General features: G+C 39.8%; 12 protein-coding genes across 21 annotated transcripts; 7 read left to right on the top strand and 5 right to left on the bottom strand.

The window, feature by feature from the left end:
- Window positions 1–3,405: 3,405 nt before the first annotated feature.
- On the top strand, window positions 3,406–9,304 carry LOC113590222 (keratin, type II cytoskeletal 8-like). The gene is made up of 10 exons (XM_027030264.2): window positions 3,406–3,571; window positions 3,791–4,334; window positions 6,223–6,431; window positions 6,575–6,635; window positions 6,742–6,837; window positions 6,949–7,113; window positions 7,218–7,343; window positions 7,443–7,663; window positions 7,832–7,884; window positions 8,157–9,304. Exons 2-10 carry the CDS (start codon window positions 3,825–3,827, stop codon window positions 8,369–8,371), a joined length of 1,656 nt encoding a protein of 551 aa, XP_026886065.2. The 5' UTR covers window positions 3,406–3,571; window positions 3,791–3,824; the 3' UTR covers window positions 8,372–9,304.
- Window positions 9,305–9,534: 230 nt separating this feature from the next.
- si:dkey-195m11.11 lies at window positions 9,535–18,993 on the bottom strand. The gene is made up of 9 exons (XM_035523981.1): window positions 18,971–18,993; window positions 13,948–13,991; window positions 13,640–13,696; window positions 12,813–13,127; window positions 12,198–12,512; window positions 11,769–12,080; window positions 11,553–11,680; window positions 11,125–11,299; window positions 9,535–10,218 (listed from the first exon to the last, which is right to left on the bottom strand). The coding sequence occupies exons 2-9, from the start codon at window positions 13,967–13,969 to the stop codon at window positions 10,004–10,006; spliced, it is 1,539 nt and encodes a 512-aa protein (XP_035379874.1). The 5' UTR covers window positions 13,970–13,991; window positions 18,971–18,993; the 3' UTR covers window positions 9,535–10,003.
- A 4,498-nt stretch (window positions 18,994–23,491) lies between these two features.
- b4galnt1b (beta-1,4-N-acetyl-galactosaminyl transferase 1b) lies at window positions 23,492–41,262 on the bottom strand. Of its 2 annotated transcripts, none has more exons than XM_035523980.1 (12): window positions 41,181–41,262; window positions 34,745–34,867; window positions 32,307–32,529; window positions 31,904–32,080; window positions 31,478–31,584; window positions 29,426–29,463; window positions 29,110–29,290; window positions 28,876–28,974; window positions 27,984–28,171; window positions 27,669–27,809; window positions 26,694–26,931; window positions 23,492–26,468 (listed from the first exon to the last, which is right to left on the bottom strand). In XM_035523980.1, the coding sequence occupies exons 3-12, from the start codon at window positions 32,519–32,521 to the stop codon at window positions 26,254–26,256; spliced, it is 1,599 nt and encodes a 532-aa protein (XP_035379873.1). In that variant the 5' UTR covers window positions 32,522–32,529; window positions 34,745–34,867; window positions 41,181–41,262; the 3' UTR covers window positions 23,492–26,253. The 2 variants fall into 2 exon arrangements, with proteins under 2 accessions (XP_035379873.1, XP_026851703.2); XM_026995902.2 differs by lacking the exon at window positions 41,181–41,262 and adding an exon at window positions 40,567–41,164.
- A 1,174-nt stretch (window positions 41,263–42,436) lies between these two features.
- os9 (OS9 endoplasmic reticulum lectin) lies at window positions 42,437–53,731 on the top strand. 2 transcript variants are annotated; one of them, XM_026995898.2, is made up of 15 exons: window positions 42,437–42,593; window positions 43,207–43,383; window positions 43,668–43,731; window positions 44,275–44,351; window positions 44,452–44,550; window positions 44,803–45,004; window positions 45,247–45,405; window positions 45,521–45,630; window positions 46,433–46,475; window positions 47,219–47,310; window positions 47,934–48,152; window positions 48,818–49,052; window positions 49,523–49,729; window positions 51,016–51,125; window positions 51,638–53,731. In XM_026995898.2, exons 1-15 carry the CDS (start codon window positions 42,444–42,446, stop codon window positions 51,773–51,775), a joined length of 2,082 nt encoding a protein of 693 aa, XP_026851699.2. In that variant the 5' UTR covers window positions 42,437–42,443; the 3' UTR covers window positions 51,776–53,731. The 2 variants fall into 2 exon arrangements, with proteins under 2 accessions (XP_026851699.2, XP_026851700.2); XM_026995899.2 differs by lacking the exon at window positions 49,523–49,729.
- A 413-nt stretch (window positions 53,732–54,144) lies between these two features.
- On the top strand, window positions 54,145–60,268 carry c1galt1b (core 1 synthase, glycoprotein-N-acetylgalactosamine 3-beta-galactosyltransferase, 1b). The gene is made up of 4 exons (XM_026995900.2): window positions 54,145–54,909; window positions 55,731–55,979; window positions 56,541–57,205; window positions 58,731–60,268. Exons 2-4 carry the CDS (start codon window positions 55,772–55,774, stop codon window positions 58,992–58,994), a joined length of 1,137 nt encoding a protein of 378 aa, XP_026851701.1. The 5' UTR covers window positions 54,145–54,909; window positions 55,731–55,771; the 3' UTR covers window positions 58,995–60,268.
- A 1,872-nt stretch (window positions 60,269–62,140) lies between these two features.
- On the bottom strand, window positions 62,141–64,818 carry tac3b (tachykinin precursor 3b). Of its 2 annotated transcripts, XM_035524477.1 has the most exons (6): window positions 64,705–64,818; window positions 64,343–64,500; window positions 63,176–63,269; window positions 62,823–62,882; window positions 62,615–62,675; window positions 62,141–62,325 (listed from the first exon to the last, which is right to left on the bottom strand). In XM_035524477.1, exons 2-6 carry the CDS (start codon window positions 64,439–64,441, stop codon window positions 62,307–62,309), a joined length of 333 nt encoding a protein of 110 aa, XP_035380370.1. In that variant the 5' UTR covers window positions 64,442–64,500; window positions 64,705–64,818; the 3' UTR covers window positions 62,141–62,306. The 2 variants fall into 2 exon arrangements, 1 of the variants encoding a protein (XP_035380370.1); XR_004775814.1 differs by having other exon boundaries at window positions 62,823–62,920; window positions 64,343–64,818.
- Window positions 64,819–73,060: 8,242 nt separating this feature from the next.
- On the top strand, window positions 73,061–75,282 carry apof (apolipoprotein F). Its single transcript, XM_026995901.2, has 2 exons — window positions 73,061–73,137; window positions 73,956–75,282. Exon 2 carries the CDS (start codon window positions 74,005–74,007, stop codon window positions 75,253–75,255), a length of 1,251 nt encoding a protein of 416 aa, XP_026851702.2. The 5' UTR covers window positions 73,061–73,137; window positions 73,956–74,004; the 3' UTR covers window positions 75,256–75,282.
- Window positions 75,283–79,841: 4,559 nt separating this feature from the next.
- On the top strand, window positions 79,842–91,699 carry stat2 (signal transducer and activator of transcription 2). Of its 2 annotated transcripts, XM_026996150.2 has the most exons (24): window positions 79,842–80,053; window positions 80,250–80,381; window positions 81,298–81,442; window positions 81,571–81,666; window positions 81,803–81,895; window positions 81,975–82,053; window positions 82,610–82,689; window positions 83,060–83,208; window positions 83,377–83,535; window positions 83,667–83,756; window positions 83,865–83,924; window positions 84,094–84,114; window positions 84,494–84,587; window positions 84,678–84,725; window positions 85,132–85,215; window positions 85,309–85,407; window positions 85,526–85,661; window positions 85,955–86,007; window positions 86,141–86,235; window positions 86,327–86,466; window positions 86,560–86,748; window positions 87,289–87,343; window positions 89,168–89,226; window positions 89,703–91,699. In XM_026996150.2, the coding sequence occupies exons 2-24, from the start codon at window positions 80,251–80,253 to the stop codon at window positions 90,041–90,043; spliced, it is 2,496 nt and encodes an 831-aa protein (XP_026851951.2). In that variant the 5' UTR covers window positions 79,842–80,053; window position 80,250; the 3' UTR covers window positions 90,044–91,699. The 2 variants fall into 2 exon arrangements, with proteins under 2 accessions (XP_026851951.2, XP_026851952.2); XM_026996151.2 differs by lacking the exon at window positions 79,842–80,053 and having other exon boundaries at window positions 80,305–80,381; window positions 81,344–81,442.
- An 885-nt stretch (window positions 91,700–92,584) lies between these two features.
- gpr84 (G protein-coupled receptor 84) lies at window positions 92,585–96,068 on the bottom strand. The gene is made up of 2 exons (XM_026996148.2): window positions 95,928–96,068; window positions 92,585–94,975 (listed from the first exon to the last, which is right to left on the bottom strand). Exon 2 carries the CDS (start codon window positions 94,971–94,973, stop codon window positions 93,738–93,740), a length of 1,236 nt encoding a protein of 411 aa, XP_026851949.2. The 5' UTR covers window positions 94,974–94,975; window positions 95,928–96,068; the 3' UTR covers window positions 92,585–93,737.
- Window positions 96,069–100,246: 4,178 nt separating this feature from the next.
- LOC113567989 (serine protease 27-like) lies at window positions 100,247–103,462 on the bottom strand. The gene is made up of 6 exons (XM_026996149.2): window positions 103,408–103,462; window positions 101,721–101,741; window positions 101,417–101,585; window positions 101,008–101,276; window positions 100,718–100,863; window positions 100,247–100,516 (listed from the first exon to the last, which is right to left on the bottom strand). The coding sequence occupies exons 1-6, from the start codon at window positions 103,454–103,456 to the stop codon at window positions 100,322–100,324; spliced, it is 849 nt and encodes a 282-aa protein (XP_026851950.2). The 5' UTR covers window positions 103,457–103,462; the 3' UTR covers window positions 100,247–100,321.
- A 7,314-nt stretch (window positions 103,463–110,776) lies between these two features.
- eif4bb (eukaryotic translation initiation factor 4Bb) lies at window positions 110,777–118,554 on the top strand. The gene is made up of 15 exons (XM_026996152.2): window positions 110,777–110,833; window positions 112,285–112,425; window positions 112,636–112,841; window positions 113,403–113,519; window positions 113,607–113,661; window positions 113,997–114,143; window positions 114,315–114,521; window positions 114,599–114,730; window positions 115,955–116,210; window positions 116,427–116,500; window positions 116,827–117,025; window positions 117,129–117,166; window positions 117,263–117,392; window positions 117,596–117,668; window positions 118,194–118,554. Exons 1-15 carry the CDS (start codon window positions 110,821–110,823, stop codon window positions 118,269–118,271), a joined length of 1,866 nt encoding a protein of 621 aa, XP_026851953.1. The 5' UTR covers window positions 110,777–110,820; the 3' UTR covers window positions 118,272–118,554.
- A 1,861-nt stretch (window positions 118,555–120,415) lies between these two features.
- On the top strand, window positions 120,416–138,729 carry tns2b (tensin 2b). Of its 6 annotated transcripts, none has more exons than XM_035524552.1 (25): window positions 120,416–120,931; window positions 123,642–123,747; window positions 125,223–125,260; window positions 128,969–129,000; window positions 129,094–129,277; window positions 129,692–129,742; window positions 129,872–129,994; window positions 130,087–130,151; window positions 130,245–130,328; window positions 130,430–130,542; window positions 130,668–130,728; window positions 130,903–130,978; window positions 131,461–131,590; window positions 131,789–131,854; window positions 131,956–132,072; window positions 132,269–133,570; window positions 133,856–133,943; window positions 134,137–135,002; window positions 135,140–135,364; window positions 135,541–135,618; window positions 135,735–135,812; window positions 137,327–137,495; window positions 137,797–137,865; window positions 138,208–138,237; window positions 138,540–138,729. In XM_035524552.1, the coding sequence occupies exons 1-25, from the start codon at window positions 120,815–120,817 to the stop codon at window positions 138,682–138,684; spliced, it is 4,413 nt and encodes a 1,470-aa protein (XP_035380445.1). In that variant the 5' UTR covers window positions 120,416–120,814; the 3' UTR covers window positions 138,685–138,729. The 6 variants fall into 6 exon arrangements, with proteins under 6 accessions (XP_035380445.1, XP_035380444.1, XP_035380447.1 ...); XM_035524551.1 differs by having other exon boundaries at window positions 138,519–138,729; XM_035524554.1 differs by lacking the exon at window positions 138,208–138,237.
- The last annotated feature ends 2,849 nt before the right edge of the window (window positions 138,730–141,578 follow it).

Here is a 141,578-nt window from a genome sequence, read left to right as displayed (position 1 = left end):
AAGGGAAGGATAGGTACAGTATGAAAATAAAAAACTGTAGCTATGAACTGTGCACTTAAAGTTTATTTTCTGAAAGACTTTAAGTTTCTTTTTCTTTTTTTAATTTTAACACAGCAGATTATCCCGTCACAGTGACTCATGTCCTAGTTCAGCCTTCTGCCAATACAAATCTGGTGTTTACCGGAATGACCATCATTAAGACAGGGCCATACACTGACAGCACACTTACATCATCACATTCATTGACTATCATGCATAGTCTATACAGAACTGATTTTTCCAGCTGCTTTTTAAAGAAGGGGACTGATGGAATTGCTTGCTGTCTGGCTCTGAGGCCTATTCCTGAGCATGTGCTGTGCTGTGCGTACAGCCATGGGACGGGGAGTTGGAGGCCGTCAAACAAGTCAAACATGCTCCTTTTTTAGAAGGGCAACTCCCTCTCAGCCCTGCACTCACCTGGCTAGCTCTCCTCCTGGTAAACAGGAGAGCAGCTGTCAGCCCTAGAGAGATATAAGATATGCAACAAAGCACGAGAGAGTGCTGGAGCTGTATGCAAATACCTCAGCCCGTGATGAGAATGCACATTCATCAGGTACTAAATCTTGAGGCATGAGCCTTCTGACTAACATGGTCTGAGCTTTCAGCCCCCAGCTGAGCTCCAGGAACCTTTTTATCCAGTATCCATAGGCAGAGGAATAAAGAAATGCTGTAAAAGATCCTCTGAAATATTAAGGGAATGTGGTTACATACGGCATGTTGTGTCTATATCTGTGCTGCACTTGAGCTGTCAATTTAACACTGATGGTTGACTACAGAAACAAGATAATTATTTGTTAAGATAAAGGCCTTTATGAAACAAAAAATAGGTGTAATTACTGCAAACAAAATAGTATCTGCAAATTTGTATGTATATTGAATAGCTCCCTCCTTTCTTTTTAAATTTTTGATGCTTTTTCACCAATACTCAAAATCACTAATATTTTATAATATATTATATATTATAATATATAATATTTTATGTGTTATTTTCTTTGCATCTGAATTACTGGTTTATCTCATTTAAAAAGTAATATTTAATTGACTCTGCCTCAAGGATGTTTTTAAGTTTGTGTTAGCATCAGAGTAAAGCAATCCTCCTATGTTTCCTCCACCCTAATCTGTCAACCCATTTGCTAAGTCACTCATCTTAAAGGCCAGGCAAGAATTCCCAAGCTAGCTATGACATTCCCACAGTTATGCAAAAGCCACAAACCACTCATAGCTCTACCAAACACAGGCAGGGCACTTGCTTCACACTCATGCACATTATGTGACATACTACCTGTAAATTTTCCCTTTTGAAGTAAAGTATTGTGTCTCTGAGATTTGTATGTATAGAATAGCTCATTGACAGTGTTGTGCAGACTTCATCTGCTTCGTCATGCTTTTGGAAGAAGCGGACACAGATAGGAATATTCTGAACTAGATCCTCTGCAGACTTTCTTTCAAACATTATCAGATTAAATGTGTGGGCCGTTAATGTAAAGAAGTGTGAAGCTTTTTGGGAGATGAAAACTAAGCAATTAGATCACCTGATAAGATAATGGCACAAAATACACATGCATAAATTTCTGAACATTTGAACCAAACATTAAAAGTGCACTACACCCTATCACACTATCACATTTATTATCAGTTATCTGCAGTTAAGGCACAATATAAACCAGATGCCTATATTATTTGCAGACTCTTGTGGAATGTTTTTTTTACTGGGTGTGGGAGCTGCAGCACTTACAACAATACTCCTGAACTGGGAAGAATTGGGTTTCTCCATGACTGACAGCCAGCTGGACTACATTTTTCACTCACACTTTGTTTGCAAGTAACTTTATACCCACTCCCTAAACATCCTCCATTCATTTTAAGTCTTCACAAATTATCATGAAATACATGCATAACCACCACACTACTTTAGACTGGTGTCCCTAACAAATTATTCAACCATAATCACACCTTAATAATCATGCACACGTATACACACATAAATGCACACATATTTTGCAGATCTAGGCAAGTATGTTGCTTTGTGGCCTTCCCTATTTTGCAATCTACTCCAGGTAAAACGAGGTTACCAGGTAAACCATGTTTATGTTCACTGCAACCTTGAAAATTAGTCAGGAGAGATACACACCTACACCTCTGTAAAAGACATGTCTGATGATCTCACTGTAAGTAGGCCACAAGCATCTCTCTCCTCAATGACCTGGGGAGCCAGCTCAGACATGCAGCTTCTCTCTCTCTGCAGGTCTGTCTCAGATTTTTTTTTTTTTACAAAAGCTCGGTCTGCAAGAGCAGTCTGATTAAACATTAGTCATTGTATAAACTTGATTAAGACATTCACAAAGCAGTGATTCACTGTTACTTCATTTTCACATGTGTTTTGCCATATGCATCATGCTCTCCTGCTCCTGTGTGTGACAACTAATTATCCCATTTCTGTCTCATATGGGAAAATGAATTTGGTCACTTTTACACATGCATTAAATACATTGCAACACCACCAACATTATTTTTTTTGGTATGTGTAGCACCAAGTAACCTACTGGAGTAAATGTTTTTAAGACCTGTTCATTTCATTTAAATTCAACCCTTCAACAAATTCAGTCAGCATTCATGTTTTTAATATTTTAATATTAATTATTAATATGAATTAATATTAATATTAATATTTTATTTTAATATTTGTGGTTAGCTGTATAATGTTGAATGTGTTGTGAGTTTAGGAATTCAGAAATTGTGAAAGGGAAGCCAGACAACTTTGAATGATTTGTGTCACTGAGAAAGTGACTTTACTTTCCCTGCTGCAGCTGAAACGACAATCTGAGGTAGAGAGTAACTACCACACCCAAATCAGGCCACCCACACACAGACATACTTACAAACACACACACATACACACATTCACACATAAAGTTGTACAAGATATGTATGTAAAAATATAACATATATATATATATATATATATATATATATATATATATATATATAAAATTTAAAGTGTTAAAGTGTAACTGTCTGGTGTGTGTGTGTGTGTAGCTGGGTCAGAGAGTGAGACAGAGTAAGCTCTTTTCTGCTAAGTCATAAGACATGCAGCTCATTTGGAAACATCCAGTAGCATTTTTTTTCCTTGCAGACTCCCTTCCCTGCAACCCTAAGCAGAAGAGTTTACACTTCTGGCATGAATTGCATTACTAACAGTCCTACACTGTGACATCCTCATGGAAAAATCTCCACTTTTGCAGCCATTAACTAGTGTAAGAGGTGCAGCGTGCCCTACCCTACTGAGGGGAGTAGAGATGAACTCATTCTCTCCCTCCGAGGGTGGATTCATGCCTCTCCCTCAACCAACCAGACTCAAAGAGACAGAACCACCCACTGGCATGTCTTCACAGACGCATTCCCTTTTTTAATGAAGAAAAGCACAAGTGGAATTTATCTTCTCTGCTTTTTCACTCTTTTTTTTGGTCCCTTGTACCTGTGGCAAAGCCCCAGGCAGTCTTCGTTCGGCTTTCATTCTATACCTGTTTGACAGGTAAGGCGCGTAGGTGTGGCTGTGTGTGTGCATGTGCGAGTGTATGTCTGTGTGAGTGTGTGCGAGACCAGGTGGCCCCGCCCTGATGCCGTGCGGTGCGGTGCCGTGATCAAATAAAAGGAGGAGGCCAGTAGCGGATCAGCACACAGAGGGACTTTAACTCCTCTTTGTGAGTGACATCCTCCTACCCTCCACTCACTCCTCTCCTTCCTTGAGCAGCACTCTCTCGCTCCTTCTTCTGGACACACAAAGGATGGCAACTACAAGCTACAGCGTGCGAAGCAGCAGAACTGGCAGCGGTGGTGGCGGTGGCGGCCTTGTCAGAAGCAGCTTCACCAGCAGCTCAGCCTATGCCATTCCCACAGGCGGTACCCGAATCAGCCAGGTCCGCCGGGTAGGGCTAGGCTCCGCTGCCGGTTCCGGATTTGGTGCCGGAGGTGGTGGCAGCTTCAGCAGCCGGAGCATCAGCGGAGGCGGTGGAGGCCTCGGTGCAGGCTTTGGTGGAGGCTTCGGTGGAGGCTTCGGTGGAGGCTTCGGAGGAGGCTTCGGAGGAGGAGCTGGAGGTGGTGGATTTGGCGCTGGGGGTGCAGGAGGCCTTGGCGGTGGATTTATCCCACCCCCTCCCATCACTGCCGTGACAATCAACCAGAGCCTCCTGGCTCCTCTGAACCTGGAGATTGACCCCAACATTCACGTTGTCCGCACCCAGGAAAAAGAGCAGATCAAGAGTCTCAACAACCGCTTTGCCAGCTTCATTGATAAGGTGAGAAGTGTTTCCAAACAACTTCTTTTAAAAGGCTTCAACTGACTCACCCCTTATATGTAAAATCTAAATGTAGGTGACTATGAATTATCTTAGCTACATTATGTGATAGCTCATTTTTAGTAAAAGTGTAAATACATTAACTCCACAGATACATGTGCAGGCAAATTATTTATTGTAGCCTTTATACTATGTAAAATATGTAACCTATATCCTGAATACTTGAATTATCTCCTCATACTAAACACTTACATACTAAACACTTGTTGGACAGCTACCATATCTATATTTTGTAAAATGCACTCTCTTCACTTCCAAAGTGCAAAGAAGCTAAAAAATGATTTATAGAAGAAGTGTAATACAGAAGTGTAACACAGTTGCATTAGCACAACAATGTCAAACATGTCTGCCTCACAAAATCCTAGAGAAATGAAGTACTGGTGTGAGGTACATGTACTGTTTTATTTCTGCATGATATACTCCTGCCATATCTGCTCACAGTACACTCTGATGGGTTACAAGCAAAGCCTTGGCTGTAGCAATGCAGAAATTTTTTCAAGCCATTTTGGATGCAGTTATCCTATACAACAAATTACCATAGTGGATGTTTTATAATGAACCCCTGGCCCTCTTCTCTGTCTTGCACTATAATTTATGCTGCACTAGCTCTCTAAACAGTCTATTCAAATATGGGTGGAGGTCAGGTCATAATATACTAACTATATAGCCACACTCATGAGTCACACTCATGCTCACACTTGTTCACTCAGACATTGTGAAGAGAAGAAGAGATGGGAGTTGAGTCTAAAGTTTATTTCATTTCACAGCAGAAATAAAGACCAGAAAGGTATCATTGTAGGTTGACTTTAGCTTGTGTGTGTTAAGTCTTCACTCTCTTGACTTGATTAGGTCAGTTGTTTAGTAATAACAATATTTGGCAAAAACTTGTATTCAAAGCCAATGTGGACAGAGAACACACCCTAAATACCTGCTTACTATGTAGACAGCACACACACATACCTGTATTTTACAGTGCCTGTGGGAAACAGTGTGACACACCCACCCCCACACACCCATTCCCACTGTACACACTCACCTGCATATACAGAAATGCATGCACACACACACACACACACACACACACACACACACACACACACACACACACACACACACACAAGGACAATTCCATGCAAATTCCAAACTGCCAGGAAACAGTTCTGTGAGAATGACAAAAAAGAATATTTGAACAGTTATTTGATCACAGTGTATCACAGAAGGCAAAAGAAAATGTCATACCTTAAGTAATGTTTTCTCAGACTGACTTTAAATATACTTGTTAGTCAAACAGCTTGACACTGAGGTCACATATGTGCTCTTCCTTGCTGTAGCTGACTTGTATTAGGGTGTGACGTGTAAACTTGCCTCTGTGATGTTATGTGTTCACTGTCTGTGGAACGATGCAGGCCTAGGCGAGGTTTCTGGCAAGAAGAAAGCCCCCACACCCTTCAGGAGTACATGGTTCATGTCTCATGGACACACCCTGTTTAGCCCACTCTTTCTTTCTTTCTCACACTCCCCCCCTCCCTTCTTATCCCCACCCTGCAGAAAAATGCCTGGTGGAATGACTCATGTCCATTTATGTTTCTTCAGACAATAAACTTGTGGAAAGAGCACGAAAGAGACAAAACAACAAAAGAGCCTTTCTAGCTGTCTCGTGGTATCTATTCATTCAGCAATTTGTATGATTCGAAGCTACTTCAGCACTTTTCTTTTTGGTCCTTTTTGTGAAAAATTATTTGCTTGTTAATTGGTTTCTAATCAGTGATGTTTAAACCAAAAAAAAAGGTCAAGGAGAGAAACCTGAAAATTTGATTTCTCCCCTCAGGTACGTTACCTGGAGCAGCAGAACAAGGCTTTGGAGACCAAATGGCAGTTCTTGCAGGAGCAGACCACCACTCGCTCCAACATCGATGCCATGTTCGAGGCCTACATTGCCAACCTGCGCAGGCAACTGGATGGCTTGGGAAATGAGAAGATTAAGCTTGAGGGAGAGCTGAAGAACATGCAGGGTCTAGTTGAGGACTTCAAGAAAAAGTAAGCTCAATTAGCTAATGCTGCATAAACTAGGTTGCTGTAAATGAAACAACAAATATCACAGCCTGTGACGCATCTAGATGTTAAAAAAGCTCAAATATTATGGTGGTGGTGTTTGTTCATATTTTCTTTGCTCGCTACAGGTATGAGGATGAGATCAACAAGCGTGCTGCTTCTGAAAACGAGTTTGTCCTGCTCAAGAAGGTACTTTTCTTTATTCTTTTTTCATTCTGTTCATCTACTGTGCTGTAGTGTAAGGTGTGCTGCTATATGGACAGCAGCAGAAACTCATCCTTCCTCTTCTCTCAAGGATGTTGATGCTGCCTACATGAACAAGATTGAACTTGAAGCTAAGGCTGATGCTCTTCAGGATGAGATCAACTTCCTCAGGGCAGTCTATGAGGCTGTAAGTTGCTCTTTCATTTGGAATATTATTACCAAAATGAGAGGAAGAGAGAGAGGGAGATAGAGAGCCAGAGAAGGATTTTTAACATGAAATGTTGTTGTTTGTATATAGGAACTGGCAGAGCTGCAGGGTCAGATCAAAGACACATCAGTGATTGTGCAAATGGACAACAGAAGGCACCTGGACATGGACGCCATTGTGGCTGAAGTCCGTGCTCAGTATGAGGACATCGCCAACCGCAGCCGTGCTGAGGCTGAGAGCTGGTACCAACAGAAGGTAGGAGAAGCATGACAAACCTTCTACTACATCTTAGCACTATAATAGAGCCAGCAGTTCTACCATTAATTGCTGCAACTGATTGTTCGCAATGTCTGTTTCAGTTCGAGGAGATGAAGTCCTCAGCTGGTGACTTCACCGAGGACCTACGCTCAGCCAAGACCGAGATAGCTGATCTTAACAGGAGGATTGCCCGCCTGCAGAATGAGATCGAGGCCGTCAAAGGACAGGTAGCCATGAAGGACAGATGGGCCATGGTTGTACTGAACCAGTAATTAATATGTCTTAGCACAGACCCTGATGCTTCCTCTTGCTCTCTATTCCCTTAGCGTACTAACCTTGAAGGTCAGATTGCTGATGCAGAAGAGCGCGGTGAGAGAGCAGTACAGGATGCCAAGAATCGCATTAAACAACTGGAGGAAGCCCTCCAGAGAGATAAGCAGGAAATGGCCCGGCAGGTGCGTGAGTACCAGGAGCTCATGAACGTCAAGCTGGCTCTGGACATTGAGATCGCCACCTACAGGAAACTCCTGGAGGGAGAGGAGAACAGGTGAGGACAGCTTTGGAACTTTTGTTGTCTGGTAACTTTTATATGTTTTGTTACAAGCTTACCCAATAGCAGTATTCAGTGTGGCTTAATCTCTTGTTGACTGTTGTTCAGGCAGGTGTTGAGATCATTTAGAAGCATACTTAGCTGAATCTGTATGTTCCTTCTCAGAATCTCCAGTGGAGGACCTCAGGCTACCATCCATGTGCAGCAGACCTCTAGTGGTGAGTGCACATTACACTTCACAGTGCCACTGACTTGACTTACCTTTGTACCAGTTGCTCATGCCTAACACGCACACACTGTACCCTATCAGTGAAGTGTTCCTTCTACACTATATAGTATATCACATGATTGCCAGTACTTTCAGGTTATCAGGATTAATATTAATATTAAGATTCTTAATCACTAAGATTCTCTACTCCCATTCTTTTCTTGTACCTCTTCCTCTTTCTCTCTCTCATGTTGGATTTTGAATTCTCTGTTTCTAATGCAGGGTTTGGCTATGGTGGTGGAGCAGGTGGTGGCGGTGGTGCAGGATTTGGAATGGGAGGAGGAATGGGAGGAGGAATGGGAGGAGGAATGGGAGGAGGAATGGGAGGAGGTTTGTCCATGTCCGCTGGTGGTGGCCTCAGCATGGGCGGCATCAGAGGTGGCTCGACCATCACAAGAAGTTCTATGTCATCTACCAGCAGCTCCAGACACTTCTAAGCAGAAACGTCCTGAATCCCTTATCTGCCTTCCTGCACCTACATTGACACCTTTTCATCTGACATCATCTGTGGTGCTAAACTACTGTCCAGCAACCATTTTTTGAATGATCCCAAGAGAGGCTACACTGTTTCTTAAAAACAAATTTGCTTCTGTCCCCCTCCCCCTTCTACACAAAGCAATAAAACGACTACAGGGAGCTCTAGTGGTTAGATGTCAGTCGTCTATGAATTGCTCCTCTCTAGCCAGCCAGGGAACTGTGCCAGGTATATGTAGGTTCAGCAGACGCATTTCTTTCATTCCACACTTAACTACTTAACTATAATTAGACCAGGAAGAATGCAAAGGGAAATGTTTGATTTCAGTGTTCGAATGTTATTTTCTGTACTGACGATGATTGGGAAAAAGTCAAAATGACAGCGGCTCTACATTAAAAACAATAAGGCCACACTCAAGAACAAGACATTATCATGTTGACCCGAAGCAGCTGTAGAACAAAGATCTCAATAAAGGTCTAAAAAGGGCCCAGATTTGTAGAAGTTTTCTGTTCCAATAAGAAATCACTGTATCTTTTATAATCATAAAATGGCTGTCAGTTCCACATTATCCAAAAGACCATAACTGATGAAGCAAGCTTCAGTTAACTATCCTGGTCCTGTGATTATATTGTGAGTAGATTTGTTTTGGTAAAACCATCCCTCCTATTAGCTTTGGAGGACAAGCCTCTTAGTGCAGAAGCACTGGCTGATCTGGCAGCTGTATGATCCATTATCTTTGTAACTGTCTACAAGAGCCCTGACTCTCTCTTTTTCTTTATGCTCAAATTACCATCAGAGCAGAATTAAGGGTATTGATCCCTTTTTCCTCAGGCTGTGCCATACTACTTCATGCAAAAACTAAAGCAAAAATAAAATAAAAGATGTTAAGACCAGACTTATCTTGTTAATTGACTTTGCAATGTTTTGAGACCTGAATGCTATAAATCTAAGATGTATAATTATTGTGTAAGGTGATTGAATTGTGTCATTCTCACTGATACCACACACACACACACACACACATAAACACACACACACACACACACACACACACACACACACACACACAGACACACACAGACACACACACACACACACACACACACACACAAAACAAACAAACAGTTAACACAATTGATTTATTTCAGTCAACACATATACAATATTTCAGTAACATTTTACATCGAGGTTATATTAACTAACAGTATTATATATTAAAAGACCATAAACCTAACCATTAATAAATCATAAGGATTGTTAACAAAATAAGTAAAATTATCACCACTTTTCAAACTCATGCAATACTATAAGTGTTTAATTTCTAATATTATAGAACCCTGTACAATTTAATAACACTACCTATTTATTTCTGAGTTATTTCCAAGTATCCTACACTGTCTGAAATACTAAAGACAATTAGCACAAGTTAATTACTTATGAATGATTAATGACTAGGTTCATGAAATGAAATTCAGTAATTTGTTAATAATTTGTCATTTGTTAATGTAAACTCTTATTATAAATAACATTAATTAAAGAAACGCTAATGTAAAGTGTCACGAATATTTCTGAAGTGAACTGGTTATGCTTTGCCCTATACTTGTTGAAGGTTTTGTTCTGTACTCTCTGGCTCCCCCTGTGCAAAGGTTGGATTATTGCCCACCTGCATTACTGTCAGGTCTTGTGTGGCTGCACCTTGAACATGCTTTTGGCTGATTCGACATACACAAACGTACATGAGAATGGCTACTCCTGCTACTGTAGTGATAATAGCAGCAACAATTGGTCCAGCTGGTGGAGGATCATAGACTGCAGAAGAGAACAAAAGCAACTATGAACCAGGCAGTGGTAGCTCAGTGGTTAAGGTACTTGACTTGTATTTGTAAGGTTGCTGGTTCAAGCCCCCCAACTGCCAAGTTGTTACTGTTGGGCCCTTGAGCAAGGCCCTTAACCCTCATGGTGTACTCAGTCATAATTGTAAGCTGTTTTGGATAAAAGCATCAGGTATCTGTAACTATATAGCATTAAATATTACATGCGCAAGTTATTTGCTTTTTAAATAAAAGTTTAGAATTTCAACCTTAAATTCTTCTCTGGGGAATGTTCTTTGGTGTGCGTGAAGCCTATATCTAAGTTAATGTCAAAGAGATGTGAAATATTCTTCTAAAACACAGTACCTCACATCCATTCTTTTTCTTGTCTTAAAAGTGTGTAAATTAATGAGTTACAAGCTAAGTCCATATCTAAATATAAAGTACCTTGCATGCCACCTAGTGGTGAAGGATGACGTTTTGTATGCAATATTAACAGCAAAAATTATTTTAGTGCTTTCAGAAATTCTGTAACGGTGTTTTAGTATTTCTATTTTTAAATAAAAAAGAAAGAATGAAAACAGCTACTCTGCCACCATGTTTAAAAGGATTAAATCCTAAATGTACTCGGCACATTAAAATATTAATAGAGTTCAATTTCATATTTCTATATATCTGGTCATTTTAATGTTCTTGCCTGTGACAGGCTGCCTGACTGTCAACTAGTTAAAGGCAGAAAGTAGTCTGATACTTCAAGAGAACCTAGTTACATGGGTCTTACATAATCTGTTCTCAGTTAGGATGCTTTGTCGATTTTGTAAGTTGTTTTTTTCTGCTTAGAGTAAATTAACTATTACTAACCCAGACAATTCATCTAAAATATAATAAAGGAAAAGAAACATACTGTAAATGAAGTTGCTGTTTTCTGTCCTTGGTGGGTGGATTAGATTTGGATGGGCATAGCATGCACACCATCCATATTTCATTTTGTCCTTTGACAACTCAGTTCGCATGCTCCCACCTGCTGGGATGTAATGTGTATCCATGTCCTTTCCTTCACAGTTTAATGTGAGGTACACCTGAATAGAATATATAATGCCAAATGGGTTGCCTTATTTTCCTTAAAATATTAGGTAAATTGAAAGACATGGTAATTGTCTTTAACATTTCAGCAATGTTTCTTGGGAAGTTGCTTTTGCAGAACATGTTAATGGGCAGATTAGGAAGGATACATCCTTATCATAATGAAATCTGTTCTATAGCCACATTTTAGATCAGTTTTGTTTACAAAATGCAAGCACTTGTAGCTACGCTTCTACTGAGTCATGTTACCCTGTCAGCATATGTCAGTGAGGATGAATTAAAAGAGCAGATGAATATCACCGACTCCTCCTTCCCGAAGTACACAGAAGAAACAGAAACATGTCCTTCCACTGTGAGCCTAGGGGTAGGCAGGGCACCTACCAAACAGGCAGAGACAGGGAGCCTATAAGAAAGAGGACAAAGTACTAAAAAGTTCCTCTCTCACTTTCTCTCTGTACACCTCACCTGAACACATGACGTGAAGTGTGTGTTGTGTACAAAGCCTTGAACCGTCCATATGGCAGTGGGCTAGCTTCTGCTCTCTCCCACTGCACCTTGGAGTGCCCACAGCATTGGGAAGGACACCCGAAACCCTCTCCCAGAGTAGCGCATGCCCACAGCCCACCTCTCGGCACGTTACATTAGCCACTGCTTTATCAGACACATCAATGGTGGAGAAACATATGGGCCTCCATTCGTCTGAGACCCTGACTGAGAGATACCCAGAACAGGCTGCTGTGCCCCGGGAGGACGAATACAGGCGTGCAGGGAGTTCCTCTGAAGCAACAACCATAAAACACAAACATAAGCCACAAACACAAATGCACTCACCTGCCGAGGATTTGAGGTAAATGAAGGAGGACTGGTCTTCGCTCAGTCCTCTTGGACAAATACCTGGGATGGCGGCCACAGGACTGGACGTGGAGTGCAGCGCCCTGCCATTAATGAACACCTCCATTTTACATACAAACTCAGTGGATGTTGTGGCATCGGTATTATTGACTGAGCAAGCCCAATTCCCTTGTTCAAGAGCCAGTGATCCAATGTATTTGAAAGCTTCTTTTTGAGGGCCGATGGGAAGGGGACGGTAGAACATGCTCAGAGTGACGTTTGTGAAATCTTCACGTGGTATCTCGCATTGTGCAATGTAATCCCCACCCACAGGAACAGCAGGGGGATAGATAGCTATAATAGGGCTTGGAAGGGAAGCTACAGGAGGAAGATAAATGAGGTAGAAATCTAAATTAACCACATATGCTATACTGTGCAAAGGTCTTGGCACCACAAGGAATTATAAGATTTTGATTGTTATAATAAGTATATATTTGCCCGTAAAAATACAATATAAAATGCACATTAACCCTAATTCAATAGAACATTAATGCAGATAAATCACAAATAGTAAGAAATCACTAGAAGGACAGAGGCCTTTCTTAGGTGGCCTAAGATGTTTTCATGGTACCATACACCTGGAGAACCATGCACACATGTAAAGATAAGATCACTCACATATGACTAAGTTGACAGAGTTGCTGAATCCAGAGGTCTGGCTTGTCCTGCTAGACTTGTACCAGCACACTATTGGCCCTTCTCTGTCAGGCCTCACCTTGAGTGTGAAAATGATGGTGTCCGCCTGCCTAAGGTTATTAAACATAATCCAGGACTCTGAGGTTACAGATGGCGCTTCACCTCGATAGATGAACACTGTCACAGGGTATGGAGCCTCGTCTGGGATGGTGCAGCTAAGGTTTACCATGGTGAACAGTTTAATGTCACTTTCATTCACAGAAGATAAAAATGCTAAAGTAGGGACTGGGAGAGACCCTGGAGGGGAGAGACAGGCGACATCACTTGTTATTAAGAGTAAGAGAGGCATGGAAGGAAAGCTGTTGTATTGTTTGATGTTCTTAGGGTACAATGCATTATTATTTAGAGGGAACTCGAACACAGTAGCTGTTGGTTACAGCCCAACATTTGAACACCCCAACTTTTCTGTCAGTGGTGTCTCTATCCTGTTCTGCATCGGACAGTTCCTGACCACATGACAGCTATTTACTGGGTATTGTTGGGGTGGCCGAACATTCTTATCTCAGGATTGGCACTGGTGTATGACAATATCCAGCCAGTAACAATCCTGTGCTCCGAAACTTCTCTTTGATAGGAAGCAGGATAGCACAAATTGTACATGGCGATAGAGAGACAGATGACATGGAGCTCCTGATAGTGCTTTCAGAGTGCTTCTAATAAATAAATGTTTCTGACTAGATGTTTTTGATTGGTAGATCACCCTTAACCTATGATAACATCATGAATAACCTTTAAAGTAGCAGACTTACCCTGGGAGTCAGCTGGCCACAAACTGAATACAGCTATGAAGGCAGTAATTACCAGCACTTGAAAGGGAGAATGATTTCAGTCGTTTTTTAAAACATTTTTGTACAGAACACCTGCCATCTCACTGCAAGAAATGCATTTTTCCTACAGGTGTTTCTAGCAATGTTAAAGCACAGAAAGGCCTCTTCCACATCATTGTTAACAACACAGTACACACATATTCTGTTGTCACAGAGTAAAAAAATATACTTGTCTACAAGTATACTTCAAGTATACTGCTTTGTAGTGATAAAAAACTCTGCACACTTACCAACTCTATTATGGAGAGCCATTTTGCCTTGAGGGTAGCTGACACTGAGAGGGGGTTGGTTTGTTTGCCACATAAGAAAGGAGAAATTGTAAAAGAGCTGGTGAAACTCTCATCTGGTGAAACAGTTAGCCAATGCACCGGATGCCCACTTTCCAAGTAGAGAAGAGGTTGTTTATTGGTTAGCATTTATTCATCAAAATATCAAAATATGTATAAAGTAGTATAAAGCATACACTTGCTTTGTTACAAAAAGAGAATAAAGCTGATATTTTGACCTTTTTAGACCAATTTAAATATATATATATGAGAGAGAGAGAGAGAGAGAGAGAGAGAGAGCACAAATTATATCAAAATTGCAGTGAAGTATGCAACGTTTCCAGAGAAACAGGGACACAGCAAAATAAACACTTTCTCTGGTTATTACTATTATTATAGTAACATGTAGTACTATTTATAGTAATATTTATATTTATATTTGAAATAAAACTATTTATATAAAATTAACATTTTTATTTTATTCCATAAACTACTGACAACAATTCTCCCAAATTCCAAATGAACACCATCATTTAGAGAAGAAAATGACAACTGGTCAACACAACAAAAAAAGACACATTGTTTTCAGACCTTGGCTTATTCAAATATTCTGTTTGTAATTGTAATTGATTTCAGAAAATATTTGGTGGAATAATCCTGATTTTCAATCACACCTGTCATTTGTCTTGGCATTCTCTACACCAGTATTTCACATCACATTAACTGTTAAATATTTGGATCAAGTGATCACCTAATCAATTTTTTTAACTTGTCACGCCCCGGTCGGTGTCCAGCCAGAGCAGCTCACAATCATCCACCAATCACTTATCAGGTCTCAATCACCTGCTTATTAGCTAATTCCCTTCACCTGTCATTTGTTTGTCTCTCCCTTTTTAAGTTCACAGGTTCCCATTCCTGGCATGCTACATTAGCCTTCCAAGCAGTCTAATGCTATGCTGCCCCACCAGAAGATTCTCTGCTGCAGATTTTTACTTCATATTCTCTTTCTGTTTAAAAAGTAGACTGCTACATTGATGTTTCAATTTGATTCAATTAAATGTTATTATAGCAGTACAATATATAAGTGTAGTTACAAATAGAGCCTAAACTACTCTTTTTAAAAAAAAAAAAAAAAAAAAAAAAAAATTTAAGGCTGTGGTAACTGAAGAACATGTAATCTGTTACTTTCCAGCACTGGAAAAATTGCATAATTTGTGTCAATTATGTAACTTGAGTTCTCTTTTTACTTTATTTCCTAGCAGATTTGTGTTTTGTGTGTCAGAGACAGAAAGAAAGATCCTTTCTCAACCATGTGAGTCATTCTTCTGATTGATATTGCAGGACTATTTTGCTGACACGTCCATGCTCTGCTGCAGTAGTTTCAGGTGCATTTCTTCTAATGTCTTCTAGCACCAATAAGGAGTATAAATGGGTACGGCATGTTCACTTTTCTCTGATGGAGAAACAGCAGTATTTTTGTAAGACATTTATGTGAACTGTTATTTCAGTACACAAAACGTGTACTGCAATAATAGAAAATACAATTAGTGCAGTCTTTTAAATGTTTTTCATTTTATGCCTCTCGTATCCTCTACTTGTACACAACAGGTATGAGGTAAGCTGGCTTTGAGCCCTTACATAAAAGCCTGTAATAGATAAGCTGTTGTCCCATGAAGGATGACTGTTTGTTTTAGAACTCTTAGTAAACACATTCAGAATAGATATGTAAATGTTAGGTAGTAGAGAAGTGCTGTTTTATTTGTGTAAGAACGGTTCTTTTATAAACATATCATTCATTCAAAGTGTCACCTCAACTCCCAGCAATACTTCTGCCCACTGCTATTGGTGGTGATGATGCATTTATTGAAACTGCTGTGTGTCTGTACTTACTAATGAAGTCCTGCCAAGACATCAGTGCTTCCGTTTTGGAATGTTTTCCCATGGTGATGTTACTATTGTGTTTTGGGGGTTTGCTTTGCCCTGTCTTTGGCATTTTGGACTGACTTTCTGCACTTTTATGCTCTTTGCCGTATCTCTGGTTCCTTGGACTTTTGCTTTGTTCCCTGTACACTTTGGTTCCTGCATTTGGAAATGCCCCTGGATTGTTTGACGTTAAACATCACATGAATTGGTAAAAGCCTTGTGAGCATGCTTTGTTACACAACTTCTTTATACTTTGACATATGTAGGCCACTGTTAGGTCAGGTCAAATCACTGACAGATCAGCCTAGGGCTCAGCCCACTGCTTATAAATTTCCCAGCTAATTGACTGATTTTAGATTTGTTTGCTGTCATGGAACACTTGCCTCTCGCAAGTCGCATCTTTTGACCCACCATGTGCAGTGGAAGGGTCTTGTTTGTTGGTAACCACGCCTGCACACACCTACACCGAGTTAGTGTTTTGTCTGTGTATTTAAACCCTTGTCAAAATGTGCAGGTTCTTGGTCATTGTTTAAGTTCACATTGTTCATGGTATTCATGGTCACTGTTTTTGTTTTTTGTTTTGTCAATAAACGTATATCCATGTCACGGGAGTCTGTGCATCCTGCTCCTCGCCCTGCGGCACTCGGGCAGCATTACATTTGCTGCTTAAGAGAAATATTGCTTCTTCTGTCTCACTAACAGATGTCATGGTGCATGGTTTGCTTTTAGAGATAATCCTCAAAAAAAAAAAAAATTAAGATGCTGTACAATGTTCAATGTGTCGCTCATACACACTGGTAAATTATAACATGATTCATTTTATTTTTAAATTCCCTGAACTGTTTTTATTTAATTACTAATCATGCGGCATAATTTTTTTACCCGAGGAAGTCCGGCAGTGGTCCAGCTCCACCCCCTTCCTCTTTTCTCCCCAGATATACTCTCATCCATTCTCTTACTCTCACCATGCTGAATATCTCTTCCAGGATGAAGATATGTATTTTCTCTCCTGGCTTTTAAAGCCAAAGCAGAGGTTCTGGGAAAAGCAGTGCTGTCAAATAGTGTAATGGACTGGAGATTACGTTGATGTGGAATGTGGCCTCATCATTGGTGGATTATTTCAGAAGTGGGTGCACATGTGTATGCAGACCCTGTGCCAAGTTCTGAGTTCATACAGTGAGACAGAGTAGTTTAGACAGTGGGCATGGAGGGGCATCAGGATCTGAGACTTTGTGGCTCTTTCAGAAAGTTGTGGCCATGTGAGGGTGCTACTCCATCAGAAAGCAAGATAAGTCCTCTTCTGTCCCCTTCCCTCCATGACTTTCAACTGCCTTGCTCACTTAATGCATGTTGAGTGGTTCATACTGGCAACCATATTGTTTTGCACATTTCAAGTCATGTACCACAGGCTTCTCATAACTCCTACAACCCAACCCCAACAGCTGCCTACAGTTCTATACAACTTAAAGTGTATTCCTATATTTTTTTTTTTTTACATTTGAAGTTTTCATTATTTAGACAAATCCTAAACTTTATACCAAGGTGGATGTTTTGATGAACATGAAGAATCTTCACAATGTATTAGTAATTAGCTGTTTTGTGTTATCAAAACATGTGCAAGGCTTTTTAACTACACTGAATTATCATTGTGTGTATGAATAAAAATACTGGTAACATTTTTCATTCTGTTACACTGTAATTAATGACAGAGTTAAACTGTAGTAGGGGATATGTAAGGGTTACCAAATAATGTTTTATTATATTTTAGTTACTTCCTGAGGGAGTTGAAGAAATGTGTGTCTAATCCAGAACAGCTGGGACAGTAATTTATCAAAGTTGTAAATTTGAGAGAGTATGTGTGTGTGTTTGAGAGAGAGAGCAAGTGAGCGAGCAAGTGAGAGAGAGAGATATCAGCTAGTGCATAACTGATGATTACCATGATTGAAGATGATGGTTTATTGCTTTAAATTTATTTTCATTTAACTATTAAGGAAGTAAAGAATTCTGGGTATTGCCATGGTAGAGAGTAAAAGATAAAGTAGAGGGGTTTGTGCACAGAAAGAAAAGATCCAGAACTATGATATGGCTTCTGCCGAGTAACTTACCTTTTAACAGGTTGATGGCACCATTTTTAAAATTTCACAACAACATTTGATTGCTTAGTCACAGGTTGTAAGAGCAAATTATGGTACAAATTTTACTTCGTGTACAGGTATGTACATGTGTGTTTTGCAGGAACAGAGGCTACACATGTATGTGGTATATTGTCAGAACAAGCCCTAGTGAGATCACATCATCTTACAATTCATAGACACTCATTTTGAGGTGATTCTTGTTGCCAACACAGTGCTTGTGTTTGTGTGGTATGTGTATGAGAGAGCGCGAGAGATTAACTGTTCCTGTCGTTTTCTTTTGGCAAGGATCTAAGACATCAGTTGGCCTGCAGGTTGCAACTAAATGATCTGCTTATTAAACCTGTTCAGAAGATCATGAAGTGCCAGCTCCTACTCAAGGTGTGTATGGTAGCTTGTATGTGCGGTGTCCGCTATTTTCACTACCGTACAATAAAGGCAATGGCTTATTTGTGTGTGCGCAGGACGTTTTGAAATATTACATTAAAACAGAAATACACAAACGACCTAGAGGTAATCAGAACTCCAAGGGGAAAGTACAGCCTCAGAAAGTGTAATCCAGTTAAGCTTTCCATGCTCAGAATCCAAGCAAAAACATCATTGATTCTCCTGTGTTTCTCCCATAGAGAGCAATTGAGGCGATGTGTTTTGTTCCCAGACAATGCAATGATATGATGAATGTTAGAAGACTGCAAGGTTTGAGGTAAGGCACCAACCATACTCACCAGCTTTAAGATGGCGCCGGCGAGGTCGGCTGCCGTCACGACTGCTCCGTCCACACCTGGCACTTTTTTCGCTCTTTTCACTATCTTTTTCGTTCTTTTCGCTCTTCCCGCTACCCCTGACTTCTCCGCAGCCCTTCTCTACACACCACGGCACGTATCTCGTACAGCAGAGATGCCCTTATTTCTCTTAATCTACATAGCACTCACCTCAAGCCGTCTGTAACCCCGGACCCAAGATGGCCGACGGAGATCCTGAGGGAAAACAGAAGACGCGGCGCGAGGAAAAGGCCGCGAGGGAAGCGAGCCGGCGTCAGGAACAGGCTGAGGGCTCGGGCACACCGAGCTCCCTTACCTAGCATCCTGCTAGCCAACGTCCAGTCTCTGGCCAACAAGCTAGACGACCTCCGGGCCAGGATAAAGTTCCAGAGGGACATTCGGGACTGCAATCTCCTCTGCTTCACCGAGTCGTGGCTGAACCCAGCGGTACCAAACCACGCTATCCAGCCGGCCGAGTTCTTCTCGGTTCACCGCATGGACAGGACGGCAGATTCGGGGAAGTCGAGAGGCGGCGGAGTGTGTGTGATGTTAAACAACAGCTGGTGCAACAATGCCAACTTTGTTACTCTCGCCTGCTCCTGCTCACCCAACCTGGAGCTGCTCGCCCTCAAGCTTCGTCCCTTCTACCTTCCCCGGGAGTTCACTTCGGTCATCATCAACACCGTGTACATCCCACCTCAGGCCAACATGGACACTGCACTGTGTGAAGTTCATGAGGCTCTCACACAGTTTCAGACACAGCACCGGGATGCTGCACTTATTGTGGTTGGGGATTTCAACAGCGCTAACCTCAAGCGTGCGGTGCCCAACCTTTACCAGCACGTAACCTTCCCCCCAGGAGAAATAGGACACTAGACCACTGCTACACCCCATACAAGGACAGCTACAAGGCACAAGCTCATCCATCGTTTGGTAAGTCGGACCACGCCGCCATCTTCCTCCTACCAAAATATAAACAACGGCTGAAACGGGAAGCTCCGGTTCAGAGGGAGGTCACGTGCTGGACAGACCAATCGGTGGCCGCTCTGCAGGACGCTCTGGATGACGCAGACTCGGACATGTTCCGGCGCAGCACTGATGATGTCAGCGAGTTTACGGAGGCAGTAGTAGGATTTATTGGGAAACTGGTGGACGACACGATCCCAAGAATCACCATCAAGAAGTTTTCCAACCAGAAGCCCTGGGTGGACAGAACCATCCGCGAGGCTCTGAACTCTCGAACTGCTGCCTACAATGCGGGGATCATCAGCGGGAACATGGACGAGTACAAGTCTGCGGCATACGGAGTGCGCAGGGCGGTGAGGGAGGCGAAGCGGCGCTACGGGAAGAAACTAGAGACACAGTTCCAGCAGAGTGGCTCTAGATCCCTGTGGCAGGGACTACGGACGATCACGGACTACAGGAGCCCACCCTCCGGACTGATGAGTGCGGATGAGTCTCTGGCGAACGAGCTGAATACATTCTTTGCTCGCTTCGAGGCTACATCTAGCAGCGCTAATGCTAGCAGCACAAATGCTAACAGCGCTACTGCTAATGGTACTATCGGCGCAGCCAATGGCACATGCGCGGGGCCCACCATAGAACAGCGCCCTCTCATCATCACGGAGAGTGATGTGAGGAGAGTGTTTAAAAGGGTGAATACCAGGAAGGCGATGGGACCAGACGGTATCTGCGGGAGGGTCCTCAAAGCCTGCGCAGATCAGCTAGCCCCGGTATTCACCGACATCTTCAATCTCTCCCTGACGCTCGGTATCGTCCTGTCCAGCTTCAAGCGGTCCACCATCGTCCCCGTCCCGAAGAAACCTCGACCCTCCGACCTCAATGACTACCGCCCTGTCGCCCTCACATCAGTCATGATGAAGTGCTTTGAAAAGCTAGTCAGAGACTTCATCACATCTTCACTGCCAGCCTCCATGGACCCACTGCAGTTTGCATACCGCCACAACCGCTCCACTGACGATGCAATTGCACATCTGCTCCACACTACACTGACTCACCTGGACGAAGGGAGGGGAAATTATGTTAAAATGCTATTTGTCGACTACAGTTCAGCATTTAACACTATCATCCCCTCCCTACTCACTACTAAGTTGGGAGATCTAGGACTGCATACATCCCTGTGCGACTGGATCTCCAACTTCCTAACAGACAGACCACAATCAGTACGGGTGGGCAACTGCGCCTCATCCACCCTCAGCCTCAGCACTGGAGCTCCTCAGGGTTGTGTCCTAAGCCCCCTGCTCTACTCACTGTACACCTACGACTGCACAGCCACTTCCAGCTCTAACATCATTGTCAAGTTTGCTGAGGACACCGTTGTCGTGGGTCTGATCTCGGACAACGATGAGAGGGCCTACCTGGAGGAGATTAAACACCTGCAAAACTGGTGCCAGGAAAATATTCTCCTCCTAAACGTCAGTAAGACAAAGGAGCTGATCGTGGATTGCAGCAAGAAGCAGGAGCGGCACTACCAACCTGTGAGGATCAGTGGAACCACGGTGGAGAGAGTAGATAGTTTCAGGTACCTTGGTGTTCACATCTCGCAGGACCTGTCCTGGTCCCGCCATACCAGCTCCCTGGCAAAGAAGGCTCGTCAGCGTCTTTACCACCTCAGACGCCTAAGGGACTTCAGACTGCCCTCCAAGGTACTGCGGAACTTCTACACCTGCACTATCGAGAGCATCCTCACGGGGAACATCACAGTCTGGTTTGGGAATAGCACCAAGCAGGACAGACAAGCACTCCAAAGGGTAGTGCGTTCAGCAGAGCGCATCACTCACTCGGAACTTTCTGACCTGCAGACCACCTACTACAAGCGGTGCCAGACCAAGGCCAGGAAAATTGTGAAGGACCCCACCCATCCCAACAATAGACTCTTCTTTCTGTTGAGGTCAGGGAGGCGCTTCCGCTCCCTGAAGGCCAAGACAGAGAGGCTGAAGAGGAGCTTCTTCCCACAGGCCATTCGGGCCCTGAATCAGGGAAACTGATAAACTGTGGGGACCACCACCACCACCATGTAACATGACTGTATATCTGTACATCTGTATATATAGATTTAGATTTATACTCAATTACCCTGTTACACAACAACTGTAGATATGGTATTATACAAAATGGATCTGTACATTCTGTAGATTGTGTACATATATACCCAACCATATACATTGTACATTGTGTATATAATCATAATATACATATATTGTACATACATTGTTAATATATTTTTGTACATACATAGAATATATATATTTATTTGTATATATATATATATTTTTCTCTATGCACCCCTGGTTCTCTTCCTCAGTTTGGACAGAGCACTCTCCACCATTTCACTGCGTGTTATACTGTGTATGACTATGTATGTGACGAATAAACCGAACTTGAACATTGTAAGGGTAAAACAGTTCACCATTATCTCAAAGACAATGTAGTTTAAATATTAGTTGTTGATGCAGACATCACTGTATTGATGCTTGTAGAAAGACCTGTTGATGTATGAGATATGAGTTGATGGGAGTTCCCACTGTGCAATGTGTCTTCAGGGGAAGCTGACACCTCAAGGCAAACTTCTGCAGCAGGACACCTTCACATTCACTGAGCAGGAAGCTGGAGTCTTGCACCCATCCCAACAGAGGCAGGTATTGCTCTTTGAACACCTCGTCATCCTGAGTGAGCCAGTCAACAGGATTCTCATTGCCTGGGTACATCTATAAGAACAGCATTAAGGAGACAGAGAGAGATGGAAGAGGCGAGTGTGAGGCAGATGCAGGGAGGCCTGTACAGGACCTCACACTGCACTGCTCATTGTCATTGTCAGACTCCCACCATCTACACATCATGGCACATTCTTCCTCAACTGCAGTATAATCTTTGGGCACCTACTGGAAATCAGTTCCAGTTCAAAAATCTGCTTCAGTTTTAATGGCATTTTTTTAATTTATTTTAAAGCATAGATATTTAGCTCCAGGTCCCTACTCATCTCCATGACAATGATATCCCAAAGTCCTTTTCTTCTTCAGTGACAATACATTAAATATATATACCGTCTTAGATCTAATCTTGAGTCAGCATACATATTTTGAGTGTCATTCTGGTGCAAAGAAGAACAAAACAATGTATTTTTACATTAGTATTTTTTGTTGTTTACCTAACTGTATGACTGCAAATGTCAAATGTACTATATCTAATTGTAAGGACGTTTTACAGTAACTTACTAAGTTTGGCAGACACATGGCTAAGGTTGAAGGAGCTGTTAATACTTTTCTGGAAGCACCACAGCTCCATCCATTCATCCATGATGTTTACTTGACCAGACATGCAGAATGAATTCTCTCACAGAATAATGACATGAAATTGTGAGAACTTTAAATAGATGTCAATAAATCCAGCAGCTACTTCAGAATAAACATCATGTATATTTGCATGTAGGTTCTGTTCATTTGCAGTTAATACAGGTCTAGTTATTTACATTTATTTACAAACTTAGACTTAGAACCGTACTGTATTTTATATAATATTAAACAGCAATTTTTGGTTATATTATGTGAGTAGATGTTAGCTGTGTTACAGTAAAGACCAGACATATGCATGCACATACACACACTCTTTTCACTTTTTACCCTAATAAACTAATGAGCAACATTTAAAAAAGAACTTGAGACATTCAAATTCTTATTTTCAAAACTTTATCTCATTCCATTCCACAGTTCCAGATACTCTCATACATTTACAAAAAAAAGGGCAAAGTTACATTTTTTTTTACCCTTCTAGATGTTTTGGGGAGTTTGTGTACTACATTTCCTTTAGAGTGTGTAATAAGCAATGCTAATTTCTGTTTATGGACATCAGGCTGCCACCTACTGGTGGAAATACAAATTAGCAACAGAATTAAAAAATCTTTGTGTTCCATGCAGACACAGTGACAAAGCCAGTTGTGAAGTCAGTGCGACATCAAAAAGTGCAATGGGCAGAGACAACGCAGTGATGTGGAATTCAAACAAAACACAACATAGAACATCAAATATCAGCTTCCAGACAGACCTCCGCCCCTCATTTTTTGCCAAGGTAAAACCATTTGAGGTCCTTCACAATTCAAGGCCATCTCTGCTGCTGAAGTCACCATGGTATCCTAAAATCACAGCATTGTTTATCTTCTCTTCCTTCGACTTCGGGTCCACACAGAGATTTCCGCAGGAGGAGCAGTACATGGCAGCGTTCACATGGAAACCACTTATCTGCATGTGGCAGGGCTTGGTTTTACATGGCAAGTTTATATCGAACATGTTTCAGGTTTAGTATATCAAACAAATGACACGTTGACACGTTTCAGGTTTGGTCTACCAAACAAATTTTTTTCCCCAGTTTGGATTGTTTTTAGACAGAGAGAGTCATTTGGTGGAAAAAGTACTATACAAGTTCACTACAGCCTCAAATAATAAAATTACTTATTTGAAACCAAACCATGTGATTTTCAACTTACCAACTTGTGCAAATCATCAATTTCCCCCTCTGATAACTCCCACATGTAGACATGCAGCTCAATCTTCAGCCAAGATATTAAACAAGCACAAAGGAAGAACACACAGACACAGACACACACACAAAATTAAGTGTAATATCTGTTTCTTATTTTCTGAGATCTTAATGGGCAAATGATGCTCCTCACTATACCATTTACAATAACCCAGAAGCAATCAGCAATCTGACAGCAGATACCACAGGGGACATTCCAGTGTAAATGAGCATGCAGTTTAAAATGAGCATCCATGGAAACACCCCCACAGACCCCTGCTCCTCTCACAAAGACGCATACACATTCATTCCAGCTTGGAACCACCAGACATTAGCTCATCCAGCTCTACATGGTCTTGTTCTCACGATGCTGAAATGAGGAAATAAGACAATGGCTTCATATTTGGAAAATAGTTTTGGTTAGAAAGGATAAATTCTTGTTATGGAGATAGAACAGAGCGACTTTCAGTTAAAAAGTGATTTTCAGATATGTTTACATATATTATCCTACTCTGTTACACCTGAGACCATGGTCCATGCATTCTCAAAAAGGAATTAATAGAGCTCATATTCATACAGAACCACTTTTACCATGGTTGATGGAGCATAACTAGAGATGGGTTTTTAATGTAATGAGCAGAAGGTTAAACATTTATGCATTAGGTATATTTGCTAACAAATGCGATAATGGTGATGATGATAGGTTACTTGATACAGTGAAACACTCTGTATTCTGCATAATGGCGGGCCTGGGACAAGCAGGGCATCACACTATTACATCAGAGAGCAGCCCAGAGTCTAGTTTCCATAGAAACTGACCTACATGCTTCAATCTTGTGAGAAAAAGCTGTGTTCTGAAAAAGACTCTGTGAGGACAAACAAACAAACAAACACAAACAAAGGATTGGAACCAGAACAGTGAATATGGTTTTGGCCATGTGATGCTGAACAATAAACGTTGAGTTAGTTTCCTTCTACAGATCCTCCATTTGCTTCTGTGTGATGTGTTTGTGTGTGTGTGTATTTAATCTTTTGCTTGTTTTTTTCCTTTTTGGAGGGTGGAAGAAAGAGAGAGAGAAAGAGAGAGAGAGAGAAAGGACAGACTAGAGGGGTGGGATGGGTGCAAACTGTCAGCTTGTTAGGTTTCCACTAGTTCTTTGTTCTCTCTGGTAAGCCCAGGGTCTAATCTCTCCAGCGAGTCCATTTGTTTTAGTGCAAACGTACAGAGAGAGGACCATCACACGCGTATCCACACTCCAGTTAGGAGCTGCGCATGCTGGCATAACAGCCTGTCAGTGGAATGTGCTTGAGGGTGTCTTCTTTTCATATAAAACAAAACAAGACAAAAACAAAACAAGACAAAAACAAATTCTCTCCATCCGTTATCCTCCAGCACCCAGACTTCTACATCCTTAGCTTGTGCCTCATCAAATAAAGTTTTTATTTTTATTTCTCGTTATATTAATTCTCATGAGACAAAATCCAAATTTCCCTTAAAAACATCTAACAGAATGATCTTTAACTATGACTGGCAGAAGAGAAATCCTGAATCAGTCAATTGATATAAGGAATGATCTGTGTCTAAAGAATTATTTTAAACAAAAAAAAAAAAGTTAAGTAAAACAGAACTCAAAAATAGGATCTCAAGTATTGTTATAAACAACAACAACAACAGCAACAACACAAACCAATCAGCTCTCATCTCTCCTCTGTCAGTCACAATTAATGATGTTTATGGCCCCTCCAAAAGGGGGCACTATGTTTCAACATTCCCACAATAAAATGAGGGAAAGGACTACATTTCAGACTGTACACGCACATAACACCCTCAAAGTCTTCCCTCAAAGACTCTTTTTAGCTACTTTGGGAAAAGAGAAGTCTTTCAAAAGAGGAAGACAAAAAGAGGCAGAGAGAGAATGTGTTCAGTTACGTGTGAGACATTGGAAGCGGTTTTTGAAGTAAAGGAGGCCATTTTTGGTATGTGTGGCGTCAGAAGATGCCGGAGGGTAACGGAATTTGGCGTAGGTCTTGTCGCTTTCTGTCTGGCCCCACGGAAGTTTGATCTTGGTGGCATGGTTTACGATCACATCATCACACGAGCCAACATGTAGAGCACCCAGCCCATCGATGAAAAACTCTGAGGAACCAAAACAGGCAAAAGGGATAGTTTAAATAGAAAAGAATAAACAAACATATGATAGCAATGAAATAAAATTCAATAGTTTTGTTTGTATGTGTATGTTTTTTCACCTTGTAGCTACATATACACATGTGCACGAGTGTACATGCACATTTGTATGTTTAGCAACAAGATGAATCATATGAGTGTGTGTGCTGTGTGTCTCCCCAGCCCGAGACTCACCCATGTGGGCAACGCGTGCTAGACGTGGGTCGAAGCCCACCTGTTGCACCTTGTCCGTCCGGGCCAGAAAGAAGTTGATGACGCCGTCGGTGACCACGCAGTTGGGGAAGCCGTCGATGGCATGATGGAACCCACGTCTCATGTGCAAACAGTCACCTTCTTCCTCTCCTGCTTCTATGGAGATGGTCTGCCTATATGTGGCAGTGTAGCCTGTGGCTTCACGCACAGCACCGCCGACCTGCATGCGTACACACACACACACACACACACACGTGCGCGCGCACACACACACACACACGCACATGACCTCATATTACACAGATATATGCAATCAGTCCACAAAACCAAAGGAGAGCTAGGAGAACCAAACAACAAGTGAGCTTTTTCCAAAAGAGTGCATATCCGCACACCACACATATTGTCACATTACGGTCCCGCTCCCTCCTCAAATGTCTTTGTGTGTATTCGTCTGTGTTGCCAAGCCCTCTCATGTCGTCCACTTGTTCTGTTATGTGTAATCGTCTTGAATGTATATGTCTCCTGTGTTGTAGTACCCGTTGTTGGTGTTTAAGGTGTACAGAGCATGTGTTGCATTTTATGTATTAATCATGTGTGTAATAAATGTCAGTTTAATCGTGCTGCTTGCCCGCATCCTGTTTGCAACGAATCGTCACACATATCCACATATATCCACCTGCTACAGCGTGTTAGTATAGCTCATGAACTGGAGCTGACATTTCAGTTGTGTGTGTGAGCTATGAATAAGACACCGTAGGCTGTGGAATTACTGTGGCTTTTTGTCTGAAAGCCCACATAACTGACCAGCTCTAAGAGGCTTTTCCTATTCTCCTTTATCCCTCGTGCAGGCAGGCCCTGTTCAGAGTGAACAGAGGGCCTCCTTTCTGGCCCCTCTCCACCCATGACTCAGTCATGCTTCAAGCTCACTCCTATGTCTCAGTAGGATGTGACTCTTACCAGGTCAAGGGTGGTTTTCTCCAGGACCTCCACCAGTTTCTCCAGTTTGGTGTTGGCAGTAAAGATAAAGTCATCATCCACCCACAAAACATATTTAGTGGTGACCTGTGATACGGCCAGATTACGACCTGCAAACCAACCCTGGCATATGCCCATGCACACACACACACACAAAGACACACACACGCAGTAAAACACATACACAGACTTAAAGACAGACAAATATATAGATATGCAAAGAGGCAAAGCTATGACATTAAGCTTTAAAACATAGTTTGATCATTCTAAAGACCACTGTTAAAGATGGGCCTCTACCTTTCCAAATGGCATGACGTAATGTTCTATGTATGGCCCAGACACCATTTTTGGATTTTCGCTGTCATCTGCTATTACTATGGTAACCGTTGGGTAGTATCGTCGTATGCTGTCAATTAGATCCTGTAGCTTGTTATAGCGCAGAAAGGTTTTGGTGGCTATCGTGACAAGAGTGCTGATGTTGTATTCTAGGAAGGAACAGAGGCACATTTACGTTTACTCTTCAAATCAGATAACACAGAAAAAAACTTTCATGCACAGACAAATCTAAAACAAATTAGACTGATAAATCTTTTTTTGTTGCTGAAATTGTAGTGCTGTTTGACAGATCATTTAGCATTACTATTGCTGGTCACCACTGGGCTCATGTAGAGTGGTGCTGTCTATGAGGTATTGGATTATTTGGATTACTTAAATTTGTGTTGTGGTGTATAGTGTTGATTAATGCTGTGTTGTGACAAAGCTGCCCTGCCTGTGCTGTACTGACTGTGCTCTACAGGACTGTACTGACTGTGCTCTACAGGACTGTACTGACTGTGTGCTCTATAGGGCTGTATTGAGAGTGTGCTCTACAGGACTGTACTGACTGTGTGCTCTACAGGGCTGTATTGAGAGTGTGCTCTATAGGGCTGTATTGAGAGTGTGCTCTACAGGACTGTATTGAGAGTGTGCTCTACAGGGCTGTATTGAGAGTGTGCTCTATAAGGCTGTATTGAGAGTGTGCTCTATAGGGCTGTATTGAGAGTGTGCTCTATAGGGCTGTATTGAGAGTGTGCTCTATAGGGCTGTATTGAGAGTGTGCTCTATAGGGCTGTATTGAGAGTGTGCTCTACAGGGCTGTATTGAGAGTGTGCTCTACAGGGCTACAAGGTTGTATTCTGTGTTGATGCACCTTTATCTGCATCTCCACCCGTGTTGTAGAGTCTGGGAGTCACTCCATGACGGATTTTGATGGTGAAAAGAGCCTGATGGCCTTCTGTTTCTAACTGCACTGAAATACAATTATACAAACATACTTATTAAATGCAGATCAAATTTAGCCATTACTTTACAATGTAAGGTGTGGCTGGCATTTTGGGTACGTGTATCACTGTGTACGTTTGTATGTGTGTGAGCGTGCAAGTACCTGTGTCTGCAGTGCTGGGGTGGAACAGTGTGTTAGTGTAAGTGATGAACTGAAGCTGACGGTTCAGGTTGGGTAAGACACAGCTGCTTAAAGTCATGTGCATCTCACCATCACCTCTGACCTTTACTCCCTCTACCTCAGCTGCCACATTAAATGTGCCCAGGGAGGCTGAGAAATTTAGCTGAAAGGACGCCAGAGATAACAAGAAATGTGACTAACAAAAGAAAGTACTTTAACTCGTTAATGTTCTTTACACACTTGAACACTGATGTACCGCACCATTCGTTTTTACTTATCATAGAAATATCAAACTTACAGTGTAAATGTCTCTGGGTAGGTCTTTTAAGGCCAAGCCTAAAACAAACACAGCTGTTTATGAAGAGCAGTAGCTAGAACTGAAGTTCTGGATTTCACACACATGGCCATTATGTTGTACAGATGTTGTTCTGATCTAGCTTGTACATTCTTTAATTTCCTCCAAGTTCTCTCTCTCTCTCTCATATATATATATATATATATATACACACATACATACATACAGGGGTGTGAAAAAGTGTTTGCCCACTTCCTGATATCTTTTTTTTTTTTTTTTTTGGCATGTTTGTAACACAATGTTTCAAATCACACAAATTTCAATATTAGACAAAGATAACACAAGTAAACACAAAATGCAGTTTTTAAATGAAGGTTTTTATAATTCAGGGGAAAAAAAAAATCCATGGTGAAAAATCCTGTGTGAAAAAGTTTTTGCCCCCTAAACCTAATAACTAGTTGGGCCACCCTTAGCAGCAACAACTGCGATCAAGCATTTGCGATAACTGGCAATAAGTCTTTTACAATGCTGTGGAGGAATTTTGGCTCACTCATCTTTGCAGAATTGTTGTAATTCGGCCACACTGGAGGGTTTTCCAACAAGAACCGCCTTTTCAAGGTCATGCCACAGTATCTCAATTGGATTCAGGTCAGGACTTTGACTAGGCCACTCCAAAGTCTTCATTTTGTTTTTCTTAAGACATTCAGAGGTGGAATTGCTGGTGTGCTTTGGATCATTGTCCTGCTGCAGAACCCAAGTGCGCTTCAGTTTGAGGTCACGAACAGATGGCCAGACTTTCTCCTTCAGGATTTTTTGATAGACAGCAGAATTCATGGTTCCATTTACCACAGCACATCTTTCAGGTCCTGATGCAGCAAAACAGCCCCAGACCATCACAATACCACCACCATATTTTACTCTTGGTATGAAGTTGCTTTTCTGAAATGCTATGTTACTTTTATGCCAGATGTAATGGGACATAACCTTCCAAAAAGTTCAACTTTTGTCTCATCAGTCCACAGAGTATAATGCTGCCTCGTCAGTCCACAAATTATTTTCCTAAAAGTCTTGGGGATCATCAAGATGTTTTCTGTCAAAACTGAGACGAGCCTTTGTTCTTTTTGCTCAGCAGTGGTTTTCGTCTTGGAACTCTGCCATGCAGGCCATTTTTGCCCAGTCTCTTTCTTATGGTGGAGTCATGAACACTGACCTTAACTGAGGTAAGTGAGGCCTGCAGTTCTTTGGATGTTGTTGTGGGGTCTTTTGTGACCTCTTGGATGAGTTGCCCCTGCACTCTTGCAGTAAATTTGGTGAGCCGGCCACTCCTGGGAAAGTTCACCACTGCTCCATGTTTTCGCCATTAGTGGATAATGGCTCTCAATGTGGTTCACTGGAGTTGCAAAGCCTTAGAAATGGTTTTATAATGTTTTCTAGACTCGTAGATCTCGATTATTTTGTATCTCATTTGTTCCTGAATTTCTTTGGACCACAGTATGCTGTCTAGCTTTTGAGGATCTTTTGGTCTACTTCACTTTGTCAGGCAGGGACTATTTAAGTGATTTCTTGATTGAGAACAGGTGTGGCAGTAATCAGGCCTGGGTGTGGCTAGAGAAATTGAATCCAGCTTTCCAAAGATGTGATAATCCACAGTTAATTTATGTTTTAACAGGGAGGGCAATCACTTTTTCACAGCGTTTACTTGTGTTATCTTTGTCTAATATTTAAATTTGTTTGATGATCTGAAAAATAGAAGTGTGACAAACATGCAAAAAAAATATCAGGAAGGCAAACACTTTTTCACACCACTGTAGCTTGTATAAATACTGTTACTGTCACTGGGCAATGTCTGTCAGAAATCAATGAACAGCTAAAACTTCTGAATAACTACTGGGGCTTTTCTCCCTGTGCAACTCTGTGCAAGAGTTTAATTATGATGTTAGAATTAACAGCATGGATGTTAAAGTCATACAAATGAAAACAGGCAAACACTGTAAATAACACACTCTTTCTTTGTTAAATATACTACACACTATGAGGAGCTGATGAAATATCCACCTGGTATAAGGATCGTCTTAAGGGGCCGCACTTCAACACCCTGTGTTGGGTATTGCAGTGGGCTGTTAGCTTCAGTTACAATCAGCAAATCTGCAGGGGTCTGTGACCTAAGTGCACACACACACACACACACACACACACACACACACACACACACACACACACACACACACACACACACACACACACACACACACACACACCAGCCAGTTAATTTTGTTTTCTTCCTGCTCCCACTGGAGCCAGATTACTAAGTGCTCACCAACTCTCATTATTTGTCTTAACTTTGCTCATGACAATACTAATTTCAGCTGGTATTATGGAAGTGAGCCAAAGATAAGTTTACTATTAAATTACTCCAAACCTATTTTTCCTGGTAAACTAGATCGAGTGCTGTGTCATTTACAGTAGTACTGAGACACAAACCTCATCTGGAAGCCCTGGTACTCTTTGGCACGGCGTCTCTTCATCTCATCTAACTGCGAGGGCTGGAAAGCTGTGTGCAGGGGGTGTGCTGACACTCGTGGGAACAACAGTTGAGCAAATGGCAAGTTCACACCTGCCCTTTCTCCCTCGCACACACATCCATTATGTGCAAGAAGCCTATGGGAAAGGAGAGCTGTTATGTCTACATTTACATCAACAGCCTATTAAGGAGATCCTATCAATAGTTTATTTGTGTGTACTTGTAAGGGTTTGCAAAGCTACTCAGGGCCATTCATAAGAAGAGAGACTGTAAGAGGAACTGAAAGCCCTACAAGAGCAACATTTGAATATTTGCACAAACAATTTATTTAAAGACAAATATCTTATGTGATTAGATACTGACCCAGCTACACTCTCCCTCACATGGTAGGGGATGGTGCCAGCACTGGGGTCCGGCTCTGGGAGTCTCTCTGCCAGCAACCTCTCTACCCCAGTCCCTGGTCTCTGCCGGACATCAACGGTGCTGTAGGCCCGTGTGGGCCAGGAGTGTAGCACTGCCAAAACCAGCACCACCGAAGCTACCAGAACTAGCAACACCGTCTTATGCAAAGAACGCATCCTACAAACTAACACAAACAAACATAAACAGACATAAAACACATACAGAGCCATGTGACATAGACACATAGGCACAGACATACAAAGATATGAGTAACAAACATATATTCAGAAAACCTGAACCAATTTGCTGTTAATGACCCCAAATTGCCTGGATAGGCCTCCAGGAGCTCACAAGACTACAGTGTATGAAAAATGTTTTTATCTCCTTAAAGACTGCCAGCTCACCACAACCTGAAGGAGTTATACTGTGGATCCTACAGAGTAAAGGACAATCTCCAGCCTAACACCACCAAGACCCAACCCCCCAGCTCACTACCTGAGAATCATCTTCTTGCCTCCAGTCAGACTCCCTCTAACCCCTGATTTCCTCAGATTTGCCACTCCCATATCTCGCTATCCCTGAGCAAGATGTCAACAGGTCCTTTAGAGGCCAGAAGGCGAAAAGAGGATCTATGGCCTGACCTAGTCTCAACATCCACCCCAAAGCAATGCTCTGATCAACTGGCATTAGTGTTTATGGACATCTTCAATAGATTTTTGAACCTCTACTTTTTCCTCACATGCTTCAAAGCCTGTGTTATTGGCCCTGTCCCTAAAAACATGATCAATTCTACATTGCAATCACTGGGTCTATCCTTACTTTCCCACAAACATTTGGCTTAGTTCTTCACCATCTGTTGCAATTCCTCCCATCAGGCAGAAGATAGGGGACCAACAAAGCCAACACAATGAGACACAAGGACTACTTTTTCCTGAGAGCCGTGGCCCTCATTAGACACAGTGGAAACCTTGCCCTTTAGTCTATAACCTACCTCCTCCCTTATAGCATCACTTAACTCCCTTGTTTGCACCATTATCTGTATCATCCCAGGTACAACTATATCTTGGTCAAATGCCAATTTCACACAGCATTAAATGGTATGCATTGCATTGTGTATAACAATCAAATGTCTTGCCAAAACTTGGATAGGAGATGAGATACCAATTCTCTGCCTTGATTTCTCATCAAGCTATGAAGCTATACAACACCAAACCAATTATCCTGTTAAGGAGAATGGTTAAAAGACAATGCCACATAGTCCAAAGATAAGGCTTATAGTAGCCACCTTTACATTTTACTGGTCACAATCCCTGGCAAAGTATAACTTGCTACAAAAGACATTAAAAAAAAAAAAACTCACTGCAACACCCAAAATATTCTTTAGGAGCTGAAGTGTGCAAGTCATGAGACAGATGCAGATGCACCACATGTGTTCTGGGACACACAGTGTGCTCTAAGAAGCCTTTTTAGGAGTTTGAGTTGAAATCTGTGCTTTTACACAGTGCCAGTTCTCAACTCAGCTCTATAGAAAAGCGTTAGGGGCACCAGTACTGACACTAAGTGCTAAGTAGACACATTCTTGCTTGAGCGAACAAACCACTGTCTAGACATTCTAAAATATCCCAAAATATCTGGTCTTCTTGCTGATGCAGTTCCCCTAGCAACAACACATAAATTCAGTGGCTGTGATGCCTGAGTTAAAACAGGGTTTGAGGTGATTTTTGTGAACACAACTCAACTCAGTTTTTGCAAGCAGTGCTCTGCTTCTTGATTACTTATACTAGGCAAGGGTGCTTGTGTGAATTTTTATTTCCCTTATGTATTAGAGTAGTTAAGTTTCGTTTCCCCCCATTTTTTAAGTGTAGTTGTTAGGTAGGAATTTTATTTTATTTTATTTTACCCCCTATCCTTTTTTGACACCACCTAGCTTCCTATGAGCTATCAGTGAAATTGGTTCACAGTATCACCAAGACTATATACACACCTGTCTGATGGCTCGAGTGACAATAAATAAAACAGCTGCTGAACCCATACTTCCTTGCGTTATGGCATAATTCCTCCTTGGTGTGTCTTTGTCTAGTTAACCAAGCCTCTTTTCTTTTTCCCCTTATTTAAATACTTTTTCTGTTCAGGTCTAAACCTAATAGCTCCTAATACACCCTAAACCTATAAGAACAAAAACAATGGTGGGTTGTAATGAAGAGGTCAATTATTTTTAACATGGCACTGTCAGAGGATGCCACTTTTGTTATTACATGAAATATCTGCTCTGCTCAACTATAAGTGCTATGACTGTGAAAAGGAAGCATTTAGGGGCAACATCAGCTCAGTCATGAAGTGGTAGACCACACAAACCTACAGACCACTTATCTAACCATGAATCAACAAAATTAACTTACTCTATCCGGTCAGTGTGAGAAGTGCAGGATGCCATTGCTGCTCCCAAAGATCCATGGCACTGATTGGCAGAATCCATAAATGGCTGACAGGAGTGAATGGTGCCGGTGGAGGACTTTCCCCATCTGTTGATAAAATATAAAGCATTTTCTATAATGTTCAATCATTCTGCAAAAATGTTCACCCTTTTGGTCCTTGCATAATTATTAACACTACCACATCATACGCAGTCACCTTAAAATTAGAACTGAGAAAGTTGCTGTTGCTACATGATGTGACAACTTTTCTATGTAGAAGAACTGGTAGATCTTTATACAAACAGCCTTGGTGAAAGATTCTGTTATACGAATCACATTTTAATAAGGTACAATTTTCATGTAGTCATTTTGTATTGATCCTATTACTTCCCCCTTTTGGTCCCATTATACACACTTCTAGTAATAAATGAGTAATAAGTAATTATTTAGAATTGTCCCATTCTGCATTCCAAATTTCACAGTTAAGCACTGAAATTTTTGTCAATGACAGTTCACTATAGTGGTAAACAAATATTAAGTTATACCAAAATATTCCTTTTAAAAGACCTAAAGGAAAACACTTAATTCATTATGACACTATACATTTTATTGGTTCATGTTATACACTATTAATTTTATAGTATCATTTAGAAATTAGAAAGTGAGATTTTATTCACATAAGAAAATGAATGTCTGCCTTATCAACACATATATAAGACACCTTAACTTATCCTGAATTTATTCCACACTCTCTTGATCACTGTATAGAGCATCCTTAAACCACACTCATAGAATTACGTTGCACTGATTTAAAAATGAGGAATGTTGTGGAATAATTTCCACAGGGATTGAATCTGGGTGATTTGTTGCGTCGTAGGTGGTAGCTTTAAGAAGAGGGTTAAGAGAACATCATGCAAACCTATTGTCAAAGTCAGGGGAAGCTACTTATATAAGAATATTTGTTTAATATTCACATATGTATAATTTTATTATTTGAATACTGTCACTGTTTTTGCTTAAATATAAAAAATAGTAAAAAATAAAACAGTATGTCCAAACTTTTAACTGGTAGCGTGATTCCATGTATATTAAATTAATATGTTCACCAAGGTTTATGTCAAAATCCTAACTAAACTATTAGGCAATCAATATGCTATGTCATTTAGATAAGCAAGTACTTAGGACAAATTTGAGTCCTTAGTGAAAAAAACAGCACTGATATTCAAAGGTAGGAAGATAAATGACAGCAAAGTGTGTCATGGTTGGCCCCTCCTAGCGTCCTGTCTCCATGGTAACCCTGTCTTGTGTTTTTGTTTTGCTTTGCTTCCTTGTTGTTCAACCCCTCGTTTGAGTTTCCCCGCATTTCATTTGTATCACCTGCTCCTTGTTTCCCTAGTAAGCCCTCACTAGCCTATGTATATATACCCTTAGTTTACTGGTCATTGGTTGTCTTAGTCCATGTTGTTTGCCCTATCCTTCAGTTGTTCTCACAGCATGTGTCCTCTGTTTGTTATTAGCCTGTTTTCTGTTGTTTCTTTCAGTTTTCTTATTTGTAGGTTTTGTTTTATCATGTGTCCTGGACCTTTTCGTGTTGGATCATTGACGGGGACTATTATTTTAACCCTGATTTTGGATTTGCACTTAATAAATCTCATTCTTCTCAGGGTTTGTGTCGGACTCGTGATCGCCACGCATTACAAAGAGTTATAGCAGACATAATATGGAATGCTGGAAAAGCAAACAAATCATTTATTTATTCCCCCCCCCCCCCCCCCCCAAGTTCAATAACTTTTTCAGATTCAACAATAGTGAGAATAAATGCTTTTAGTTCCTACGCTGCTCAGGTTTACGGGTAAGAACAAGTTATTCTTTACAAGTAATAAGAAACAATTGGAAAAATTTAAATAATCATTACTAAAACCATATCAGCACGATGAAGTGATGCTACTCCATGGCACAACCGTCCTCTTTTATATTTTCATATTTCCTATTTCTAAGAAATGTATTTTTACATTTCAAAATAGATTTTATTAGCTTAGTTAAGCTATTACACTGTCACACCTCAGTTGGCACCCAGTCAAGACTCCACTCACATGAGCACCAATCACTTCCCTGTTGCCAATAACCCACTTATTGATTATTGTCCTCACCTGCTCCTTATTTTACCTTTCCCTGCAGCCTGCTGTAGACTAATGCCTGGCTTAGTTTCCACACTCAAGATCGCTGCCTTTGCTTGCTTTCCAGTGCACTTTTTGCCATTTCAGTAAACCTGTTTATCTCCACCGCTCGCGTTTTGCTTCTGTGTCTGCGCAATATCATAGTATGTGAATCCTGCAAAATGGAGCACAGCAAGTTAGCCTGCAGGGTGCTGTTATGGGTCAGCAGCAGCAAACACTGACCGAACAAGGACTCCAGATCCACCACCTTTGGTGGACCATCATGAACAAGCTGGTGAGCAGTGTGGAAGCACTCACTCTGTGAGTCCTCCAGTAGGGGCTGGTAGCTCAGCTCACCCTCCTGCTTCTGGTAATCAATCCTGTCACACTATGACCCTGGAGATGTGCAGTTCGGATCTTGAAAGGTGTGATGGTTTCCTGGTACAGTGTGAGCTGTACCTTGCCTACCAGCCACTCATGCCAGATCACACCAAGATGGTATTTATCGTCAGTCAGCTCACAGCGACAGCCAAAGCCTGGGGCACCGTATTTACTATGTAAATATTTGCATAGTATTACTTATAGCTCTGTAGTGCTTGGTCTTTCATCCACTAGTACTAAAAGTGCTATATGAAAAATCTGTCCTCATTTAGACTAAGAGTGAAATAGCTAATAAAATGTGTATATCCTCAAAATGATACAAATAAGAGTTTTAAAATGATATGTGTTTATGATCTTGCTAGAACTTGTTAGATCAGCACTATGTAACACAACGCTTTTGTGCGTGCGCGCATGCACGCACACATAATGCTATCCACTGCGTCCGACATTTCTGCTGATTGGTATATTCACTTCCTCCACCTCCCCTGGAGTCTTTCCGTTATTACACTGACGACAGCAGCAGAGCAGTGCTGTTTTTTCTCAGATTGAGTTTGGGAACAGCCTCACATGACTGTAGACTGGGTCAAACTGGCCTTACAATAAAGATTAGAACACTACAGTTCAGTGAATTAGTAATCATGAAAAGCAGCACAGAAATATATTTAGAAAGTAACAGAATATACAGTGTAACATAACTGTGTGTGTGTATATATATATATATTCAATTACACCATGTAACATAAAAACTGTAAATGTCATTTTACAAAATGGATCTGTACATACTGTACATTGTGTACATATATATACACAACTATATACATTGTATATTGTGTATATAAGCATAATATACATATATTGCACATACATTGTTAATATATTTTTGTACATATATAGAATATATATTTCTCTATGCACCCCTGTTTTCTTTTTCCTCAGTTTGGACAGAGCACTCTCAACCATTTCACTGCGAGTTATACTGTGTATGACTATGTATGTGACAAATAAACCAAACTTGAACTTGAAACTTGAAACTTGAATGTGGATTTGCTAAAATAAACAACAAATGGTACAGGTAACCCTAACTGTAACAGATCAAACACAATAATATCCTATGCAACAGTTTTGTAAGGTATAAAATGATCCTCATTCTTTTTTCAGATAAAAAGGAAAAAGCTACATTTAGTCACTCTACCTATTTAGACTACTGTAAAATAAAGCACCATAATACAAATAAAAATCTGAGAAAGTTATAAATAATGATATAAATGCCCCCTTAAAGTGGATTGTGGTGACTTGACCCATGCATGTACACATTATCCTGGTATGGTGCACCTTAAATTTGATAGAATATAGAAGTCAGTACAGATACTTTCTTTTAATGTGTGAGTATGTTTGCTATCCATACAGCCCCTTTAAAAGTCAAAGATTTAGTGCAAAGTCAAGCATATACATTAAATGTAAAGAGGCAAGTCTGATTATGTGACAAAGAGAGACAGCATGAGAGAGGGAGACAGAGAGAGAGAGAGCAATCAGTGCTGGAGTCACCACTGTTGTAGGCCAAAGGCAGGAGATAGCTTCTCTTCAGACCCTGCTCTGATCTAGATTACATCAGTGGTCATGCCATCATTACAGAATTCGTTGATAATTTGATTTTTGTTGAAATTTACACAAAGTAAGAGACAGAAAGTTTACACAGAAAAACTCTTGACCTCCAGAAGCGATAGTGCTGTGCAAAATATGAGTAGTTGTGCCTGTTAAATGATGCCTGGTCAGTAGATTTTTCAGAGGTTGTCTTGTTCATTTTAGGTGTTTGAGAAGTATAGTCACAGAGTGCTGATTTCAATTTAGTGTTATATTTTTAGGGATTTGCAAGGTGGGATGGAAAATGGTGCCTGCCCATATTTGCACCTGCACTGAAAACAGAAAGATCACAAATGAGTCTCTAAACACTCAGTGTAAACATCCTAGTACTGCTTCTTTGAGCATAGGCTACACTTAACCTTGTCATGACATGTCTTGCTTGGAGTAAAATTTGCTTCTAAAACCAATATTTTTCTTTGAAAATGGTGAGAAAGACTAAAGTAGGTGACTGGACAAAAATGATCAAAATACCAAGTGATTGCTTAATCTTCTGTAAATTCATGTTAGATATCATAAGGATGAATATGATGTATATGATGGATTTCTTCACATGATGCACTACTTCACTTTAAAGGGTAAAAACACGAATAACCTCAGGCACAGATGGTAATTCCCACTTCCTAGGAGACCAATCCTCAACGTATCAGACCTAGACATGTGGTCACAGTGGGCCGGTATGGCAAAAGGCGTGGTGTCACAACTACTACACTAAGAACACTGCATGAAAGTGTGGCAGGCTCTCTTGCAATTGTGCATGTTTTATATTATATGGAGAGAAACACACACATACACACACACACACACACACACACACAGACAGAGACAGAGAGAGAGACAGAGACAGAGACAGAGAGACAGAGAGAGAGAGAGAGAGAGAGAGAGAGAGAGAGAGAGAGAGAGAGAGAGAGAGAGAGAGATGATTCCGGGCATCGGTATTTAATCCTGCTCTCGCGGGTAGTCAGTTGACTTGGCGAGTCCGAGACGAGCAATTTTTTAAGTATACCAGTGTCTACTTTAAAACACCTCATAGAAGTTAATGGCAAAAGTAAGTTATTTTATCAATATGTGCGATAGGCCTTAAGCTACCAATACTGTCACCAGCAACACTTAAATTACCACCGGTGAAATGTAGCCAGCATTGTAATTCCTGAGTTCGCGTAAATAAACGCCTTGAACGCGCGGCTCCATGATCCACATGTAGCTGGCATGCGCCCATATTAGCTAACAACATTAACGCAAAGCAACATTCAGACGGGCTTACAAGGTGGGCCGTTCAACACGTAAGATAACCAACAGAACAATAACAGCCTACCGTGGCAGATACACAGTATACAACATGAACAATCATAAGTATTTCAGACCATGCCTGACACAACATACGGTAGGCCTAATTACTAAATAAATAAAGAATTAAATGTAAACTACAAGGCCTATCCCTCGTTTTATGTTGCATCAGCCCCAAAATACCACCAAGTGATATAATTTCATATTTTTCAAATGTCAGATAAATCAGTCTTTGTAGCACATACCCGATATATTTCAGATCTAATTAATATATGAAGGGCTTCGGAAATCATACTAGTACATCAGACCAGAAGAACGAGCAAAATCAGATGTCATAAATCTTACCTTTTAATGTTGCCGCCAAATCGAATGTCCTTTTGATTAAATGCTCCTTATAATATGGTTGCATAAAGATAATTACGGGGGAAATCCGGTGGCATGACATTCATTGGAAAAAGGATGAAGGAACGAGATGGATGAGACACGAGACACCTCTGGCTAATTCCTACGGAGGGTGAAAGTTACTGCGCCGCTGCAGCGCCGTAAATGGAAATCCTCGCGTGACTCCCCGCACAGTAAGCGCACCTCGGACTGAGAATAAGGGCGGCCGAACATGATATTCGCAGGATGCGCTGAATTATACGCTTAGCTCTTCCACGTTCACTTGGTCAGAGTCTGTTCATGCATGTACACTTCTCTGTAAATCAATGCGGTAAATTGTCTACTGCATAGGCCTATTTCATATGTGGCCTACAGCTCCCCAAGCGAAACTAACCACCCATGCCTTTCCGCTTATTAACAAAACTGTTCCTTTTAGTGCATATAGTGTATACACGCTATAGGAATACCTGAATTCATAGTATATACTAAACCTAGCTTTAGGGGGAATTGCTGAGATTTGCTAAGATCATTGGATTTGTAGCAAATTGTATTTTAGACATAATAGTTAGTACGTTTACCGTGTCCTGAAGACATCAAAACGAAGCCTTTTACTGGAATGAGGCTTTCCTTCCAACCCTCTCGAAAAAAAGAACGTTTATTGCGCGAAGCTTTTCAATAGGGTGGACGATGGCGACACTTGGTGACCAAAAGGACAAAGAGCACCTATTAATCTACTGTGGCTCAAATCTGCCCACGGCAAAGCATTGTATGTTATTTGTTGTTAAACCAATAAATTAGTTAATATCCTAACGCTAAACATGTAATTTGGGTGTAGGCTTTTGGGGTAAACTTTAGGTGAAAATAAACGTGTTTTAACTGAAAGTAAACGTGATTGTGGACAATGCTGATAAACTTTATTAAATTGGAAGACGTATCTGATTATGAAGACATTTACTACCTCGCTCCTGCTGCCTCTGCAATTTCTCAAAAGCATAGATTTATTAGTCTACTGAAGCTCCCCGAGGTTAAATTGCTTTTTATTTTTTATTGACTGTTCCTGATATCAAAGCAGTCACGAGGCTGTCTACCGAGCGATGCATCGGATATCATTGGTCAAATGTTAAAGGCAAACGGTACTCCATCGATACTCAAGCACGAAGTTCAGTAGTTTTGTTTCGATTTGGTTGTTTTGTATTGAACACATGCTTAAATTTCAGTATTAAGAATACCATAGCATCGCGGAATCTGAATTTTAATTAAAATAGGCTAAAGAAATGGTTAAAAAAGAATAAACACTAGTAGCCATTTTTGCTAATCCATTATTGATGTTAGCGCTGTAGTTAACAACTTAAAGAAAGGTATCAGAATATGAATTTATGAATCTTGATCTAGTTTTAGCTATATAAACAGATGTACTGTACTGGAAAATCTAATGTGACTGTAATAATCTACATAGCAACCCTTTTAACTGTATGTATCTCCATCTAAAAACAATTTCAATCCAGATGAAGTAGCTGCTTATTTTAATATTAATAACATTTAAACGTTTAATTTAATGCTGTTTCCTGGAGAATTCGTGGTTCACATTAAATATATATTTAACCAATTGGAATCCAAGCAAAGTAACTAGTTTTCGTGGCCGGTGGGGTAAACCATTTAACTTGATACCATAAACTTGGTACCATAATCTGGAGTTGATTGACGCTTATCCGATCCAATCGTAAAGCGTTTTACTTCAACGTTGTCCAATCCCAATTCTCTATGCTGTACATCCGTTGTCTTGGAACAAATAGCAAGTGAATTGACAACGCTGGATAGCTAGTTTGGAATGTGAGAGAAATATGGCTGGTTCATTAGTTAGGTGGTTAAGGGGATTGTATGTTTTATTCTTGGTATGTCTTCTCTCTGCCTCTGCTTTTCTGAATTTAGAGGAGCTAAATGAAATGAAATATGGAATTCAAATTCTGCCCGACCCCGTTATTATGGGACAGGTAAGTCTTTAACCTACCAAACTAGCTCCCTGGTTAACACGGCATCAAGCTAGCAAAGAGTGCTTGATAGTTCTAAGCCTTAGTTCACAGACCAGCGAACGCGGCTAAACTAGCTAGCTAGCTTTAATACGGTTCTTAAATCTGTCCTCGTGTGTATATTCGCAGATCACCTATAATGGTGATTAGCTAACGACTTTAGCTTCCTAGCTAACGGTACAATAACGTTAACCTATAGCAATTTCCCCAAATGCTAGTTTGACAGCTGCTGGCTAATGCTAGTTTGTTTCTAGCTAGCTCTTTTTCTTATGTAAAGCTATATTTATCAGATGAATCGCTAGATACTATTGAAAACTACTTTGTCAGTTTATAAGAAGGGAAAACTCTAGAATTGTTTTTTTAAATAAAATGGTTTTGTCTGTTATTTTTGTGTGGACGTAATATCGATGTAAAATAATTAGCTAAGATGAATTAGCTGGTAAGTTCCATATTAACTATTGCTCTGAGACTAATCGATGAAAATTTACTTAGCTAGTTAGATATTTCGTTTCATATTAATTTCCATTCCTTTTTTACTTTTCCTATCTGTGTTTGTTCATGTCTCTGTTTCTGTCAGATGGAGGATGTAATGTTTGTATCCAATAAGTACAAGCAGCTTTATGAGTGTCGGTTGCCTGCTCAGGCAGTGAGGTTCCACCTGGATCCTGTGTCTGAAGTGGACTCTCAGGGCTACAGTGGCCCAGAGGTCCCAGAGCTCCTGAAGCCCATGCAGACTGCACCCTGCTTGGTCAAGGTTGCTTTTCTTTTTTTCATTATCTTGGCAAACCTGTATTGCATCAAGATCAAAAATGACAGAGCCGTCATCGGCAAGATACAGAAAGCATTGTGCTGTGTATATCACTATACAGACTATTGCAAACTTTGATCTGGATTAAGTTCAAAGGTGGTTTACCTTTTAAATTTACATTATAACTGCATATAATGAGTCTGATTTGGCACAGAGGTTTCAGAATATATACCAAGACTGCTGTTATATACATTGTAAAAAGATGCTGCTTTGGTATTTTCTATCTGCAGACTAAAGACTGGTGGACCTATGAGTTCTGCTATGGCCAGCAAATTAGACAATACCATTTGGAAGGTCAGTATATCTGTTAATATTGGGCAAAATTGATGAGTTCTTTAATTTTTTTTTTTTTAAACATAGGTTTTGGTAACAGTTTCTAGCATCTGGTTATTACGATTGCTTCTAGCATCTGTCTGTTGCTGTTAACATTTTAACAGTACATATACTATACAGTATATATCTTCTTTGAGACAGCTGCACGGTTCAAAGAGCGGTATGTGAAGTCTTCCTTATCCACAGCCATTTGGCTCAATATTGAGTCCCTTCACAGATGGGGCGGTATCAGCCACTAAGTCCAAATGGGTTTTAAGGAGTATGAAATAAGACTGTATTGGGTCTTTACATTAATATTAATAAACAGAGAATTTCTATTGTCCTTTAGTTGATCAGTAATAAATGATCAGTGATCAGTCCTTCCATCTGTCTTATCCTTCCATCTCTTATCCATTTATTTTGTCCATTGTTTGTAATTAGAATTTAAGTCATTTATAAATACGGTTTAAAGATTCTAGATGCATATTGTAAATTTGTATACTGCTTGCCTTTTTGTTTTTACAGATTCAGAGATTAAAGGTGATGTGCTATTTCTTGGTTATTTTGAGTCTGAATTTGACTGGACCAATGAAACTGCTAAGGTGGGACACAACTTTGATTTAGACAGTATTTACTGTTTGTACCATAAAGTACATTTTATAATATTTGCTTTTCCTCTCTCATTTTCACTTCCTCTTTCAGGCCTCTAAACAACACAAGCTAAAGAGATATCACAGTCAGTCATATGTCAATGGCTCCAAGTGTGACCTGAATGGCAGCCCTAGAGAGTCGGAAGTCAGGGTGAGAACATGTATACATTTATATGCAAACACACTTCCTGAACTTCATCTGCACATGCTTTTAAGACCATCTGTGAATTAAATATTTTTTTTAATTATTCTTTTTATTTATTTTTAAAAATATACCAGTTGGTAAAGAAATGCCTTACCGGTTTCTGACCTCTTAAGTTTAGTAGATGACATTGTGTGGTCCAAGCAGTCATATGGTTGTCATGTGATTAGTTGAATTGTTGTGTCTCTTCTCCCTTTCTAGTTTGTGTGTGAGGAGGGTTCGACTGATTATATAGCTCGTGTGGATGAGCCACAGTCCTGTCGCTATGTTCTTACAATACACACCTCTCGAACATGCCAACACCCGCTCTTGCAGCCACCCTCCTCTGCCAAGCCCCAAGCTATTGTGTGTCAGCCTGCTCTCAGTGCCCAGCAGTACATGGACTATGTCAAAGCTCAAGTGTGTGAGTGCAGTTTTAAACATATGCAGGTTTCTCTCAGGGAGATAAGCATACAAAATCTTCTCTCACTCCTTCTTGTGAATGAATTTTAGAGTTTGGTCTGTGAATTGGCTGTTGCCCCTTACCTTGAACATACACTGACATTTTTTTCTCTCTCTCTTTTTCTCTCACACACCACACACTCACTCACTCACTCACTCAATATGTCTGGGTGGGTGGTTGAATATTACTGCCTTTGTTCTCAGCTGACACTAAGCGTAAAGTAGAGCAGATCTCAGAAGAGCTGAAAACCTTGGATCAAATTTTGTCCAAGGATGAAAGCACTGAAGGTACAGGAAATGATCAAATGGATGAAGAGCCTGTAATATCTGCTGATAAACCTGTTATAGGGTCTGAAGTCAAAGGTCAGTGAGTAACCAGGAATTCAGAATTTTCCAATTCTCTGGTGTTCCAATTGACATGTTCTCTATTCATGCTCTCTTTATATCTGTTGCATGCACTGTATGTGTGTGAATACAGAGGCTGTATTGGCAGAAGGTGAGTCAGCGAGTGAGGAGTCAGAGGATAGAGATTTCTGGGAGGGAGTTATCAAACCAGAGAGCACAGACCCACAGACACCTGATCTACAGGTAATCTGTAAATACCAGTAAATAACCACATCTATGGTGAAACAAAATGTGATCAAAAATGTTTAGTCATGAATATTGGTCATGTCATGAAATATGAATAAAAGGTGTTGAATTCTAGGTACACATTCTGTTATGAGTTTGTATCAGTAGGTTTCACAAATTACCTGCTGGCTTGAGCTAATAAAACCAGGTGCTTAGAATTGAATGTTTTGGAATAATTTAATTTTTATGAAACCTGAGCTAAACACCTTTTGCTTCTAATCTACAGTAAGATGTGTAAAATACATATGTTAGTATGCTGGAATCTTACAGGAGAAGACTAACAAAACTTTACTTCACAAATCACATGTTATGAAATTGAGAACATGTAGCAAACCCATTCTTTCATTATCAGACTTTAAAGGTACTCATTTAACATGTTTATGCTTTTGAACTCGGACCGAATTGTTTTTGGTAAAATGTTCCTAAACATTATTGTAACAGACAATTCTCCAATGGAGTCCAGCAATGTTGACATCCCCCAACCTCCAAACTGCACTGAAAAGTATATCCTGGTGTCTTAATCAGATTTGATTTTTGACTGAAAATGACAGTTTTGAGTTCCAATGGTGAAAGTCTTGCTTGTGACAATTAATGATATAGGAAAATCTTTGTTTGAATGATTAACTAGTCAGCATCACAGTGCCTTCACATTTACTTAATACTAACTTTGGGTGATATATTTTCTCTATTTCACGGTTGTTTTATGCAGATAAACATTTCATAAGAGCACCTCAATTAACGTTTAAACATCTTTTTATAGGAGTCTGGCGGTGCTCAAGATAACCAGCCTGAGGATAATGACTGTAAGAGAGATTTTGAGTAGCAACAATATATTGGCAGATTAACACAAAATGAACGTAGATTTATTGTGTGGCCATATTATAGGTATGGACCTAATGTACCTGGTCTATTTTGCAGGGAATATGTTGCTTACTTGTAGCAACAGGCCTAGCCCACACTAACATGGGGAAGTTTTTGCTTTGTTTTGCATACTGCAGTCTACTACTGATACCCACTGAACTGGATAAATAAACATAAAACAATCTTTGCACAACAAAATGAAGCCTGTATACTATACAGAGCAGCTAAACATGAAATTAACATTCCTACTGCATTAAACAGTACATTGGGTTCTACCATTTTGAAACTGTAAAGGGTATATGATAACTTTTGTAATTGTTTTCCCAAGAGCTCCATTTTCCCTTTCCACACTACAACATAAGCTGTGTTTTCAGAATTACCCAATTTGGATAGTGGATTTAAAAAGATGCTGTTTCAGTGGTGGAAAACAATTATAGTGTAGATGAATGGGTACAATGAATGAAAATGGATGTTTTCTCCAATTTAGCCATGTTGGTGTGGACTAGGACTCAGGTAGGCAACTTTTTTCTTCAGTCAGCGAGTTTCACTAGGAACACTGTAATACTGGTTTTGAGAAGGCTTATCAACTTAAAACCTGCGAAAGAAAAATCTCATGTTGTACCACTAATGGACCTGAGGTACCACTTAAACATATAATAATGAACTTTTCTCACTTTGTCCACAGTATTTGCAGAAGAAAAGTTTAATTTTAAAATAATTACTGACCCTGCAGACCTGATGAAGTTTGTCCAGCACCTCAGGGAGAGTAACAGAAACGTGAGTGCTGAAAGCACTTGCTCTGTAAAAGCACTTGCTCACCCTCTCTCTCACACACACTCACACACACACACACACACACACACACACACACACACACACACACACAGAGAGAGAGAGGCAGTTTTATGCTCTAACCTCCCACATGCTTAGTGATCTAGCCTTCTCTAGCATTGTTCCCTGTCTATTGAGATCCCTTCTCCCTCAGGTTAAACTATCCAGATCCTTTTCTACATTTAAATGCAATCTCAAAACTTTATTTTTTCCCTCTCCCCTCTTTTGCATACAACCTGCCCTGCACCTAATCTGTTCCTTTCATTTCTGTGTCTCTTTCCGAACTTCATCAACTCTTTGTTGCTCCATCTTTGTTCTTGACTTGTACCTGTATTCTTTTCTATTTCCTTATATTGCTGGCTCTGTTTATTTTACGACTCTGTCTTGTTTTGTAAGAATCTTTGGGTTATTGAAAAACACTATATAAATCATTTTGGTGGTTGTTGTTGTTCACACATTTAGCTGAATAGAATAACATTACAGATGCAGTTGACTTAAAAACACTGTTGTCCCTTCAGCAGTCCCAGTCCTTATTATTACATCTCCCTGCATCCTGTGTGCCCCGTTAGTATAAGAAGGAACAGCTCAAAAATAAGAAGAGCCAGTCTTCAGAGAATAGAGAAACTGAGGAGGAGAAGAGAGAAGAAAAAGAAGGCAAAGAAGGAGATGAAGATGAACAACTTCTTAAAGAGTTTGAGGAAGAAGTGGCAGATCTCTCAGTATCTCCCTCAAAGATAGAGGAGATTAAAGAAGAGATGCAGAAAGAGTTTGACAACATTATTGAGGAGGTATGGGCTCCTATTATTCTCTCCCATGCAGATTTCAGTCATGTTAGATCAAACCTAAGAATATGGCTTGTCTGGGTACCAAAACTGGGTTGTCCAGAGGCACCCACTATATTATATCTGCACTATATTATATCTGCACAGTTCCATGTGTCTGCTGCTTGTCACCAAAACTAATAAGAATGATTGATTCCTGGAAACCTGAATGCTAACCCTCCAGACATATGACATCATTTCAGCATACATGGTTAACTTGAATCTTTGAAATTTGGTCATTATGCTGAAGTTTGGTTAAAATTGGCTTTTCAGCAACATATAATTAAGATATAAGATTTGTTGTAAGGACATCATATGCATGAAGTTTCAAGCACCTCTAAAGTGTGGAACACATAGTGTCACTTCTAAAAATGAAATACAACTTTAGACGTGCTTGGACCCTTTTAAATAATGTTAATCTTGTCTTTATGGTCCATGATTCAAAGGTTGAAAATGTAGTTGTGTGCAACAAACAGCACTACTAATAGAAATGGTAGCACAAAAGCAACCAAAGCAATTGTAGGACATGGATCAAATCTGAACACTGAAGATTTTCAAAGCGTACCTTGTCTTATTGATTATTGTATATGTGTAACACTAACTTTGTTGGTCAATACTGGGGTTTTTTTCAGGCTCAGCAGGAATTGGAGACTGAAGGTCTTAAAGGGGAGTTTGATCGCTCCCAGGCAACACAGACTTTGGAGAACACTTTGGGCAAACTGCTGGATCGTCTCGAGGATAAGACTGCACAGGATACTGAATCAGACACAGAGTCACACACACATGTGCATGACAATATAGACAGTCCAGCCAAGAGGGGGGACAGCGCTGCTCATGACAACCCAAACCTCGTCCCCAAAACCCCAGGTAAACGGATTGGTTTGGGAGTGTTTTGGGAGTAATTGTATTCGATGAATGACTGACTATATGAAGTCGTGTAAAAATGTGTTTATGGTTAATGTAAAGGTGTGGGTGGCGTAAATGAGTGAATATGTATTAGATTGTGCTCATAATCCTGATTTTATGCTTTATGTATTTACTCAATCTACATATGTGCATATACATATGTAGATAGGCACACTTCATCTTCATGTTCAGTCAGTATTCATTGTTTCTCACCTTTTTGTTTCCCTAAAAGTTATCTGTACAGCCAAGCACTACCGTCATGTTTAGAAATGCTAAAATAACACTGCACTTCACCTAAGCAAGGGTTGCATGAAGACGGTACCTTTTTGTGAGAGACAAAAGCATAAACTCAAATATAGGGAGGGTGAATTTTACACTGTCGCTAGGGTAACGTACCCCTCCCTCCCCCTCTTTGTCTCTTATTACCTCAGCGCAGGAGCATGGCAGTGGAGAGCAGGTAAAGATCAGGGTGACTAAGTATAAGGTGGGTGGAGACGTGGCCTCAGGAGCTGTTGTTGGGGGCGACGGTCGTGAGGGGGGTGTGAAGGTGCAAGAGCTGGGCGAAAGTGACCCCCAGTGGCAGCAGATTCAGGAAGTGGTCAAAGAACAGCTAGAAAGAGCTGGCATCAAGGCCGAAGGTAGGCCAGAGTGCGCGCACACACTCGTTAAGTACTATCCACTTGTGTGTGTTTACGCAGTTTAGCTTGAGCCCTCAGATGTCCTTTTTGGCTTTTTTTTTTCCTGGCAATCCTTGACTTTCCTCTTCTGAGTGGCCCTGATCAGCACTTTTTCGCCTGACTTCTTTTCTCTTGAATCTTGCTACATTATGATTAATCTTATTGACTCCTATCTACATTAAGCGAATTGTGGTATTTCTATTTCTAAAGTAACAGGGCTTTTTTTCTTTTGTATTCAGCATTTACTTCGTAATAAAATTCGAAATAATATGCTATATCTGATCCCTAATCCCTAAAAGCTTTGTATGTTCTCTCCATTTAATAGGCAGAAAATTTATATTAGTCTCTTCAAAATTAAAATCAAATTCTAGAGTGGAATCTTTAGGAAGAGAGCTTGAGCCTGTTAGGCATTTGCAGTAAATTCATTGGGGGGAAGTTTTTTTCATTAATGTCTGACAGTTTCTGTTGTTGTTGTTTTGGTATGGTGGTTTGTTTTTGTTTGTATGGTTTTTTTTGTAGATGGATAAATATTTTCCATATGTTGTTAGAGGTAGCTGTTGAAGATTTAGTATGGACTCAGGTTTTTGAAGCAGCCAAAGCTTTCAAACAGTTAAAATGCATCTCTTTAATATGGTACATAGTTACATTGAGAAGAATGTTCCCAGTCACAGTAGAAATTCTAAGAAATGCACGATTGGCAAAACCAGTTGCTTACTTTAGTGTGATTTTTGATGTGTCAATTTAATTTTATATGGATGTGACTAAATGGAATCATGATGTATAGCTCAGCATAAGTATTAGGGCTGCACATTATGGAAAAAGTACTATATTCTGATATGCCTTGTAATACATTTTAAATATAATGGTGAACCCTACGTGTGCTGTGGTTAAAGATCTGCCTAAACATGATTTTGCATATTTTAATTCTTTTGCAATACCAGTATTGCAAAGGCCAATATTGCAGGAGTGAATAATAAAGGATATATTGCATCGCCATAACAGGCATTGATAAATACCCCATTCATTCTCTCATCTGTCTCATTAGCTATCACTTGCATGCCTTTTCTCTTTTCTCTGTGTATGTATGCACGCACGCATGTGAAGACATTTGTGAGCCATTTTATGTGTAAATGTTTTTGTGCATTTCATATAGTAAATAAATCTTGCCCTGCATGTATCAGGTGGTGATTAGATGCTATGTCTGTAACTGATGGCAATACTTTAAATTACTTGTTTATCTGTTTCAGGCAAGATAGAAGTAAAGATTTTGACACGCAAAACAGCAGAGGAGGCCGGAGACCAGTGGTTGAGTGAGGAAGATACTAAATCTTTTAGAGAACTACTCATAAACCTGCTGGTATGAATTCACATTTCATCATAACCAAATATGAAAAAGATGCACCAGCAGCTCTTCATATTAAGAGTTTGACAAATAATATATAATGTTCAGCAAACATATTAGATTGGTTCTGCTGTTTTGTAGCACCTGGTGCTGGTATTTTGGAAAATAATTCAGGTTTGGCTTTTTACAGCATTTAATTTGGGCATGTGATAAATGTTTGTTGCTTGTATAGGTTTATCTTGAATGTTCAGTGTTTGATTGTCTGTATTTGCTGACTAACATTTGAGCAATCTATTGGTACAGTGTAATTGTGTGAATGTATATATGTATTGAAACACACACACACAGTGTGTATCAATATGTATGTACACATACTGTATATTATGGTTTTGGCATGATGAATAGATTTCCTGAATAATAGTTGTGAATTATTGCTTCTCTCTCTTTCTTTCTTTCTTTTTCTTTCTTTCTTTCTTTCTTTCTTTCTTTCTTTCTTTTTCTTCTATATCATTTTGCTGTTTGTGTAGACTGGAGGAACAGAAGAAGTGTACAAAGAGCAGAAGAGACAACAGGAACTGGAAAACAACTATAGATTTGTCTGGGGAGAGAAACAAGATGAGAGCCAATCTACAGGAACCAGTGAATCTGATGAACTAGACTTTTGAAAGTCTTTCCCTCCATATGCTTTCACCTCAGAGAGGTAGAAGGGAGAAATTGTATTTTGAAATACAGAAGAACTCTCTCAAGGCCGTTTAGCCCTTGCTTGGACTGCAGTTGTCATGAACACTGTCTTTCATGTTGTGAGAAGTTGTGCAAGTGGTTTAATCAAACTGTCCCCTGAATGATTGTCACTAAACTTAAGAGGGTATTAAAGCATTCATCACATGCCTGTCACAGTCTAGTAGGAGCTTCATAGTCAAAAAGAAATTGTAAAATGTCTCTTGGATTACATTTTCTTATGATTTTCCAGTGACGGACATTATTTAACACAGATGCCACTGTTATTGAACAGGAATTCCCCCACAGCTGTTTCTTGTTGATGCTGCCTGTCTTAGCAATGCTATTTATATTTGTATGTGTGTCTGTGTGTCTTATGTTGATCGATTCCAGACTGTTAATGTGTCTCTTTCAGGGGTGACATTGCTTTAAGACAGCCTGGACAGGCGTTCTGATTCACAGGGTCCTCTCTGCTTTGGTTACCCTTTCATTCCCATATATCATATATCTATACAACTCTTAACAAATTTAAGCAATTGTATGTTTTTAAATCTACCCCTGAGGGTTTGAGAATTGTTTTGAGGAAACTTTGGAGAGTTTATAGCACTTTAAATAAATAAGCACTGTTTAGAATCTTAATTGTGGAGGCACCAAACAATCAGGACAGATGTGGGAATACAGCATACAGTGAGGGAGTCTTTGAAATGAGATTACTGAGAATGACATTTGGAAAAACATGGCACAAGATTCTTTTAAAAGTATTAGACAAAAGACAGGGTAAACTCTACCCACATATTAGAACTCTGACCTAGTACCTTCCACAACTAAGTGCTAGGCAAGGTACTATGATATGATATACAGTCATTACTTGTATGATTGAGTATTTCTCATGAATGATTGATTGATTGATTGCTTTTGAGGATTTTATTAGTAAGATCAGTGTTGCAGTATTGGATTTTTAGATGACCTAAATTTGTAGCAGTTACTGCTTCTCAAAAATGTTTGAGCTTTAAAGTAGTTTTAATAAACATACAATAGACCAGGTTTATGTTCTGCAGACACTTAACAATTCAGAGTTATAGTCCTGCAGAGGAACTACACCTGTTTAATAAGCAGGTTGTCCTCATACCTGCGTAACTATATAAAAGAACATGTCTAAACCATATTCTGATTGAACAGTGACACGTCTTCTACATAAAGTATGTCTGGCATGAATGTGAGATTTATTTATTTTTACTCCTAAATGTATAGCTTCTGTTCAGATGTTGCCAACAAATAAGGGCTCTCTTTGGAAACATGACTAGCTTGCCCTTAAAATAGCATTGGGGTATTGGGAATGGAGTAATTTGAGTGAGTAGATTTTTCGGTTTTGTAGTAACAAACCACTGGGTCATAGTTTTGGCTTTTGATGAAATGTGCTCCACGAAGGTATAGCTTTAAACTATTTTAAATGCAGAAACCAGTAGTCCTTTACCTGAAACCAGTAGATATTTTAAAATGCAATCTGGTGGCTCAATAAGGTAAGAACATTATTCAGCACTCAGTGTGCTAATGGCTTTAAATAATCTTTTTGGTTATACATATTTGTAGATTACAAAAATCTTTCGGCATCACTGTGTGGTTTTAAATTATAATTAGCAGGTAAATCCCATTCATCCTTGCTCTCAGAAACAAAGTTAATTTGACATTTACAAATTTCATTCAGTATTTTTTCAGTATTTAAGTTTTTAAAAAGACTAAAAGTGCATAATCTTGTCTTTATCATTGACATGAGCTATCACCTTTTAAGAATAATCTTGGGGTGCATTTCTCAAAGCCTTTGTAGCTGTCATTGCCCATTCATGTTTACTTACCAAAATGTACAACACATTGCTACTAAAGAACACAATAAAATATGAAAATTAGTTGTTGAGGCTTTTGCTCAACGTACCCTTTCTTTGTGTTTCAGGAATCAATTAGACATGTATAAGTCTGGATATGGCTTTATATAAAAAATAACCATGTGATGTGAAAGGAGTAATAAAATATTTCACAAACATTTTAAAGCTCAGTCAGTGATGATTCCATTTTACAATAGCCCTCACTAAACCAGTATTTTTTTCAGCAGAGTCCCCAGAGCTCACCATATGGTCTACTATATGCACCCAAACGTCTATGTCGATATGAGTGTTTTAGCTAGCTTAGCTTTAGCTTTCACATTCTTGTTAGTGTACAGCGGGAAAAAACACAATGGAGACTCGTTTGCGTCTTTAGATCATGACTTTTAGATACATCCTAAATTATGTACTTTAGTTAGCTAGCTTCCATTTTGTCACCCCCCCAAAAAAAGACAACTTCAACTTTTTGAGACGTGTTACTTTTCGGCGAGAAGCGAAATACTTCCAAAATCGCGTAAAGAGGTTTAAAGCGCTGATGATATTGGCGTGACTGTGGTATAATGTTTCCAAGTGTCTTCTTAATTAACCTAGTTAGTCGGGACTCATACTGTTCGCTGCCAGACCTTTCAGACATCTCTTCTCATCTCCCACCTCGTTCACTACGAACCAAAAAAACAAGAAAAGCTTCGTCACCTTTTCTGGACTTGGTTTTTGGTTGGTTACGGACACTTGTTTTGTTTGTCTCGGAATCATCGACTGTTTTTCTTTTTGTCATTTTTGTCAAATATCTCTGCATTGTACACCTATATTCTGTCTGAATGAACATCTAACGTGAAACCCCTGGTTTGACGCGTCTGCGCCCCCCGGGGAGGCGCGCCACACTTTGAGAAACGATATCCTAGAGATACTAACTAAGCTAGCTAACTAGCTAGGCGAAGACGCGTTGAACAGAACGAAACATTAGCCAGTAGTTACAAGATATAGACGGATTAGTGAAAATTAATTAAACTAAATGAATGAGCTGTCTCGTTAATTATTCTTTCGGTCATGTTTTGGAGGTCCCCATTTTGGCAGACGGATGACTAGGAGTCGAGAACTGCAGCATGATTGACATTAGCTGTTAACATAGTGGGCTAGGGTGCTGACATGGATACAAGGCTGACATTCTGTTTTAGTGCTTCAGTTTGACTGAAAGCCAGAATCTGGTAAGACCATATCTAACTAGTTATCTAAATATATGATATGTCATATGTTTGTCTGATGTGTTACAGTTAGTTAGTTAACGCTCGCTATTTCTGTGTCTTCAGGTAAGGTATGATAGCTAATCCCCTGCCGATTTCTAACTAACGACCAGACTAGCTAGCTAGCTAATTTAGCTAGCTATAACGTTATCAAGAGCTTCTAGAAGGGTTTATCAATTCGCGATCGTAGTCATTAATCTGTTTTTGGACATAAAGATAATTAGATTAGTCATCCAGTCTTCGCTGTCTAATGTTATCCAATGTTAGTTAGCTAACTAGCTAGCTAGATGTCACTATCTTGAAAGCCCTGTTAAATGTTGTTTTAGGATACAGTCTGGAAGATTACAGATCTTTAACTAGCTAACCCTAGCCAACTAGCTATGTGCCAATTCATAATTTGTCACTTTCTTGTTTTTTTAAATTCACGCAAAAATACTTAGCTAGCTAGGCTATGATGTCTTTCTTACCAACGACTTTAGCTAGGTAGCAAACGGGTCATGAGACTAGTCACGATGAACAAGTCGTCAAACGCGCTTATCTCACGGTTAGACAGCTAACTCAGTTTTCAGCCTTCTTCGTCGCACATTGTTGGAGCGAGTTAGCTAGCGGCTACATGTTCCAGTACGTGGATTCCGTTCGTCAATACCTAACTGAACTTTTATTTAAACAAACTTTTTTTTTTTTTTTTTTTTTGTAAGAACACCCTACAATGAAAAAAATGTTACCCTAAATACAGACGCTACCTACTGCTTACGTTCTTTATTTCCGCATTTTTTTATGTGCAGCTATTGTGAAGATAAGAGTTACGGGCAACAAACTGATCAACATGAAAGCTCTCGGTCCCCGGTCCTCGTTTTATGTAGGTTTTTTGGTCGGCACATGCAGCCTGTACGTGTTCCTACATCAGGTATGGTTTGCCAGAAACCTCTCTCCCCAGAAGAACACAGAGGAGATTAAAGAGAACGAGGAAGAAGATAAGAATTGGAAAAAAGAAAGATCAGCTCTCTTCAACCTCAATCATCCACACCTCACAGGTAATGAATACCACCAGTCCACATAGGTCACCTTGTTGATTCAGTGCCACATCCTGGAGTAGTACGTTTGAGATGAGTAACAATGTACTTGGAAAATAATACAATTATTGGTATAATGTTCCTTTAAAAAATGCTAACAAAGTTTTGAGAACTGCTAAAATTCTAATAGAGGTTTCACCACATGTAACAATATTATATTAAGAAAGGTTTGGTATGACTGCACTTTTGAGCATGTTTGCGATTCAACAGAACTTTGATCTTGTTGGTCCCTGTCATGTTGTCAGTTATAATGACCTTCTAAAAGTTTACACAGTAATCATGGCATTTCTCCCATACCCATATAACCTACTGATGCTTTTTCACACTGACATATGGCTCATATGAGTCATAGTGAGGTAACTTCACACCTTTGTTTGCTTTTCTGTTTTTTCGACACCAATACCAGCACACAGAAATGACCAAACCATAGCTCTGAGTCCAGGCTGTGGGCTGCAGTTGTTCATTCATTCATTTGGTCTTTTTTCCCCTTCCTTATTGCTGTTTTACTACTTTCCTGCATAGATGAAGACAGTACAGTGGCAGACGCCCTCTACGAGCAGGTGCGCATTCTTTGTTGGGTCATGACCGGTCCTGACAACCTGCAGAAAAAAGCCCGGCATGTGAAGGCTACCTGGAGCCGGCACTGCAACATAGTTGTATTCATGAGCTCTGTCGATGACCCTGACTTCCCAGCGGTGGGCCTCAACACAAAGGAGGGTCGTGACCAACTGTACTGGAAGACCATTCGTGCCTTCCACTACGCCCTGCAGAAACATGGCGAGGAGGCAGACTGGTTCCTCAAGGCCGACGATGACACATACGTGGTGGTGGACAACCTGCGGTGGATGCTGGCCAACCACTCGCCAGATGAGCCTGTGTACTTTGGCCGGCGCTTCAAGCCCTACACCAAGCAGGGCTACATGAGTGGCGGGGCAGGCTATGTACTTAGCAGGGAGGCTCTGAAGAGGTTTGTGGAAGGGTTCCGCACCAAAGCGTGCACACACACAACATCGGTGGAGGACCTGGCTATGGGCCAATGCATGGAGAAGATGGGCGTGCTGGCAGGGGACTCCAGGGACACGCTGCACAGAGAGACTTTCCATCCTTTTGTACCAGAGCAACACCTCACTGGCAAGTTCCCCAAGAGCTTCTGGTACTGGAACTATTGCTACTACCCCATTGTTGAGGTGAGAGCTAAACTGAGCCGTCATAACTTCACTCCAGCTGTGAAAAGCACATTCCTGCAGAGCTTTTGGCATTTTTACTGATGCTATGTTGCTGTCATACCATCAGTACCTGAGATTTGCCCCACCATGTTAGTTTGGTGATTAGTGTTGGATCTGTTTGAAGTCCATTTAAGTCCATTAATTTCCTTGCATATAAACTTTGGTTGGATTATTGCACTAAATAGTTATGTATTCCAGTTGTACCTTCTGGAGAAGACCTATGCTTCTTCATGAGAGTATTACAATATGTTTCAGAATATAGGATCATTGTAGTCTAAACACCTCAGAAACCTCTCCAACTGTGTACACCTCATCAAATAGGACCATAAACACTTCTGTACCCATGCACACACTTGCCACAATAATACCACAAAAAGCATGATCTTAATCCAACATGACCTTGTTGTGGGCTACTTATTTAAAACAGATCACTATATGAGCATCCACTATATGGGCAGTTTTCACAGTTGCCAAGATGCTCTTAAGCCTCTTGACAAACATTTGTATTAAGAGCTATAACACCTAAACCTGCTCATCTTTTGAGTGTACTAGAATGCTAAAGTGCTGCAATATTATGTAGTTTACATCTCTTGGCAACAAGTGTAATCAGAGATCTTGAGTGTGAGAGTTTTGTGGCGAGATCTTTGAGTTTTCTGGTGTACATTTCTCCTCCATGCTGAAGTTTTGTTCAAGTTAGTGTTCAGAAGTACGTGTAATGAAAGGTGTGTCGTTTGAGAGAGTTCTTTTAGATAGCAACAACCTTACACCCAGCATTGATTTCCAGTTGGGAATTGAAGATCTTTCAGGAAGTTGGATTTTAAATTTTTTACATTTCTTTTGGTTTCATTTATATAAACATAAAATAAGGTTCTCTTTTACAAGGATCACCCGTATCAATGTTGGAGGAAATTATTAGTTTTATATTCTATTTGCATTTCTTTTTACATGTACTGTACAAGCTATAGAGAAATATGATTAGAGCATTTTCCCCATTGATGGACCACAACCTAAGGCTATTGAAAATAGGTGTGTTTCTATGTTTGCTCACCTCAAGTTGTACCGCAGCAATTTGCTAGTAAGCAGTCATTATGTAACTGACACCTTTACCTTGTAGGTGGTGTTCTCAAGCGGTTTATTATGATAGACAAAGCAAATGTGTCCCAAATTGAGATTTTCAATTTTATATTTTCAAAATCCTGTTCATATGACAATGAGCTTGCGGTGTACACACTGCAATTTGAGAGTAGAAAATAAAAAGTAGAAGCTTTTTGTACCAGTTTAAGGCAGCTCCATGCTGTTTCATCATGCCTTTTACTCCTAGCTCAATGAGGAAATGAACTGTTATGGGTCCACCTAATTCAATATCCTGCTTTGCCAGTTCACCCCTTCAAGCAATGCTCACAAAAAAAAAACCAACTAAAATTGCATTACTTATCCAAAGCTAGAGGCCCTTGACACCCCACCTCCATTCCATTTTGTGTTGCAGGGCCCACAGTGTTGCTCAGATCTGGCTGTCTCTTTCCACTATGTGGATTCTTCGATGATGTACCTGTTGGAGTACTACACGTATCACCTGCGTGCCTTTGGCTACCGCTACCGCTACCAAGCCCCTGAACCTACTGCCCTTCAGGATGCCCTCAGGAAGACAGCAGAGAGGGGGGCAAAGCATTTACATGAGGACTTGAAGCAGGAAGCAGGACTTCAGGAAGTAAGAAATAAAGCTCCTCCCCCTGACGAGAAGAAGCTATAGCAGCCTTGTTCTTGGGGTGTTTTCAAACAGTGGGACACCTGGAATTTTGATATGATGGATCTCTTTGAAATGGACCAGAGTGTTATTTTGTGTGCAGGGTTTTTATGCACTTGTTTTGAATATCTGCTCCCGAATTACATAGCAAAGGTGTGTGGGTGTGTGTATGTATGCATTTGAGCATTTGTAAAAGATTCTTCATTATATGGTGATGGAAGGTGTTTTACTGTGTGCTGTTTGTATATGATAGTGTTGAAATGATTGCACAGTCTTGTGAATGAAGGCTTAAATATTTACAGTGCCTCACTGTGTGTGTGCATAAGCGTGCATGCATGTCTACACTTTTGCACGTATGGAGTGGTTCAGGGTGTAATTAGGCTCATCTCTGATGCCTTAACAATGTATTCATCTGTGTCACTTGTGACCAGAATGTTTATATATGCCTAGACAAAACAGCAATCGGCTTTCAGTTCCTGTGGCATCTGCTCAGTAGGTGGAAGTCGTTGCTGCTTTTGAAATTGGGAAATTTATGTCAAACCTGTTGATCAAGAACTTTGTCAATGTGTACACTGAGCTGCAGTGGCCATAAGTCAGTTTTACAGATCAGTTTGTACCTGTCATGTATATACAGGCACATCCTACCATGAGAGATGTCAGTGTTCATTGTCATCTGCCAGCGTGAGTCTGATTGGCTGTAAGGAATAATAGTAACACAACTACCCTTCACTACTGCCAGCATGGCTAGGAATATTAATACACCTACTCCCTCCGTGTGTGTGCATATTAAACTTGGACTGAGTATAAGAGACATACTATTGCGTTCCTAAAGTCTTTCCTAGTTATTTTCAGTAGCCACTTTAATTACAGCTGAATATCATGGAGGGATGCTTAAGCCTTCTGTGGGAGGTTGTGTTATTGACCTCTCTTATATGCCAGTATGACTGACTTGTGCTGCCCACTGTGTTATGGTCATAGCACTGTTCACAACCCGATGTAAAGTCATGGTCATGTTCTGTCTACTGCTTTTTGATGCATTTTCCTCTGTCCTTGCCCTACACATTAGCTAAGCAAAGGCATGTAGGGCAAACTGCAGGAGACAGTGGGCTGTAGTGATCTGGAGCCTGCAGAACCTGTTCTCCCAGCTAGTCTTCAACTATCCACTCCTCTGAGTTCAGTACATGAGATTTACTGGTGTAATAGTGCAAGAGGTTCAGTTGTGGCCTTTGAAATAGAGGCTGCTCTTTCCTTTTGTTTTCTTTATTCTTTGTAAAAAAAAACAAAACAAAAAAATATCATCGAACATTGAATACTGCAGTTTGTGCCTTTTCACCTGAACTCATTGTCGAGATTTTATGCACCTTACTGTTACTTTAGTTTGACAGTTAGCAATATTGGTGTGCTCAGTAGGGGGGAAAGCCAAATAAGGACTATGCAAAACTGGGGAGAAAAAAAAAAGCTCCTTGCCAAGAAGTTAATGGAACATGAGTTAGAATAATGGTTCCTCCCAGCGTGCGCCGTTGTGTAAGAGTTGGCCTGGTTTTGTGCATGTGCTTATCCGTACTATCGCTGTAAAGCCCTGTACTGTTTCTAATGGGCTAACCCCCACTAGCAGCCAGCTGCCATCACTTTTAAAATAGTTTCTGTTCTCCCAATTTCTCAAAACCCACAGAGAGAACTTTGAGTTCTTTAAATTAGGTAGTTTTAACTTATTAGTTCTTAAGTTACTTAACCAGTTACTGCTTCATTAGATCTAAGTTAACATTGGAGGAGGTAACTGGACACTGTTCTGTCTCTAACTGTCTGCATGTTACTCCTTTTCTCTTTTATGATGACAGTGTGTTGCATTTGGCTGTTCTGGTACAGTTCTCAATACTAATGTAAAGGTCTAATCTTGATCTGTAACCACTGAAATCCCGTTACCTTCCCAGGAGCAAGGGCACTTTGTGCTGGTCCTAACTAAAGGAATATTGTGGATAGAGCACATACTTAGCTGACAGAATGATGTACTTTTGATTAAAATATATTTTAAACATAGTGAGTGATTGTTTTTCTACCAAAACCAAATCTCTGTGCGCCATGTCATAGTATATGCTTGTTGGATATGTAGTGGATTTTTGTTTTTCTACTTCTTTTTGAAATTTATAAAAAGTGAAAGGTTTTTGTTCTCTCTGCATCTTCTACATTTCTAAGTGAACGTGTTGACTGCTGAGGGTGTGTTTGGAGTGGGTGTGCACAGTTCCTTGATGTTGCATAACAGTCCTGAACTTTCCTTAAACAAATGACAAGCTCCAGCCCCGCTCTAGATGCAGCAGGGCCGTGTGTACCCTGTTTACTCAGCACTGTGACGCTAACGCTGTCCAGCTTCCTCCCACTGTGCTGGAGGTGAGGACTCATTTCATGCATAGACTTTTGACGACATGTTTCCAGTGTTCAGGCATTACAGTGTAACAGGGTGATGGGGTAAATCTAAATACCTTTCTGTGTTTATTTTTACTGATGCAGTGAATCATTTTGTTGCTCAAGAAAGCTGTTTAAGGGTTTGAGTCCGGGGGGGGGGTGTTTTGTGTTCAGGAGTCCTCAGTTCTCAACACCTTCTGGATATGGCTTCCAATGAGGGAGGTGTATGTTCATAGATCCCTGTTACTCTGAAGAACAACACATTATGCCTGTTGAGAGTATGTAAACCCACAATACTTCTAATGCTTTTAGCTGCTTTGAATGAGCATTATCATATATATTTCTTGCTCTCTAATCCAAAGGTACAGAGGTCCCTTCCTAACTGTCTTATAGGGGTAAAGGGGATTATGTATAGTAATTTCCCTGCAGTTTTTATTTATAGAAGTATGGCAACATTTCATAGAAGAAAATCAATAAATAAATCAGTGGTGTACAATGACCAGCATATTTAATAAAGACTTATTTTGCTGTAAATTGCTTTTGAAGTTTGTGCTTTTCTATAAATAAATGTACTTTGTTGCATTGTTCAGATGAAAGGGATGTTGGAGTTGGGTCATTGTAACCCTTTTAGTTTTTGATACTGATAAAGTAGGCTGGTGACTAGATATGATACATTCATTATGTTAATTTAAAGCATTTATGCAACTGATGTTTTAATGGTCATTTGTGCACTATGAAACCTTTAAGGCAAGTTCTATTTGAGACCGACAAATCAGTCACATTCTTTAATGTTAAATGTACACAGTAACATACAGAAGACCTAAATATCAGAAAGAGCTTTGCATGTAGATCTCTTGTCTTGTTTTCTATATCATGATAGTGTGTTTAACATGCATTTTCAGCAGGTGAGACACAACTTCACACACCTTGTTGAGATCTGTGAGAGGAACACACACCATCAGTTAAAACCACAAATACAATAATTTGTGAAATGACCAGAGGAAAACTAAATAATACATACATGTATTTTATGACCACTCATATTCACAGATGGCAGGAGCCTATGAGAAATGCCTCTCAGAGATGGCTCTCGAGTTTACTAAAGATCCATTTAGGGCAGGGTAAATGCTATAACAATGTATGTTAAAATTGAGGTATGGCAGGATTAACTAAATGAGGTAATTCCAGGTTCACACTCCTGTGCGTTAAGGCACTCCAATCATCACCTGAACTTCCTGTTCTTCATGAAAAACCTGGCTCTGCTCTCTCCTGCCCAGGGAGGTATATCTGTATTAACAAACAAAGGAAACTGTAATTAATGCAGTTTTCTAACCAGACCACTAGATGTCAGTTTTTTTTCTTTCTTGCTCAAGTTCTGCTTTATACCAACACTCTCCCACTCTTATTTACACACACACAGAGACCCCAACTCACCAGAGTCTGAGCTTCGCCGGCCTAACAATCCAACAAAGATATCATCTATATCCAAATTACCTATAGCAGAGGAGAGGGCCAAGTTTTCACCACAGCTCCTGTTTCAATTAAAATACTTATGAAATGACATCAGAAGCAAACACATCTCAGTGGAGGCACAGCATCTGTGACTGTAAAACAAAGACAATCAGACTGCAAAGTCACTGAAAGGTATCCTGAGAAGCCTACAACTGGTGACCTGATGAAAAATGTGGTCAACAACTTTTACCCTCGGTGGGCTTCTAGAAAAGGCCATTACTCTTTGCTGCAGGAACTGCGAGCTCAATATTTATTTAGTTCCATGCCTTTCGTACCTGTACTTCTTCTGCCCATTAGGCCAACAAAGCTGTCATAATCTACATCATCATACTGCCTTGTGTCCCGGCTAGACAGAGCCCCACCTTTGCCCTGTGAACAAGAAATACACACTGAGAGGCAGTTAAAACTGATCAGTCCATGCAGATCCCCCATAGAACACAGAAGTTGTATAAGTTGTATAAGACCAACACTTACTATCAAAATATGTTTTGTATTATTGTATTACTGATGATCTGACAGTGTTATACTGAATCAGTATAATAATGTGGAATAAGAGTCTACTATCTAGTCCTAAATGAAGAAAGAGAAATGACTAAAAAGGTGACTAGCAATCATATAGTGTACATTTACTTTAACTTCAGTATTTCAAAGTTAATTATATTTTTGCTCTATTTAAGAATTATTTTAATTTCGAAGATCTTTTTACAACTGCTAAATGTATTCTCAACAAGAGGGTCTCATGATTCAGGCTTTGGAGGAAAAGAAAAGAAAAACTTAAATGTGCAAAACCAGGACTGATGAATGATTGATTTATCAATACACAGAGTCCCAGCAACTGTGATGTGTGGATTTGGTAGTTTTGAGAAGAGCTCGCTTGATTAGTTGTGCTTACCATAAACAAAGGAAGCAAGTTGTGAGTGATTCTCTCCCTGTCAATTATTGTGACCCAGAACTTGTTCCATTTTACTACCATTACCATTTAAAAACTTTTCTTTGATATGAATGAAGAAACAAGTATGTCCATGGAGAAAACAAACAAAAAGCAAACAAAAAAAATGCTCATTATGGAAGTGTGTAAGTGACACTGTGCTGTGATTTACACTGAGAACAACACCTAGTATGGACAGATTGTTACCTGGGTAAGAGAACAGTTAGAGCACACATAACCAGATTGCAAATTACTGGAAATTTTCAGACAACCTGGTTGATTTAAAAACTCTTTCTCTCTCACGCCTTCCTATTATCCTAATAGATAAAAATGTCTAGATTTTTTTCCAACCTGTGTTTTTTGTTTGTTTGTTTGTTTGTTGGTAAGGCATAAAACCTGAGTTACTCTTCACTGTACTGAATAAAAGAGAGCAAAAAGAGTAAAATAAAATGTGGGTTCCTTAGAAATATACCAGACAAATAAATTAAAGCAATAATCACATAAAGGCGCCTACCTGTACTGCTAGAAATTCCAGCGCAGGCTTCGCGCTCCCGGGACACGACAGCAGGACCAGCAGCAGCGACGGTAGCGCGAGACACCAGCTGGCTCCCATCCTTGCCTTCTGATTCGTTTTTCCACGTGCCTTCTCCTTGCGTTACTTCTTGATGCGTTCTACTCAGTTAAGTATTGTCAAACTATTATTTGTTTCACATCAAAAGCACTGAACTAAACCACAAATGACTCGACACGGATAATTTTAAAAGTAATAAACCATAGTTAGGCTAAGAAGAGCTTATAGAATATCTTAAAACAGTATACAGAAGCCGAGCGATTAGACACCGATGGACATGAACAGGTTGCACAGCTTTCACTTACAAAACTTTTGCTAAAGTGGACAGACAAATAAAGTGAGAACGTAATCTTCTTTATTGGGTTCCACTGAAGATTTAAAAGAGAGGCGTCTTTGTTAGTGTTAAAAGTATGGATGGTGTGCAGGCGAACGCTGCCCCTATTTGTGAATCTGCCTACCTCACGTGGGTGGAGTTGTTAATGAACAAAAGATGTTGACGATCTTGGACCGTGTGATGTATCAGTATCTCTCGATATGTCTATAATCTAATAACTAGCGTGACAGAAGTTCTTGATATTCATGATAATCCAGAAGTTCTGGATTTTCTTTTAATTCACATTCTCTCTAGATTTATGACATTTCATTATGAACTCAGTTGACGATATTATATGAAAACGTATTCAGTCTCCCAAACTTTTTTCATATTTCATTGCTTTACATCACATTTTATTGTCTGTTTGTAAAAGGTTAAACACTTAAATGAAAAAAAAAATCAACACTGATACACTTATGAAGTATTCATACTCTTTGAAATTAGAGGGTCTTTGTCTTTTACTGAATAATTTTGATCACAATAATTGTTATCTCAATTTATTGCTGACCAACACTGGTAAGGGCAATCAGTGGCTCACATGTTTTCAATTCATGAAAATTCATGAAGATAAATAGCCCATCTTATTATGAGATCCAACAGTATGGCCTAAACCCAGCACAAACAAAATTAAAGACAAAAGAGCATTTAAAGGCAGAGGTCTAATTGCAGAGAAGCAAAGATCTAGGGAATATAAAAGTCCATAAAAGAGTGACCTGAAGAAGTCAATAACTGTGATTGTGGGTGATATTCATATGCATCTCTTATTTCCAAGGTGATACACAGTGAGTGAATTTGTGGAAGAACAGCAAGCCACTGCTTTTAAAACCAAAGACATCCTGGATAAATCAAGTTCCCCTCAGCCAGAAAGCTTATACTGGAGAGGAAGTTGACATTTCAGCAGGACAACAACAAAAAGTGAAGAAATGAAGAAAATTAATGTTCTTAAGAAATTCATTCACAACTCTGAACCTAACCCCACTGAACATCTGTGACATCACACATTAAAAATTAATAGACTTATCCCAAAGGTTATGGGGAGTAATGGGTAAAAGAGGTTGTTCAATCAAGTGCTGAACAGCAAAGAAGGAATATTTATTAATTACTGAAATTCTTGCTTTTTCTGTTTGAAATTTTTCCTTTCTTTTTTTTTTGTCCTGATAAAAAATGTCCAGTCAAACTGATTTATGTGAAGAGTTTTATGATTTATGTGAAGAGGGATATATATATATATATATATATATATAAGTAAAATAAACATGTCTATGTTTGAATGTGTAAATTGTAAATTGTAATATAAAAGCAATTGTTTGTATATGTGCACATCATAAACATCTCTCATGATAATATTTTTTTTCTTATACGTAAGAGTATGTACATCACACACAAATGTACATCTCTCTCTGTCTTTCCATCCTTCTCTTTGTCTCAGGAGTCTGTAACCTAATCATGATGCAGTTTGATATTTAGGCAGGTATATGCCATGATAACTTAATTTTCTCATTGTCCGTTTTATTAAGCCCTGATACTGGTATATTGGTATACTGACAAGAGTAGTGCAAGGCACATCAATATTTGGCCTATAACATTCTCTATTTTAAGTGTTTTATTTATTTTATGTTTTATTGAAAAGAATAATAAATAACAAACAAGAAAATCAAATGAAGAATAAAGACTAAAATAGCAAGAAAAATGGCACCATGACAACTTCAAGTCCTTAGTAACAGTGACATGATATTAGTTTCTTGATTGCCTACATATTGAACAATGGCACAATTCTCAGTCACTGACTGAGATTTCTTTTGCCTAGATTTGACTCTAGTTACAAAATCCAGACACATTTTGCATAATATTGCACAGGTTTCTCAGTGTCTAAGCACAATTTTCATGACAAACTCTGACTCTGACCTCAGCAGGACAAATACCAAAGAACTTTTTTTCTATACTTCTGTGTTCATTAACTAAATACATTATTATATAAAATATAATGGAAAAAGCTAGTGTATTCTTAGTTATTTAGAAATGGTTGGATGTGTTAAATTTACATAAAAAATGAGCTGTACAGACCGGCCAGCTACTATGAGAGGCCTTTGGGGCTAATAGCTGTACAATGGAAAACAAGTGGGGGAAATAGTACACGAGAATGAGGTAAGGGCAGAGTTAGAGATAGAGGATGAGCAGAGGACTGAGTTACAGGTAGGGAGGATGAGGAGAGCAGAGTTAGAGGATGAGGTTGAGGAGAGAAGTTAGAGGATGAGGTTGAGGACAGAGGAAAGAAGTTGGAGGTAGAGGATGAGGTTGAGGAGAGAGGAGAGAAGTTAGAGGATGAGGTTGAGGAGAGAGGAGAGAAGTTAGAGGTAGAGGATGAGGTTGAGGAGAGGAGAGAAGTTAGAGGTAGAGGATGAGGTTGAGGAGAGAGGGGAGAAGTTAGAGGTAGAGGATGAGGTTGAGGAGAGAGGGGATAAGTTAGAGGATGAGGTTGAGGAGAGAGGAGAGAAGTTAGAGGTAGAGGATGAGGTTGAGGAGAGAGGAGAGAAGTTAGAGGTAGAGGATGAGGTTGAGGAGAGAGGAGAGAAGTTAGAGGTAGAGGATGAGGTTGAGGAGAGAGGAGAGAAGTTAGAGGTAGAGGGGGAGGAGTAGAAGGAAGGTTTCAACCAAGCAGGTTTCAAATGAAATTTAGGCTACGCTAGATGAAAATGTCACCAGCCATACTTTGTGTATGAGAGGCAGATCAATGTTTGCAGCCTAAATGGTATGAAAAACATGGATTGTTGTAGAAATGTATATGCTGTGTCTATCTGGTATTTTGGTTTGAATATTTTATGTTGGTGTGAATGTTCACACATTTCGAAGATTTCGAAGTCAATGTTTTATTTTGCTCACGGTATATAAGGATTTGGAAAATGTGTCTAAAGCATTTTAGAACAGGGATACTGTTTCCTGAAATGCGTGTAAGCAATTAAAAACATAATTGCATGACTTTCACATCATGAATGTGAGCTCTGTCTACCTTAATGGATTTAACGTGCACCATGATTGCATTTGGCTTCTGAAAGATTTACAAATTGCACTGTGTTCAGAGACCCTAAGCATATTAGTCCTTGATTAGAAAAGTTTATCTAATTGCTGCAGATGCCTCTGGAAATTTTGTTTTGCAGCTGGGTGGGAAGGCCCCAGAGATACTTAGTAAGTTCACACTTCAAAAATACATTTCTGTATTGTAGGTAGTTCACTCTTCCAGAGTACATCTTTATGCTGTAGGTAGTTCACACTTCAAGAGTACATCTCTGTGCTGTAGGTGGTTTACTCTTCAAGAGTACATCTTTGTGCTGTAGAAAGTTTGCACTTCCAGAGTACATCTCTGTGCTGTAGGTAGTTCATACTTCCAGAGTACATTTCTGAGCTGTAGGTGGTTTGCACTTCCAAAGTACATCTCTGTGCTGTAGGTAGTACTTCCAGACTACATCTCTGTGCTGTAGGTGGTTTCTTGCAGTGTTTATTCTGCAGCCGGAAGCTGCATATGGGGACTGGGAAAACATTACATATATTACAAACTGTTGACATGATTATTGCAAGTTGTAATTTAATCCATAACAATTTTGCTGAAAAACAGCTCTTGATAACATAGCTGTGTAAATACCATCTAAATCCTACTGATTCTCTAGGAGTATGTTGCTGTTTGTGAGAGATCAGTCCTTTCTCTCTCCGTGTGTGTGTGTGTGTGTGTGTGTGTGTGTGTGTGTGTGTGTGTGTGTATGTATCTCTTTGTCTGTGTGTATCTGTGTGCATGTCTGTGTGTATGTATCTGTTTGCCTGTGTGTGTGCATGCAGGTGTGAGGCATAAGGACAGGAGGGGAAAACTCCCACACTCCTAAGATAGATGACGAAATTTCAGTGGTGATGGTACTTGCAGTACTGTCTATTACTCATAAACACACACACATGCACACATGTGTAAAAACACCGAACACCCACAGATAATAAAGAGATTCATCTCTCTCTCTCTGTCTCTGTCTCTGTCTCTGAACCCATTCTTTTACCTCCACTAACAGTCACCCAGTGACAGAAGTAAAATGCTGCTAATAGTGTCTGTGCTTGACAATGACAATTGACTCACATTTTCTGTCCTAACAGTTTTCAGTAATGACAACTGTGTTATATTTTCTATGTCTTAACAGTTTTCAATAATAATTGACTCACATTTTATATACCTCTTAACAGTTTTCAATAATGACAGTTGACTCACATTTTCTATATGTCCTAACAGTTTTCAGTTTTTCAGTAATGACCATCAGTTCTCTTTTATCAACACTGTGGCAAATTCTTAAAAAGCATCACATTCAGATGAAGCAATTCTTCTGAGTGCCATTTGAAAAAAAAATATCAGAGTAAAACACCTGTGGCAGAAATACGTGAAGGTAAAGAATGTACTTCAGCATTGTGCACTACACAAAAACATTTATAGTAGGCATATTCTGAATTACATAATGTTGTCTATTTTTCAAAAGGTTCTGCAAATAGATGCAGAGACAATACCACATGACTATCTTCATAGGTGGAGCTGGGTTTAACCTGACAAAGGTAAGAAGTGAGAGAAACATCATTGGTCACAGAGATATTTTGAATGTCCTGGGCTTAAACGGTGGTAACATCTCAACGTGTCACAACGTTTTGCAATCTCAATCACCATGCCAACTTAGGTCCTTACAACACAGCCCACACATATTTTAGACAGACTACACACCATCATCACAGCAGAAGACCAAATGGATAAAAGCAAATGAGATACATTGTCATTTGGGACAATGCACCTTTCCACTGATCTGCTCTGGTCCAAAACTGGTCTCATCAGCATCTTCGATTTTTACTTCAGTACCCCACTGAAGAGTTCTTCTGGCATGGCGACAGAAGGATCTCCAGCCCTATTTCAGTAAACCCCTCATTCAAGTCAAGTTGAAGTCATGAAAACTGTGGTGTGTTCAGTTTGGATTGTTGCCTTGTATGACGTGGCCACTGACAGTCTATGAAGTTGCCATTACACAAGTGGAGAAATTAGAGAAGATTATGAAAAAGGCCAAAAGGAAGTGGATAGGTGTGCCATGCTGTCTAAGTAGTGTGGATTGTTATGGTAAAACAATACAAGATCTGCCAATGACAATTTTAATAGAAGAATTTAAATGTGCAAAGATAAGTCTCAAGATGACTTTGTTGACTTCTAAAGATGTGGCAGTAAAAGCTGCTGCTCCAGTTATACAAGTAGGAAGGAAGTGGAATCCATAAGAGGCAGTCCAGTCAGCTCAGAGAGCTCTGGAATACAGAGACATTGTAGACAGGGTTTGGCTGAAGTGATTCATGGAAGGCATTCATTAAGGCTGCACTACCAAAAAGAATTTGGATGATTACTAGGTTTATTGGAGAGCTGAAAGATGACTGTAAGGATAGAGCAGCAGCTGCTCAGGAAAAACAGTGTTAGTGGCTGAAGTGAGATGTTGAGAAGCGAAAGATAGGCTGGCGAGACTTATGGTTGATGGAACCAGGTGGCATGAAATGTATCACTGCAACTTCCTATGATATATTTCCAATGCCCCCAAAACCATAGTCAGTGGGTAGGTGAAAATATAGGCTCTAAATTACGTGCTGGAGCTGGTACTTCGATGTTTGTCTATGCTCATGTATTGACTGATTGGGTGAGAGCTGATTTATGAGGAGACTGGCCACTCCCTATTTCTCCTATTACATCAAATAATGACGGCAAAACACCAGAGGGCACCCGAGAGCAAGTTCTCAATGAATGAAGGTGAAAGAAGCTAAACCTGTATATATATTTTTTTCTACGGCAAATGTATTTTGGACAGTAGGATACTAGCATTTTTAATTCTCCAGCGTCAGCTCACCAACCAATCAGCACTCCACAGTAATGGAGTGTGCATTTAGCTCAGGAGTGGCCATAGCATCTGACCAACCCGGAAGACATTACAGAGTGGTAATTCTCCTCTGTGAAAGTTCTCTGATTGGGCCTGAGGTTGGCACAAGCGATAATAAAAGAAGAATAAAAAATAATTACAAGAGCACTTTAACAACTGCCTGACAGCAATTGAATAGTATTAATGCGATGTGAGTTACCAGTGCAATGTTTGTGAGTAATCTGATAGAGTTTGGATTTAGAACTATGGTGGAATTGATTGGTTGGTAATTACATGATTCTTTACAGCGTAAATACAGTGTGAATTATGACAAACTCTTGCTTTATCTTAAGCTGAGGTTAAAGACATGAGTTACAATTCTTCTGTTTGTTGATTAGGAAAAAGAAACAGGCTTTATGACTTGAGGGAGTATGACCCTCCAGTTATTAGTGCAGCACATGGAGTATAATCTCTCAAACCTGGTGCTCTCGTAGGGTAGCATGTGGTTACCAAAAGGACTCCCAGCATATACCACCCAACACACACACAAACAAGAACACCAGCAGGTACTCTTAATCAAGCCATGATGTGTCCTTTTCTGTTGTGTGTTTCTCACCATAATGGATCACTTTGTGCTTGTGCTTTCACATGTGTGCCTCATATTTGTCAGAATGCCACTTTTTGGCCAGTGAGTGTGTGTGTGTGTGTGTGCAACTCATTTATCAGACTTTTCAGTATTTCTCTTGGCACCTCTAGCGCAACCCCAATGAACATTCATCACCATGACGATATTCAGGACACAATTACTCTCTCTGGCTAAGTTCAATCATCCACTAGCATTTGCTGTTTTAAGGTCAATGTTGGCTGACTGAGTGAAATGTATGTGTTTGTACATAACAGCCCCAGTAAGTAATGGAGTGTGTTCTTTTCAAAGTACTGGAGATCAGGGCACTTTTAAAGAACTGAGCATAAACGGCAATCTTACCAAATGAGACATGATATTTTTGATCTCCCTAGAGCTGACATTTATATGCCAGCTTCACTGTAAATGTCTGAATATGTTTTGCCTGGCTCAGTCTTGTCCTGTTGTTCTTCTCTTTTCAGTTTGCAAACTCTCTCAGTTTAGGTTTACATTCCATAAGGCAATCTCAGAGTTCAGTCTGTTTCATGCAGCATGATCCTCATCTTTAACTAATACCTATTATTCTTTGTACCTGGCATTAGTTGAATTAATTATTGAGATGTGTCCCATGGAGGCAACAAAATCAAATGTCAACAGACTTATTAGCGTCTTGCAAATGTGCTTATGTGAGCATCAGTGGGATGTTTTATGTCACAGTCACAGAGACTGTCACACTTGGGATGACTGTCTAATCATTTGAATATTTCTTTCCCTTTTACAGTGGGAAGAAAAGCAATTCATGATGAAATTCCACAGTGAAATTCACACTTCTCATTTCCTGTGCTACAGCACCCCCTGGTAGCTGCTGTTACTTGCTAAACATTGTATTAATTAGAAAAAAGTTTCTGGACCTGTATGATTAGCTGTTTGTGTTGTCCTGTGTGTGTCGTCCTCCCTCAGTGCTATTGGCCACAGTCTGTAGGGAGGGTGCATTTTAGCTGTTGACTCTCGCTGTGCAGGTTTGGATTGGTGGCTTTGCTTAGGAATAAACTTTGCCCTAGCATTAGAAAAAATACAAGAGAAGAGAGAAATAAGTGCTAAACACAAATAAACATTCCTACTTCAGTTCATTTATCTTAAACATTTCCCCAAAATGCTGAAAATTAAGCCTCTGAAAAAGTGGGAAAATATACTTGGAGAAATCAAACATACCTGCCAGTGAGGGGGAGACAATGCCACTTGATAAAATTACTTAAAGCTGCATGCAAAATAAATTAAGATTATTTCTCCTCATATCTCATGTGGAGCTAATTAAGAAAGTTTTAGGAAAGCTCTTTTTTAAAAGGTGTGTCTGTCTCTCTGTCCCCCTCACCCACACACCCACACACCCACACACCATATGTCTGCATACTTATATGTGCACACAGTAACCCTGTCAGGCACAAAAGAAGAATGCCGTAAAATATCTAGGTCAGAAACAAAGGACACCCACTCTTTTTGCTCCAGGAGAGAAGGAGAAGAGAAGAAAGAGAAAAGAGATGGAAGAGAGAGAACAGGAGGATAAACAAACAACATGCCTTGAGAAAACATGGACACTCTCCACGTGAGCCAGTAGAGCCAGTATTCCCCACTGAGAGATGGGACCAAATCCAGAGAGAGGGGGAGGAAGGGAGATAGGTGGGGAGAGAGGGATAGACAAAGAGAGAGAAAGAGAGAGGGGGCGATAAAGAGAGGGGGAGATAGAGAGAGGGGGCGATAGAGAGAGGGGGCGATAGAGAGAGGAGATATAGTGAGAGAAAGAGAGAGAAGAGCTGTCACACATTTTAGCCCAAAGGACAATAAGGTAGGATCATAAATTATTTTGATTATTATATTCCACATGTAAGAAAAACATTTTAAAGCATTAACACATGACACAAATTAATTGATTATGCATGGAAACATGCTTCTAAATTTAAACTTCTTGTGTAAATATTAAGCAATACTGTTAGTCAAATCTGAAAATCAATACTCTGAATTCAGAAAATTTTGTTTTTAGATTAATTCTGGTTGTGACTATAAAAAGATTATAGACACACAGTAAGTGAGAGGCACTGCTAATTATGGAAAATGTTAACTGTCACATAGACAATGCAAACTAGAGAAACCCTAGAAGCATGGGTCACAGAAACAAGGAAGAATATTACTTTGGAGTTAAACGGTTGCTTGGAATTTTGCACTTAAAAGTTGTAAACTCTGACCAGTAAACTTGGTGTGGGTAGAGGCATCATGCCAAGCACTGCTGCCCACCATCAGCACTTGTATTCGCAGTTAAAGGTAACACTCAACAAACAAATGCATATGGTAGGGCTGAATTTGTGAATCACAGTCATATGATTCACCTATTAATGAAATGCAGTTGCATACAACTGAAACTGCAGTCTTAACATTGTGATTGGCTTAGCTCTAAAGATTGCAATAGTGTATTCCTACTTCCTAATGCATCACAAATGTTCTTAGGAGTTCTAGTTAAAAGTTTAGACAAATCACAGCAACATACATAATCTGATGAATGTGTGTGCATATGTGTGAACATATACAGGCATGGGTTCTGTTTGCTCATAGTTTCTTTGTGTGCCATTCCAGCTGTAGCTATCACAACTCCTCTGTCTTTTTTTACAGAATTCTTGCTTTTGATTGATTCTGTTTATTTGAGCATATTGCCATAGTGATGTGGGGCTCCAAGCCCAAGTGGCTTCTTCTAGTCCTCTTCCTGCTGTCGGACAAAGTTCATACCCAAGCTCCACCCACTCCTAGCCTCAAGAACAGCCATGGGCCAATCACCTCTGGTCTCGGTGTGTCTCCACTCCCATCACTTTTGCCATTGATGACCATAAACCAGGAGACAGAACAGGAACCAAAGGAGAAGATCAGAGGAGAACCCAACACGGACTCTGCACACCACCTTATTTCTGCCCTCAAGGCCTCTCTACATGGTCAGGTACACCTCCATGGAAATTTGAGCTGTGCAGAGCTGGTTGCAGCACCATGGATTGGAGAAGGCTTTGCACAGGTGTTGCTGGGCCTGGTTATTGTGCCTGTGCTGGTGTCTGGAGGATGTGTATTCGAAGCCCAGTTACTGGTTGTGAAGCTCTATGCACTACTCGGAGAAGATGACACGCAAGCGCTTCTGGAGGATGTAGTTGCGCTAATGAGGCGTGGCAGAGAGATGCCTCTCCACATTTCCTCCACACCGCCCACTCTGAGAGCGCAGTCACACCGCCACCTGCAGGCAGTAATGTTTAACATCCATCAGCTTGTGAAGGCAGGTCAGAAGGTGGGTGTATTGTTGAACTCTGGGCAGGAGAAATATTGCCAAGGCTGGCTGAGGGTGAAGGGTGCACATTTACTGGGATTGATGGCCAATCATGGTGAACACCTGTACCTGAAAGAGGCCAAGAAGGTTTGTAAAAGGCTTGGGCATGACTGTGCAGGTGTGATTCATGAAGGTAAGCGGTACCTTGTCATCCTGAGGTCCGGCAGCCGGATAGTGCCCTTGGCTTCTCCTGGCCAATCAGAGAGCTGGATTCAGCAGTGTGGGGTGGGATCTGTGCGCTGGCGTAGAAATGCAGCACCTCAGTACGACTGTAAGAATGAAAAGGAGAAACGTGTGCATAATGTAGTAGAGTGGATCCCTGCAGTGTCCACGCTCTATAACCTGGGCACAGCTGTTTACTATGCATCTGTTAACTGTTCAAGCACAGCAAAAGAGAGAGCCATCCTCACTGCTGTGGATCTGGGCACTGATGCCCTCATGGCTACTACTGGAGGCACTGCTGGTGTGGCTGTATATGCCCTGGGGTCAGGGCTTAAAACTGGTGTGAAGGTGGGATTAAAATACTTGCTAAACAGCATGAACCAAGAACATGACTTGCTAATGAACCAGAACAGTTGGGAGAATGGAACAATCACCAGCAAGTAAAATAAATAAATAAATAAATAAATAGATAGATAGATAGATCAATTTATATATATATATATATATATATATATATATATATATATATATATATATATATATATATATATATATAGTGGAGCTGATGATAAGTACAGCCCAGATGAAACATCACAACAAGAATAATGATTAATGCAACTAATGATTGACAAGAACAATAACAAAAAATATTTTAAAAAAATCTTTGTTGCTACAATTATACTGTACTGTATATGGTGTATATTATGCTTTTTATTATTATGGAAATTCCTGCCATAGACCTACTTATGAAAACATACTACTATGTTTGTGGTACCCCTAATAGCAATAGCCTTGTTATAAATTAGTAAGAATGTATCATTCATAAAAATAAATTGATGTGCTCTGTGTGTTGAAAAATCATACAAGGAGTCATCTTCAGCTGGAACAATAGCTGTGAGCTTTAGAGAACAAAAATAATGTAAATATTTCCAACATAAATCTTACATTTATATCTGTTTATTTTTATCTGCCCATGAAAGCAAGAAACAATTATTTATAGTTGTTTAATGAGGATCTACATTACATCTTGCACAATAAGCATAAATTCTCACTTTCTGTTTTGCATAACATGAATGCATATGTGGCAAAATGCAATAAAGGCAATAGTCTATGTATTCATGCAACATGTAGGCTAATAAATGTTGAGGTGACCTAAGTGTGTATGCTCATTTTGTGCTGCTTTCCGTTTGCTTTTCCATTTTTTATCCCTTACATCTTACTCTAGCACCTGAGCACATTGCGAAGCACCAAATAGCTAAACACTCCTGACTGACTAAAATAGCACTAGGTAAGTTCATTGATGAAGGAGTATTAAGTGAGTTGACACAGACTTGCACATCCATTTAACGTGGAACTGTAAAAAAACCACAAAAATATTATGAAATAGTGTGTGTATATAATATGAATGACAGTGAAATAAACCAAAAATAATATTTATAAACATAGCTGATCTGATCAACTCACAAACATACTTCCCCAAGGGAAGTTCTCCTAAAGGTGCTAGCCAAGCTGGATTCGTTACTACTGCTAGTGGTGTAAATCTGCATTAGTGAAGCACCCTGGAGGAGGATGAGGACTGATGTTTCTTCCTTGCTTCAGACAAGCCATTGCAGTCTGATGTGTTTCACTTTGAACACATCTAATGAGGACTTATTGGATATCATGACATTTAGCTGACACTTTTATCCAAAGCAACTTACAATTATGATTAAGTACAACTTGAGCAATTGAGGGTTAAGGGCCTTGCTAAGGGGCCCAACAGCAGCAACTTGGCAGTGGTGGGGCTTGAACCAGCAACCATCCAATTACCAATCAAGTACCTTAACCACTGAACTGCCCTGTTGATACCTTTGCTACCAATAATACACTCTGTTCTGTCTTATAGCCTTGACTTTCTTGGTCTCGATGACATGGATCAGAGTGGCTTTGGCCCTTATGAGATATTATAATGTTGATAACTTCAAATTGCTGGGAGCTGTATGAATGTATGACGTGACACAGGAGCGAGCGTAGCCTTCCCAATAATGAATCTTGCATGGTTTCTGTCGACATACAGTGCACACATACAATATTCAACAACCTAATAGGATCATTGTCTTTGAACCATAATAATTGGAAGAGGTTCCTCAATGTTGTGATCTGTGTTTTGGAAAATCATACTTCCCAAGGAGTCATCTTCAGTGCAAGCAGCTGGAAAACAAACTAGCTGTGAGCTTTAGAGATCACTTAGACTGCAAGACCCTTGCCATTTTACAGTGAGCTTCTCTGTCAGAGTGAGTTGGTTCAAGCAGGGTGAGAAATGAGAGTGGTGGCCCTTATTGAGAACCTTAGTGCAGAAGACACTTGCATTTTTGGGTCTGTGAGCTGTGCCTGAACAAGCTTCACTGACAAAGACCCCATCAAGATCCAGATTTTGAGCATATGGTGCGTTATTAAGTCCATGGCACTGGGCCCTCACTTCAAGGACCTATGGGATGTCATGGCCAAGAAGAAGTACGATCTTAGCCTTTGGGTAAAGTTGAAGAATGGACTTAATGATGGAAGTGAGAAGAGAGTGATGCTTTACCACTTCTCCAGTAGATGTTTCTGACCTGTCTTCAGGGATGTAGTTGCACTCTATAAGGGTCAGGAGATTTATGCTGAGACTTCCATATAAATGTGCTCCCTTAAGCAAGGTACTTAACGCTGCCTGCCCACCTCAATAACAATGAGATGAGTATAAGAGAGTCATGCCGGCTCAGACGTTGCTGGGGTCAACAAGGTCTGTGTCAGTTATTGGGGGACCAGGGCAAGCTGATGAAAAGTGGGCTACTGGAACAAATACAAGACACTCATGGATGAGAGTGGAGACTAGAGGACTGTTGGAATGCTACTACACAAGCAGCCCCAGTGCAAGGGGGTATATGCAGAGCATGTGGGAACTATGGTTGCTTCAAAACCTAACATCTAGACCAACTCCGAAGACGTCGACTCACTAATCCATCTCATGAGGATATACCGCAATTGCATTGGAATGTCATTCGGACTAGACAGGTGTGGTCACAAAGAGAGGGAAGGTGGCTAAAACAGAGGGGATCACAATACCAGAAGACAATATAACCAGAGGGGACAGCTACAAGTACCTTGGAATCCCACAGGCAAATGGGAATCACAAAGAACCTACAGGCAAATACCTCATGGAAGGAAGAGGATGGAAGTGAGGAGGAACAGGGACCGTTACAGGAGGAAAAACCCCTGAATGGTATGTACCACAGGCAGATAGTGGAAGTGGCCGATATCCTACCAATGGCTATATATATATATATATATATATATATATATATAATATATATATATATAGTGGTGTGAAAAAGTGTTTGCCCCCTTCCTGATATCTTTTTATTTTTGCATGTTTGTCACACTTAAATGTTTCAGATCATCAAACAAATTTAAATATTAGACAAAGATAACACAATTAAACACAAAATTCAGTTTTTAAATGAAGGTTTTTATTATTAAGGGGAAAAAAATCTACATGGCCCTGTGTGATTGCCAACAACATCCAAAGAACTGCAGGCCTCACTGCCTCAGTTAAGGTCAGTGTTCATGACTCCACCATAAGAAAGAGAGTGGGCAAAAATGGTCTGCATGGCAGAGTTCCAAGACGAAAACCACTGCTGAGCAAAAAGAACATAAAGGCTCATCTCAGTTTTGCCAGAAAACATCTTGATGATCCCCAAGACTTTTAGGAAAATATTTTGTGGACTGACGAGCAGCATTTCAGAAAAGGAACATCATACCAACAGTAACATATGGTGGTGGTAGTGTGATGGTCTGGGGGCTGTTTTGCTGCTTCATGACCTGGAAAACTCGCTGTGGTAAATGGAACCATGAAATCTGCTGTCTACCAAAAATCCTGAAGGAGAAAGTCTGGCCATCTGTTCGTGACCTCAAACTGAAGCGCACTTGGGTTCGCAGCAGGACAATGATCCAAAACACACCAGCAATTCCACCTCTGAATGGCTTAAGAAAACAAAATGAAGGACTTTGGAGTGGCCTAGTCAAAGTCCTGACCTGAATCCAATTGAGATACTGTGGCATGACCTTAAAAAGGTGGCTCTTGTTGGAAAAGTGTGGCCGAATTACAACAATTCTGCAAAGATGAGTGGGCCAAAACCTTCATTTAAAAACTGCAATTTGTGTTTAATTGTGTTATCTTTTGTTTGATGATCTTAAACATTAAGTGTGACAAACATGCAAAAAAAAAAGATATCAGGACAGGGACAAACACTTTGTAACACACACACACACACACACATATACATACATTATATATATATATATATATATATATATATATATATATATATATATATATATATATATATATAAAATGTATATATATATATAAATTATTTATCTATAATTTATTTATATATATTAATATATTTATTATTTTATATGTTATTATATATGTAATTTTTGTAATTTCTCAATTTTTTTTTTATAAAAGTCAGCAATAACAGTAACCAATAACACTGTCTAAATGCATAGACATTGCGCTATATGTTTTAAAAATGTCAGCTACAATTGGAACGCCATAACCTTTGGCGTAGCGTAGGTTTTCAATGTGAACTGTTTTAAATACCGCGCTACTGCATTAAATTTGTTAACTTTCTTTTCGTCATTTCTTGGAAGGGGTAGATCTCGAACCTTAAGTTTCGTTCTCACGCTTCCTTGTTCTGCCTACTCAGGAATTTGATTGACCATATTTCCAGCCAATTGTTGTGATCATACGCGTCACATATTGCCAAAGAAATTAGTTTTCGCCAAAGTGACACATTCATAAATGAAGTAAAATATACAGAAAATATGATGTCCATTGTTGTTGTTTTATCAATGCTTGTACTTTACAAATAAAAAAAACATAAAACATCTGAAATTCTACAGATGAGGCGGGACCATAGAAATAAAACTCCAATGAGTGGAAGCAAAAATTCACATGGACGCAGTTTAACCAATCAACGTCTTGGTACGAGAACCGTGCGAATTGCATATTGTCGGCAAATATAGAACCCGGATATTTTGTTGTTATTTCATCTTCATATCACCTGATATGATTAGGATTCTACCCTGATTAGCTGATTTCCAAGTTTTAATTAGTTTTTAATACTTTACATTACTGGAATGCAGCAAGGCCTTTCAACTTTGATTAGTGATTAATCGGTACTAGCTAGTTCGCAATCTTACAAACTACTCTCAGGTAAGGGATGAGTTCCTTGAAGCATATTATCTTAGGTATGCTAGCTAGATATCCTAGACAGGGTTAGTTAACCTAGCTACGAACCGCTAAGACTCAAGGCTAGCGTCACTGTTTATGTAGCTAGCCTAATGACTTAGGTTGTGTCATTAATGACTTTCTTTTTTTGTTATGCCCGCCGGCGTGTGGACGAGTGTAGAATGTCTCGGTGGGAGCGTTTGAAGCAGCTCGACTCGGTGTCCTTGCAGAAGCTGGATGAGTTGTATAGCGGAGAACAACTCCCTATGGCTGTGAGAGAGTACCTCGCACAGTGGATCGAGGACCAAGACTGGTGAGTACCACTCCTAAATTATATTATATATTTTTATTGGATATGTAAATAATTTTTTATATAGCGCGTTTCATTTTGAGCCCAACATCTTAGTGGTTTATATACAAAAGAACAGCGTCCATATATATATATATATATATATATATATATATATATAATTATAGTGAAATAAAACTAAAATATAAAGTAAAAGAAATAAAAGTCCCAACAAACTAGATAAGAAACAAACAGTCTATAATGTTCCATGTCACATAATTCCATCCATCCAGTCCAGAAATATGAACTTGGGAGATAAGTGCAGACTTGGGACACAGGAAGAACTGGCATCTTTGAAATATAGAACTTGCAATCCTAATACTGTCTGGAACACTGTTCCAGAGTTTGGGAACTGTGTAAGGGGGAAACTTCCCCCAGCTGAGTTTGAAGTAAGAGCCTGCCTGAGCTGACTGAAGAGGATAGGATGTGTTGTAATGGTTAAAGAGATCAGCAGGATAGGCTGAAGCTAGGCCACTAAAGGTTTTAAACCTCATAAGCAAGGCTTTACGTACTCAATATGGAACATGCTATGCAGTCAATGCAAAATGAATAAGGAAATAGATACTCTAAATTGCTTTTCCTGGTAAGGGCAAGTGCTAATACATTCCAAACTAGCTAAAGGTTTAGTTAGTATGTGTATTATTTTGGATATGTTTCCTAAGAAGTAATGTTTACATCAAGGGTTACACAAAAGGTCCTTAACTATAGTATCTGGTTTTACATAATAACCGTCAAGGTCAGAAACAAGGTTGATAACCTTAATATCCAGGGTAATAGGATTAACGAAGTAATGATGAGGCTCTATTTAAGCCATAGGTATGATATCTAAATGAGTAGAATATACAAAGGGTGCGTGTGAATGTTTGTTCATGTTCACTAGGGAGCATGCTTCACGGGACACTTCACGAGCAGTGGTCCTCTTCCAGGTCTTGTTGGAGAATCTGGATAATCAGTACAGTCGTTTCATGCAGGAGAGGGCTTTTCTCATGCAACGCAACTTCAGACGCTTTAAGCAAGATTTTCAAGTACAGTCTCACCTCTTCTTATCCTTTCTTGCTCCTACTATGTGTTTGAAGTTAATTATTAATCATGTGACTACCATCTTAACCATTTGTAGATGGACTTTCTGAAGGTCTTTTTTTGTTAATTGTAGATTTATCAAGAGGACCCATGCCCTTTGGCAGAAACCATCAATTGGTTCTTGTCCAAAGAGCAAGAGATTCTAGAGGCTGCTGAACTAGCAAATGAAGTTAGTAAATAGAAATATCAGTATCACTAACATTATCACCACCACCACCCTTACCTTGTCATGCCTCTTTAACTTTTATGCATTTTTAGGTTATGTTGGTCCTCACCCTCCATCCCTCACTTCTGCTTTCCCTCAGGTGCAAAGACTGGAGGTCCAGCAGAGCTCAATGGAATTAGAGAAACAGAGACTCGTAGAAAAGAATATCATAGATTTTAAAAACAAGGTTCAGGTGTGTTTGAAAGCATGTATGTGATTGATGGGTTGATTGACTGATTGGTTGGTTAATTCACTAATTGATTGTTTGGCAGGCAATGGAGTACTCATTGAGGGGCATAGAGGAGCAACAGGATGAATTTGATTTCAAATACCAGACACACAAAATGGATGGTGAGACTAGCCTCCCTCTTTGTCATGCTATTATTATTTACAAAGGTTCTATGATTTTTCTTTCCTTTTCCACTTATGTATCTTTTTGTGTACCTTGGTTCTTTATTTCCTAAGCAGGTTTCTGGAACAGTTCTTTTGTACTTTTGTAACAGGGCTAATAGCATTGAAGTAAGGATAAATTGAATGGTCACTGAGCCAAAACATGCAGCATCTGTATTTCCTATTGCATCCTGTGGTACCTTGACAAAAAGAAACACAAGTTTGTACTTGAGGTTGTACCAGCATTATAAAAGGAGGAAAAGTGCATTTACTCTCCTGATTTACTGTAGCACACAGCAGTGCAATAAGGCTATATTTCTCACTTGAGTCATAGGTTGATGCTTTTAAATGAGTAGTGTTTCACCCCAAATCTCTCAATTAATTAGGACTGATGACTGACTGTTTTTTGCAGTGTGTGAACCTCTATTAATATAAACTTTGGCATAGGCTTGTTAAAATGTTGTTTTAGTTTCACTGACTTAGAAATAGGGCTATAACTGTGACCGTATGATTGTAGGTACAGCGGATGCAGCGGAGAAGAATGAGCAGGTCCGAGTGCTTCAGCAGATGATCAACAGGATCAATGAGTCTAGAATGGTGTGTGGGTTTTTATAGAATAGGTCTTTGATACTTTTCTTGAACACAGGGTTGAGGCAATGTTCAAGCAGATTTGAGATCATGTTTAAGCACAGTTGGTTATTTTCAAGGTTTGATGATAAGGTCGCATAAACTAAACAGGAAGAAAAAGCTTTGTACAAATTATATTCGACAGGTGAGTTGTATACATATTGAAATGCCTGCCATTGGTTCTCCCTTGCCTTGGCTTGGACCCAAACTTAATATAGATACATAACATGTAATTGTCTCCCCATTTGGTTCTAACATGAAAGTCAAGAGCTGTTGTTTAGCTGTAAATGGTTGATCTATTTTCCTGTCCTAACACTATCTTCTCCTTTGTTTGTTTCAGTCCTTTCTCTCTCAGATGTCCTCTCTGTTGGAGTCCTTTGATTCTCTCCTGTGTATGGTTTTGGAGGAGCTAGAGGAATGGAAGAGCAGACAACAGATCTCTTGTATTGGTGCTCCTGATGACACAAATCTGGAACCCCTGGAGAAATGGTACCATCAGCACCACACAGACAAGCTGAAGATTCTTAGTTAAAGTAACTATTTTTGTAATGGGGTAACCCATTAGAAACCCCCCACTGTTTGAGTGACAGTGATTGTGAGGTTTTCAGATAGTAAACCCTGTGAGTTGACCTCATTTTGATCCTGTGATGTGGACAGGTTCACGCAGCTTGGTGAGGGCGGGTTCCAACTGCGCAAATTCCTGGAGAAGCTGGAGGAACTGCAGGGGAAGCTGTCTTATGAACAGGATCCCATCAAAGTCCAGAAACCCATCCTGCAGGAGCAGTTAGACTTGATTTTAACAAGCCTTCTGAAGAGGTACATGCATATATACACACACACACACACGTACGTACGTACGTACGTACGTATGTATGTATGTATAATGAAAATGTAATTAAACAGGCACAGAGTCGGTCACATAGTGTGTGCGTGCGTGTGTTTCTCAGCGCCTTCATTGTGGAAACACAGCCCTCTATGCCTCAGGGTCGAGGCCCTCTCGTGCTGCGTACAAATGTTCAGTTCTCTGTCAAAACCAGGTTAGTACATAACATAATTAAAACCGGAAAGGTAATTCCTCTGACTAGCATTCGCCATGACTTTTAAAACTGGCCTAACTATTGATATCATGGGGCCTCTGGTTACAGGTTTCTTTTTAAGGTGCCTGAACTCAACCATGCTATGAAAGTCACAGTTTCCATTGACAAGTAAGAGCATTTCTGTCTTTAGGAAGTTACTTTTTGTAGAAACCAAAAAACAATGTGAATTTATTAAATTGGTGTTTTAGAGCTTGTATGTAATGATACACGGTTAATAATGACACTAGGTGTGTGTGTGTGTGTGTGTGTGTGTGTGTGTTTTTTTTTTTCATTTAAGGGAAGTTCCACAAGTGAAAGGGTATGCGTGGAAACCTTTTGACAAAAGCATAAACACAAGTCTCATGCAAGCACTACATCTTCATACATACGCATACACAAATGCGCACACTATTCTTCATGCAAGAACATTTATCATATTCTTACCCTAAATTCATCCTGTTTTTCCTGAAGTCCGATTGTAATTCAAATAGCAGAGGTTTTACTGTCTAATTCTAGACAACACTCAGAGAGTTACACCATTGGAAAAAAATAATACTGAAATTCCATTGTCAAACAGGATAATCTGAACATGACCATACAAGTTCATATATTGAAACCCCAAAACTCTTCATACTTACACAATAGCCACAGTCCAGTTTGAATTTGAATGAGTGGGTTCAATAATGGGTGTGTTACAGGTATCGGAGGTTCAATGTTCTGGGAACGCTGAGTAAAGTGCTGAATATGTCCGAGAGTATGAATGGGGGAATGGTGGCAGACTTTAGACATTTGGTAAGGTGTTTTTGCTTCTTTTTTTCTGTTTTTTAAATGGTCAGAAATCCACTATTTTCCTTCCAAATAAAGTAGTATGTTTGTGTTCAGACTCTGAAAGAGCAGAAGGTGGGAGGAGGAGGAAAGGGGACCAGTGATGTGAGTTTACAATAATATAAATAATGATGATAAATAATAATATTGAAATATATGTATACCTATGTGTTTGTGTATGGATAATTTACTAAAGTTTCTATGATATCGATTATAGATATTGTTATAGAATTCTCTATACTATTATACCAACTCTATACTATTAATGGTATGCTTAGTAAAAATAAGTCTTTGACACATCTCTGCAGGCTAATAGAGTTTTTGATATCATGACGCATACTTCAGAGTCACAGATAATTGAAGTAGTTTGAGCAAACAATATTAGAGCTAACTTTAATTATTTTAAGGTTTTTAAAGATGGTATATTAATACAAAGTAAAACGCCTCATTTTTCTTAATATCCTGATAAATTTCTTTTCTCTGATTAATTTGTGTGTACATGCATATCCAGATGTCACTGAGTGTAACTGAGGAACTCCATGTTATACACCTTGAGACACAGTTTGATTTGCATGGCCTTTCTGTCTCTCTTGAGGTGAGACCACTCAACGTATCCTGCCATATACACAATGGTCTCAAACAGCTCTTTCATTCTCTGCATATTACATTTATGTGCGCTCTCTCTCAGACCTCCACTCTACCTGTAGTTGTGATTTCTAACTCCAGCCAGCAGCAGAGTGCATGGGCATCTGTTCTTTGGTTCAACATGCTCCGTGCTGACTCCAAGGTCAGAGGGCAGTGGTTATACCTCTGACACACAGATTATTTCTACATGACCACATAGTTCATTAAAGAATGTCTGCTGTTCATCACTGACCTGACTAACATTGTCTCTGCTCTGGTAGAATTTGCTGTTCTTTGCAAGCTCGCCTACCGCATCCTGGAGTCAGTTTGGAGAGATGCTGAGCTGGCAGTTTCTGTCCTGTGGGAAACGTGGCCTGAACTCAGACCAGCTTGACACTATTGCTCAGAAACTCTTCGGTGAGTTGCCGTCATACCACTCTGCTGATGTAGCTAGTGCAGAGTTTGTCAGGAAAGATGGTTTGGCCATCTTCTCCAAGCTAAACAAATGTTTCATGGTTTGATCATGCATTATTTTCAACTATATTAAGTGTTAATAACTAGATTTAGAATCTTCATATTACGTTTTAAAATATTTAATTAACTAGACTGGTTAAAACAGGACAGCAATTATTTAATTTCCACTTTGTGACATCAAGGAGTATTAAGTATTGTAGTACTTTTGAATGCTCTTGTTTATGTATTCATACTAGGTAAACAAAAGAGTTATGACAATTGTAAAATATCCTGGACCAAGTTTAGCAAGGTAAGGAGAAACCAAAGCCAACCATCTAAAAATAACTAGCCAAAATGACCAAAAATAAAAGTTAAATAGCTTCATAGGTATTACAAAAAAAGCAGTTCAATAATTTTCTCACCTCACACTCGGTACTTTGCAGGAAAATATCCGTGACACAAACTTCACTCTCTGGGTGTGGATGGATGGCATTCTGAACTTGGTTAAACTCTACCTTGCAGATTTGTGGCACGATGGGTATGTATGTGTGTGTGTATGTATGTGTGTATGTATGTATGTATGTATGTATGTATGTATGTGTAATATATAAATAAAAATGTGTGTGTAGGTCTATCATGGGTTTCATAACTAAGGCAAAGGAGAAGTCTTTGTTGAAGGGAAAGCAGTGTGGCACTTTTCTCCTGCGCTTCAGTGAAAGCATCAAGGATGGAGGAATTACATTCAGCTGGGTGGAGTATTCTAATGATGGTATACACACTCATGCATGTGTCCACATACAAGCAATATGGTTCTGAGTAATTCCGCCCCTCACCTTCAGGGATCTGTCTGATGTAAGTGCAGGTAAGCACAACGTGCGGACGGTGCAGCCATTTATCAGTGCAGACCTGAAGCAGATTCCTTTCCCAGAGATTCTTCGCAACTTTCAAATCATGGAAGCCGAGAACGCTCCAGTGTACCCGCTCCAGTTCCTGTACCCAAACATCCCAAAGGCTCAGGCCATTGGCAAGTACTACAATGAAAAGACAGGAGGTGAGCGTGTGTCTGTCTGTCTCTCTGTATGTTGTTCTTTGTCTTTGTCGGAGTGCATAAGTGTCTGGACATTCATGGCTTCAGAGCTGCTCAGCTGTGCTCTCACTGTCCATTAAAGTATTCCAGTGCATTTTCTGCTTTAACAGACGTTATGAACACAAACAGGTTGAATCTGCCATTGTGTTCTATATGTTAGTTCATAAATGTGTTTCATAACAGTTCAACATGTTTAACAATCAGTTTTTTCAATACAGCTAATTAGTAGCTGCTGAATTTTGAATATGATGATAGTTGTACTTGGCAAGTTTCTGGGATTCCAATTGTTTTGAGTTGTGATGTTTGTTTTTAATTGTCAGTGGAAAATTAACTGATGTACACAATTGGTCTTGGGGTCTTTAATTTACATCAATGTTGGGTTGAACTCAGGCCTGAGCATCAGGATGCAGCCTTTGTATGTCTGGAAGGATATATGTTATGTAAATTTCACTGATACTTTGATTACAGAGTATCACTAATCATCTTTGTATATCTCTATTTCAGAGGCAAGTCCTTACATTAAGTATATTAAAACCAAGCTGGTCTTTGTTTCAAAAGAGTAAGTATTTTGCTCTAAATCCATATTTACAGTATATACATATGTACCATATGTGCATGCAGTTAAATCTTGTTTTTGTAATGAACTAAGAGATTAAAACGCTAACATTTGTTAGAACCCACTTCATTTTAGGAACATATACCTGCCCATATATATGAAGCCATGTGCTTCAGCTAGTTGTTTTAAACTAACTGAAAGGAATTACCCTCTGCTTTGAAAACATCCTGACAAAGGCTGAACTTGTGCCTGAATTATCCACCCTGAACATAATCAAACTCCTCTTTCACACAGTCAGCTGTGCTCGAGTGTTGAATTCCTATTCAAATTAGTGCTAATTTACCCATTGACATGCCATCTAGTGATAACCTAAGCGGTTGTATGATGTCTCATTTTTGTATTTAAAGCACACACAGGGTGGATTTATTTTCTAAACACAAAGAAGGGTGAAAAAAAGGATGGAAGTGGTGTAGCCTGTAAATAGTGCAGCCTAAGAGTAAAAAGAGCAACTTTCCTGCTTGCAGACATCAGTAAACAAAAACATGACATCAATATTATAACTTCTAAAGCCAAGGAATGGAAAACAAATGTTGCTAGTGTTGTTCAGTTACGTGAGGTTTGTACAGTCACAGAAATTAAAAAAAAGAAAAGGAAAAAAAAAGAATTGATCCAATCACAAGGTGGTATGTGACTTTTTAATGAGGGGGTCATGGGGAAGACAGGAGAGAGATGTCGGGATAGGAAGGTGTTGCACAGGACTGTGGCTATCAATATCAGCATCATGAACTGTGAAATTTAATTTTAATTGAAGGCCACTGTACATAGTCAGTGGGTCATATGCAATATTACAGTGCACTATAGAGCATTTATAGTGCCATTATAATGGAGATCATATTAGGAATATTGTTGCTTGCCATAGAAAGCTAGCAAGAAATCTGATGAAGCAGGTAATTCTAGTTTAATTATACATTTAGTTTAATTTATACACTATTTTTCCAAATGTATTTGCTTCTACAAACATTTGTGAAAGAATGGGTCACTCTCTTCATGTTAACTCAAGAACAGTGCATAGAGCTTCATGGAATGGGTTTCCATGGCCAAGGAGCTGCATCCAAACCTTGCATCACGAAGTGCAATGCAAAGCGTTGGATACTGTGGTGTGAAAACACAACGCTACGGGACTCTAAAGCAGTAGAGACATGCTACTCCATCTGGCAATCTGATGGACGAGTCTGGGTTTGGCAGTTGGCAGTTTGGCGGTTTGGCAGTTCCCTGATGGCACGGGCATATTCCAAGATGACACTGCCAGGATTTATCAGGCTCAAATTGTGAAAGAGAGTGGTTCAGGGAGCATGAGACGTCATTTTCACACATGGATTGGCCACCACAGAGTCCAGACCTGAACCCCATTGAGAATCTTTGGGATGTGCTGGAGGAGACTTTGCGCAGTAGTCCAAATCTCCCATCATCAATACAGATCTTGGGGGAATTTACATGCACTGCAATGCTTACAGTTGAGCTTTAGCATTTCATCATGAAATTATATAACTGAAGTTTGGGAGAAGGATGATGCTTAAAACCTCTGTCTCCCACATAATATATTTGTTACCCAACTTTACTTTACTCAGTAATGACTTTAGCAAAACGTTTAGAGCTCAGGGCCAGAGTCCCCTTTCTTGCTCCACATTTTCATTCACTACTCATCCGCATCTAATTAATTGAAGGCATGTTATGTTGAGCCTTTGCAAATTGGTCACTGTTAGGCATTAGCCTTTTCATTGGTTGTGGTTGCTATAGTAATGGGTGCTGTGTGCTTACTTGGAACAGGAATGGGTGTACAAATGTGGTTGAGGGGCCACCTCCTGGTATGTGTGCTCAGCACAATGGTGAGTCCTGCCACCCTGCCTCCTTAACCAATCAGATCAACCCTGTCCATTCTCAGCAACTGGCTGATAACACCATATTGTGCTTTAAACATAATCCCTTATGTTGAACGTTTAGTGGGGTCTGTTCCATGTATCAGAGCTGTGTTCTAATTTTCTTAATGGTCAATCAACTACTGGATATGCATGTGTGTGTTCTGTCTGTTTTGACTCTATTCTTAATATAAGCACTTTTATCAGCAGAGAAAAACTGTATAGATCTTCTCAGATCTTTCCTAGCTGTAACTGTTTGCCGCTTTGGGAGTGCTTTTACTAATCTTCTGTTGTGGTGCTCATCTAATCTAGAGACCCTTGTGTTTCCAGTTTCTGTGTGTATTGTATAAAGGGGTTACAAGGGAATTCAGGTCTCATCACTGCACATGCATCTAGCAGACAGTTCCTGTACCAAATTCTCATCATTTTGTCTCTGTGTGTCTAAGACCCTTCTGAGGCGAATGAAGATGTCATGTCTAGAGGTCCAGGGAACTCCCCTATGCTTTCCAGCTGTACCAGCAGTCCTGTTTTATCCAATGGGTTTATAGACACTTTCCAGCATTTTTCCAGTGATGATCCAAATGTACTAACTGAGGGACTTCTTGACATAAATTCAGATGCATTTGTTGCTGTTGGTGGTCAAGATCCCTTCCAGGACAGCATTCCAGGAGCCATTTCCCCGGAAGCTGACCTGGGGAACAATCTGCCTGAATTTCTTCATGATACTGACATTTTTATATCCTTCCAAGAGTTTAATTTTCTTGTGAGCCAGCCTCTGAGCCCCTGAACTTTGACTTTCTGACCAATATTACTAATATTACCAATATTACTAGCAAGCAGCTTTTACAATTTTCACAATTTTGCAATGCTTGAAGCAAAATGAGTGATTGATTGGTAATAGTCAAGATGGCAAATGGTTTCTGAGACTTTGAAGTAACATTAAAGTTATGAGTATAGATTCAACTGCATTAGAATTTATTGCAATGTTTGTTCGCAGTACCTGTGAAATTACACACACACACATATATAAATATAAATAAAATGTGTGAGAGAGAGATCATATAGTGGGGCCAACGGGGCAGGAATTTGCTTTTAGTCATCGCTATTACTTTTACAGATGTGTAGGTCATTCTAATTACGCATGATTTAATTATTTCATTTCAAATGATGGACTGTAAAGCAATTTAAACATTTGACATGTTGCTTGACATTAGTCATAATACTTTTTTTTTTTTTTTTTTTTTTTTTGCACTTGATGCTCTTACTGATTTTGTATTTTTGGCTTGGGTGACACCCAGCTCACCACATTAGGCAAATCAGTCAAAAGCTTAAATAAAACAGTATAACATGATACATTGTATATCTGCAGTCATGCCCTGACATGTCCAGATTTAACCTCTAGACGTAACCTTGGAGCATAGCTGTAGACATGGGACATATGCCTTTATGTTTTACTCATCACATAGCTGTGTTCCACTACTCTAACACTTATGTAGATGCTGCTTCTGCTTTCAACTGACTTGCTGTGTTCTGCACTCCTCAGGTTTTCCTGAGGCATAATTGAAGTATTATTTACTACTATGACCACAAGCATTTAGCTCAGACCCAGAGATTCTTAACCTCATACATATGTGCACAAACAGGACATTTCTTATCTTCCCACTCCAATATAGCCGGAATCATTCAAAACTTTATGAAATACCACAAAAGTAATACATTTTTTGTGATTAGAATTGTGCATGGTATATTTTCATAGAGTAATTTGTTTACCTAACCAACCGATTTTACATTGGGATACATGGAAACTTTTCTTTTCCAACTAAACTTATCTATAGTTGTTGTTTTCCAGCTATTGCACTAAACCAAATCAAAATATATTGAACTGTGGGAGCTTATTAAAGGTTTCTTTTTTTTAATTTTTTTTATGTCTTTTATGAATATCAAAACTAATGCTCTTATTTTGATGGGAAAGTTTACAGGTCAAAGAAAATGGACATGTTTTAAATGTTCCCTGTTAAATGTAGATTACCTATTTTTCAAAGGGATTTTCCTTTCAGATTTTAAATGTAAACCATAAATAACTGACCTCATCCTCAAATGGGTTGGAAAAACAATATTGTTTTTATGTTCTATCCTGGGATGTAAAACCCCTTCTGGTTTTAAAATCTGAACATGTCTTATTGAAATTGCATAGTTAATACATTACCATAATTGTAGGTTGCATTGGCCTGTAGCCAATATAATGCCAATTTAATACAATATAATGTTAATGATGATTAGTGAAAGCAACCTTCATTTATTGTTTAAATTCACCTGGTGTCTTAACTTGCCTATACTCCCCCTAAAGGTAAATTGTACTATACAGACAGATTGTGCAGGTATGTGATGTCAGTGTAGGAAAAATAACGTTCATTAAAAAAATAAATAATTTTGGTCAAGTGAACTGGATTTTGAGTATTTCTGTTAATGCTTTGGTGTTATAAGTTGTGTTCCACTGAGCATTATGAATGCAGGAATAATGCTTATGATTTTATTTTTTATATATATATATATGGTGTCAAGAAGGCCAGCAAAGAAGCCACTTCTCTCCAAGAAAAGCATCAAGGACAGACAGACATTCTGCAGGAAGTATAGGGATTGGAGTGCAAAGAACTGGAGCAGTTATTTTCTCTGATGAAGCCCCCTTCAGACTGTTTGGCACACCCGGACAAATGATTGCCTGGAAAAGTAAAGGTGAGTGCTACCATGAGTCCTGTGTCACGCCAACAGTGAGGCATCTTGAGACTATTCATGTGTGGGGTTGCTCAAAATGTTGCCTAGGAACACTGCTATGAATAAGGAATGGTATCAAAACATCCTCCAAGAGCAACTTCTCCCAGTGATCCAGGCATTTTGGTGATGATGAATGCTTTTTCCAGCAAGACAGAGCATCATGTCATAAGGCAAACGTGATAACCAAGTAGCTCAATGAACAAAACATTGAAATTTTGGGTCCATGGCTAGGAAACTCCCCAGATCTCAGTCCCATTGAGAACCTGTGGTCAATTCTCAGGTTAAAGTTTAAAAACTTATGGAATGCTTATAATTGTACTTCAGTATACCATATAAACATCTAACAAAAGGATCTAAAAAAAAAAAACTGAAGCCGTAAAATGAAAACTATATTTACACACACCCCTTGTTTGAATGAGGACTAATCCATGTGCGATGTCAATGTGGCATTGTAACATAGCGAACCATATTTAGTATCAATACAAACACAGTTAGGTTTGGTAAAATGTTTTCACTATAATGCTTTATTGTGAAAATCTTCACAAGAACAAGTCAATATTTTTAAAGATCCTGGTAATTCTCCATTACAGTTTTATATTATAGTTATTACAGAATGCAATGATCTTTCTAAAAAAGATAAACAGCATAATCTATAGCAATGGAGTAGTGAAAAAAAGGTTTCTTTTAAAATATCAGTGAACTGAAATTGTGCAAGTTCAAAAACCAAACTGGGAGCAGCAAGTAGGTCTGTGGAAGGTGCTCTTTATGAAGTGAAGAAATATGTTTCTTGATTATCATATTTCGAAAATTACACAAAACATTCATTTCAATTAATCAAATGAATCCTAAAATTGACCAGCACTACTTTGTGGTGTGTTCTTGTTCTTGTTTGAAGTGCATCCATGAGTGGAAAAGCAGCTGAGGGTCAGAGCTTAGTGAATGTTTGAACATTGTAGGAGGTCTCAGCAAGGCGAACACTTTGTATCTGTGTGCCCCAGGCTGCGACTTCGTGTTACACTGGAGCGTCATGGAATATTGCATTACTGCAGTATCGTGTGCATGTTTCCGCTTGTGAAATAACGGCATTATCTACAGCATGAGCTGTGTGTCCATGTGTGCTTGATTATATGTGCGTGAGCAGGTGCACATATATATTAGCAAGTTTTGTCTAGAGAACTGCTGAATTCACTTAATAATTCACAAAAGAATATATCTGAAATACAATTGTAATAAAATTAAAAAATCATTTATGAAAAAATCCTTTAAAAGCTTGCTACACACCAATCCAACAGCATTTCTATGCATTTATGTAAATGTATCAAAACACATCATAGTTGAACATGCAGAGTAATAGGCCTTATTTGTATTTTTGTACAATTCTGTTCTATTTATAAAGCATTATAAAAGCCTGCATTTGTTCACTCTATCTGTTGACCCATTTTAGTCTTTGTGAATATATTGCTGGAAAGGTGTATGGTGAAAATACATGTAGGTCCAGAAAACTTTGAGAAGGTTTGTGTGTGTGTATATGGGTGAGATACATATGACTTAAATCACAATAGAAAGCCCTGTTCTATCTGTTAGCTAGAAAGGAAGTTAGGTTCACTTTTCTTAGCTTAAGCATCCTGCCAGTATCCAGGCTCTGTGTTCAATCAGCATTAGTTTGATGTGTTTCACTGCAAACTGAAGCAGCATTAATTAGGTGTTCTTCACTGCCTTCTCCATAAGTGTCTTAGTGGACTTGCAGCTTTGGACAGCAGGTCTCGGTAGGCCTGGTTAAACTGGCGGTTCATTGCTGCATACAGCAGTGGGTTGATACAGCTGTTAAGCCATGTCATGTTAGCACAGAACATGTGGAGCACCTGCGGGGCACGGTTGTTCTTGTCCGCAATGTTCAGGAGCAGGAAAGGCACAAAGCAGCCTACAAAACACAAGAAGACAGTGAAACACATCCTGGTTACGCGTTTAAATTCACTGTCCTCTCCTGGAGTGGAGGATGGTCCTGTAGCTTGAGTTAATATTGGAGCAGGGACTTGTGATTGCTTTGCCCCGTTTGAAGCCTCTTTAATTGGGCATGTGGTCTGCTGAGTGCTTGAGGTTGTGGCAGGTGTTGTCCCAGGGTATTCGTTCATGGGGTTCTTGCTATTGTTTGTCTCTACTGTTTGATCACTGATCTCAGAGCTTTGAGTTCCTGTGGTCCCAACACCGATCCCGCTGTCATCACCATCTGTCCCTTCAGCTTCGGTCCGCTTTTTCCTCGATGAACGCCGACTGGGCCTGTACTTGAGCAGTGCCATAGCTGCTATGTGCACCTTGTGGTAGATCAAAAAGTAGAAGAGTCCCACAAAGCCCAGCCCAAGGAAGAAGTAGAAAAAGAGCAGAACAGTGGTGTAAGGGCGACCCTTGGTGCGGTGGAAACTACAAGTGCAGACCTGTGGGGCGAACACATAAACAGGCCAAAGAGGGCCGAAGCTGGCCAGGCCTAGGGCCCAGGAGCTTGCTACCAGCATGGCTACACCATGGGGAGACAGCAGTAGGCGTGCCGCCCGTGTTGTGCGGTGGGCAACCACCAGGTAGCGGCTTGCTGCAATGAGACACAGTGTGATAATGGACACACTGTTGGAAAGGAAGAGGAGGAGCCCAAACATTTGACACCAGGTAGCCCCACCCCTCCAGCGCAGGTGAAGGTAGGAATCCACGCTTACTGGCTGTAGAATGGTGCAGTACAGGATGTCAGCCACAGCTAGGTTTACAATGAGGACATTGAAGCGCGTTCTTAGATGTGTGTCAGTGGCAAAGGCTAGCACGGTCAGAACATTGCCCACTGTTCCGACGACAGTTACCACACAGCCCAACAGCACGCCAAAGTACCGGTAGCCTTCCACTGAAGGAGAGGCACAGGAAAATGAGCTGTTGCCATGAAGGTATGTGTCATTCAGTGACATTTCTGAAAGAATACAAGAAAATGTAATGATGCCCATTAAATAGTCATCTTTACCTAGGCATTTTAGTGTGCAATGGTCTATTCAGATTTTCAGTCTGATTCTGAAGCCAATTTGAAGTGAAAACATCAATGGTTGTTGAAAGTGTTCCCTAAAAGCCCCTCTGCCACCCTATCTCTTGCTACCTCGAAACATTTACCCTTTTTGTTACTTTCTTACACTATATTGTGTTTACTCACTGTATACACATAAAAGTCGAAGTCTGGCTGAAATAAACTGATAAACCCATTTTAACTTTTTGTTTTACCATTGCATCATCCTGTTTGCATTTTGAAATTTACACAGGATGGATTCAGTGACATAATAACACCACTGTAAATAGTATATAGGTACAGGTTTGGTACTTAAAAAGCATGTAATAATTAATCCACATTTGTGGAATATAGCCTCATATCCATAAATGTAATCAGGTGTAAGTTATAGTGTGTGCAGTCTGTCTCAGTATCATACATAAAATATTAATATTTTATTTGTTGCAATGGAAACCCTACATTTATATGTATAGAGTTAATCCTACAAATGCAAAAACAGACACACATGAAAGTAGTTTTGTCAAGGCATTGTTGATAACTAGTCAACTTTCAAAAATGTGATCATGCTTTATAGAGAAGACTCATACAGAGTTTCTGTTCTGTCCTGCTCTTAAAAGCATAAAACAAGTATATTTACACTATAGCTGAGTAATTATCTCATGATATAAATAGATAGCTTTAGATACTAGTCATTATACTACTCAGCACCCACATATTGTTATTAATTTGGTTAGACAGTATATTTGTTTCATCTGTTATTGTGCCAAATTCTGTTTTGAAAGACCACAGAAAACTTATTAATGCATCTCTTAGATCCTGGGGAACTTGTTTCAGACAGAATTAGAGTTAGAAAATGTTTTTTTACCTTAATGCAAATGCTTGCCCAGAATATGTAGTTTTTCACACTTTTACTCCTCATCCACTTTTCCTTTACAGAAATTGATCTTGTCCTTGTTTTGTTTCTGCCCCTGTTATGTACCTGCTATTCAAAGCCTAGTTTCACAGCTTGTTTCAGTTCATCAATTGACTAGGGTGTGTGTGTGTGTGTGTGTGTGTGTGTGTGTGTGTTTCTCAATACTGGAAGTAAACTTGCAACATTCTAAACAAAGAGACTGGATTTCCCAGTATGATGAGGAAGATATAGTCTTTCTACATATTAGTAGTTCCACACCAGTGTTTAAATGGAAATTTGGGAACTAATAGCAGCAAAATTACTTATTATTTAAAAACATGTTGAGTGTTGCAAATTTGAAGAGCTCCAAATTTTTTACAAATTTGAAACATTTTCAATGCATATTTTTATATTGTTTTGAATACAGCAGTTGACACAAATAGTTTGATCTCACTTGTGAATGTATTACCTCTCGGAGTTCAGTGCACAGGAGAATGTAAGAAACCATAAGCACAACTACATCAAGCCATTACTTTAAACTTTGACCTTAGGGAAGTTAAAAACACATGCCTATTACTCTTAATGAGTCACACAAAAGAGGTGAGGAAGAGGCCCTGTTCAGAAAAAGAAAAAACACTGTCAGAAGAGTTTATAAAATATCATGTTGATATGTCACAAAGTGTCTTGTGCTCTGATAAGACTAAGATGAAATATTTTCATCCAAACACCCCAATGTATGTTTATATTATACCCTGAGCCCCTCTTCAAATAAGGTCAAAGGGAAGACATGTGTCCTTCAATATGACAGTGATGCAAAACAAGTTCACAGAACAACACTATAGTGGTCAACAAAGTATTAACTGCAAGGAATGAAAAGTGGCTTCATTTTGTGAATGAAAATATAGAACTCAAATACAATTTCTAACCTTCTCTTTCTGAACAGGAGGTTATTCATTTATAGAGCTGATGACTCTGCTGCAGAAAACAGAAGTGCTCATTTGTCTGTCTGCAAGTTGGCACTCTGCTCCAGTTGCTATAGTAACAGGTGGTATTAGTATTTTTAAGGAAGTAGAGTTCTGTAGGTTTTACGTAAATGACAAATGAAATTTATTCTACTGTACCCAGTATATGGATCTGGGAGTTCTCCTGGTTTCTTTAATGCATATATTACAATGTTGTGCATATATTACATATATTTAATGCATATATTACATATATTTAATGCATATATTACAATGTTGTAAGGGTCATTAATTTATTATTGCTGATTTTGAAGCAAAGACCAACCGTAAAATCAGTATAAGTGTGTGAATTCTAAGCATTTGAATACTGTTGTTTGAATACTGACTTTCTGTTCCTTTCCTGGCTTATCGATTATCACCCTATCTTAAATATTCAGAAGAAACTTTTCTTTGATAACATATTTCCATATTTATCAGCTCATAAATTATATGACATCACATTTATTAGACGTAAGGTATATGACATAATGAATTTGTTCCAACAGTATTACATGGCATAATTCATGGGTTGAGAGTGCTTTATAATCTTACATAACCACTGACCAATGTTTATACAAAGTCAACACAGTAACAGGAATAGAATGTATGTATGTATGTATAAACCAAACAGGATTTAGTTTTCTTTAATGGTCAGTCACTTTCTGTTTTTCAAAGAATTCACTGTGTTTTATGAGTGAGAAAAAAAGATTAAAAAAAAAATTACAAGACGTTCACAAAAGCCATTAGAGGATTTTTGCTTACGACAGCCATTACTAAGCTCAGTGGAGTCAAAGAATTTGGTCACATGATTTGAGGAGATGGGGAAAGTTTTCCATTTTCTCCTTCCTTACATATCTCATTTATAACTCATATATAATGCACATGTATGACCACTGTGTACAACATGCCACACATTACCACTGTGTAATTTCTTCACATATTTTCTGGCAGAATATATGCTTCTGGCCAAGATTATCCACGATCATGCTAAGCACAAAATTTGACTGCACATACAGATGTCTTTAATTCACTTCCGAAAAATATACTACAAGGAAAATGCAATATTCTCCCTCTATGTAATGTGCAGCACTGTTGTATCCATTTTCGCATCCAAAGCATTTTTAGACAAGAGCATCTGCTAAATGCTGTAAATGTGTAATTTGAATGTTGTCTTTAATCATCCCTTCGAAGCATTTCGCAGTGAGACACCAACCTTGCCGTAACTGATGGCAACACATGCCTGTTTTGAGGGGAGGACAGGGGTGGCCCCTGGAAGGAGTAAATGAGTCTGAAGGCAGCTGTATGAAATTCCTGCCACTTCCACAATAATTACCATGGGATTGAGTAAGACTGGACTGTAAAAATGAAATAAAAACACACAGAATGTAAAATCTGACCCTTTAAAACAAGATATTGAGTCCATCATTCTTAAGATGAGCCACACATCCACATTTGCTTTAAGTCTACATTAAAGAATGAACTCAACATTATGTTCTTTATTGAATAAAGTTTTTAATGGGTATGAATCCTGGAGCAGAGATGTCATACTGGATATGGTCATTACAGGGACAATGAGTAGGACCTATGAAGGTTTAACCCCAAAGATTGTTTAAACACGGATGTTTATTGCTATGCTGAGAGAGATTCAGTATAAGTGAGTTTGATTTCCCTGCTACTCCATTCCTGTATCTCCTGCTGGATATGTACTGGGAGAAACATGGAGTACAGGGAAGCAAACAAAGAACATAGGGAGAGAGAGTGATGGCTTTATATGTTCTAGACTGCTGTGTGCTTCTGTAATGGTGATGGTGATGTTTACCTAAGGCACAAGAGAAGCACAGGAAAGACTCGATGGATGTTTTTAATTAAAATAATCTGACTTAGTTTTGTTCATTGTTTTTAGGCCAGTGCTTGTACTGAAACAAATTGTATACCCGTTAATGATTTGCATGTTATGATTATCTTGTGATTTGGATTGACTGTGTAAGCCTTTGAAGTTATTCAGGAACAACACCACTAGAGGGCATATGTGAGACAACATGAACAGATTGTATGTTTCATTAGGATAATTTAGAACACAATTCTAAATACAAGATATATAGAAAGTATTGGATGATAAACAGAGAAATACAGCATTACATTATAGATATGGAAATCTCTATTTTTGTCTGCTTATTATTAACAAATTAATTATTTACATAAACTGTCATACATGTCACAGTCAATTGTAAATTATAATCCACCATTGCTGGCACCATTATTGTATTCTAAATGTGTTTAACTATCCTGTTTACAACAATAACCCTAGCTGGAGTAGGACACAGACCTCCAGAACACATTCTACCTGACCACTGATTGGACTATGTGCTTCTTTGATGTGGGTGGAGGAGTGTTTTGATTGGTATATGGGTCAGAAGCTGAAACTTCCATATTTTTACATAAAGGAGACCCCCACTCTGGCCCAGAATAAATACCTATCAAACATAAATGGATCAAAGCAGCCATGGTCACTGCATGGAACAATGGTTATTCAATATGCCCTGATCCAACATTACAGAATGAGCTAAAATTAGTTCCCCATGGAAGTTCCCTGTCCTTAAGATCTAAAGTAAGACTTTAGCCACCCTAATAATAAATAATCTCAGAAAACAAGCCAGTACGAGACCTGGACTGAGGACTGACCTTTTCATCTGTGTGGAGTGCTAGAGGGCCAGCTTATGTCACACTTTACTTTTCCATAAATATTCTATGTGTGCTTTCATCATTTATGTGCATTCTTTATAATGTATAAATAACAGCTTGAAATATGCATAGCCTTGCTTGGTCAAACCTTTAATAAGTTCATCAGTACATGCATTAATTAAACACTTCTATTTCATACTTCTGTGGTCATTTTGCTGATCACTTTATGCCTCTGCTAACAGTGAAGGCCTCAACCAGAACCAACAGCACTACTCTATATTTATCTCCTCATAAAATTAAAAAGACAAGGCCATATTGATATTATCAGATAGCCTACTTGCTGGTTGGACTGAGAGTTTGTAAAACAAACAAAACAGAAATATATACTAATTGTATTTAGTAGCAACGCAAAAACTTTGAAAGCATAAGCTATTTACCTGTGCACACATTACCATTTAGTGGTAGGCTCAATATGTTACGTAACACCAGTTGTGACACAATTTAATAATCACTACCACTTTTATTAAATCTACTAATGCTTTTAGTTAATCTACTAATATATTGCTTGACCTGCCATCTAACCACAGAAACACTAGTTACAGCTCTTCATGTTGGGATCTCTCAATGCTTAGTCACTTTATTCAAGGTTTTATACTTGTTGACATGTAAATGTATTACTCTGTCTTATGTGGCAGGGTTAAATTTGATGAAGCCAGGAGGATTTTTTTTGAGAATAGTGGATATCCAGTTTTGGTACTGTGACACCTGAGTGTACACACCAGGTGATCTGGGCTGGGCACAGCCTTCCCCCCAGCTAGTGATTCCAGACTGAATCCAGACTGTACCTTGTTTGCTCACCATTGGACCTCCAGAGTCCCCCTTGAAAAGAAAGAGAAAGACAGAGACAGACAAAATATTTGAGCCTTCAAAAGAAATACACCCCATTGGGCCATTAAACCATACATCACATCGGATCGTCAGGTCCAGTCTCAATCTACTTAACTACTTAGTGGAGGCTACAAAAATAATGCAAAAGAGATTATATGTGTTCCTAGAATATTTGTGTTTCTGTTTGTGTACCTGACAGGAATCCTTGCCTCCTTTCAGTAAGCCAGCACAAATCATATTTTTGGTAATTAGTCCAGCTCCCACTAGATTTTCACACTGCTTCCTGTCAACAATAGGCAATGCTACTTCCTGCAATACACCAGGAAAAGGCAGTTCTTCTATGCACAAGCACACATACATACATGCAAACACACAGACACACACGCACACACTTAAAGATACAAAAATGTATTGTGGATGTATTTATGTCTGTGTTTGTTCATGGGTGCATAGCATGCACGTGCATATATGTGTATGTGTACCTCCAGAGGGTATGTTCCCCCACCCTGTGATCCAACTTAAAGTGCCGGCACGGAAGTTGCTGCCCTGAGCAGCCAGACACACAGGCCTGATGTAGTTTGTGAAAGAGACGGATTCATTCAGCTGCAACAAGGTGATGTCATTGTCATTAGTGTTGCTCTTGTAGTTGGGGTGGCAAACCACTTGTGTAACACGCCTAGAGATCTGTCTGGGATTATAGCCATGTTGAGTCTGTTTCCCCAAGTACACCAGCATGTCACGAAAGTTAACGCTGGGGAGAAGGACGGGGGGTGAAGTTGGGAGGGAATCAGTTGTTCATTCTTTGTATTCTGGTATTTCAGGTATATTATATTCAGGTGTGTCAATATACTGTAGTGTTATGTGAAAAAGTATGTGATGTGTGACGCTCACCTGGTGAAACAGTGTGCTGCTGTCATTACCCAGTCTTTTGTGATAAGGGATCCTCCACAGAAATGCTGACCAAAAGCTGTGCTGTATAAACTAACCTGCCATGGCCAAGCCCCTGGAAGGACATCCTGCCCACCCACAATTCTATTGTTTAAAGATGCATTACCACATACTGAAAGAGAGAGAGATCTGCTCAATTTCAGCTTGATAAAATGTGCAATTCTATGCTATAACTACAGAGAAGGCAGATTACAGTGAGAAAAGAAATGATAAGTGCTGGGAGAGATACAGCTAGATATGAACCTACCATTTAGTTGAGGAAGGGAATCTGTAATGGGAAAGAGCACTGAGATTTATTAAGGTTAAGAAGAAAACAAACAAACAAAAACATTAAAAACATTTAAAGCAAGAGGAGAAGGCTTTGTTTTGCAGCTGCTTTAATTTCTGTAGTGCTCATTGCAATTATTGTGTCAGCAATAAGCATACGTATTATGTATTAGTATGGAGATAACACTAAAAATAATAAAGAATTTTCTTTTTAGAGATAAGTGGGGTATAATGAAAATGCATTGTTTACATTTGTATTGAAGATGGTCAAGGTATTTCTACACCTGTGATACAATTTTAATTGTAATCTGATCACAGTGCATCCTGGGGATGTTTACACCTATCTTTTTTTGTGGCTAAAAAATCCAAAAGTGAAATCTCAAGTGATCTGATCACTAAAAAAATCATGATAATGCAAGGTATAAAAAACATATAGGTTAACATTCCTACTTGCTGGCTTGTGTTTGATGTTCGTAATGATGTTAATAGTGATGAGTATGAGCCAATAAAAACTAAGTACTATGAATGCATTTTGTTCCACATTGGAGTAAACAAATAAATAAATAATTTCTCTTTGCTCAGGACTGGCAAATTCGAGCATCTTTTAGCAAACAATGTTATTTATCAGTAAGCTAGCTATGAAGTAATCACATTTTAACATTTTAAGCACTTGTATCAGCAGTAAGACACAGAAGACCGATCAAATTTAGTTTCCTCATGTGGTTTCCATGCGCGTTGTAGATGTCCTGCTGTTGACACTTGCAAGGAAGATTTTGTGCAGCAAATGGTGAACCAGAAAAACTATACTTGACCGACTGTTTTGTTTAATATTAGTGGGGGTTAGTTCAAACAAGATGACATGACAAACATGTCAGCTTTCCTTTTAATTTAATTTTGTAATTATTATTATTTCCCTTACAGAGACTAATGCACGTGCCACATTACAGAAGAATAAAGAAAAAGTCTGAAAGTAAGTCAATTGTAATGGAAATTAATCTGATTACATTTTTATTATTGCAAAATATTTTTTGGATAATGATTTACTAAAAAAACAAGTAATCTGTATACATGCTGAAATATAGGCTATTAAACGTAGCCCTCTCTGTACAATCCATATGGAAAAAAAATCCTAGAATGCCTTATGTATATTGCCTTATTGATAAATAGTAATCTCTGCTAAAAAGAACATGACAACAAACCAAATCCCCTCTCTGCCCACATATGCATTTACCCCAATAGAGCAACCACAACAGAAATTTCAGCAATGTGGATTTTATGCAGCATGACAAATATAATTGATCAGTAAGAAAGTTCTATGCAAAACTGAGAGAAGTATAGCCAATTACCTTCTATTATATAAATCAATAAGGCACATTTATGTTAAAACATTCTCCAGTAAAATAGAACAACCAATTTGCCCATTTGCCTAGATGACTTTATTTGTTATCTAATCAAAAGGAGAAGGACACAACTAGATAAAACACAGAACATCCTTCACCTAGTTTGCTGATTTCAGGTTGAGCAGTATACATAACATTTGCTAAATTTCTCCTAACCCTAATTTTTTAATGACATTTTTGCTTGGACAGATTTTTTATTCTAACTATTGTCTCGAACACTGTAATCAAAATAAATACAACCAACCAGGACTTTTGTAGATGTCTTACCTTTTACATATAAGAGGAGGACCAAGGTCACACTTACTAACTTCCACATATCTGCACTTAATACTCTGTGTCTGCCTATAGGAGGTTTCCCTTGTTCCTACTCTCACTGTCACTTGTATTCTCTCCCCTTTTGTTATATTTCTCAACAATGTAACACACTCGTTTGTCTAAATCAATTACTCTATTCTTCATATACATTCATGTTACACCATTACCTGGTAGCAAGGACTTTCAGGTGTTTGACAAAGAAAAGAAGTGTGGGAAAGCCAACTGAAAGGTATGAAATGACATCTTACTAATTCTTACAAAAACCTTTAGTGAAGCATGATGCACATACCCACACCTGTTATTGGTGGTTTCTAAAACCTAAACTAGAAAGCCATGTACAGTGTTACCTTGACATAATCATGTCAAACTTTACCATCGTTATATAAATGAATGAGAGAGAAGGAGAGAGAGAAAGAGAGAGAGAGGGGGAGGGAGAGAGAGATGTAGAGATGTTCACTACACAATACACTATTATTAATCAAGCCATTTCAGCAGGACACCTCCCTGATTCTACACGAAATCTTATTGTAGATAATCCTTGTTGTAGCTATCTTCTCCCTAAAATTCATAAGGAAAATAAGACTGAATGCCCTATTGAATCTGCTTGTTCCTGCTAAACAGAAATAATATCCCAGCTTCTGGATGACATTTTTCAACCAGTTGTTCAGTCCTTACCTACATATATTAAAAACTCTTCACACTTTCTACAAGTCCTTGAATGCCTGAAAGAACAAATGCTACCTGCCAACGCCTTGCTTTTTTCAATGGACTTTAAAGGCTTGAATACACTCATTCCTAATGAAGATGGTTTGAAAGCTTTAAAACATTTTCTTGATGCAAGACCTGAAAAGAATCCTCCCACAGAGACAGTGGTGTGAAAAAGTGTTTGCCCCCTTTCTGTAATCTTATTATTTTTGTCACACTTAAATGTTTCAGATCATCAAACAAATTTAAATATTAGACAAAGATAACTCAAGTAAGCACAAAATGCAGTTTTTAAATGAAGGTTTTTATTATTAAGGGGGGAAAAAATCCAAACCTACATGGCCCTGTGTGAAAAAGTGATTGCCCCCCGTTAAAACATAAATTACTATGCTTTATCACATCTTTGGAAATCTGAGTTCAATTTCTCTAGCCACACCCAGGCCTGATTACTGCCACACCTGTTCTCAATCAAGAAATCACTTAAATAGGACCTGCCTAATGAAGTGAAGTAGACTGAAAGATCCTCAAAAGCTAGACAGCATACTGTGAACCAAAGAAATTCAGGAGCAAATGAGATACAAAGTAATCGACATCTATTAATCTGGAAAAGGTTATAAAGTCATTTCTAAAGCTTTGGGACTCCAGCAAATCACAGTGAGAGCCATTATCCACAAATAGCGAAAACATGGAATGGTGGTGAACCTTCCCAGGAGTGGCTGGCCGACCAAAATTACCCCAAGAGCGCAGCGATGACTCATCCAAGAGGTCACAAAAGACCCCACAACAACATCCAAAGAACAGCAGGCCTCACTTGCCTCACTTAAGGTCAGTGTTCATGACTCCACCATAAGAAAGAGAGTGGGCAAAAATGGCCTGTGTGGCAGAGTTCCAAGACAAAAGCCACTGCTGAGCAAAAAGAACATAAAGGCTCATCTCAGTTTTGACAGAAAACATCTTGATGATCCCCAAGACATTTGGGAAAAATACTCTGGACTGATGAGAACCTTTTGGAAGGTGTATGTCCCATTACATCTGGCATAAAAGTAACACACCATTTCAGAAAAGGAACATCATACCAACAGTAAAATATAGTGGTGGTAGTGTGATGATCTGGGGCTGTTTTGCTGCTTCAGGACCTGGAAAACTTGCTGTGATTAAATGGAACCATGAATTCTGCTGTCTACCAAAAAATCCTGAAGGAGAATGTCTGGCCATCTATTTGTGACCTCAAGCTGAAGCACACTTGGGTTCTGCAGCAGGACAATGATCCAAAACACACCAGCAATTTCACCTCTGAATGGCTTAAGAAAAACAAAATGAAGACTTTGGAGTGGCCTCTCCAAAGATGAGTGGGCCAAAATTCCTCCACAGTGCTGTAAAAGACTCATTGGCAGTTATCACAAATGCTTGATCGCAGTTGTTGCTGCTAAGGGTGGCCCAACCAGTTATTAGGTTTAGGGGGCAATCACTTTTTCACACAAGGCCATGTAGGTTTGGATTTTTTTTTCCCTTAATAATAACCTTCACTTTAAACACTGCATTTTGTTTACTTATCTTTGTCTAATATTTCAATTTGTTTGATCTGAAACATTGTGTGACTTTTTTTTTTTTTGCATATCAGGAAGGGGGCAAACACTTCTTCGCACCACTGAATTCCCTTAAGACTGTTGGAACTTGTCGTAACTCTGAACTGCTTGTCCTTTCACTCCAAGTATGACTTACAAATAAGAGTTGGTATGTATACTAAAATGGGACCAGCCTATAAAACCTCTGGACTTGTTGAGAAACTTTTTTTTTTTTTTTGCAGTATACTGGACCTGTACCCTGACAATTTTTGAGATACAAATTTCTTCATTTCTTCATTCTCCAAGTTCCATCCAGCTCTTGAATATACATGGAACCTAGCACATCCTGGCATGAGAATATCCTTTCTGGATGTTTCAGTGAAGTTTGCTAATTCGTTTAAATATTACAACCTATTATAAACCTACAGACTCTCATATATTAATGATATCCCTGATATTATACATAACATGTCAGAATCCTCCAGGACAATGCAGATACCACATCCCTTTTTAAGGATCCTTCACTAATCTCCTACAGTTGAAACAAAAACATCAGACATGCATGCCTGTCAAGGGTGAGAGAATTGATCATTCAAATAATAGCTGTGGTGCTGTAGCCTGCAACCACTCTAGATGTGCTACATGTCAATGTTTTTTAGCCACTAAAATAACTGGCACAAAAGGATCACTTGTCAATCACCCATTCCACGGCTTGCATAACTGTGGGAGTTGCTTACTGTATTACCTGTAAGAGATGTAATCAGTGATCAAATATATATTGGTATAGTTGATTAAATGATTATTGTACTATTGTGTATATAATTAAATGATTATTGAATACCTCTGATATACAGCAACAGAGGCAAAATTATATGAACATGACATCCCAAAATCAATAGGGCTAAGATCCTGTGGGACCTCCAAATCCAGAGAGGCAAACAAGTACTGGGAATATAACCAGACATTGTGACAGTAGATAAGATGTAAAAAAAAACCAGATGTATAAATTAATGTAGTAGTCCCAAGTGTGGTGAACATTCAAAGAAAGGAATATGAGAAGTTGGAGATACACTATTCTTCAGTCCTGCATTTTTCAGTCAGTGGTAGGATTGTATTACATCAGCCATCACTGCCATAATTGTTATCAGGTGCCTTATAGCACCTCTAATGCTTCCATGTTGACCATGCCCCAATATGCTCCAAGCGCAGTCTTGGGGTTTATTGCTTGAATGTATTCATGGATGTTTCATGTCTCACACTAGGCAGTGGATCTTATGCATTTTAGGCCCCTTCTCCCTCCTTCTGGTTGGCATACAGCCTTTAAATGTATTGTGGGTGGAGTGCCTCATGCATTGTGAGAGATTTTCTGGTCTCCAAATGAGCACCTTCTAGCTCTTCTCTTAGTCATCTTATTGTGCCTGCTAGGTATCTGCTTACTGGAATAACATACATGTTTATGGCTTTGAATTGATCATTTCCATTCAGTGGCTCTTGGGGACCTGCCTTCCCCTAAGAAGGTATTTGGGTGTTGCTATACTTCTCATTTCTGCCTCATGATTCCCATGTGATTTTGTTCCTCCTGGTCTGTTATTTGGTCTTGTGTACTAGCTGTGGATTCTGTTGAGGTGCATGAGTGAATCCCTTTTCGTCTTGGCATGCATCTTGATGTTATAATGTTTTAGCAGGGACGAAGTGAGAGGCACAATGCAAGTGCAGGAGGTTCTTTATATGACCAAGGGAAACAAAAAAATGGGAGGCTAATATAGAGGCTAAACAGACATGAGACACGGGAAACACTTAGTCAAACCAAAATATGAAATAAGCAAAAGGTAAGGTAATGTATAGGTGGGGAAATGAAAAAAAGGCTGATTAACAAAACAGCACAGCAGGAGGTAGACTTCAGGAAACTAACTGGCAAGAAAGAGAGGCAACAACAGTGATAGCGATACCAAATCTAAACACAACAGAACAAACCAGAAAAATGACACTGTGGGAAATAAAACACACGGCTTCAATACATGAGCTAATCGATGCTAAACAAGACACAATTGCAAATTATGAGGGGCAGAGAAAACAAAACTAAGGAATGGAATAACAAGGAAGTAAAGGAAAACAAAGACATGACAGGGAGACCATGGAAACATGGACACCAGGAGGGTGGCCAATCGTGACAAAGGTCATCCATGTACAGGAGGTAACTGGTAGTTCCACTCCTGAATCTTGCCAGAGAGAGCTGGCAATTATGAGTTAAACCAAGAAAGGAATCAGCACGTGCCAGGTCGATATCTTGAGGAGTAAATGCAAAGCTGACATGACTGTCATAGAGATAAAGCAAGCTGTCAATTTTAAGATCCAGGTGAAGGTTCAATGATTGAGAAGATACACAAAGAAGAGCAATCACTATAATTGAAGCAAGGTCTTTAGTTTGGACACCAAAGGTTTCTATCATTAGCTGAACAACAAGAAAACTGACATGAAAGTTCTTCTTTCTCAAGACAAGTAGAGATTTTCTGGTGTGCCATCTTTGAAGACAAAGTCATCCATAATAACTACACAATATGGATTGCAAAGAAGAGAAAAGACAGTGAGCACACTCACAACCTGGCTGTCAAACTTCAGGCTCAAGCATAGAATTCTTGCAGACATAGAGAAATACTGTCATACATGGTTGAAGAAACACCTAAGGAGTCTAGCTATATCATGAACTATGGAGATTTAACAAGTGTATCCAACAATTAGTTGATTAGTAGAAATGTCAGTGAGTTAATGGAAGTCAGAGATTATGTTCTACACTGAAGGCCATATGTACATACAAGAAACATTACAATTAAGAGACAATCTTCTAAAGTAACTCCTTTATCAGATTTAAAGTGTGCCAGACATTGAAGATCAAGCTGAGCTCCAAGAATTAAGTGAGAACAACCAACACACATTGTTGACTGGTTGGGAATGGACATACAGAGGATAGATAGCAAGACACAAGAACCTTTCACCATCTGAGACATCCATTACTTGAAGACTGGCATTAAAAGGCTTTATAATAATAGATGAGACTCTGGACATAAACGAGTTGAACATCATGTTGACGGAGACCGAGAACCTCAGCAAGTATAAGGATCTGGAAAATGAAATCAATAGGATGTGGAATACCAAGATAAAAGTAGTGCAAGTCATAGTGGGAGCATTAGGAACACTCAGTATGGGATTCACCAACTAATCACCAAAATACTCCCAGGCCATCCATCAGCCCGCAAAATGCAGAACATCACACTCATGGGCACCGCCTCAGATCCTACAGATGTTCTAGGGTGAATTGCTTTCATTTCTTGAATTCACCAGATACCACAACTGGTGTGAGGAAAGAAGGAATATAATAATTACAATAACAATCATAATCATCATCATCACCACAACAACAGTAGCAGAACCTTTTTATAGCACTTTTGAGTTCAAAACTTCAATGAGCTTTTACACAGAAAGGAATAAACAAATGTATGTAATAGATATATTGATGAAATACATTTACTAGAATTCATGAAATATACAATTAAAATAACAAAATAAAAGACCCGAGAAACTACCCATAGGCCTGGCTAGATAAGTAGGTTTTTAGAAACAACAACTATAGGATTTAAAAACGCCCATATAGCTTGCACACATGGCTTTTTAGAATACCATTCCAGAGTGTCAAGTAATTCTAAAGATTAACAGAAATCTTGTTCCAGATGAATGCAGTGTTCAGAATCAAGAGTTCAAAAGGATATGCTGGAGATAGGCCACTGATGGATGTCAATTAAAACTCTTTAGTGATTCATAAATGTGTGATGCTTAAATGGTTGCTCCTACTACCTATCTGTACGTTTGAGTCTATTCTGTCTGTTGTAAAGAGCTCTATACAAATGTAATGGAACTGAACAGAGTTTAGATAAAACTGAGTTATTTTGTGGTTTGAGGGTGTTTTAAAAAGGTTTTCAAAGGTTTGTACACAAAAGCCACACAAACTTGCTATATAAATATTTTTATATCAGTGTTTCAACCCTTTGTACAATAATCAATCCTAAGACTCGCCAACAGGTTCTTCATACTGCTAGCTAAGCAGGCCCCCTATCGTCTTACCATAAGTATTGCACATACAGGTAAAGACTGTACTGTAGCTGTTACAGTGACTAATTAAAATGTACTGGACTGAATAAATTACCTCATTTGCAAATGTGTCAAGCATTAGTGACAGGTGCACATGCTAATCTAACATTAGAATAACTGTAAAAGAATACAATGCAAACAAATTTGTTATGCATAGGTACACTCTTAGCATGCCAGCTTCACTTTACATAGGTGTCATATAAGAATGATTAGTCTTTGCACAGCTGCCACTTACCAGCAAAATTGAGGGGTAGGAATGAAATCAAAGGAGAACCTATACCCTACCATTAAAAAAAAAAAGTTTTTCCTGCCCTAACACACCTAAATCAAATAGAATGTAATTACGAAGCCCTTTGTGATCAGAGTCATATGTGTCAGAGCAGGCTGTGCAGTGCTTCTGTGCTTGTGTGACATCATGGAGCTGGACAGAATCTATACATTATAAAAGAAAATAGGTAAGAATATTTTTAAAGCAGTCTTACTGGCCTTACTGGCTGTGATACAGAATAGGCCAGTCTAGTGTACTGAGGAAATATAACTTTTAAATGACAGTATATCACTCAAAATTTATGAATGAATCAAATCTAAATCTCCATTTGCTTTCAGAATAAATGTTTACACCTACTATATAATTTGCTTGTATGAACCAGTGTATGAACTAGTGTGTCAGTACATTGCTTCATAAACAATGTTTCAGGTACGCCTACGTAATTGTTTACGTTTAAACAATTACTCTACATAAAAAATGTACTTTTTTAAATGCAGTATGCTGGATTCAGGGAATACAGCTGTACGGATGTTGTTTAAAGCAGCGGGAACCGGTAAAAGTGAGAGCTAGTTATATCCAGCAACAACGTCTATGTACCTTTATTGTAGGAACTGAAGAAGCGTGTGCCCATGACATACCCCTGACGCCTTCATCCGGGGCTCGGCTACGTGCACATTCTCCAACATGGCGGCATCAGGTGAGCTGAATGTGGACTTGCGGTCTATATTAGTTTAAGGGAACGCGCCTGAAGCATTTTTGCCGATCTGATGTATATTGTTTCTAATTTAAAAACGTTAATCTTCATGCAAAAAAAACTATGTAAATGGAGCTATACAAGCAGCAGGAAGACTAAATGCAAAAGCCAGACATCTTGCTAGCCACTTAGTTAGCTAGCTAGCTAGCTAGCTAGCAAGCAAGTCATATGGTTCGGACTGCATGTGTAAGCTCTTTATTGGGTTGTAACAGGACGTGGCGTCACTATCGCTTTTAAGATACTAACTGAACTGTTTTGCCAGTGCAAAGTTAATGCAGAATGGTTCCAATCGTAACGTATGGTAATGCGTGAAGTTGTGCATAAGATAATGACCATAGATATATGGCAATGACCTGTACATGGTACGCATGCGCACAAAGTTTTCGGGGGCGGGGTCGACTTCTCCACGTGCGTTAACTTGTATACAGCGTCGTTCGGCGTCGGGTAGAAATCAACGTTGTCATTGACACGTTCCCCGTCAAATTTATGGCTAACCTGTATGTACAAAGCGATCTGTCAGAAGCCTTTCCGAGTCAGCGATGGTTACATAGAAAATTATTTAATTATCGTTAAGTATGCATTAGTGTGACATCCTGGGGGAAAAAAAAAACGTTTCCAGCTTTTAAAACTTTGGCTTTTCATTGGCTTTCCATCTTTAGCTATCCACCAAATTAGGCATTCCGGTGGCATTTTGCCGTATGTAAGTTTGTCTAATTCATCTGATGTTAGTAATTTACGTAGGTTAGTAATTGAGTGGCATTTTTGACATTTTCGTCACTATCTACATGACATCGGCGCGACATCCACCTGCTAAAATGTAGCATAAAGCTATGAAAATAAACTGATTTACGTTATTCTCTTTATTATTTTGTGCTACTCTTTGTGTTCTCATCATTGTGCCAGATTGATTTTTTTCTTGAGTACATGGGAGATTTTAGGCCCTTTATCTATGGTAACAGACATTCTAACCGTTTTTTAATCTTTGTGCCCATATGGTTTAGCCTTACTAGACAAGGCTACAGTAGTTGTGGGTATTGTTTTTTGACATCTAATGAAAAATGTGCTATGAGAATAGGATTGCTGACATGACAGTTGCTTGCCAGTAAAACGTCTACTATTAAGTCTAAAAAACATTTTATTCAACACTGAGTATTTTAAAGTGGTTTCATGGTTGTTTATTCTTTTGTTTGTTTGTTTTTAGGTAATATTAGGTTTTAGAGTAACTCACAATGCAAAAACATACCTCTCATACCACAGGACATAACAGCTGAATAAAATGCATTTTCAGGTTTACTCCTGAGGTTTTTCCATAAATGTAAGTACTGGTTTGTGCTCTCTCTCTCTCTCTCTCTCTCTCTCTCTGTGTGTGTGTGTGTGTGTGTGTGTGTGTGTAGCTAAGAAAAAGAATAAGAAGGGGAAGACACTAACTCTGACTGACTTCCTGGCGGAGGATGGTGGTAGTACTGGGCCACCCAGTTACCCCACTGTAAAGTCAACCAGTTGGGCAGATGAGACTGATGACTTGGATGGAGAAGGTGAAAATATGAGGCAAACATTTGTTGAGGGCTAGGTTACAAAAATTCTTTACAAAGGTGTGTTGTCATGAATATTCGGAGAAGAGATATGAATCGTTGGGTTACTTGCTGTCCCTAAATGGTTGAAGTAAGATTTTATTTTATACATATTTAATTTTTGTTCTAGCTGTCTGGACTTCTTCCTAAATTATGTTTTCTTACTTTCTTTAGTGTCTACATCCTGGCACACTGAGGAAGACTCGTATCGTGCTCCACCCATTGACCGTTCCATCCTGCCCACGGCTCCTCGTGCAGCCCGAGAGCCAAACATTGATCGGGCACGCCTGCCTCGGAGTCCGCCCTACACCGCCTTCCTTGGTAACCTGCCCTATGATGTCAGTGAGGAATCAATCAAAGATTTCTTTAGGGGCCTGGCGGTGAGTATAGAGGGGCAGCATGAGAGAGTCGTACTTTGGCTTATGAATATACGAACTTGGAGCTAGCTCTAGAGAGCATGATGTAGTGTACAATTCCCATTTGGTGTTTTTTTGTTGTTTTTTTTTTCCCCTTCAGAGGCATTTGTTCAGAAATGCTAGCACTGTTAATTTACCAAAATGGTAAATGTTTTATTGTGTCTCTTTAGAGAGTATGTTTGTCATCATGGAAAAGTTTACATTTGTCGCAGATATTTAAGAAACTTGTCAGAAGTGGCTGAAGTTCTGGTATTCTCAAGTCCATTGGAGAAGCGCTGTCTAAAGCTCAGCTAGTAAAGTTGGCATTCTTGTTCAGCAGAACAGATGAAATCCATAAACAGCAGTTACATTCTAAATTGAGAATCTGTTTATTGTATTGTAATCCTTTAATATTATTCATCTTAATTATTTCTGCAGAATTTACAAATTCTTTGGTTTATAATTGGAGAAGTTGAGAATATGTCGATTCTATGCAGTATTGAACCAGTGAGAAGTTGTTTTGTGTTTTTGCACCTGTGTTCTCAGATCAGTGCAGTGCGCCTACCACGGGAGCCTAGTAACCCAGAGAGGCTGAAGGGGTTTGGCTACGCTGAGTTTGACGATGTTGATTCACTCCTGCGTGCACTCACTCTGAATGAAGAGGTACAGCTTGACTTGGCATAGGTCATGTTTCTGCACTTCTGTTTGGCTGACTCTTTGAACCTCTTTTTGTTGTTTCTGTTTGTGTAGAACCTTGGAAACAGACGAATTCGTGTCGATATTGCCGATCAGTCCAATGACAAAGGTAAGAGAATCTGATATTGATGTGCCATCCTTCACTTTTTTTTTTGCTGTACAGGGTACAGAAATTCACAAAGCAACTGGTATAAAAATATATAAATGCCCTCACCCTGCACCCTCCTAAAAATCCCCAGGAGACACACTCACACACCCCTCTGTGCATATCTACTCACTTGTCTTTTGGTTATCTACTCATATATTCTTCTCACGTTAGGTAGAATACATGGATAGACAGGTGCATAGAACATTATTGCTACTCGGGGGGGGGGGGGGGGGGGGGGGGGGGGAATTGGCCAAGTCACCTGTCTCTTGCCTAAATTAACTTCTGTCTACACGCAGAGAGGGATGGCAGTACATCGTCAGGGCGGGATCGGGACCGTGGGCGAGGAGGTGATGGTGGTCCAGATAAGACTGATTCAGATTGGAGAGCCCGGCCCAGTGCAGAGAGTGATGATGGGTCACGCAGAGATGACACCTATGGGGAGAGTATGTTACTCTCATCTACATTTTGTATGCATATGTGGAAAATCTGCACGTCTACTACTGTTCAAAATGTCTGTTTGTCTGTCTTTCCTTCCTTATCCCTTGTAGACAGTGTGTATTAAGCATCTATTAAGATGTGTGTTACCACACCCAACATGGTATGTCTTTACTCAGGGTCACGTGACCGTTACGAGTCCGATCGATACAGAGATGGTCCCCGGCGTGATGATCGCTATGATGGTGGACGAGATCGCTATGGTGGTAGAGATCGCTATGATGATCGGGATCGATATGACGACCGGGATCGCAGAGATCGCTATGATGACCGGGACCGCAAAGATCGTTATGATGACCGAGGCAGCAGAGACTATGATCGTGGAGGTTAGTGGACTTTGGAGTTTGACACCTGTGCACTAAAGCTCATGGATTGTGGGTAATTTTGGTCATTTGACTGTCAGGCTATGACTCTCGTGGCGGGGGCCGCAGGGCATTTGGAAGTGGCTTTAGACGTGACTACGACGAAAGGCGAGATGGAGACCGGTACGCAGATGATCGCTATGAAAGACGGGACGAAAGACGTGAAGAGAGAGGTACAACAGGTTTCAGTGCCTTTATTGTATTCCCAAGTGCCATTGTGTTTGTTCACATTGTGTTGAGTACCTGTAGGCCATTAGACTAAATATATGGGCCTTATAAAAGTGCTTAGATACTTGGATACATCTTTACAGCATTAAATCTCAGTGCTTAAATAAAAAATGAATGCCTTGGTGCTTATAATGAGTGGACATTGTTCTCTCATTAATTGCCTAATTTTAAGTAATTCTAAGTAATTATATAGATGGATTATATTCAAGAATGGTTTTCTCTAAAGTTAGCTATACTTTTTTTAGTTGCGAGTTTATTAGCTTTATTCAAGAATAATTTTCTGTCATATTAGCTAGGGGCTTTGTTGGATCAACATTTTAAAGAGCATTTCTGGATTTACAATGTGGTGGTATTGATTATCATTATTATTAATATTGTAATGGTATGTTTTGCTTTGTCCAGTTTCTTGCTGCTCCGTAACAGGAGGTGCAAATCTATCTCTGTTAGCTAACAGGCTTGCAATGTTTCAGAGCTCTGTGGTCGGTTAGCTAGCTGAAGATCAGTCAAAATTTAATTTGATAATGTAACATTTTGGCACTATAGCCAAGAAAATTAAGGTGAAGAGAATCTTATTTTAAGCGTAATAGCATGGTGAGGCTGCGTTTTCATGATGGCATGTCTCACCATTGGTGTAATGTGCATTACTTACAGAAGAGAATTTTACATATACAATTTGCTATTAGCTGTGGCTATAATTGTAGCTAAAGCAAAATGGAACTGACTAAACTGTACAGCAAGACAGCAGCATGGTTTGCAAGTTACATTTACGGCATTTAGCTGACGCGTTTATCCAAAGCGACTTACAATTATGACTGAGTACAACTTGAGCAATTGAGGCTTAAGGGCCTTGCTCAGGGGCCCAACAGTGGCAACTTGGCAGAGGTGGGGCTTGAACCAGCAGCCTTCTGATTACAAGTCAAGTACCTTGACTTTTTTCATCATTAGAGATTTCTTTAAATGGAAGCTGTGTCTCAGAATTATGTCCTATAACATTGATACTTGCCTGAAAAAAATCTATGCATTGGGTATTGGTCTGGCAAAACCAGGCTTGTCTGTATTGATTATTATATTTTTGCTTTTGTTATTGTGGCCCTTGTTGACATCTCCTTATAATAATGATGTGAAGGCGCCTGTCTCCATGTTGTGATGTCACGTATTTGGTTTATCAGCTCCTCCCCAGAGGCCCAAACTGAACCTGAAACCCCGCAGCGTACCAAAGGAGGTCGAGCAGAGTGGAGGCTCTTCCCCCCAGAGCAGCACGGCCAACCCCAGCCGCTCCGCCTCTATATTTGGAGCAGCCAAACCTGTGGACACAGCTTCCAAGGAGAGAGAGGTAGAAGAGAGGCTGAAGAAGGAGCAGGAGCGACTGCAGAGACAGCTGGAGGAGGATAAACCCAGAGCTTCGGACAGGCGTCCCCGAGATCGGTGAGCAGGGAGAGCGAGAGGGCTTGGGGGAAGGAGGCGAGCTGCTGTGTGGTGGTGGGTAATGGAGGTGATCAGAGTGGGGCTGGGAATGTGATAAAGACAGGAATGGAGTTAGGGTATGGAATTCAGACTGTGTTCTTAGTGAAAGGTTGCTCTGCAAGATGGCCGCAAAGGTGAGGGGCGTGACGTGAGGCATCGATCTTCTCTTCTTCTCAGAGACCCCAGCTGGCGCAGCGAGGGACAGGCCAATGAGCATGCATGCACGCCAAGCGATTCCGCACATCCTGGAGGTAATTCACATACCAACTTTCTTATAGATGTGTTCAGATAGCAGAAATGATGAGATGTGAGTGGTTTGGTTTTGTTTGCTTTCTTTTTCTTGTTTAATGGGTTTTTTGGAGCCTGACATTATGTAAGCTGCCAGCTTGTTGCACGAATAGCTTGAAGAGTGCAAAAAGTAGAGTGGTCTATTTACTTAAATATGCTTTGTTTGTTTTTGGTTTAGGGTTTTTTGTTCTGTTTTTTTTTTGGACGTTGCTGATTTTGAAATAAATTGTGACTTAAATTATTTTTGTTTGTGTATATTTCTGATTGCTTGTGCTGTCTAAACATCAAGAGAAAGAGCATTCAGAAAATGAAGTCTTCCAAGAGGATGAACCTGCCTCCCTCGAGTCCCGCCCACCAGCCTCCTCCAATCAGGGAGCTCTCCCACTAAAAGCTATGCCAGCTCCTCCACCTATGGAGAATGCATGGGCCAAGCGGAGTGCAGGAGGTGGCTCTAACATTTCACCTTCAGCTACACTCAGGCAAAGCAGGTGAGACTTGCACTCAGACTGTAGATGGGTGAATCTCTCACACACACACAGCTGTAACTACCCCCCACCACTTGACCATTTTTCTTCTGTTTTCCCTCAACAGTTCTTCAAACTTGTCAGATGAGAAAGTATCTGGCAAAGGTAAGAATATCTACTGCATACGTCCTGAGAACAGTCATATTGCTGAAACAGTGGAAAAGGGGCTTGATTACAATTTCTGTTTCTTTGTGTATTTAGATGAGAATCGGGTGGATGGGGTAGGACGGGAGAAAGATGTGCCTCAGGGAAGAGGAAGAGGAGGAGGAGGAGGAAGGGGTAGAGGAGGGGATGGACCCAACAGAGATAGACGACGAGAACCTGCAGACAGGTGTGCTTGTAGTCGAACCCCCTTCCCCTTATTTTGTAGATCCTTGAACAAATGCATTTTGCCCTACAGACATCACTTTAGTAACAGGACTCATAGAGCTGCATGATATTCTTGCATGGTGAATTGGTAACAATGCGCACAATGGGTGTGTGTGCTCCTGACCTTTGGATGAGAGTTCACTAGTTGTTTGTTTTGATTGTCAGGAAAGAAAGCAGACGAGAGAGAGAACCCAGAGCAGTGCCAGAGCCAAAGAAATATGAGGAGACTGCACCTCCAGTGAGTCCTGCGTCCCCACACCAACCTGTCCACCACAGTGGTGGTACACCTCTGGGTCTCACCTTTTTCCTCCAACTGCCTGTTGATGTCTAATCACACTGAATGAAATCATGCTTCTCCCTCGTATCACAGTCTTCAATATAGAAGACATCCTGCCTCGTTTAAAAACCCCTAGTTATTTTCCAAAGCAGATGAAATATTTTGCCACTGATGGATGTAATTTGCCAAGTGTTTGTGACATTTACATGGAGAGACTGAGTTTAAACACCTGTTCAGCGAATTCTTTGCTTTCCAGACCAGCACCTTCTGTGTTTGTGAACTACTGTAGTTGAATTGGGGCAGCTGAAGTTGCAGATTAGTGCCTTATCAACCATAACATTACTATTGAGTACATAAGTGATATAATGCCCTTGCATTATCATATCAGTACTTGAGTTGATGGATCATTCTGATCTCAAATCTGTATAGACACTGGTCTTGCACGCACACACACACTAAGGTGTCAATTTGTCATTGTCCTTCCAGAAATTCAGTTCTGCCAGCAAGTATGCTGCCCTATTGATGGATGGTGACCAAGGAGAGGATGAAGATGGTGAAGATTAAAAGAAAATGAAGAAAGTTAGAGTGAACAAGCTGATGAGATGACACTGGGAGAAAGTGAACGAATAAATAAATATTTCTAATTGTGGGGGATGGCCAGAGTTCTCAGAGCACTGTTCTTTATGAAGTTTATTGAAGTTTCTAAAGTTATTCCTAAATTTGACTAGTTTTAATTAGAAAAAAAAAGAACAGCTGAGATACTAGACACTCACTCTTACATTTACTAATTTGAAAATCATTAATTTGCAAGTAATTGTTATAAATAAATGTGAAACTATGTAAAATACTGCAGTCCCTCTCTCTCTTTTGACATTAGACAACTTTTTGTTGCATTTTTTAATGCATTATGCTGACATGATGGAATGGAAATTCATTTCCATTGTTAATTCTTTCTAGTCTCTTCATTTTCATTTCAGTTAAGCTTAAGTTGCATTTTAGTGTTGGTCATATAGCAGCTATAAGGAGCAGAAAACATGAATGTCAGATTTCAAGGGGAACCATTCTGGTGATGCAGGGTCAGGGATTTAAATTGGAACAATACAATGTAATTAGTACTAATTGTCAAAAAGAGCATAGGAAAGAGCCAGGTGCCAGTCATTAAAAAGGCAGGTTTATGTGAGTAAACCTATTCAGCTAATTCATGACCAATTCATGATCCTCATTTCATTGCTTTTTTTTTACCAATACATACTGCCTGGAGCCAACTGGAGTGGCTTCCCAGCATAGCAGATGTCTCATGTGTTCTCACATGGCACTGAGGCCAGAGCAGGAGAGCGTATGCTGCCTGCTTGGGTCTCCATTCAGGACCCAAGAGTGAACTTTCAGGTGAAGTCGTGATCAATGGGTAAAAATGTGTGCCTGCATGGTGCCATGGAGTGGAAACCCCACTGTAAGGGGACATGTCCAACACATTCTCATGCAAAATTCAAACCACACACACTGATGGCGCCTCTTTTAGGCATGCCATCCTGATGTTTATAAGAACCATGGGGGCTAATATAAACAGCAGCTGGATCTTCAGACCTTATGCAGCCTAGTGCAACCCTGTCACTAACCCAATGCCTCTCAAAGGATTACTGCTAAAGCCGCTGTTGAAAAGACATTTCACTGTATCTGAAAGTTTCAAAATATTGATTGTGTGACTGAAACAAACAGACAGTAACAGACTTTTATGTAGGAGGGTGTTTTGGAGCTGTATGTTCTTGCAATATGCCATCCTTTGGTAAATTTTCAGTCTAATATTTGTTATACTGTGTGCAGTGTGAACATGCTGACTGTGATTGAAACACAAAGGAGCATGTAAGTCTTGTGTGTTTTCAGGCTCTAGTGACAGATGCATACTGGGTGTGTGTTTTACTGTTGTCTCCTGCTGTGTTGAGTGCTTCAGGCTGTTGTATCTGTTGTCTGTGGAGAAGTACAGTTGGTGCTCAGTGGAGGTCTTGAGTTGAGCATGGGACCTCACAGTGGTCAGAATCACTTTCTAGAGGAAACAGCACTGACTTAACTTTAAAATAAGTTGAAACGGATAGTTTAAATGCTTAATTTTATACATGTGTTTGGCACTTTGCAGTGCTTAATGAATATATAATTTAATTAATATATATGGATATATTTATATTAAAAGAAATGGTATAGTTTTGCATAGAAAATGTTGCTGGTTGGTTAATGAGTGCATTAACCAACCAGCAACATTTTCTATGCAAAACTATACCATTTCTTTCTTTTCATTGCTCAGAACTCACTTTACACGACCACACAATGACATTAAGACTAGTATTGGGTGTAAAGCGGATATGGGCAAAGCAATGAGAACAGAAACCATCATTGTCTGCTGCTGCTGAATGCTGGAAATGATGAGAAGGAAAAAAACAAGAAAGTGAACAGTGCACATAACGTTTCTTTTTGTATGCATGGAGATCTGTGCTTGGGGAAAGCAAGGGAGACAGAGTGTGCAGAGGGTGTTGGTTATGTTGGAGAAATTTTGTAGTACAAGTGTGTGTGTGTGATGACTCCCTGTGGGTGAACGAAGCTGAATGCCAAAGTGGGGGGAAGATCCTGACGTAAGGCTTCCAAAAACAGCTGAGAGAGAGAGAGAGAAAGAGAGAGAAAGGGATAGAGAGAGAGGTGAGAGTGGGGGGCAACACCAGAGAGGAGAGGGGAAGACGCTGGACCCTCAGAATGCATGTGGGAGAGTGCGAGAAGCAGGCACAGGGGGAACACCTAGGGTGAGCGAGGAAGAGGGAGAGAATGTGCATGGCCAACAGCAGAAGGCAGGGCTTATCCCACGCTGCAAGTGGACAGTGAATGAACGAAGAAGGAAGAGAGAGAAAGACAAGCAGGTTCTGAGACTAGAGGAACGCAGAGGAGAACGAACAGGGCAGGGGAGCTGTGGAGGAAAGCCTATTGGAAGAAGAACATCTATGTGCACTGATGCAAGGGTTTTAAAGTGCTGGAGACAAGCTTGGCAGACTGGGAGCAAGCGCAAGAAATAAGGTCTGAAGAAGAGTAGAAAAGAAAGACGGGTAAAGAGACGTAGAGCTGGAGGGATGGGCTGCGTGTTTAGTGAACAGTGGCGGGTGAGGGAGAAGACTTCCCAACTATCTGACGACACCCCCAAAACACGAGACTGCGTTGAGGATACAGAGATCCTCAGCCTTACAGAGGTAGCTCTATCTCTCTCTCTCTCTCTCTCTCTCTCTCTCTCTCTCTCTCTCTCTTCTCTGTATCTATCTATCTATCTATCTATCTATCTATCTATCTATCTATCTATCTATCTATCTATCTATCTATCTATCTATCTATCTATCTATCACCGTGCGTGTGTGTGTGTGCACACGTGTGTTTAAAAGGGGTCATACGGTACAGGTTATGCAATCTATATGTAGTAAGTTTGCAGTATTTACATCAACACAGAGAGATGTTTTCATAGTTGGAGCAAAGCAGAAAAAATTAAGTGTAGGATTTCTCATGAAGGGCTGGTATCAGAGTGCTTCCAGCGTGTTGCTAGTTGTAGTGTGATACCTGTGAAGATGTCCATGAATGCTGTGTGTTTATCTCTTTAAGACTGTTCTTTTATACACTGCAATTCTTGTTTTAAAATCTATGCCAAATGCGTGCATGCATGCGTGAGTGTGTGTGTGCGTGTGTGTGTTTGTGTGTGACAAGTGCTGGATTTCTAATAAGGCCTTGTCAGTTGCATGGCTCCAGGCTGGCTTTAGTGGGCCTAAATGACTTTAGTTTATTCTAACAGCCACACCACCAGAAATGAGATATTAAGTGGTCTATGTATGTGCATGTGTAAACATAAACAAAGCTGGTGAATTAACTATAAGATAAAGGTAATGAAAAGACTTCATAAAGACTTCAGTTACACGCTACTGACCTGCTGGACATGGACAATTGATTTATTCATATTCTACCACTATGTAGCAAAAAAACACATTTTGAAAAGTGAATGTACATGCTTCTATGCCATTCCAGCATGCCCTAAGCAGATCCTGTCTATTATATCAATGTAGCGGAAAATGATTTAACACAAAGCATTGTAACTGTGCCACAAACACTAGAGTTTTCCAAGAGATACTGTGGTCACACAGGCAGGGTAAAAATAAACACTGGAATTCTGGGTTGGTGGAAGCATACCAACCTGAAGGCATGCACTTCCCACCTGCTCCCGTCTACTCCTGCCTGGAATTTTTTTTTTTTTTTTTTTTTTTTTTTTGCGTGTGTGTGTGTGTGTGTGTGTGTGTGTGTGTGTGTGTGCGCGCGCTGCATCTCTGTTGCAGTAACTGGGCTGAGAGTTCCAGTTACAAGGCCAAGTTTCGTGGCCACTTCAAAATGTCAACAGCAAAATTTACCACAGACAGAACAGAAATCTCTCTCTCTCTCTCTCTCTCTCTCTCTCTCTCTCTCTCTCACACACACACACACATACACTCTCTCTCTCTCTATACCCCTCCCTCTTAAACTCTCCATGTCAAGTTTCAAACACCAGGGCTTCTCACAAGCAAGCCCAACTGGGCTGTGTGTATGGGGGGAGGGAAACACAGGGGGAAATGCTTTAGTCATGAGCCTAGATTTGGCTGCAGAGAGGCAAAAGGGTGGAGGCGAATATGCAGCCAAAGCTGTCCCAGCCTCCTGTAGTGTGGACTAGGTTCAGTAGAATTGCCTCCAGCAGCAAACTAGATGCTTAATAAGACACCTAACATGGCATGGCACACACTAGACTGGATGTCCTTCTGTCATAAGACCAAAACAGCAGAGTTGCATTCAGTAGATGGCGCTATTGTAAAATGAAAGACATCCAACCCTAGATCTCCTGATGAGTTGTTTCAGACATTAAGAGAAATACCCAAGCAGACTGTAACTACAGTCCCATCATTTGGTATTTGTATCAAAACAGCCAGAGTAATATTTTGTTTCAGACAGCTTGTCAGCCTTTTGTGTATTTAGCTCACACATCCAATGCCCAGGCTCCTGATATAGTTGCTGAATGATAGAAACACAACACTGTTTATTTAACACACAGCTGACTGAACTTGTTTTGCTGTTAAAAGTTTCATGATATACACAGGGAATTTGCTTTATTAATTGTAGATTTCCAATGTTTTTTTTCCTGCAAATTTTACTTACTGAGAAGTTTTGTTTTGTTGAAAATGCACAACCCCACAATAAAACACTGTGGAATCAATGTTATGGTTTAAACAGCTACTTTTTCATATATAAACTGGCTCATTCTACTACTAATTCAGCTGCACTTTGCTTGCACTGCTGATATATATATATATATATATATATATATATATATATATATATATATATATATATATGAGAGAAGAACATTTAGGGGAGAAAAGTAAGAAAAGAAAATCAAAGAAAATAATTGCTTCACACATATTTGTCGCTCCTATTAGCATAGTAACCATTGCTTATAAAAATTCAGAAAATGCATGTAGCTTCAATGGTATATTTAGTTATTTTTGTGTAGATGTCATGAATTAAACATCAAAAAATGATTGATGTTATAATCAGAAATTATCAGATGTCTGTGTGTTTTTTTACATTGCCATAGAATGGGATTTCTTTATAGTGCAACCTTCTTCAGAATGGGATATTTTCCCAAACACTCTGTATTAGCTTATTTATTTCTGAGCAAGCAAATTTTTAAAACCTTTGCTTGTGAGTGTAGTATTGTCATATGTATGAGGGAGAGGGAGAGTGTTGAACATGAGTTGCTGGAGTTATGTTTTCTTCTGACTCTTATTTGTGTAAAGGAATCCTCCAGAACAGAAAGAGTTATTCTGACTCTGTGTGTGTGTGTATGTGTGTGTGTGTGTGTGTGTGTGTGTGTGTGTGTGTGTGTGTGTGTGTTAGTTAGGAAAGGTTGAATCACATTCTTTCCAAGGGCAGAAGCCTAAGAAGAAACACCACTGTTCTGTGTGTGGCCAGGCCCTAGACTGTGATGAAGCCTACTGTAAAGGTGATGCGCACACACACACACACAGGCATATGCATAACATAAATATGAATATACTGATCTACTCTGGCTTTGATACTGCGAATCCTGAACACTACTGATCAATTTCTAATATTCTCTTTATATCCACATTGTTGGAAAGAGTTGTAGCCTCTCTTTCTTAGCCAGTAACAATTTATTCAAACCTTTTCAATCTAGTTTTTGACCCATGAACAACACAGAGTCAGTTCTCTGTCATGTTCATAATAATCTTCTCTTCCTATTATATTTAAGTGCTGTACAGTAAATGTTGACACTCCTTTCCCATCTTTCTGCTGTTGGTATAACCAATAGATTATAGAATAATAGAATAACCTGCTATTTTGTGGTTTATTTTCTATATAACAAATAGATTTCAGTTTGTTGTTTTAGTAAAATATATCTGCCATTGAGGCAAATAACAGAAGTAGTTCCCCAGGGATCAGTCCTTGGGCCCCTCCTATTCATAATCTTCTGTCCTTTGGTGATATCATTTGCTGCCATGGTCTTCAGTTTACACAGACAAAACACAAAAACTACCACTACTCTTCCACCCCTTCACTCATATTCTGTATTTATGACATCAAACATGGGATGCATTCTAACTTTTTGAACCAGAATTATGCTAAACAGGCTCTAAATCTATAGGAATAAGACTCTCAGACTTTACAATAAACTGAATGAGTGACTGTTAAATCATCCTCAGAAGTTCGCGCTTTGTGTGTAATATTTGTTTCCACTCTGCTGAAAACCACACTAGGTCCCTGAAAAGTGTGCATATTTCCATCTGCCTTTGCCCCTTATTTAGACTAATGCAAAAACTCTGTCCCTTGCTTTCATCTTTTCCCACCTTGAGTATTTAATTCACTCTTTATTATACTTCTTGATACAACCTTATGTCCCCTGCAATATATTAAAAATCAACAGCTAGAATTCTTTCTCACACTAAAAAATCTCCCCTGTTTATTTTCAGCTACATTGGCTCCCAGTCACACAGCACATTAAATTTAACCCCCTCCTTGCTTACAAATGCAGTTTATGTGCAGCTTCTGTAGCTGAGCTCCTTTAGCCCCACAGCCATTCTCACACATTGAGGTCACCTGGCAGTGGACTCCTAACTGTACCAGAAATCCGGGAGGGTGGGGGTGATCATCAGATCCTTAAGTGTCATGGCCCCCAAGCATTCATACTATCTTTTTACCTTTCAACCTTTCTACCTTTTCCACACTGTCCTTTACACTCGGCTTTCAAAGCCCAGATTAAAATGCTTCTTTTTTATCAACACTTCAACTTTCCTACTTAATCCATCTTTTTTGTTTTATTAGTTTTTTGTATTTTGCCTTATACAGTGATCTTAGGTATGAGAAAATAAGTATTATGATATTATTGTTGTTGTTGTTTTTGTTGTTGTTGTTGTAATTTTATAGAATATACTGATTTAGTTTTATTTTCTCTTGCAGAATGCAAAACTGCAGTTCGTAATAACTGTGAAACAAAGGTAAGCCTGCTGCCCCGTCACTCCAACCACCATTTGCAGCATCAGTTAAAGAAGTACTAAATTAAATCAAATTAAATATAATTACATTTTCTTATAAATTAAAGAAACTAAAATTAAATATAGCACTAAATTAACATATAGCTGTCATTTAGTTGAATATTTGATCTGTTACCATCTCCTGGTCATTGTAATGAACAGCAAACACATGTAAGTACATTTACTTTGTCATAGTGAATCTAGCCATTAAGGCAATCTACAGACTTCATCTGAGATATAGAAGATATTTCATTCAGGTTCAAACATAAAATATTCTTAAGTATTGCATATTTCAAGAGATAATAATTTAACAGTTTATGTGTAGAGAATTAGACACAAGTTTATAATTATACAGTTTATAGAAATGACAGCAACTATGGTATAAGAGAGATGAATAGGTTTTATATTATAATTATTGTTTACATGTGTGTATGCATGACTGTGTTATATTCTGTAACTTTCCATTATAGAGCTCTTGATCTTATTATGCTGTTATGTTATATATGATGAGGATTATCATATTGCTGCATTAACACAATCATCCTGGAAATGTGGATCAATAAGTCCATGGAAACTCATAGTCAGTACTGGTATATGTCACATAACAAACACTCAAACTGCAGGAATGCAGCTGTTACACTCCCCCTCATAGTAAAATCTCCAAGTGGAACCACTGGTCGCCATTCTCTGGTTTCTGTCACCCTGTGCTGAGAGTGAGGAGTAAGGGTGGGTGGTGCTGGGGTTGGGGAGAGAGGGTGGGGGGTGTAGCATAGGCGAGTGCAGGAAAAGAGTGTGCTCACACCACTCTCTGAACTGTCGTCAGGGACAAGGGTGAAGAACCCTCCTCCTAAAGGTAAAAACACCTTTGCATTTTCCTTCTGATAAAATGGTAGAGATGAGGTGATTTCTATTTAGTTTTCATGTTGATTTGTTTTTGGAGCACATTTTGTTTGCAAAGAGAAAGTTGATGAAGAATATCTATTCAACTTTTCTTTCAATAATGCCAGTGTAGGAGTGTTAATTTTTTTTATAGTGTAGGATTTGGGGGGAGGGTGTTTGAGGGGAGGGTGGAGTTCTGTTATTATCCTGCTGAGACAGGATGCAGTAAAGGAACTCTTATGTGTCTCATTATACATTCTGGACTCATTTTCTGTCTAGCCTAAACAACAATGACCTATGAAATTCTCATTTATAGTGTTGCAGAATTATTGACATTTATCAGTCTACAACCCACTGTGCACATACACCGGAAGCAGCTCAGACCAGCTGAATATCTGAAATAGACTTATGGAAATAGCCATAAGCCAGCAAGCATTTCACTCATCTGCCTCTATGGTACTATCAGCTGTTCTCAGTTTCTCTTTTTATCTCTCTTTGTATCCCTTATCTAGCTATATCTCTTTCTGTTTCATTCTCCTTGCCAAAGAGCCTCTTAGACTTTTTATTTACTCCTGTTTTTCTCTAATCATCTCTCTGTACTCTACTCCAGTTCTCACTCCTTCTCTCTCATCTCCATATCCTCTACACCTCTCCTACCCCCTATACACATATAACTATACATGTGCAGTTACTGTTTCAGTATTTGATTAAGGCTGCCCTGCAGTCTCACACTTGATAAACTAAACAATAATTTGATTCTTTGTTTTTCAGTGCAAAAAACTGTTGTAATTTTCAGTGAACATGGCATCCATTTAGTGCTTTTTGACAGATAAATGTGTCTCACTTTGTTGGCTAGGCTGCAGAAGTTCTGTTATGCAGGTCCCAACTGATCTCATTCTACTGAAGTGCTCCAACAGACTCAATGTAATAGTGAGTTGCAATGATTTTAGATTGGTCTGAAGCAGAGAGAACATATTCTCATCTAAGACTGATATGATACAAAGTGGAGGTAAACAAGGACAAACACATCCATGCACATTTAATCCATGCACACCTAATAAAAGTGTTCATCATTAGCAGATGTTTCCCAGTGTGACAATAATTCTAATGAAGACCCAGAGGATATCTTTAAAACCAAGGGATACTGTGTGTGTGTGTGTGTGTGTGTGTGTGTGTGTGTGTGTGTGTGTGTGTGTGTGTGTGTGTGTGTGTGTGTGTGTGTGTGTGTGTGTGTGTGTGACCTCCATCCTTATGCAAGCAGTGGCTATAAGTCCTTCAGCTCTAGCATATCCCTGCCTGCAAACTGAGGTCAGTTGTTCCATATTTATTAGACAAAATATACTCTCAACAGTAAGACTGACATTTGGTTGTGTGTCTTCTGTTACATTGGTATGGATAATTTTAATTAAAAATTCTCTCTAGTAAAATATAAGCACTAGTTTATTTATGCACAATTTAGTTCACCTGCTATCTTTCATCTGCCTTCTTCTTTCATGTTTTTATCTTTGGAGACGTTGCCCAACATTTAGCCAGAGGGTATATGTGTGTCTGTGTGTGTGTCTGTGTCTGCATGTACATGTGTGCCTGTGTGTATGTTCGTTTGTGTTTGTGTGTGTTTGTGTGTCTGTCTGTCTGTCTGTCTGTCTGCCGGCTGTGTGTGTGTGTGTGTGTGTGTGTTTGTGTGTCTGTCTGTCTGTCTGTCTGTCTGCCTGCTGTGTGTGTGTGTGTTTGTGTGTCTGTCTGTCTGTCTGCTGTGTGTGCATGTGTGTCTGTGTAGTATGGTTTATGAGCGCTCAGGAGGAACCAATGTAATTGGCAGTGAGGTGTGATCTTTCATTTTGATTTGCCAATGTTCTGGCCAGAAATTCAGAACACAAAAAAACGTGGAAAATCAGACTGGATGATGAATATTATGGCTCTTCATTTTTACCACATTCTGCAGCAAACTGGGTAATGAATATTATAGCCTTTCACTCAGACCACATTCTGCAGCACACTGTGTGATGAATATTATAGCTCTTCACCCTGAACACATTCAGCTGTGCTACTGTCTTGTCCTTCTGGAATGTTGGATGACAGGTTCTTCTTTGCTCTGCTCAGTACGTGTTTCTCTCTGTGTAAAGCAGTGCAGCTATCAATTTTGTGCAACTATCACCTAGTTCTCGTCTACCTGAAGTCAGAGCTATTATTTGATATATTTCATATGTTATTTTCTTCTTATACCATGGTTTTGGAATATAAAACTTTTGGTCTCTCAATATAAACAATGAATGATAGAGTGAAAGTGCTTTGCTGAAAATGGCATTTTAATTTTCACTGGTTCAGAGTCATACTGGTGCACAGGGCAACTTTTCTTTAGTTTGCAGTCATCGATAATGTTTAGAGACTATTTCTTAGCTTCACAGGAATAAAGGTATAGTCACAAACATACAGATACAGAGAAGGGTTTCTCTATCTATCTATCTATCTATCTATCTATCTATCTATCTATCTATCTATCTATCTATCTATCTATCTATCTATCTATCTATCTATCTATCTATCTATCTATCTATCTATCTATCTATCTATCTATCTATCTCTTGCTCTCTCTTACTCTGTCAGGTCTCCATCCCTTGTGCTGGAGCCACAGGTGTTGTGAGTAGGCCTGTAGCCTTTCCTTCAGTATTACTCCACATCGGTCGCTGAGAGAGGCAGAAATGCAGTGCTGGCGTATTAAGCATGTCAAGTCTATTTAGGTGATATGTGTCTTACTTGTCTCTTCCTCTCTGTTTCTCTCTTCTTCTCCTTCAGTCATTCCAAAACCAGAGGAACCCTCCTCCCAGGTATGGAGAAAATATGATGGCTGATTAAGGATGGTTGCTTTAATGCACACAAAAGGCTTGGGTGTGACTGTAACCCATCAGTTGTTTGCAAAGGTGTGACAACGTGGAGCACGTGATGGAGCGAGTAATGGAGAGCCATTACGACTTTGATCTCATCTACATCACTGAGAAGATCATCTCACTCTTTTTCCTACCTAACCTGGAAGAACACCGTTATCGCACCAACCTGAGGGAAGTCGCAGCCATGTTGAAATCTAAGCATCAGGATAAGTTTATGGTAAGGTATTTTTATCATTGTAGATTCGTAAATTGTAATGTAATGATCAGTAACAATAGTTAAAACATATCATTGTTTATTTTAAGAGACCTATATACTTTTCTACAAAAGCACTTTAATTAAACCTAATCAGGCACTTGTAAGAAGAATTTTTATTTGCACTTGCCCTGTGTTGTTTAGTAATTGCTCTCGAATTGTGCTGTATTCTATAGCATTGTACTGTATTGTATCTCTCATTCTAGGTTTCAGCACTGACACTTGGTTCTGGCAATGTCTTGGTTAATGGTATTTTTGGACTCTAACCTATTTGTTCTAACTTAGGATACTTTGAGTAGACAACTAAAGCTATTTTTTTAGTCACTCTGGATAAGAGCATTTGCTAAATGCCATAAATGTAAATGCGCAATCTTTCAGGTCATTAATCTGTCCGAGAAGCGTCATGACATTTGCAGATTAAACCCCAAGGTAAGATTATAAAGTTATTCCATGCTCCTAAACCTAACAAGGAGTCTCCCCGAATGCTTGCTCTGAGGCTCAGTCTTAAAGGGTTTGCTCTCCTGAAATTCTTCTTCAACACCATCCTTGACTTCTCAGGTTGAGGAGTTTGGTTGGCCGGACCTACACGCCCCACCTCTGGATAAGATATGCTCTGTGTGCAAGTCCATGGAGCGCTGGCTGAACTCTGACCCCCACAATGTCATTGTACTTCACTGCAAGGTCAGAGGTCAAAGTCAAACATGAACACTAGCAAATGACCCCGGGTAATTTGATCAGTTTAAACTGAATTTAACCATTTTAAATTTTATCAGGGAAACAGAGGAAAAACAGGAGTGATAACAGCAGCTTACATGCACTACAGCAAGATATCAGCTGGGTAAACACTTATACATGCCCAGGGACTACTGTGTTGCCCCAGGATATGCATGTTAATGACTGGTACATTTCCGTATGTCCATGTGGGTTGTAGGGCAGATCAGGCTCTCACCACTGTTGCCATGAGAAAGTTCTGTGAGGAAAAAATCTCCTCCTCTCTACAGCCATCTCAAAACAGGTAATTTTCCCCACCACTTCCTTGTGATTCTGTTATATCAAATTGTAATCTTAAACAAGGGCAGAATACTCATATGATTCATATGTTTCCCATCCACACAGATACATTTATTATTTTGCTGGGCTTCTGTCGGGCACCATCAAGATCAACAGCTCTCCTTTGCTCCTGTACCAGGTTCATATTCCAGAATTGCCCAACTACCAGCCAGGAGGAGGTACACAAATACACTCCACAGGAGAGTGGAAAACAGCACTACAGCAGTCATATTCTTCCTCTGTAAAAAGATGGAGTTAGCAACTGTGTTGTTTATGTTGTGCTCCCCTTTAATCTCCCCTCCAGGTTATGCTCCTTTTCTGAAGATCTACCAGTCTCTGAAGTTGGTGTACACCTCAAGCATATAGTAAGTTCAATGAACCTCGGTATAGATATATGACCACTATGTGTGCAGATGCAGCAAACGTCTGACCTCTTACCTCTGTGTGTGTGTGTGTGTGTGTGTGTGTGTGTGTGTGTGTGTGTGTGTGTGTGTGTGTGTGTGTGTTTGTGTATGCACCTGTTTGTTTGTGTGCTGCAGCAATATTGATGGCTCCAGGAACAGAACTCTCTGTATCAGGATAGAACCAGCTCTACAGTTGAAGGGGGATGTTATGGTATGAAACATTCCTTAACTTACAATAGCATTCATGTTACTATGCCCTCTCATCCACTTGCCTTGCCAAATATATGAAAAAAAAAATCAATAATTGTTACTTCTTGTGAAGTGAAAATGCTACATGAAATAAGTGATTAGACATAATCAGATTCTCTCTCATTGTCTTACATATTCTCCATGTGCTTTCTTTAATTTACATTAGTACATTAGGTTAACTCTCCGTAGAGCCACTTACATATCTGTGCAGCTGTACGTGTGCTGCTGGGGCTCAAAACCACTGTGTTAGTAGCACCTTACTATACACTATACCCATGAACTACGACATCTGTGTTAGTACAGTGCTCTACCTGATGAGCTACAACGTATGTATTAGCACAGTGCTCTACCTGATAAGCTATGATGTCTGTGTTAGTAATGCTTTCCTCCACATGATAAGCTACAGGAGCTCTCCCTGTTTGTCTCCTGTGCCTCTCTCTCTAGGTGAAGTGTTACCACCGCCATTCAGGTCTGTGTGAGAGAGAGTGTGTATTTCGAGTGCAGTTTCATACCTGCACTGTTCACGGAGCCCAGCTTTGGTTTGGGAAAAAGGAGCTGGACCATGCGTGCACAGGTATATATCCACACATTTTAGGTATAGATCCACACATTTTACACACACACACACACACACACACACACACACACACACACACACACACACACACACACCATGTCATTGAAAATTAATTAGAAAAATGACCTAAGCATGACCTAAATGCTAAGCACACCCACAGGTGTGTTTAATCATTATTCTTGTGGGTTGTTATAGATGACCGTTACCCAGATGATGCCACAGTAGAGCTGGTGTTTTCCCCTGGTCCAGAGCAGGCTAGAGGTGCTGTTCTTATTATCTAATAACCTTCTGTCACTGCTATCTACAATCACTTTCTGAGGTTTGGTCATAACTGAGGTCTGTGTGTGTGTATGTGCACTCAGGTAGGGAGGTAGAGAAAAATGACCCAGGGAGGAAGGTGGGTTTCAGCTGCACAGATCCAGTAGTACGCTGGGACTCATATGAAAACTTTAATCTTTACCATCAGGACAGCACAGAGGGTATGGCCCACACAAGAACATACACAACGCAAACCTTACACACAGGTGTCTAAGTGTCCCTCCCAGATACATTGCAGTCCAAAAAACACAAACGGAGCACCCCAACTGATGCAGAGCTAGCTCAACACAGACAAACCACTGCACACACTCACACATTGCAAAAGATGATCCTGCTGTGTTTGTGCGTGTTATGCAGATATCTGTCACACGCGGGGTCCCCTCGACGGCAGCCTGTACGCTCAGGTGAAGAAGCGACGTGTTCCCCTCTCGAGCTCCAACAGCTGCCCGCCAACCATCGCCCCCTCCACAGGCACCTCCATACAGACCTTCCAGACTCTCTCTCCCAGCTCTGACTCAGGGCTCTCCTCTGCCCCCTCCGACCTTTTGGAGGAGCCACCCCCACCTCTGCCTAGTTCCCGCCCCCAGCAAGAAGGCCGTGAGAGAGACAGGGAGAAGCAGAGTGTGAGAGAGAGGGAGAGAGAAACAGCTTTACTGGGTGATGGTGACTGCTCCCCTCTACGGGTGGAGCGTCCCTGCTGTTCCCTGCCATACTCCCGCCCTCAAACGTGTTGTGGGCCTGACCTACCCAGCACTCGGCCCCAAGTGCTCCATCCCAAACACCACACACTCCCGTGCAGCCACACCTCCCCGCTGTCCACCCGCCAGGTGGGGCTTCTGTGGGAGAGAGGGCGGTGTCAACCATGCACTCATGCAGTTCGGCCCCTTTATGCTTACCCCTCGCAGGAACCACATAACCACTCACCACTTACATGCCCTACTTCTCACGCACACACACTGCCCACACAGGCCCGTCTGTTTGGCTCTGAGGAACCTTGTTCTCTCTTCCACTTCTCTGCCCACTCCCACAGCCACACCCACATTCCACCTCCTCTATCCTCCCACCAGTCACTGCCCCCTAGTCCTTACTGTGAGTTACGTTTCAGCTCGACTCCGCCTACTTCCTGTTCCTGCAGAGACTGCTCCCATCTGCGGGAGGACCTTGCCCTCCACCCTCTCCGAGTGAACCAGTTTGAGGGTGTCCCTTGGCCTCCACAGGAGGGGTTTGGATGTAGGAGAGAGGGGCCTGTGTACTGGACTAGAGACAGAAGGATAGAGTCTCACTGCAACAGAGCTCAAGGGCCAGAGTACTGGAGCCACAGATCAGTGATGCCACCGAAGACATCATCTTATGGACATGGACACTGCCATTCTGCCTCTAAACAAGACCCACCTGTTGATTTATCTGACCTCCTACCAGACCATCCCTCAGGTCCATATCCAAGCCCCCACAGCAGTGGTTACAACAGCCCCTATGCCCCCTGCCCCTGCTCCCCTTCCCAAGCTAGAGAGAATCCTGACTATGCTTCCATGGGCCAGTCTCTGAACCTGTCTCCTATGGCTTTCACCCCTTCCCCAATGAGAGAGAGTTTTAGCCAGCATCACATTCACAGCTCTCCATCCACTGCAGGGCAGCCCAGTCGCTATCAAAGCCATATAGGTATGTGGCAGCATCATGTGTATCATGTAACTCACTGATGCAATGGAGGTTCCATAGATACTCAGGTATTAGTCCAATGCTAGAGACTGACAGCAGATTTGTGAGGTTTATGCATTTCCTGAGCTTTCAGAGACTGTTATTCTTGTTTTAGTTTCAACTTACCTATGACTTTAAACTTTGCCTTGACTTTAAAATTTGTTACAAGCAACTATATAACAACATATAATGTAAGACAATGCAAAATGACCTTCACAACCTAATCTACTCTGTCTTGCTTTGCATAAGACACTCGGGATGATTCAGAAGAAAGAATATCCCGGAATGGCTTAGAAATAAATTGCATTGGGGCTGTCTCTCTGCAGTCCCGAGACAGGTAGCTACTATGTCCATTAATTCCACCTTGACATAGGTATTGCATTTACTGTAAATCTTATGCCAGCTTTAAACATCCTCCACCTGTGTATATGTGAGTATTATGTAGTGAAAGACAGTATATGCATAAATAGACGTGCTTTTATGCTGAGGCCAGAGTTCAGTACTTCTCAAAGTTTCTGTGGGTTTTCCAGTGCAGAGCCAGTGGAGCCAGGGAACACAGACCAGAGTGAAGTACCCCAAGAGGAGCCTCTTCCTCAGCATGGCTCTGCTGGAGATACTACTGCTCAGGAGATGGCACTCTCCCCAGAGACTCAGACATCTGAGATGAAGGATGGAGCTGTTGAGTCTGCATCCACCACAACCCTCTTCAATGAGCTAAGCCCAAGCTCTGATCCACCACTCTCATCTCTGGATGTGGAATCTCCTGTACTGGGCGGGCGGCGAAAAGAGAATGACTTAGTGCCGTCTACAAGCATCTGCCAGGCAATGGAACAGAACAATGATGTGTGCCTGCTCACCAAATCCATCTCCAACACTCCTGGGCCTTCCTCTTGTCCTTCAGTAAGAAGCTCCTCCTCTGAGATTCCTTTACTGAGATTGACCCCTGTGACTGATAGAGCTTCATCCAATGAAGAGGGCAGTACCAGTGATTTGAGAAGTCCTTCCCCAGTGCCTGATGGTTATGCCACACCTTCATTTCCTTTAGCTTCATCCAGCTACCCTCTTCTAGCTGTGCCTCATGTTCCATACACAGGGTACACTGCTGTTACTATTCCAGCCTCCCCTCCACAACCCCCCCTCCCTGAAAAACAGCGTGTCTCTCCTCTCCAGGACTACACCTCTCGTACATCCTTAGTCACAGTTACTGCAGGACCTTCCATTTCTCCCCCCCAAGTACAAGTTTCCTTTTCACCCATGGCAGAGGAACTGCCTCCCTCAGCTAGGCCCAGAACAGCACCCTCAAGAGGCCTGGAGGAGTTGGAGAACCATGTCAGCTCCAAGTTTGTGCAAGATAGTTCCAAGTTCTGGTACAAGCCTGGCATTTCCCGAGACCAGGGTAAGGGTGACCAGGACATTAATAAATTGCACATAAAAAAAAAAAATGTAACAATAAGCATTCTTTAGTGAAATACAGATCCAATTCCATACGTGATTCATTTTTGCCAATGTTTTATTTTTACTGATGCTTTCTAGCAATTGCAGTTCTGAAGAATAAGGAGCCAGGCTGTTTCCTAATAAGGGACAGCAGCTCATTCCAGGGCGCATATGGATTGGCTCTAAAAGTGGCAACACCCCCACCACATGCCAGAAACCATGGCAATGGCCACACCTCACAGTCTCAGCTGGTCAGGCACTTCCTGATCGAGAGCGGAGCAAAAGGAGTGAAAATCAAAGGGTGTCAGAATGAAACATACTTTGGTGAGAGAAAGTAGCCATATCCATATTCAGCTATATCCACATCAGCTATGTCCACATCAGCCATATCCACATTCAGCTATGTCCACATCAGCCATATCCACATTCAGCTATGTCCACATCAGCGCCTTTTTGGCCTGTTTCTGACATAAGTGCTCTTTTCTTGGTTGTCTTTATAGGCTCTCTATCTGGTTTGGTATATCACCACTCCATCAATCCTGTCTCTCTGCCCTGCAAACTACACATCCCAGATAAAGGTCTCTCACTCACTTATCCATGATGCAATACATACATATAGCATGACTTACTATATAGCTGACTTGAACATTATGTGCTAACGGTGGGTTTGTATATGTTGGCCTGTGGATTTAAGATCTTGTAGGAGAAATGCAAGAGTTGCACAGTGGCAGTAACACCAGCACAGCTGCAGACCTTCTCAGACAGGGAGCTGGTGAGTGTTCCTGCAACATGGTCAAATGATGCAGTTTTATGAATACATAATATAGGTGCATTTCACACTGGCTGGTGTATATCAAGCCTTTAGTATCACTTATGAACACCAGAACACAGGCACATTGTGTGCAGTCATTAGAATTACCATTAACTTTGAACAATGTATTTTGAAATACACTGCCTGGCCAAAAAAAAAAAAGGTCACCACCTGGATTTAACTAAGCAAATAGGTAAGAGCCTCCCATTGGATAATTACTGCATGGGTGATTATGTTTCAGATGGCAATAAGTTATTTAACCCTAACTGATGCGGTGAGTAGCTTCTCATTTATTAAACAACCATGTCAAAAGACACATCCTGTGGTCGTGGAAAAGATGTTAATCTGTTTCAAAAGGGTCAAATTATTGGCATGCATCAAGCAGAGAAAAGATCCAAGGAGATTGCTGAAACAACTAAAATCAGGTTAAGAACTGTGCAACGCATTATTAAAAAGTGGAAGGACAGTGGGGAAACATCAAGGAAGGAATGTGATCAAAAAAAAATCTTGAATGATCGTGATCGCCGATCACTTAAACATGTGGTGAAATCAAATCGTAGAAAAACAACAGTAGAACTCAGGGATATGTTTAATAGTGGAAGTAAGAGCATTTCCACACGCACAGTGCAAAGGGAGCTCAAGGGATTGGGACTAAACAGCTTTGTAGCCTTAAGAAAACCACTTGTCAGTGAAGCTAATCAGCAAAAGCAACTTCAATTTGCTAGGGAGCATGAAGATTGGACTCTGGAGCAATGGAAGAAGGTTGTGTGGTCTGGTGAGTCCAGATTTACCCTGTTCCAGAGTGATGGGCACATCAGGGTAAGAAGAGAGGCGGCTGAAGTGATACACCCATCACGCCTAGTGCCTACCATACAAGCCTGTGGGGGCAGTGCTATGATTTGGGGTTGCTGCAGTTGGTCAGGTCTAGGTTCAGCAACATTATGTGCTCAAAGAATGAGGTCAGCTGACTACCTGAATATACTGAATTATCAGGTTATTCCATCAATGTGAAAGAGTGGTTCAGGGAGCATGAGACATCATTTTCACACATAGATTGGCCACCAGAGAGTCTAGACCTGAACCCCATTGAGAATCTTTGGGATGTGCTGGAGAAGACTTTGCGCAGTGGTCCAAATCTCCTATCAACGATACAAGATCTTGGGGAAAAATTAATGCAACTCTGGACAGAAATAAATGTGACATTGCAGAAGCTTGTGGAAACGATGCCACAGTGAATGCATGCCGTAATCAAAGCTAAAGGCGGTACAACGAAATATTAGAGTGTGTGACATTTTTTTTGGCCAGGCAGTGTAAAACTGCAAAGAACTTTCTCCAACAATTATTGGAGCCCCTTTAGATTCTCCAGGCAAAATTCCATGAGGTGTGCATATGTAACTACTAATCCTTTTCTAATTCAAACTTTAATGGCAATCTCTATTTCTCTATCTCTCCATCTCCCTTTCTCCATGTTGCAGCCTGTAACGTCCTCTACCTAAATTCTGTAGACACAGAGTCCTTGACAGGTCCACAAGCTATCTCCAAGGCAATAAACTGCACTCAGATCCAGGAGCCCAGTCCTTCAGCAACAGTTGTTCACTTCAAAGTATCCACACAGGGCATCACACTTACAGACAATCAGCGCAGGTATACACCTACACACACACACACACACACACACCTACACACACACACACACACACACACACACACGCACACACACATATATATATGCACACATACACATAAATACATGAACACGTGTGCACACACCCAGGCACTCATGCACCTGCACAGGCGCACACACTGCCTGACATTATTGGTTCTAATTAGATATGTAGCAGCTTGCCCTTGAGGCTGACCAAGTGTGAGACTATAAAGAAACAGGATAAATGGCTAAAGTCAGCAACATATGTCCATCTGTTTCTTTATGCCACCACCCATTCAGGCTGTTCTTCAGGAGACATTACCCTATCCATAGTGTCACATTCAGCAGTGTAGATCCACAAAGTCAAAGGTAAACTTTCTTCTTGCATTCATGAACCTGTGCTGTGGAGTAGTGACAACTAACAAAATAAATGTGAAGTTTTGCCCTATAGCATGTATGCTTTGTTTTCTTTAACATTACTTCTGTAACTGTACAAAGTACATGAATGCCTATGGCTTTCACATTTTCAATGATGCTTAATGTGCATGCTAAATGAATATGTTAGCTCTAAAATTAATGCCTGTATTGCCAAAAATGGTGTAATTAAATTATTTTGTACATGCTAACAGATTTTATTGAGGTAGCACTGTATATGTATGTATCTGTGTTTATTTGTGCGTGTCTGTGTGTGTCTGCACATCTGTGTGCCAGGTGGACTAATAATGATAAAAGCTCAAACAAGTAAGTGATACATGTGGTTTTGTGTGTGTGTGTGTGTGTGTGTGTGTGTTTGTGTGTGTTTATCCTTGCATGTGATTGCATGTCTGTGAGTTTTGACACTTGCATATAGTGTAGATTGCTTTCTGCAATGTGTTCGGGATGACATGTCTGCCATCTTACCATTTTCTTTGTCCAGTACATCTTTAGGACAAACTTGACTAAAAGACATGTTACAATTTGATTTCATTTTGGAGGTTTTCTCACTTTTTACTAAAGATCAACTTATTGTTTCATTCACCTAGAATCTCTTCATCATTCTCTAGGATGTTTGGTTTTGTGGCTCGGCGCAGCGGTAGCTCGGGAAATGTATGTCACCTGTTTGCAGAGCTTGACCCAGAACAGCCTGCTACAGCTATCGTCAATTTTATCAATAAAGTCATGCTGGGACCACAACAGCTGCGGAAGTAAGAGAAGAGAAGAGAAGAGAAGAGAAGAGAAGAGAAGAGAAGAGAAGAGAAGAGAAGAGAAGAGAAGAGAAGAGAAGAGAAGAGAAGAGAAGAGAAGAGAAGAGAAGAGAAGAGAAGAGAAGAGAAGAGAAGAGAAGAGAAGAGAAGAGAAGAAAAGAAGGCACTTTTCATTTTAATCCAATTCATGTTCCTTTTAGTCAAGTTTGCTTTTGCAAATCCGTATCAAGTTTATAAACAACATTTTAAAAAGCATCAGCAATACAGTTAGATTTCTCACTCAATATATTTGATAGCATTTGGTTATGTTTATAATTTGTAAAGTCTTCTGAAAAAGGCAGAAGGCACACTTGCGGGTAGCAAGTGTGAATACAGCATGGAAAAGAGATGTTGCACCACTGAGAGAGGAGGAGTGTAGACTCTTACACAGCAAATAAGCCACAGTGAAGTGACCTGTTGGGAGGGAAGGAGAATTTAGGTCAGTGTGATAAATCTGTGATTGGGCTGCCAAATGTTAGCCAACAGGAATAAAAATGTCTCCTTACTGGTGCACAAATGACATGGGTGAAACCTGATGCAACAAATCTATTTTCCCCACATGTATGTACATTCTGATTCAAGAATTCTTCTTGGCTCAGTTTCACTGGCCTATAAAATTAGTAAGAAGTATTTTCCTTCATGACTTTAGTGAATACTTTAAGGTTCCCCAGCCACCCATTTAGCAGGCTGTACATGATGCTGTGAAATGTAAGGTATGTATTGAGTCATTTTGAATACATTTTAGATCTTTCATGCAACAATGAAAAATCAATCTTTTTTTTTGCAAACCATGCAGATGTAAACAAATGATTACAGATTCTCATCAGAGCTTTAGTTTTCTATTATTCATATCTCCAGAAGTTAAAGAAATGGGTCTGATTTCCAATACACTTTGGATTGAATGAACACTATATAAGAACATACAGGCAATCAAGCTTTTGCCTCCACACTCTTAAATGTTCTGGGCTCTTCACCGGGGCCTTGTAGGAGATTAAAAACATTAGGATGTCTAATAGAACTCTTACAGAAGGTACTGTGAGGAGCTGCCATAGAATACTTCTACTTGGCACAAAAGAATTCTCTAAACTATAACCAAAAATAAGAAGTAGGACTCCATGGAGCACCAATGCATGCATGTGACAGCAGGATTATGGCCTTCCAATATCATTAACAATATTGTGGTGCACCTAGGACTGATTTCACATGCTTTCTGATTAATTATTATTATTACTTTTTTATTTTGATGCAATCTTCAGACCAAAAAGATCTACAAAGAAACATGCCATCTATCATTTTTGTGTATAAATTGTTGTGGCAAAAACTGCGCAATCTATGAAATATCTTTCAAGAACCCTTCTTTTTAGAGTGTTCTTGATAATACAAGGTATATGTTACGTTTGTGTGTGTGTGTGTGTGTGTGTATACTTTTTTCCAAAGTGTGTCATTCTTTTTAATTAATTTTAATTAATATGCACATATTAGGATCTACAGTGGTGAATGTCCATCTACAGATATGAGTGTTTGAAGTTGTTGTTTTTTAATTAACATCAAGGTGTGTTTCATGTTTCTGATTCCAAATACCTTTTCATTTATTCTTTTAAAATAACCTAAAAACATTGAAAAGGTAAAGGTTCTTGTTTACATACTTGTTGGGTTTTCATTTGATACACGACTAATGTTTAAAATAATGAATGCTCTTTAAATCATACCTTATAAAAGGTGAAAATATGAATATGAAGTAAACAGCTAATGCCTTTAGTTTTGGGAGGAATTTCTGGTGATGTTTATCACACTGTAACATGCAGTTACTAAATTTCTATACCACCACAAAATGTATCCAGTTATAAATCAAATCAGCAAATAACATTTCCTATTGCATTTGTCCTTGCATTGGCCCTGATTTTGTCTGAAGTGTTGAATTGAGTGAATCCCATATTTTTTACACCAATAATCATCTCGACTCATCCTCAAATAACAATACTACATAGAATCACTCAGCTATATTTACCTTGAACTGAAATATTTTCTGAGAATCACTATTTCTCTGTTTGCTCAATGAATGTGCTACCCTATAGGTAGAACACATTATTGCATACCTCTTATTCTCCACTCCTGAGGACCCATTCCACTTTCAGAAGCCAGTTCTTTCAAATAAGATGCCTCTGCTGTCCAAAAATGAAGAAATCTACCCGCGAGGGGTTTTAGTACTGTACAAGAGGCTTGTTGTTACTCTCTCTCACACACTCAGCCATCAGCCCACGCAACAGCACATGGTAAAATCCATGTGATAGTTTAAGAATGCAGTGCTGGTGATATACTGTTAAAACAGTTGGGATCAATTAGCTAAAAGTAAAAAAGCATATAATGAGACTCATTTCCATAATGATCTCTGAGACTCATAAATCTGATACATAACTCAGATCGCTGTCTACTAGCTTTTAATTATTAGTAGTGTGAGATTTTTTGTTGTAAATTTTCTCTTTCTTTTGGCCTATTATACCACTGCATAGAGAGCATATATCTACCAACCACCAGCCCTCATACATCTAACAGCCAACAGCCTACCTTATGGGCATTTGTTAGAATATATAGCCCATCTGTCACACAATTTGTGTTAGCCATCCTCTACCCCTGTCAGTGTCTGACACGTGTAGAAACCCCAGCAACAAAGCTGGGCTTGAAAAACTTGTGCCAACTCAACTCCAACAGCCATACCACTACCATATCAATGTTAATGCTGTGGTGAGAATAGGCCACTACCCAAATATATGTTGAGACAGCAGTGGCCTACGTTTACTTTACATTGCTATAGGCACTATGACAAACACATATTCAAATGTTTGGGCCAAACAGGAAGTA

The sequence above is a fragment of the Electrophorus electricus genome, chromosome 3, assembly GCF_013358815.1.
Source record: "Electrophorus electricus isolate fEleEle1 chromosome 3, fEleEle1.pri, whole genome shotgun sequence".
NCBI lineage: Eukaryota > Metazoa > Chordata > Actinopteri > Gymnotiformes > Gymnotidae > Electrophorus > Electrophorus electricus.
The sequence above is the reverse complement of the archived record's forward strand: the minus strand, read 5'-3'. Positions and strand labels throughout refer to the sequence as shown.

Bases quoted from the DNA above. Each gene is read 5' to 3' on its own strand.
- LOC113590222 (XM_027030264.2), top strand. From the start codon at position 3,825: ATGGCAACTACAAGCTACAGCGTGCGAAGCAGCAGAACTGGCAGCGGT. The intron at 4,335-6,222 runs GTGAGAAGTGTT...TTCTCCCCTCAG, and splicing joins TTGCCAGCTTCATTGATAAG to GTACGTTACCTGGAGCAGCA. The intron at 7,885-8,156 runs GTGAGTGCACAT...TTTCTAATGCAG, and splicing joins TGTGCAGCAGACCTCTAGTG to GGTTTGGCTATGGTGGTGGA.
- si:dkey-195m11.11 (XM_035523981.1), bottom strand. From the start codon at position 13,969: ATGGCTCTCCATAATAGAGTTG. The intron at 13,697-13,947 runs GTAAGTGTGCAG...CTCCCTTTCAAG, and splicing joins GGCTCTCCATAATAGAGTTG to TGCTGGTAATTACTGCCTTC. The intron at 13,128-13,639 runs GTAAGTCTGCTA...TCTCCCCTCCAG, and splicing joins GTGGCCAGCTGACTCCCAGG to GGTCTCTCCCAGTCCCTACT.
- b4galnt1b (XM_035523980.1), bottom strand. From the start codon at position 32,521: ATGCGTTCTTTGCATAAGACGGTGTTGCTAGTTCTGGTAGCTTCGGTG. The intron at 29,291-29,425 runs GTAAGTTTGATA...GCGTCCTTTCAG, and splicing joins TACCCAGAGACATTTACACT to CTAAATTTCTCAGCCTCCCT. The intron at 26,932-27,668 runs GTAAGAGTCACA...GTACGCATGCAG, and splicing joins AGAAAACCACCCTTGACCTG to GTCGGCGGTGCTGTGCGTGA.
- os9 (XM_026995898.2), top strand. From the start codon at position 42,444: ATGGCTGGTTCATTAGTTAGGTGGTTAAGGGGATTGTATGTTTTATTC. The intron at 43,732-44,274 runs GTCAGTATATCT...TTGTTTTTACAG, and splicing joins TAGACAATACCATTTGGAAG to ATTCAGAGATTAAAGGTGAT. The intron at 49,730-51,015 runs GTAGGCCAGAGT...TATCTGTTTCAG, and splicing joins AGCTGGCATCAAGGCCGAAG to GCAAGATAGAAGTAAAGATT.
- c1galt1b (XM_026995900.2), top strand. From the start codon at position 55,772: ATGAAAGCTCTCGGTCCCCGGTCCTCGTTTTATGTAGGTTTTTTGGTC. The intron at 55,980-56,540 runs GTAATGAATACC...TTTCCTGCATAG, and splicing joins CAATCATCCACACCTCACAG to ATGAAGACAGTACAGTGGCA. The intron at 57,206-58,730 runs GTGAGAGCTAAA...TTTGTGTTGCAG, and splicing joins GCTACTACCCCATTGTTGAG to GGCCCACAGTGTTGCTCAGA.
- tac3b (XM_035524477.1), bottom strand. From the start codon at position 64,441: ATGGGAGCCAGCTGGTGTCTCGCGCTACCGTCGCTGCTGCTGGTCCTG. The intron at 63,270-64,342 runs GTAGGCGCCTTT...TCTTGTTCACAG, and splicing joins TGGAATTTCTAGCAGTACAG to GGCAAAGGTGGGGCTCTGTC. The intron at 62,883-63,175 runs GTACGAAAGGCA...CCTCTGCTATAG, and splicing joins AATGGGCAGAAGAAGTACAG to GTAATTTGGATATAGATGAT.
- apof (XM_026995901.2), top strand. From the start codon at position 74,005: ATGTGGGGCTCCAAGCCCAAGTGGCTTCTTCTAGTCCTCTTCCTGCTG.
- stat2 (XM_026996150.2), top strand. From the start codon at position 80,251: ATGTCTCGGTGGGAGCGTTTGAAGCAGCTCGACTCGGTGTCCTTGCAG. The intron at 82,690-83,059 runs GTGTGTGGGTTT...TGTTTGTTTCAG, and splicing joins GGATCAATGAGTCTAGAATG to TCCTTTCTCTCTCAGATGTC. The intron at 84,115-84,493 runs GTATGCGTGGAA...GGTGTGTTACAG, and splicing joins GAAGTTCCACAAGTGAAAGG to GTATCGGAGGTTCAATGTTC.
- gpr84 (XM_026996148.2), bottom strand. From the start codon at position 94,973: ATGTCACTGAATGACACATACCTTCATGGCAACAGCTCATTTTCCTGT.
- LOC113567989 (XM_026996149.2), bottom strand. From the start codon at position 103,456: ATGTGGAAGTTAGTAAGTGTGACCTTGGTCCTCCTCTTATATGTAAAA. The intron at 101,742-103,407 runs GTAAGACATCTA...TTCCCATTACAG, and splicing joins CCTCCTCTTATATGTAAAAG to ATTCCCTTCCTCAACTAAAT. The intron at 100,864-101,007 runs GTACACATACAC...GCTTGTGCATAG, and splicing joins GGGGAACATACCCTCTGGAG to AAGAACTGCCTTTTCCTGGT.
- eif4bb (XM_026996152.2), top strand. The intron at 114,522-114,598 runs GTTAGTGGACTT...TTTGACTGTCAG, and splicing joins CAGAGACTATGATCGTGGAG to GCTATGACTCTCGTGGCGGG. The intron at 117,167-117,262 runs GTAAGAATATCT...TTGTGTATTTAG, and splicing joins TGAGAAAGTATCTGGCAAAG to ATGAGAATCGGGTGGATGGG.
- tns2b (XM_035524551.1), top strand. From the start codon at position 120,815: ATGGGCTGCGTGTTTAGTGAACAGTGGCGGGTGAGGGAGAAGACTTCC. The intron at 130,152-130,244 runs GTAAACACTTAT...TGTGGGTTGTAG, and splicing joins TACAGCAAGATATCAGCTGG to GGCAGATCAGGCTCTCACCA. The intron at 133,944-134,136 runs GTAGCTACTATG...TGGGTTTTCCAG, and splicing joins TCTCTGCAGTCCCGAGACAG to TGCAGAGCCAGTGGAGCCAG.